The sequence below is a fragment of the Neovison vison genome, chromosome 4 (assembly GCF_020171115.1).
Source record: "Neovison vison isolate M4711 chromosome 4, ASM_NN_V1, whole genome shotgun sequence".
Classification (NCBI taxonomy): Eukaryota; Metazoa; Chordata; class Mammalia; order Carnivora; family Mustelidae; genus Neogale; species Neogale vison.
In genome coordinates this window covers 42,596,398-42,740,576 of record NC_058094.1, presented here as the reverse complement: position 1 = coordinate 42,740,576, position 144,179 = coordinate 42,596,398, and the positions used below count along the sequence as shown (strand labels likewise).

Below are 144,179 nucleotides of genomic sequence, written 5' to 3'. Positions count from 1 at the left end.
ATACGCTGCCTTGGTTGGAGAGGGGGAATCCGGACCCCCTGGATCTCCGCTTGAGTTTTTGCTTTCGGTTTTGCGCCGAAACCGCGCAGCGCGTTTGTTTGTTCTGTGTCTGAGTCTAGTCTTTGTCTCTGTGATAATAACATTTTTTGTTCTTGAAATTATGGGACAGACAGTGACTACCCCCTTAAGTCTGACCCTAAGCCACTGGAGCGACGTCCGGGACCGGGCAAACAACCAGTCGGTGGAAATACGGAAAAAGAAATGGGTCACCCTCTGTTCCTCCGAATGGCCCACTTTCAATGTAGGATGGCCACGCGATGGCACCTTTAACCTCGATATTATTTCTCAGGTGGAAGCCAAAGTTTTCAGCCCCGGGCCCCATGGACACCCCGATCAGGTGCCCTACATTGTCACCTGGAGGGCTCTAGCTTCAGACCCCCCACTTTGGATCCAGCCCTTTGTTCCCCTTCCTAAACCCTGCTCTTCCCCTATCACCCCCACCGCCCCGCCTCCCCTAAGAGAGCAATTGTCCCATCCCCAACCCACTCCTCCTCCACCCACTCCTACTTCCTCTTCTCTTTACCCCGCCCTCACCCCGCTCCAAGACAAGTCCCCAAAACCCCCCAAGCCTGCTCCCGTTTTGCCTCCAGACACGGGGTCCCCTCTTATCGACCTGTTAACAGAAGAACCTCCTCCATACCCGGAGGCTGCAACAGAAGAGCGAGAGCCTAGTTCTCTGGCGTCACCCATTGCGGGGCGCCTTAGGGATCGACGTGTGCAGCCTCTGAGCCAAGCCTCCCAGGCTTTCCCCTTGAGGGAGGGTCCAAATGGTCGGCCACAGTATTGGCCCTTTACCGCTTCCGACCTTTATAACTGGAAGCAGCATAACCCCCCCTTCTCTAAGGACCCCGTCGCCCTGACTAACTTGATTGAATCTATTCTAGTTACCCATCAACCCACTTGGGATGATTGTCAGCAGCTGTTGCAGACTCTGCTGACCTCGGAGGAAAAACAGAGAGTCCTCCTGGAAGCCCGAAAGAACGTACCGGGCGATGATGGGCGACCAACCCAGTTGCCCAATGAGATCGACACAGCCTTTCCCTTAACCCGCCCAAATTGGGATTTCGCCACACCTGCAGGTAGGGAGCACTTTCGTCTCTATCGCCAGTTGCTCATAGCGGGTCTCCGAGCAGCCGTGAGATGGCCCACTAATTTGGCTCAGGTTAAGCAAGTAATACAGGGGAAGGAAGAAACACCTTCTGCCTTTCTAGAAAGACTTAAGGAGGCTTATAGAATGTACACCCCGTATGACCCTGATGATGAAGGGCAAGCAACTAGTGTATCAATGTCCTTTATCTGGCAGTCAAGCCCTGACATTAGGAGCAAATTACAGAGATTAGAAGGGCTACAGGGGTATACGCTGTCTGACTTATTAAAAGAGGCAGAAAAGGTGTTCAATAAGAGAGAAACTCCAGAAGAGAAAGAGGAGAGAATGTGGTTAAGAATGAAAGAGGCACAGGACGAGAGAGACAAGAAGCGGAGCAAGGAATTGACTAAGGTATTGGCCACCGTAGTCACTCAGGGACAGAACAGAGAGGGAGTCAGACTGGGAGAGCGAGAACGAAGAGGGACCAAACTAGACAAAGACCAGTGTGCCTATTGTAAGGAAAGAGGACACTGGGCACGAGAGTGTCCCAGGAACCCCAAGAATCTCAGAGGACCCCCGACGCCCAAACCACTGACTTCCCTACTGACGTTGGAAGACTAGGGAAGTCGGGGCCAGGAGCCCCCCCCCGAGCCCAGGATAACTTTAAGCGTCGGGGGGCAGCCAGTTACCTTCCTAGTAGACACCGGGGCCCAGCATTCAGTCCTAACCCAGACTCTAGGACCACTCAGCAACCGAACTGCTTGGGTACAAGGAGCAACTGGAGGAAAGAACTATCGGTGGACCACGGAACGCAGGGTCCAGCTGGCTACCGGTAAGGTGACGCATTCATTTTTACACGTACCCGATTGCCCCTATCCGTTACTGGGAAGAGACCTTCTAACCAAGTTAAAGGCCCAAATCCACTTCAACCCGGAAGGGGCGGCGATAACAGGCCCCAACGGGGGACCCTTACAGGTACTAACCCTCCATTTGGAGGAAGAATATAGACTATATGAACCTGAACAACCCTCAGAGGTCCAAAATGGAGCCTGGCTAAAAGAATTCCCTACGGCCTGGGCGGAAACGGGGGGCATGGGAATGGCTCATCAACAACCCCCTCTCTTAATCCAACTCAAGGCAACAGCCACCCCAGTGTCGATAAAGCAGTACCCAATGTCTCATGAAGCCCGCCAAGGCATAAGGCCCCATATTAAGAGACTTCTCGATCAAGGAATCCTAATTCCCTGCCGGTCACCTTGGAATACACCTCTCTTACCAGTAAAAAAACCCGGCACAGGAGATTACCGGCCAGTACAGGATCTGAGAGAAGTTAACAAAAGAGTTGAGGACATACATCGCTCCGTGCCCAATCCATATAATCTACTGAGCACCCTGCCCCCTTCCCATAGATGGTATACGGTGCTAGATTTGAAAGATGCCTTTTTCTGTTTAAGACTACATCCGGTGAGCCAACCACTCTTCGCCTTTGAGTGGAGGGACCCAGATCTTGGGCTCTCAGGACAGTTAACTTGGACCCGGCTTCCCCAGGGTTTCAAGAACAGTCCCACTCTGTTTGACGAGGCGCTGCACAGAGACTTAGCTGATTTCCGGGTGCAGCATCCCTCCCTGGTACTTCTTCAATATGTCGATGATCTCCTCTTGGCTGCTAACACCAAGGAAAACTGCCTGAATGGCACTAAAGCCCTCTTACGGGCACTGGGACAGTTAGGGTACCGGACCTCAGCAAAAAAAGCCCAGATATGCCAAAAACAAGTCACCTACTTGGGATACCAGCTGAGGGAAGGACAGAGATGGCTCACTGAGGCACGAAAGCAAACTATCCTCCGCATTTCCACACCCACCACCCCACGACAGCTAAGGGAATTTCTGGGAACTGCTGGATTTTGCCGCCTATGGATCCCTGGGTTTGCGGAAATGGCAGCCCCTTTATATCCCCTCACTAAGCAAGGGGCTCAGTTTCACTGGGGCAAGGAGCAGCAACAGGCCTTTTCCAACATCAAAAAGGCTTTACTAGAATCCCCAGCCCTGGGACTCCCAGATGTGACTAAGGCCTTCGAACTGTTCATAGATGAAAAACAGGGCTATGCCAAGGGAGTACTAACCCAAAGGCTAGGGCCTTGGAAGCGCCCGGTGGCCTACCTGTCAAAGAAGTTAGACCCTGTGGCCGCTGGTTGGCCACCCTGTCTGCGAATGGTGGCTGCCATCGCCATCCTAGTCAAGGACGCGGGCAAGCTAACTTTGGGCCAGTCACTGACCATCTTGGCCCCCCATGCGGTTGAAGCCTTGGTCAAGCAGCCCCCAGACAGGTGGCTCTCCAATGCTCGCCTGACTCATTATCAGGCCATGCTCCTGGACACTGATCGTGTACAGTTCGGGCCTGTGGTGGCGCTCAACCCTGCCACCCTACTCCCCTTACCCGAGGCAATGGAAACACATGATTGCCTCCAGATTCTAGCTGAAGTCCATGGCACCCGAAAGGATCTGACGGACCAGCCCCTCATGGGAGCGGACTACACCTGGTATACAGATGGCAGTAGCTTTCTGCACAATGGCGAGCGAAGAGCGGGAGCTGCAGTGACTAGTGAGACAGAGGTAATCTGGTCCAAGACGCTATCCCCTGGGACATCAGCTCAGCGGGCGGAACTCATCGCCCTGACCCAGGCTCTGCAGATGGCAGAAGGTAAGAAACTAAACGTTTATACCGACAGCCACTATGCCTTTGCTACGGCCCACGTGCATGGTGAAATCTATCGGAGGAGAGGGCTCCTCACCTCCGAGGGAAAAGAAATTAAAAATAAACCTGAAATACTGGCTCTGCTCAAAGCTTTGTTCCTGCCCCAAAAGTTGAGCATTATACACTGCCCGGGGGTCACCAAAAGGATAATAGCCCAGTGGCAAGGGGAAACCAGCTGGCAGATCAAGCTGCTAAGGAAGCTGCCCTGGGGGAAAAAGAGACTGGGCCCATTCTCACCCTGAGCACACGGCCCCCACAAGAAAATAATAAACCTATGGAATACAGTTCTGAGGATCAGGAGCTGCTAAAGAAAATGGGGGCTACATGGGACCCGAGAGAAGGGACATACATCATGAACGGAAAAATTGTTATGCCCACTTCGTATTCTCACCACATAGTCCAATCCTTGCACTCACTGACCCATCTGAGCGAAAAAAAAATAAAAACCCTCCTAAATAATGAGCACCAACCGTATTTGTTACTAAACCAAGACAAGGCGTTGCGATCCATAATTAAAAATTGCTTAGTCTGCGCACAAGTAAATGCCAGGAAAACTTATGCTGCCCCTGGAGTGCGCGTTCGAGGACATCGCCCTGGTGTTCACTGGGAAATCGACTTCACGGAAGTAAAACATGGACTCTATGGCTACAGGTATTTGTTAGTTTTTGTAGACACTTTTTCAGGATGGGTAGAAGCCTTCCCCACCAAGCACAAGACTTCGAATGTGGTCACCAAGAAACTACTTGAAGAAATCTTCCCCAGGTATGGGATACCCCAGGTATTGGGCACTGACAATGGTCCAGCCTTCGTCTCCCAGGTAAGTCAGAAGGTGGCCAAGTTATTGGGGATTAATTGGAAATTGCATTGTGCATATAGACCCCAGAGCTCAGGGCAGGTAGAGAGAATGAATAGAACAATCAAGGAGACTTTAACTAAATTAACGCTTGCAACTGGCTCTAGGGACTGGGTCCTCCTCCTGCCTCTGGCCCTATATAGGGCCAGGAATACCCCCGGGCCCCTAGGGTTGACTCCTTTTGAAATATTATATGGGGCCCCACCCCCTATTGTAAACCTTTTCAATCCTATTGATCCTCATGTTTCTTCTCTTGCGCTACTCTACAAGCCCACCTCCAGGCACTCCAGATCGTTCAGAAAGAGGTCTGGAGGCCACTGGCTGCAGCTTACCGGGAGCAGCTAGAAAATCCAACTGTGCCACATCAATTCCAGATCGGCGACTCTGTCTGGATCCGCAGGCATCAGATCAAGAGCCTTGAGCCCCGATGGAAGGGACCCTACACCGTTCTCTTGACCACCCCGGTGGCGTTAAAGGTCGACGGCATCGCAGCTTGGATCCATGCCTCCCATGTAAAGCCAGCTCCTCCAGAACCAGACGACCCGGCAAAACCCGACCTCAAGGAAAAATGGAAAGTTCAGCGCACTCAAAATCCGCTAAAGATAAGACTCGTGCGACCCTAGCACTGACTATTCTTGCTCTGGGTATTTCGAGTTCCCAAGGGTCCCCTCACTCGGTAAAACAGCTCACTTGGCAGATCCTATCGCAAACAGGGGAGATAATTTGGGAGACCTCTCAGCAGCATGCCCCCTACACATGGTGGCCATCCCTTACCCCTGATTTTTGCCAACTAGCGGCAGGGCTTGAAACCTGGGACATCCCAGATAAAAGCCACAACGACTTAAATGTTTCAAACTTACCTTGCCCAACAAAGATGCGCTATTACGGGTGTGCCTGTCCCAATTTTCGCTGTGCATTAGGCCAAAATGATTTCTACGTTTGTCCTAAGGACGGCAGAAGTCGGGCCCAGGCCTATAAGTGTGGAGGATATCAAGAATATTTTTGTGCCTCATGGGGCTGTGAAACCACTGGCGATGCGTACTGGAATCCCACCTCATCATGGGATCTCATAACAGTTAAACGTGGGTTCAGGAAATTATGGTGCCCCACCACGGACACCGGAGGGCCGATGGCAGATGGATTATCCTTACCACTAAACATAAGCTTTACTAAAAAGGGAAAAGAGTTTTTAGACTGGACTTCTGGTCGCACTTGGGGTCTGCGATGGTACCTCAATTATGCAGACAAGGGAGTTACTTTCAAAATTAAATTAAAAATTCAAGACCTACAGACCCGCCCGGTGGGCCCAAACCCAGTACTTCCCGCCCTGAGGGCGTCCAACTCTCCCCGGTCGAGAATCTCTAGACCAGCAGCTGGCAGTACAAAAATTCCTAGGCCAGCAGTCAAAGGTACCCCAGTCCCTGCAACTCCCACAGCTGTGCAAACCAGAAAGACCCCAGAAATACCCAGGACAGGAGATAGGCTCATTAACTTAGTCAGAGGAGCCTATCAGGCTCTCAACCTCTCTAGCCCTGAGAGGGCAAGCAATTGCTGGCTATGTCTTAATCCAAACCCTCCATACTATGAGGGCATAGCCCTCTCTGCTAATTACACTAACTCTACCGCCCCCAGCCCTATGTGTCTTGCCCAAGACCATAGCCTAACCCTCTCACAAGTTTCAGGAGCAGGACTATGTATAGGCACCCCGCCTCACCATGTTCAGAAAACACCTTGTAATTCGACCCATAAAATATGGGCTAGCTCCTATTATTTGATCCCACCCAATGGAACCTATTGGGCGTGTAGCACCGGCTTAACCCCTTGTGTGTCTGCTGCAGCCTTGAATCAGACCACTGACTATTGTGTGTTGGTACAACTGTGGCCCCAAATAACCTACCACACAGATGAACTGGTCCTCAGTTATCATGAATGGAGTGATCTTAGCCGAGTAAGGCGTGAGCCTGCCACCCTAATCACCCTCGCTATGTTGCTAGGGGTAGGAGGCATTGCAGCCGGGGTCGGTACCGGGGCAACCACCCTGGTCCGAACAGATCAATACCTACTTTTACATCATGCTATGAATGAAGATCTTAGGGCCTTAGAGCTATCCGTACGAGCCCTCAAGGAATCCCTAACCTCCCTGTCAGAAGTGGTGTTACAAAACAGAAGAGGCTTAGACTTACTGTTCCTTAAGGAGGGTGGCCTATGTGCTGCTCTCAAAGAAGAATGCTGTTTTTTTGCCGACCAGACTGGAGTAGTAACAGAAACTCTAGACAAATTAAAGGAAAGGCTAGATAAGCGTAAAAGAGACTTTGAATCCCAACAGTCTTGGTATGAAGGAGTTTGGAATCGTTCACCCTGGTTTACTTCCCTAATAACCTCCTTAATAGGACCCTTAATACTCTTGATGTCAATTCTAACCTTCGGGCCATACATCATTAACAGGTTTACCCAATTCATAAAAGATAGACTGTCAGTAGTCCAAGCCATGGTATTAACCCAACAATATCATGCTATAGGACAGCGAGATACTAGTCCCCCGTAAAGTAAAAGATTTTACTCGGGCCAAAAAGAAAATGGGGGAATGAAAGGACCTCTTCCCCCTTCCCCTTGCTTAAACAACCCTCCTTTGTTTTAACGGCCCTATGGCTAAAAAAAAGGCAACAGCATGTTGCAAAAGTGATAAGTAAACTTGCTTAAAGATATGCTGGGAGACCAGCCTCCTAGCCACGTTCGCCTAGTCACGTAGGCAGGATGCTTCTCTGCTGAGTAATGAAGACCTTGTATCCCCCTTCCCGCGCACGCCAAGTATGCCTTTACATTCAAACCAGCCAATGAGAACCTTGTAACTATGCTTCTGCTTCTGTACGAATGCTTCCGCTTCCCGAAACCCCATAAAAAGGCCCTGAACAAAGGGCTGGCGCGCGAGGCCTCCTAAGACTTGATCGCCCGCAGGTACCTGTGACTACTCAATAAACCTCGTGCTGTTTGCATCTGATCTGTGGCCTCGGCTCGGTTTTTGGGTCCTGGGGTCTCCTCCTGAGGAGAGGTCCATTCCGGGGTGCTTGAAACCCGGGGGGATCTTTCACCCATATGTATGTAAGTGTATATGTGGATACATACACATGCTCTACCTCTACCTAACAGATAGCTAGATATCAGTTGGATATCTAGCTATCTAGATAAATCATTCTAGAAAAATAGATACATAGATAGACTAGAAGACATTCACCCAATATTAACATAATATTTTATCACATAATGCTGGCAATTTTTCTTTATTAAACTTCTCGAGTTTTGATGGAACTTCTAATAATGAATACATATTCATTTTTTTCTAAAAGTCAAAGAACTTTGCTTTATTTTTTCCATATTTTATTCAGATTTCCTTAGTTTTTACTTTTTACCTAATGTCCATTTCCTATTCCAAGATCCAATCCAGGAAACCACATTACATTTAGTTGTCCTATTTCCTTAAGCTCCTCCTAACTGTGACAGTTTCTCAGACTCACCTATTTTTGATGACCTTGACAGTTTTGAGTACCGGTCAGATATTTTATAAATTGTCCCTGTATTTGGATTCATCTGATGCATTTCTCACAATCACCCTGGGGTTAAGGATTTCGAGGAGGAAGCCCACAAGTGTAAGTTACCATTATCATTACATCCCATAAAAGGGTAAAGTTACACCATTGATGTAACATATCAATGGTGATAAGTTATGTTACATTATGGTACATACTTGAAACATAACTTATCACCATTGATATCAACCTTAATCACCTTGTTGAGGTGGCGTTTGTCATGTTTCTTCACTGTAAAGTTACTCTTTTTCTCCCTTTCTTCAGAAAGAAGTCACTATGCGCTGCCTACATTTAAGGAGTGGTAGTTAACGCTTTTTGAGGCCAGAGAACCTGCATAAATTATTTGGTATTCTCTGCATGGGACATCTGTGCCCCTTCCCCTTCCTTATTCATTCCTTCATTCATTCAATCGTTGATCTTAACACGGACTCAGGGACCTTTGTTTTTCACCTCAGGTTATAATCCATCACTATTGTATTTTATTGCTCATATTTTTCCATCTTTGGCCACTGGAAGCTCTTTCAGTCGGTCGTTGTGTTCATCTGACATACCGCCCTTCAGTGTGTAGTTTTTTTTGTTATCAAATTTTCAAAGCAGTATGCAAAAAGGTAAAGATATTAATAATGAGAGAGATGTTAATAGATCTACTACTAGTGCTTAGTACTGGGGCGCCTGAGCGGCTCCGTTAAGCATCTGCCTTGGGCTCAGGTCATGATCTCATGCAGATCCCTGCATCGGGCTCTGATCTGCAGGAGACCCCCATCTCCCTTTGCCTGCCTCTCCCCCTGCTTGTGCACTTGCTCTATTACTCTCTCAAATAAATAAATAAATAAATAAAATCTTTAAAAAAAAAAAAAGGCGCTTAGTCGCTTAGTACCATATGGAGCACAAAGACCTTAAAAGAAAAATTACTGATACAACTTAGCATTATTAGCTCAACAATATTATTGAAAAATCCTATCTTATTTTTTGAATTTTCCAAATTAGAAACCACTGCCTGGTCTATGATATTAATGGGAGCTAACCTTTGTGGAGCACTCACCATGTCACGTATCCTGCTAAGCACTTCGCCTCTACTGCCTCATTAACCCTCACAACAACCCCGTAGCTTACCCTTGAGGAATGTAAGGCTGAGTTTCATCGCTCTAGGAGTTAAGGATCGCGCTTCTCAGAGTATGATTTTGAAAGAGGACTTTACTTTCATTTTTTCCTTATGATTTAAGTTCCAACTGATTTAAGTTTCCAACTGATTTAAGTTCCTCCCGACTTAACTTTGAACTGAGGCAGAAGACCCAGCTGGCAAAGCATCCCTTGATGGGAATCAAACTCTCCCCTGCCCCCAAGCAACAAAGACTGCCCAGATGCCACCAAGACTCCCCATGATCAACTCCAAGACAATGACTGACCTGACCGGTATTGCCCACCTACATGGACCCACCAACCTTTGTCCCCCATTTTCCTTACATAAACCTAGCAGTATTTTCAGCACTTTGGAGACAGCCTTTGCGATATTAGTCTGCTGTCTTCTCAGTCTCCATCTCAGGGATAAATCCCTTTCTTGTTTCACCGCCTTGTCTCTCTGCCTCTGGATGTTGATAGAGGTAAGTGGCTGAACCTGGTCTGCTTGGGACCCCTGGAACCGGCTGCTCCTGCCTCCTCAGGCCCTGGCTACAGTCCCTGGAGCAGCGGCATCAGTATCTCCTGAGAATTTGTTATGAATGTATATTCTTGGCTCTCACTGCAGACTTCCAAATCAGAACGCAGGCTGGGGCCTAGAAGGCTGTGTCTCCACATGCCCTCTAGATGACTCATGCACATCAACCCTCTAGAGAGTGATTAAGCTGGGCTTTAAATTTAGGGATGAGACCTTACAGCCCATCAAAGCCCATGTGCTTAATCACTTAATGATACTCCCACCTTAATATACTAAGAAAGCCAGTTGTAGGTGAGTTCTCAAAAACTCAAAAACTGATCAGAAAGAAATGGGAGTCTGAGGTGGGGCAGTTTCATCCTTTGCCCTTGGCTTGCAGCGCTTGACCAAATAATGTCAAGTACTACATTTACCACTAGAGGGAGTCCTTATATCCCCTCAAATAGTGAATCGTCAAAGTAAAAATAAACAAAATCAAACAAATAAACAAAACCATTCGCTAGAGAGAGGTTGTGGTTTTTTTTTAACCTGTGTATCAGCATTAAAACAATTTGCTAAAACTATCTGCAACTGCCCCTCAGAACGATGTATTACTTAAACTATAACCCCTAGATGATTTTACTAGTTACCAAGCACATTTAGATACGGCCTTAAGAAAAACATATACTGGCAACAGGTCTTTGCGGGAAAGGACGACACACGACCTTGAAGCTGAGCACCTGGGGATGCACAGCTAGCTCAGGGCGGAATGCTGCCTGCTTCCCTTTTCCTTTGTCTTTCCTTTCTCCTCCCAAAAGTGCCTGTTGTTAGTTAGATGTGTCCTTTGAATGTGCTTGTTTTACTATAAGCTTTACCCCCCTTCTTGTTTGTCCACAAGACATGTGACTAATGTTTGACCTTCATCGACTCTTCCGTTGGTTATAGTTTCTATCTAATAAAAGTGAGACTGAGGAGTTGCTTGGTGCAGCAGTCATTTTGATTGTTGTCCCCTGCTCCCTTTCTCTTGCAGTTGACTTGTTTGTGCCGAATTCTTCCCCTGTTTGCTTCCAAGTGGCAAGTGGTGCCCTAACAGGGACCAGAAACAAAACAGGAGAAGAAGCCCCAACCTGAGTTTTTGCACGGCCGTGCCTTTTCCCCGCTGGTGAGTTGTGGGTCCTTATTGCAGGGTATGGGTCATCTAGAGAGCACAAACGATTATCACCCTCACGTTTGCTTACTGAGATGGCTCCTAAAGGCGGGAGGAGCAAAAGTCAGCTAGGGCCAACTTACGGAGCTTTTAAAGGTAATTAAAGAACATTGCTCCTGGTTCTCTATATTAGGGACTTTAGATTGACAAATATGGGAAAAAGTACGTCACGAGTTAAAACTTTCGTATACTAAAGGAAAACCAATCCCAATTATTATATGGCCTACCTGGACCCTCATTCACTCCGTTTTTGAGCCTTTACAAACCCCTGATTCGGAGAGTGATAATGAATGTTCAGGAGAAACTAAAAAAGAGGAACCTGAACATGCCATTCAAGAGGAGAAAGAAAATACTAAGGTTATCAATAAAGGAGGAATCTCCTCCTCCTCCAATAACGGAACAAAAGTTGCAAATGGCACTTCCGCCATTGGCTCCACCCTTTTATAAGAAGGCACCATTTAATGAAAAAGATGAAAAATACATGCTATTGGCCATTCAAAAAGGCCTCCTTGAAGCACAGTGAGCGGGAGACCTAGATCCCTTACATTTTAATTTCCCAGTTATTATAACAGAACATGCCCTCAGGACATGATCCTAAAAACCCTAACGGTATCTATGAGGCCAAACACCAGCCTTTTCCCTTCAAATTATTGAAGGAACTAAAACAAGCAGTATAAAACTATAGAGTTAATTCTCCATTTACAACGGGAATCATTGAAGGCATCGCAGAAGGCAATCTACTTACTCCGATTGATTGGTCATTGCTAGCAAAAACAGTTCTATCTCCAAGTGAGTTATTACAATTTAAAACATGGTGGCAAGATCATGCAGAAACAGCAGCTGTCCATAACAGAGTTCGTAATGTTCCTATTTCCATGGAACAGCTCATGGGCGTTGGGCCATGGGCCCAGGTGCAAGATCAGGTACTAAAGAATGAACAAGCTATCGAGCAGCTCCGGCGTTGCTGTTTAAGAGCCTGGTAATACTGGATTAGATGTCCCCATTCCCAAAGATTATCTTTTAATGCCTACCAAGCTTCCCATTAAAATTCCAACTAATATTTATGGCCTTTTACCAAAGGGAACCAATGGTTACTTTTGGGGAGATCTAGCCTTACTTCAAAGGGAGTACTAGTTCACACTGGCATTATTGATTCAGATTATACTGGTGAAATTTCAGTGATGTTAGCTACTGTGGCTCCATACCATTTTCCAAAAAGGAAACTGCATTGCCCAGTTGTTAACTTTTACCCTATCTCCACGGTCAATCTAAAACAAAGAAACTCCAGTGGGTTTGGAAGTACTGGAAAAACTGGAGCATAATTTAACTGAGAGAATTTATCAATTTAGACTGATTTGTCATCTTAAAATACAAGGAAAGGAATTTTCAGATCTAATTGATACTGGAGGTGATGTCTCTATCATAAGCTCATTACATTGGCCTAAAAAGTGGCCATATAATTCCTCTTCTGTTACTGTTACTGGATTAGAAAAGGCTGGCAATGTGCGACAAAGCTCCAATATTCTTTTCTGTGAAGGACCTGAGGGTCAAAAGGGTTATTTACAGCCATATATTGTAGACTTACCCATTAACCTTTGGAGTTGAGACTTACTAAGTCAATGGGAAGCCTCTCTGATTATACCTTCCCCTAAGGAGGATTCCCAGATTTTTCACTGAGGGCCACTGCTCCTGAACCCATTAAGTTAAATTGGAAGGATGATAAACCCATTTGGGTGGAGCAGTGGCCCTTAACGCAAGAGAAATTACTTATTTTGCAGCCTTAGTAGAGGAACAGATTAAAAAAGAACGTATTGAAGAATCTCACAGTCCTTGGAATTGGCCAGTTTTTGTTATTAAGAAAAAATCAGGAAAATGGAGACTTTTAACAGACCTGTGTGTGGTTAATTCTGTTATCCAACCCATGGGGTGTCTCCAACCTGCATTGCCTTCGCCTAATCTAGTCCCACGTGGATGGCCAATAATTATCATAGATTTACAGGATTGCTTTTATACTATACCACTTGCTAAGGAAGACTGTCCCCATATTGTTTTCACTATTCCCAGTGTAAATTTTTTTTTAAAGATTTTATTTATTTATTTGACAGAGAGAGATTACAAGTAGGCAGAGAGGCAGGCAGAGAGAGAGAGAGGAGGAAGCAGGCTCCCCACAGAGCAGAGAGCCCGATGCGGGACCTGATCCCAGGACCCTGAGATCAAGACCCGAGCCGAAGGCAGCGGCTTAACCCACTGAGCCACCCAGGCGCCCTCCCAGTGTAAATTTAAAAGAACCAGCCAAACGATATCAATGGAAAGTTCTTCCACGAGGAATTTTGAATAGCCCCACTATCTGTCAGGAGCGTGTGGCAAAAGTTAACACAGCCAGTTAGAAATCAATTCCCACAAATTTATCTTACCCATTATAAGGATGATATATTAGTGTGCAGCCTCTGACAACATGCAATTGCAGGATGCATTCAGAATGCTCCAATTGCAATTTGAAAAAATACAAACTAATTATAGCTCCAGAAAAAAATACAAGTCACACCTTTCTCATATTTGGGGTTATTATGGACAGAACCTCAGTTAAACCACAAAAAGTTCAAATCTGTAGAGATAAAATTACAACCTTGAATGATTTGCAAAAATTATTGGGAGACATTAATTGGATAAGACCTAAAATTGGAATTCCCACTTAGGCTTTACAGCACCTATTTGCCTCTTTAAAGGGAGATCCTAATTTAAACAGCCCTAGGACCCTATCAAAAGAGGCCTTAAAAGAATTACAATTTGGGCGCCTGGGTGGCTCAGTGGGTTAAGCCACTGCCTTCGGCTCAGGTCATGATCTCAGGGTCCTGGGATCGAGTCCCACGTCGGGCTCTCTGCTCAGCGGGGAGCCTGCTTCCTCCTCTCTCTCTCTGCCTGTCTCTCTGCCTGCTTGTGATCTCTCTCTGTCAAATAAATAAATAAAACCTTTAAAAAAAAAAAGAATTACAATTTGTTGAAAGCCAGATTCATTCAATGCAAACGCATAGAGTCCAACCTGAGATACCGTTAGATCTTCTCATTTTTCATACCCCACATACACCCACTGGGTTATTCAGAAAAAAATTAATTATAGAATGGATTTTTCTCCCAAATAATACTGTTAAAACACTCTCTACTTATATAGACCATCTTGACAGTATTTTTCAATTAGGAAGAAAAAGAATTCGGCAAATACGGCGGTATGATCCGCAAGTTATTGTTCTGCCTTTAAATAAGACACAAATTGAAATGGCATTCCAAAATAATTTAAATTGGCAAATTGCCCTTTGTGGCTTTACTGGAAACACTTCTCATTATCCCTCTTTACCTGTTGTTTCCTTTTTAAAACATACTGCTTTTGTCCTTCCTAAAATTACTTCTAAAAATCCAATAACAGATGCCCTACTTACTTTTCTGATGGCTCTGTCAAAGGTAAAGCTTGTTATTATGGTCCTACTTCGAAGGTCCTATCTACTACCGGTCTCTCAGCACAAAAATCAGAATTAATGGTGGTTATTGCATTGTTTCAAGATGTACGTTCTGCATTTAATCTGTTATCTGATTCTTTGTATACAGTATATGTTTTACAGCATATTGAAACTGTTACTATTTCTACTTCTGACGGCTCCCTCCATTCATTATTTCATCATTTACAATCCCTCATTCATCAGTGTTCTGATCCTTTCTATGCTATTCATATCTGAAGTCACACTGGCCTTCCTAGGCCATTAACTAGAGGTAACAAAATAGCTGATTCTCTTATTTTCTCAGCTTTTCAGGAAGCCTCCGATTTTCACTCTCTTGCACATTTTAACCAAAAAGGACTTCGGCACCAATTTTTCTATTACTAAGGAGCAAGCAAATTCTGTTGTCCACTCCTGCCTTTCATGTGCATCTGCCTACACAGCCAGCAGGTATCAACCCACGAGGCATAACAGCCAATGAGATATGACAGGTGGATGTTACTTACTCACATCCCTTCATTTGGGAAACAACCTTTTGTTCATGTCACTATAGACACACATTCTTGCTTCATTTGGGCTACAGCTCAAACAGGAGAAACTGCTGCGCATGTTACCAGACATCTCCACTCTGCTTTTAACAGTTATGGGAATGCCTAAAGCCATAATAACTGATAATGCACCTGCTTATGTTTCCAGTAAGTTACAATCCTTTTTTAATTTATGGAATATTAAACATTTCACTGGCATCCCATATAATCTCCAAGGTCAAGGAATTGTAGAATGGGTTAATCAAATATTAAAATTACAGCTTCATAAAAAAAGACAAGGTCCTCCTCAAGAGGTATTAGCACAACTTTTATTTACTCTTGATTTTTTGAATCGTGATGATAAAAACACTGCAGCAACAGACATTTTAGTAAACAAAACCCAGACAAAATGTATCCTCCAATCTGGTGGAGAAATATTACTTCTCATCAATGGCCCCCTGGTAACTTAGTTACCTGGGGAAAGGGATATGCGTGTGTACTACCCAATGAGGCCATCGAGCCAGTATGGGTGCCCTCTAATTTCGTAAAGGTTCATCATGAGTGAGAGGAAAAAAATTGGATTCAAACCGGTCCCACCACCGATCATCAGCTTCAAGGGTCTCACCTTAAAGAACATTTGAGTCCTGATACCTGGGATAGACAGAGCAAAGATCCCAACTTGGGGCCAGATAAAGAAGCTGACCAAGAAAGCGGAGGAAGTTCTGGAGAATGAGCAGGGTCCTTTCATGCCTAACAACATGGCGGTAACTATGATGGCTCTCATCATGGTAGATGTAAGTCTTCCTGGATGTTATGCACAAATACATAACTTTACTTACTGGGCTTACATACCCAATCCTCCTCTGCCCCATCCACTAGAGTGGGGAGAAGATATAATACCAATTTATTTAAATGCCTCAAAATGGGTACCTGGAATTCTGGATCCTAGATTGCCGCTATTGCCCTTAGAGGAGGGCACAAATAATTAACCTTACCTTAGGATATCAAAATAGACCAAGATGTATCGGCAATCATTCCAGTTGTCTTATCCCTGATGATCAGAGATGGTTGGTTGGTGGACTTTCCTACTGATACTTATCTGACTAAAGTTCAGTTACATTTACTCTCCACTAAAGGATTCCTAGCCAATGAATATCGGGGTCCTAGCTATAACACAGAAGCACCCCCTATTCCCAAATGCAAACTAACACAAATATGGTCTGATGAGGGAATTCGCCCTTTATGGGAGGATTGTCGAGCTTCTCACCCCAGTATTGTTATTAATGATTCCTATGGAATTGTATGGGACTGGTCCCCTAAGGGAATGGCAGTCACCAATTGCACTGGGAGACCCTGCTCCTCTCATCGAAATTTAAAATGGCAAGTTTTTGATGATCTCATCTTACCACAAACCTTAACCTCAGGAGGTGCACCTCTGGTCTGGCTTGGGCAAGGACTTTCTATACCTTCCCCTTTTGTTAATTATCATAAAAGACAAAAGAATTTATGGAAGGTCACCACTGCTTTAAAGCACATAAGAGTCTGGAACTGCTCTTATGTTCATCATCTAATGGCTATGCATTTTCTCTTTTCCTAATGGATAAAGAATGAGTAAAAGCTTATGTTAGAGATCCCTATGTTTTTGTTATTGGAAAAATGACTTTTGATCATAGCAATAGAGAAATAAACTGTCTCAAATGTAAAATCTTCACCTGTAGATGTGAATATTTATACAGACAATTCTATCATTCTCATAGCTAGAAGAAAAGGCATTGGTTACCGGTGAAAGAAACACCAGCGTGTTTGGGGAAAGCTCTCCAGATATACATACACTTTTAACAGTTTTGAAGGACTGGGTCCATAGAACAAAAAGATTTCTTGGGTTACTTGTAACAGCTATTTTAGGAATTACAGGCATTACTGCGACCACTGCGGGAATAGCCTTGCATCAAACTGTACAAACTACACAATTTGTACAGAAGTGGCACGAGAATGCTAGCAAGGCTTGGAATCAACAAATGATCGTAGATCAAAAATTAGATGAAAGTATCTCTGATTTAGAAACATCCATGATCTTTATGAGATTATCTTAAAAATACAAAGCTTAGACTTCATACTTTATGTGACTGGAATGTTGTTTCTTTCTGTGTTACTCCCCATGCCTATAATGAATCAAGTATCTTAGAGCAAAATTCGCTGGCATATTACTAACCATTATGGTGATAATCTAACTTTAGATATTAGACAACTTCAAGATACTATTTTAAGTATTACTCACTCATAATTACAATCAGTTTCAGGAGTGAGTTTTACTCAAAGAATTAATGATATTCTGTCTGATTTAAACCCTTTCACTGGGATCGAACAAACTGGTCTCACAATTTAGGTGGAAAGATGATTCTTACTGTGATAATCTTTTTATGCTTAGTCCTTAGATGCACGCGAAAATCCCTCCATTGACTGAAGAATCAAGAAGCTGCGAAATCAACTTTTCTACTTCTTCACAAACAAAAAGGGGGAGATGTAACTGCCCCTCAGAACAATGTATTCCTTAAACTATAACCCCTGGATGATTTGATTAGTTACCAAGCACATTTAGATACAGCTTTAAGAAAAACATACACTGGCAACAGGTCTTTGGGGGAAAGGACGATATATGACCTTGAAGCTGAGCAGCTGGGGATGCCCGGCTAGCTCAGGGCGGAATGTCGCCTGCTTCTCTTTTCCGTTGTCTCTCCTTTCTCCTCCCAAAAGCACCTGTTAGTTAGATATGTCCTTTGAAAATATGCTTGTTTACTTTACCCCCCCCTTCTTGTTTGTCCACAAGACATGTGACTAATGTTTGACCTTCATCGACTCTTCCGTTGGTTATGGTTTCTATCTAATAAAAGTGAGACTGAGGAGTGGCTTGGTGCAGCAGTCGTTTCTATTGTTGTTCCCTGCTCCCTTTCTCTTGCAGCTGACTTGTTTGTGCCGAATTCTTCTCCCGTTGGGTGACTGGAAGCGGCACTATCTAATACAGAACTACATCTGAAGTTACATTGTTTTGGCATAAACAATGGCCTATAAATGCACTACATTATGATTATTCACTTAATATTTATAAAATGCAACAAACTGGAAAGAGCTAAGATTAAGAAAAGAATATGGGATGCCTAGGTGGCTCAGTCGGTTAAGTGTCTGTCTTTGGTTTGGGTCATGATCCCAGGGTCCTGGGATGTCCTGCATCAGGTTCCTTGTCAGCGGGGAGCTTACTTCCACCTGCTGTTCCCCCCGCTTGTGCTCTCTCTCTCACTCCCTGACAAATATATTTTATTAAAAGTGGATGCTCACATTAAAAAATGACATATAAAATAATCTAATTCAAACTATATTATCACCTCAATAACAGATCCGGTTACATGTATAGCTGTCTAGCTGTCTCCTTCCACCTTACACAGAGCACTTGGGTTAAAGAATGGTAAATCTTGGTACATGACAGGTTCTCAGCAAACAGTGCTGAATAAATGAAGTTAATGTAACTCTTTGCCTCCACTGGCCCTTTCTTAAACCAACCTAAATAAACTGGCATTCATTCAATGTTATGCAAACTAAGACTGTGCTATTTTCACTATGAAGATACAAATATTTAACAGTCTAAGAAAAGTCAGTGAAAAGACAGGTTATACTACTTGTAGCTTGAAACAGTAATTCCAGAGATTTTGGAATGCTATACCTCTGACGTACACCCTCCTTATTCCATATATGGAATGTCGTTCATTGGCTACTTAAACTAATTGATGTAATGTTTCCATTTGTTTAAGAACTTTGAAAAAATGTGTGTGTGTGAAAGACCGATTTCTAGAGAGACCAATCCTGGCACAGTGGAAAGAATGCTGGAAAGAGAAGACAAAGGATTTAATTCCAGCTTCTCTACAATTTTATTTTTTTCTTTACAATTTTATTATGTAACTATGGCCAAAGCCCTTGGTCTTCTCAGGCCCCAAGCTTCTCTTCTATGGCATGATGTGTACCAGGAGAAAGTATAGCCTATTCAAAAGTGCCTCCAAGTAGTGAAAAGATTTAAAAACAATTATGTTGATACATGTTTTGAAATGTCTGTTAACAAGAAAGTGAGACCAAAGGGCCCGGAGCTCAGGAGAAGGGTTCCTAGAACATAGTTATTCCATATGCTGGGTGGAGGCTGACCATATACATATTTGTTAAAAAAAATTTTACATGAGGCATTTGCTAAATGATTTAAAAGTTATCTAATGAATAAACAGTGGTTGCTATAACATATAAATACCTTTACATCAATGCTAAGATAAGGACTGTGATCCTTAATTTGCCTCAACTTGACTGGGCCACAGGATGCCCAGACTTTTGGCCAAACATTATGCTGGGCGTGTTTTTGAGGACAGTTCAGAATGAGATTAACATTTGAATTGATAGACTGAGTAAAACGGATTGTCCTCCTGAACATAGATAAGCCTCATCCAATCAATCAAAGACCGGACTAGGAACAAACAAGCTGAGGGAGAAGGAATATTTCCCGCTTGGCTGCTTAAACTGGCATATGGCTTTTTTTCCAGCCTTTTGACTCAGCTAGAAATATACCAGCTCTTCTTGGAGTTTCCTGTCTGACAGCTTTTGGATTGGAATTCATACCATCAGCCCTCCGGGGTCTCCAGCTTGCTGACTGCATATCTTGGGACTTAGCCTCCATTATCACATGCGCCAGTTCCTTACAAGAAACCATACAGATAGATAGATAATAAAAACACATATTTATACACACACTATATCTAGAATATATATACCTATACACTATTGGTTCTGTTTCTCTGAAGCAAGGATGAAATCCTTAGCATGGCTAAAAATGCCTTATGTGAGCTGACCTCTCCCTACCTCTCCAACGACATCACATATCTTGATGCCCACCACCTCCACTCCAGCTTCACTGATTTTATTCCATTTCCTCAAACACACCATGCTCTTGCTGTTGGGGGGTTTCACTCACTTTTTTCATCGATAAATTCAATGAATTACTGAGCTCCTACTGGGAATAAAGGACTTTGGTACCATGGAGAATACAATGTGAACAAGATAGCAAAGTGCCTATTTTCATGCAGAATATATTCTAGTCACGGAGACAAAAATAGCCTATAAACAAACAGGTTAACTTCAGGGAGTGACATGTGCTTCAAAGGAAACAAAACAGAGTGATATGGTACAACAAAGTGACCAGAGAAATACTCACTCCATGCCTACAGAATCTATGTGGTAAGAAGGGGACAGCCATGTGAAGATCGGAGGGAAGAGTGTTCTCGGCAGAGAAAGTAACAGACACAAAACTGGTTCTAAAATGAGCTTAAGGGTGCCTGGGTGGCTCAGCGGGTTGAGCATCTGCCTTCAGCTCAGGTCATGATCCCAGAGCCCGATCAAGTCCCATACGGGGCTCCGTGCTTAGCGATGAGCCTGCTTCTCCCTCTTCACCGGACTCGTTGCTATCTCTGTCACTATCTCTGTGTCTCTCAAATAAACAAATAAAATCCAAAATAATAATAATAAGACGACGACAAGCTGGATATGCTAGGAACAGAAAGAAAGATACTGTACCTCTAACAGTGGGGCAGTGAAAGACGATATGAAGGCAGGAAGAGATAAAGCCTTTATAGCCAGAGTAAAGATTTAAAATTCGATTTTAAGCACAGTGGGAGTCTGTCTTAATCTATTTAAGCTGCTATATCAAACAAAACAAAACAGAATACTACTGTAAACTGGGTAGCTTATTTAAAAAAAAAAAAAAAAAACCCGTAACTTTTTACTTCTCACAGTTTTGAAGGCGCTAGCTGATTCGGTGTCCGGTGAGAGCCTCTTCCCTCTTGATAACCTTTGTCTCAGTTAACAAGGCAAAAGGAGCTACGGAGCTCTCTGGAGTCTCTTTTGTAAAGAGCACTAATAAAGTACCCCTAAGGCCCCAACTCCTAATATTGTCACATTAGCGGCTAGGCTTTCAACATATGAATTTTGGGGAGATGTAAACATTCAGGTGATTCAGCAGAGGCTTTGAAAGGTTGACGGGATCTGATCTACATTTTTTATTTTGCATTGCCATGTGTAACTGTGGGTGTGGAGAGACCAACAGGAGGGCTGCAGTAAAAGGGAATGGTGATAGTAGCTTGGATTACCATGATGCAGAAGAAAAGAAAAACGATGATTCAGGATATGTTTTGGAGGTGGAATAGATGGAAATTGTCAGTGTGCCTGGGGAAAGGAAAGGGTGATTCCTAGGTTTTTGACTTGAATAATCAGTGGGACAGTAGTTCTGTTTTCCGAGACATGGAAATTAGGGTAGATGGGAATGGGTTGGGGGTGGGAGGGAAGGAATCTGCCTATACTGTCCCTCTCTCTGGACTGGGTTTCCATCCTTCTTCACCTAGTTAACCCCTCCCCAATCTTTGGATCTCAGTTCCAATGTCACTTTCTCAATGAAGTACTTTCCCAACTAGCTCAAACCAAACTTCTCTATTAAGTATATGCTATCTTGGCACCATGCACTTCTCCTTACTGTGTTGTACTGCAAAAGTAGTCACTGACATGTTGCCTTTGTTGCCCTCCCTGATGGCCTTGTCCCCTCTTCTCACCCCTAGTGAAACCATCCTTGCTCGTCCAGCCACCGGCTGACCCACAGATGACCAGAAAGATGGAAAAGAGCCCACTTGAGCCAACCTAAATACAAGAACCACCCAGCCCACTCACAAAATGCTGATGAGTTAGCTAAAGGACTGTTGTAAGCCACTAGGTTTTGCCATGGTTTGTTACATAGCAAAAGTAGGTACAGGAGCACATACCTCAATTGTAATTTTACATCTATGTGTTTGATTAGTCGTCTGTCCCTCTGAGGAGACCGTGAGCTCTAAAACAGCAAACACTGCTTTGAGATTACTACTCCACGGATCAGAGCCCAGCATAGTATCTGGAATACAACAGGCATTCAGCAGGCACCTTGCTGAATGAATGCAAGGGTGAGAAGAGGAATAATACATTGTAACTTAAGAGAATAAGGGGAGTTTCCTGAGAGGAAACAAAGGACTGGAGACATCCATTTGTCCAAAGCAAAACTTCTTATCAGCAAAAAGCACTGGGAAATGTAAGACCAAAATTACATTTCTTCTGCTTCCAAGAGCTCTGTCTAGACTAGAGGAGGCAGTACAAAATCAATTAAATATACTACCAAGGAAGAGGCCCCTAACCCTGTCAGGAAGACAGAAATGTCACGGTTGTCAGGAGAGGGTTCTTGAGAGACAGAAAGTTCGAATGCAGTACTAACAGTATTTTCTTGGAAGAACAGCCCAAGGGAAGGCCGAAAGAGCCCAAAGAACACGGGTGTTCAAAGTCTCCAGCTCGTTATATATCTGAGGGTGTGTTGTTCAACCATTTAAGCGGCTGTCACCTCATCAAACTCTAAGGTCCTTCAGAATGAGGGTCCTTTCTTCTCATCTGTTGGTCCAGTGTCTAATGCGATCTTTTCCAGAAAACAGGAACTCAACAGATATCTGCTGAAATAAAAAGAAAAGAAAAGTTAAAGATGAGTCGTAAGCATTGCTCCTACCAAAGGCAGCTTTCCAAAGAGCCCACATTTTCAGAGTCAACACAGGGAAGCGGACACTCTGAGCAGATGTTCTCAGGCTAAATGGCGCAGAAGCTGTAACTGGGCCCCATTGGCCTTTAGTTTTACGTCTCCGTCCTAGTTACTGATTATTGGCTTTTTCCCTCCGTGGCTCACAATCCAGGCTGGAAGGACTGCCCGGAGGCGGTGTCTGGTAAGCGGCTCTCCGCCAGGATGAAAGGCCTGGCAGCAGGCACCAGCCTCCGCGGCGCGCCAGACACACGCGGCGGGAGGGAGCGCGCCAGGCGAACGCGCGGGCGGGTCTCGGGGTGGGCGCCGCGGCCCCCGGCCCTCCCTCGCCGCGCTCCCGCCGACTCCGGCCCTGAGCGCGGGGACGCGCCGCGTTGCCGTAGAAACGCCGGGGCCGGCGCGGCGGCGCGCGGGGCGGGCTCTTAGGCTCCGGGAGGTGGCGGCTCGCGCCCCGGCGCACGCTCGGGCGCCTCCGAGCCCAGGTCGTTGGGCCCAGCCCGGTTCCCCGGCGGTGCGCAAGCCAAGATGCTGAGGCGCAGCTTGGAAAACCGGTAACAGTCCCGGGGCCTCCGCTGGCCAGGGCCCCCCCACACGCGAGGGCTCGGGTGGGGGAAGTGGCGCCTCTCTCCGGGGGGCCTCCGCGCCGAATTCCGACCCCCGGGCGGGGTCTGGGGCCTAACTCCCCGGGCCGCAGCGAGCCCCGCAGGCCAAGGGTGGGATGGGCGATCGGGGCGTCACGCTCCCGGGGCCCCGCACTGCCGCGGGCTGTGCAGACGGCTGGGAGGCAGTCGGGCGTCCAGGCCTCGCGGAGCCGCCGGAGCCGCCACCACCCCGGCGCGGCGGGCCAGAGCCCGGCCTCTTCGTGCGCCTGTACTGTCCGGGTATTAAAGCCAGGCCCCGAAGGGAGACCTGGAGGACCAGAATCCAATCCCCAGAGATGGTTTGTGCCTTCGAAGCTGAAAAATGCCCCGGGTGTGTTTGCATATCAAATTAACGGAGATGAAGCCGTCTCATCTCGAATGAGAATGATTGGCGTTTTGTGTCCTCTTTTCCCTAGGGACGCTCAAACCAGACAACTGCAAGATGCTGTCACAAATGTGGAGAAGCATTTCGGAGAGCTGTGCCAAATCTTTGCTGCTTATGTAAGGAAAACTGCCAGACTGCGAGACAAAGCAGACCTACTGGTGAATGAAATAAACGTGTATGCCTCTACAGAGACCCCAAATTTAAAGCAGGGCCTGAAAAACTTTGCCGATGAGTTTGCCAAACTTCAGGATTATCGACAAGCAGAGGTATGGAGGTCTCAGCGTCATTGTTAGGAATGAGCCCTGAAGTAGTGGATGAAGGACCCGTGAAGACTTTCACATGTAATCCACCTAACTGCAGTAGCGAACGCACCCTTGATGACAAACGTACATTTTCATGTAACGTTGTGTGAGTCTATTAGAGGGAAGATTCCTGTGATTTGTGATTTTACCGTTTTCAAACTAAACTTCAGGGTATCCTGAAGTCCTCAATTTCCCCACTTCATTTGCCAGCTTTTGGCCAAGGGGTGGCTATTAACAGGGGGTAGTAAACATAGTACCCATGGGGAAGAAAAGGAGCATGACTTGTGTCTTGTATGCACGTAAGTATATTTTCAGGTATGTCTGGAGATGGTTGAGTGGTAATGTGAGTGGATAAGTAATAAATGGACAAGAGATCTTTGTTGCTTCAGTGCTCTGGAAAGTTGACCAATATGGCATTGACAAAAAGAATATCAGCACTGAGATGCCTGGGTGGCTCAGTTGGTTAAGCAGCTGCCTTCGGCTCAGGTCATGATCCCAGCATCCTGGGATGGAGTCCCACATCGGGCTCCTTGCTCGGTGGGGAGCCTGCTTCTCCCTCCACCTCCGTCTGCCAGTGCTCACTCTCTCTCTCTGACAAATAAATAAATAAAATCTTTAAAAAAAAAAAAAAGAATATCAGCACTGATGTACTGATTTATATCGCAGATACTAGTGAGACTTTGTGGGCTGCTTTTGTTTTGTTTTTGCTATGGAAAGGAGGGAAGAAGGTGGTGTTGTAATTGTTTTCTTTCTAAAACCTCATTTTTTTAAAATACCTCAGAAACACCTTCACTTATATTTATTTTAGGTTTCAAGATACAGATTAAATGTTAGAAGTTTCCCAGTTAGAAGCTGCATTACTTCTCTTGTGCTGCTCTCATGAGTGCTTTTGGTACCTTTAAAAAGCCGAATACAGAAATTTCATGCATCAAAAAAACTCACAAAAACAAAATGGAGATAATGATCTTTGAACCTATACTTACTATTCATACAGAAATTTGAGTAGTAATTACATTTGGAGGTACTTTTTGAGAAAAGTTGAGTTCTTGTCATAAGATATTCTATAATAAGAAACTCAGTAACACATTAACTGGAGACTTCAAAAAGAATTTATTCTCACTGATAACGCTAAAATCCCATGTTAAGACAATAATTTCAGTGCCCCCTTTTAGAAAACCTTTATGCTATTTATCAAATAGCAAAGTGAATTGATTTACATTTGTTCTCCTTTTTTATTTCCCTTGCTTACCAAATGGTGGAGGTGCTAATGAACAATGAACAAAAGGTAGGCGACAAAAAGGAGAACAGAAAAAAAGACTTGAATAATCCTTGCACTGAATAATCGGTGTGTGGATTATTTGAAATGGTATAGGCTAAACTATCCTGAGTATTCATGGTGTTGATTTTAGGATTCCTGATATTTATAAATGCTCAATGAGAACTTGATTTTTTTCATTTTCCTAATAAGTGAAACAATCATATACATCTTGTTTATAGAAAAAAATCAGTATGAAATGAAATGTACTATATAAACATGTATCATCCAAAAAAAGCCTTCTTCCTGCTGCAAAAATAATACATGTTCATTTTAAACAATTAAATAATGTTATTCTGTATTACTTGTCCTGATGAAGAAAATATTAATGTCCAGGAATTTTCTTTTGTTATATTTGCCTTTAAAAAACTCATTTCTTCATTGCCTTCCACTAGTGCTGTTAATTAAAGGAAATAATTACTCAAAATGTGATAAAAATTGTAATGTATAAGAAAAACAGTTTAATTCTAAATAAAAAGATCAACGATGCAGTTTGACAGCTCAGCAACATTGAGACCATTTATCTTTTTCTCCAAACTTTGGTCATATACAGTGGCTTCCCAGAAAAGAATTGCAGCTAATACAATTAATTCTTTTTTGCTTTTGAGGATTGTGTTGCTTAAAATTTTTCCAATATGCTGTATCTTTCAGCTTCAATTTTCCTATCTGGAAAGTTGGACTGTTACATTTCGGGGATAATTTATGTAAAATATCTGACACCGTCCTAAATACACTGCAAGTGGTAGCTGTACTAATATTTGAGATGTCTTGAAACTTACGCAAAAGCTACTATAATGAAGAAAAATAATACAGAGATGATCGTGTGGCAGAGATAAATTTCTTAGAAACCTGAGATTGTTTTCTTTCCATATTCCATACTTGGTACTTTTCTGCTTGCCTTTTTTTTTAACTTTTCTGCTTTCACTGTTACTCCACGTCTTAACAGCTTTTATTGTGTTTGGCTTTAGATTCTGAGTTTTATTAATTTCTAGCAATTCTTTTATTTATTAACTGTGATATTTTAAACATTTTAAAATACTCTATGTAGTAATTAATTATGTTCAGGTTAAATAGCCCAGGTTTTATTTCAGAATTTAAATTTTGATATGTCTATGTTTCTTTACAGTTACATTTTATAATAATTTTCAATAGGTTGAAAGACTTGAAGCCAAAGTAGTTGAACCTTTGAAAGCTTATGGAACCATTGTAAAAATGAAACGAGTAAGTAAATTCATTTTTCCTGCTATTAACTCTTATGGCAAAGAATGTGAGGTTTCTAATCTCTCCTCTTGATAAAAAGTACAGCGTTGTTACCCAGTTTTTTTTTTACACACTCTGTGATGCATCATTTCTTAGAACTTTGAGAATAATGGGGGCACCTAGGTGGTGCAATTGGTTAAGCTTCTACCTTCAGCTCAGGTCATGATCCCAGGGTCTTGGGATCAAGCCCCGTGTCCCCACAGCATCCGACTCCCTGCTCAGTGGGGAGCCCACTTCTCCCTCTCCCTATGTTGCTCCCTCTAGCCCAAATAAATAAATAAATAACTTAAAAAAAACTTTGAGAAAAATGAAATATTTTTAGTGAGATTACTAAGTAAACCATAGCAACATGAAGCAGTACTTTATTACAGAAACTTTAAACTTACTTTTAATCATGAAGAACTTATTTTACTAAATGAATATGTTTATATTTTTCTTTTTAGAGCAGGCAATAAAATGTATACTAAAAGTGAGTGTGACAAAGTTCTGTGGTTTTTTTTTTTTTTTGAGGTATAACTGACATATTAGTTTTAAGTGTACAATATAATGATTCAATAGCTATATATATTGTGCAATGACCACCACAAGTCTAGTTAACATCCATCACCAAACATTGTTAGAAATTTTATTTTCCTTTGATGAGGACTTCTAAGATGTAATCCTAACAACTTTCAAATATGCAATCCAGTGTTAGTGACTATAGTCACCGTATTGTATGTTACAACCCCAGATTCTATTTTTTCAACCAACTTGGACATATAATTTACAGGCAATAAAATTCTCCTGTTTTAAGTGTTCATTGAGTGTATACACATACATATGTGTATACATATACAACTACCACCACAATCAAAATTGTATATATGTGGTTAGAGGTTTGCATTGAAATTACCTTGTCTGTGTCATTATTTGAGAGGGTATTAAAGAAACACACATGCACACACTCACACAAAGACACACACTAATTTTGCAGTAGTAATAATGCCTGGACCAAACAGTGTTCTCCCATTCTTAAAACAGAGTATGTGTATTTTATTTCTTAAATCAGAGATTTTCATTAATCAGAATGCTTATTTTCAGGATGACCTCAAAGCAACATTAACAGCAAGGAATCGAGAAGCTAAACAGTTAACTCAGTTAGAAAGAACACGTCAACGAAACCCATCTGATCGACATGTCATTGTATCCTTTGACTTTTGATCTTTAAAAATATGCTTTGTAAGGTATGCCGTACAAAAGTAAATATGTATGGAAATTAGCATTTCTACTTACAAATGTGCAGAAAATTTGAATAGAACAGTTGAAAAACATGCATTTACAAATTCTAATTATATAAAAATCAACTAATTTTAAAGACAATACACCACCTAATTCAATTCCCTCGTACTATTTTCCATAATAGATATTTTAAAAAATGAAACAGTTAAAACCAATGATGTTTGTATAAAAACTAAGTTCAAAATTCTGGTTTTTTTTTTCACATAGCTGAATATTAATTATAAAATTAACTTAAAGATCTGTCGTGAATCCTAATAAATAGATCAGTGCCCTGTCTGCCCCACTTTTGAGAAAAAAGAGTCATTTTGCTGCAGTATAACGCCTTTCACCTTTAAAAACAACAACAACGTGAAACCACAATTAACAACTAGCAGCCAAAGACCCTTAGGAGATTCTAGAGTAAAATTGAGGTTCATAGCTGGACACAAAAAGATCTAGATAGGACTGTCCACTGTAACAAGGCTCTTCTGTTAAGAATGACTGTTACCTAAGCTAGAACGTACCCTGTTCATGACTAAAAAGAATAGAAAATAGTGCCCTGCTAATTGCCAGCAGTTGGGGTAAGTGCAGTTGTATAGAAAGTACTTGTTTATCTGCTGCCTCTCTTTCCCATTCCTTCTTACATCTCCTTCCTACTTCCTGGAGGTTTTTACTGCCCAGCTCAGCCAGAAACCACATGAGGAGTGGCTCTGTGGGGGCATTTGAGGTTCCAGAACACCTCTGTTCCTGAGGGGAATCCCCTGAGCAGTGATTTCGGGCTGCATCAATTGCCTGGTCCTTCTTCCTTTGGACTAAAGGTACATATGCCCAACCTTGCAACAAACAAAACTGGGCAGCCATAGGTTTGGGAGTGCCCAGTGGAGTTTGGGGCAGGAACATTTCATTGAGGCTTAAGATCTATAACTAGATTATGGAGTCTGGGTTTTAAGCAAGTCAGGCAAACCAGAGAAGGCTGGAAAATTTATGAGTGACAACTAGGAACTAAGGGAGAAACCAGGTTGTCACCAGTTTTTTAAGAAATCAGAGGTCAAAATGTTATTGTTTTGTTTGGAGGGAAATACATAAAGGCAGGAAAAAGGTCACATCTGGTATCCTGAGCAGGTTGGTAGGACTGAATCAGGGGTACTGGTCTGGAGACTCAACACAGAAATGAATATCCCTAAGACAAAAATGTTTCTGTCTCAGATGGTCTGTTGTAAACACTGCCATGGAGGAGTCTTATACTGTAGATCAAACTAGATTTGGGATCATGTGGGGAAAAATAAATACAACAAAGGAACAGATTATTGCTGTAGGAGAACTGCTGTGCTCACTGGGGAAACGAGTGGATTTTGACAACCTAAGACTAGAAAATAAAGGACAGTCTAGATATAAACATACTCAATATAAATATAAAAATGTTCAGTCATTGCATTACAGAATATTTACCAGGATGGACCCTTAAAATTCATCTGACAATTCAAAAGAAGCATGTTAAAGTTCAGTATGTAAAATAACGTGGAGTAGCACTAATAGAAGAAGATGGGGTAAAGAAGAATCTCAGGGCTCTGGCTCAAAAGCCCTTTTGCATTCAGGACTAATTTCATTAAATACACTGACACCTCTGCTCATAGAGTTGTAGCATAGTATCATAATCAAAAGCATTTCCTACTCAACTTGATCCATTATAGGATTTTGAAGAATTTTCAGAAAAAAGAAGAAATAGAAACCCATATCCTCTTTGCTAAAAATAGCTGTGTAATTTTGGGTGAGTTGCTATCCCTAAATAAAAGGATTTGAGACTTTCAGAAATGAATAGTAGTTGCTGGAGGGTCGTGGAAGATTAAGATGGCCCAACTGTAGCTTCTGCTTCCCCACTCTCCCCTGGTTTAGCTAATTCTACCTACCTGTCTAAATTTTAAAACTGTTTTTTTTTAAATGTGAAACTTCCGATAAAATGGGGAGGGCAAAGACATAAGTCAAAAGAAGTAGTCAAAAGTAAAGAACTGTATGGGTCACATGTAATATTAGTAAGAAATTAGTCTGCTAGAATATTCTTATTAGTAAGGTAATGTGTATCAGATAACTTAGAAATTTTTCATACAGATCTATAAAGGAGCTCTATTTTACTTTAGAATTTGCTGTGATAGTTACATTTTTAAAAACCTCAAGCCCAGTAATAATAGAAAATTATTATTATATTTTTTAAAGATTTTATTTATTTGAAAGAGAGAGACACAGCAAGAGAGGGAGCACAATTAGGGGGAGTGGGAGAGGGAGAAGGCAGGCTCCCCGCGGAGCAGGAAGCCCGATACAGGACTCGATCCCATGACCCTAGGATCATGACATGAGCCAAAGGCAGACGTTTAGTGACTGAGCCACCCAGGCACCCCTAGAAGATTATTTTTGATTACTGAGTATGATTAAAAGTTAAAAGTTTATATGATTTTAAAAAACTTTACACCCTATATGACAAATGTACACATACAAACGTGTATTAAAATATTTTTTTACACCTAGTATCTTAAAATCGTTCATTTGAATTAATCTAAATGTAAGAGTAATCACCGTGAAGCTATTATTAATGTATAATCTAATTACAAGATTATATAATTCCATGAGCATATGATTTTATTTTAAAAAATTGTTCTCCTTGAAATGTATTTTTTCCTTTATGAAAAATTTCAGTCACAGGTGGGTAATAAAGTGGTGTGTCAAGAAATGGATCCTTAGAGTAAACCCTTTTACTTATTTCAATTTATATCTTTTCTTGAAAGCAAGGGCTAGATGTTAGAATAATATATGTCACTACACTTTGATGAGAAATGCATATTTTCCCCATGGATTAATTATTAAATGATGATATTTGATACTTTTGAGTAAATATACTACATAAGTATAAGAAACAAAACTATTAGAATTTAATCAGAAAATTAGGCTATGTTTTTTAAAACCTCTACTGTTTAACAAAATATTTTTGGGCAACAACTGTTTTAAAGTAAGAGATAATTTTTAGGAGAAATACATGGGTAGATTGGAAGTGTTCTGCCCTTTATTATAGCCACTAGCAACATATGGCTCTTGAGCTCTTGAAATGCAATTTAGGATAAATGAGGACAGAGTTTTTAAATTTTCATTTAATCTTAATGTAAACAGCCACATGTGGCTACTGGCCACCATATTGATTATACAACACAGATCTAGGTAGTATGAGTGCTTGTGGTTACAATATATGAAGCAAAGCCTTAGACTTGCCATCTAATTTGTTGCTGGTCTGTATATTTTTTGTACTAAGCACTAACTAAATGGTAATAGTGTAATAACTATGAGCTTCTAAGAATATAAAATATACCCTGTGCTGAAATATATATTTGTAGTGTATATTCTACTATATCTGATTAGGACATTACAAGATTAGAAACATAATGCATTTGGAGAACTAGAAAATTGAAAATACTTAAGTCACAGGTCCTTTTTTGGAGAGAAGAGATTAAAGGGGAAAGAATGAGAAGAAAGAGAACAAATGATAAATGGTATAGAAAGTGAAATAGGTGAGAACAGTAGAAAATTGTTTTACAGTAAATAATCCAAAGGTGATACAGGAGAAAAAAATCGTTTTGTAGGAAGAAAGAGGAGTTTTATTTTCTTTGGTTTGAAGTCAGGAATCATGTCACTTAACAGATTTCAAGTTTCTTTATTCTGCACATGCTTATTACATAGATCATCTTGTTTTATATGGTGAAATATATTACTGAACAGTTTACGGTTGTTGTGCCAAAAAGCCAGTAGTGCGTTGATAACATTTACGAATAGACTCAGCTGAACGGATTCTAACTTGAATTTTTTTATATCTTTGGCTGGGGAATTCTTTTTGCAGGCAGAAACTGAGTTGCAGAGAGCTACAATGGATGCTACCCGAACAACTCGTCATCTGGAGGAAACTATTGACAATTTTGAAAAGCAGAAAATAAAGGATATAAAGGTAAATAAAGTAACTGTTAAAGTTCAAAACATGTTTTCTAACCTTTTTTTTTGTTTTATTTAAATGTATGAAAAATTTAAACTACTGATTTTTTTAGCCCATAGTATATATGAAAAAGATACTATAAATAAAAAATACCAAATGTTATTTTCCCATTTCCTCGATATTCAGCTTATTACCACAGTATTATTTAATCAAAGGAAACTAACATTTATTATATTTTTGTACATCCAGTGTTGTTACAGGTACTATATATGTATTATCTTTTAATCTTTATAGCAACCTCATAAGAATTAGGTACTATTATCCATATCTTATGTGAAATCTAAACCGAGATATAATTTACCCAAAGTATCATGACCAAAAATCTGAACTAAAAACCAATAATGTATTTTAAAAATCTGTGCTTTCCATTATAACACACTCTCATTAAGTGCTCTCTAGTAACTACATGTTACCAAGTAAATGAACAGGTAAGAGTAGCCAGTCACATAAAGTTGCATCTGCCAAGCTGCATCCACCATGATATGGTATCACAAGAATTGCCTTGTTTTATTGTAAAAAGCCAGTAGATTTGACACCTGTGGGATCACGGACTTCAGAAGGTCTTCAGTGACTTTGTCATAGGCACCTGGACAGATTGGAGGATTGCTTGTGACCAAATTAAATTAAGTCCTTTAAAGCAAGTCATCTAGGATGTGTTTAGGATGTGTTTTGGCTCACTGCAGATTTTCCAGGATCAAGCTTTAAAGAAAAGTATTTTGTCATTTTATAACTATTAACAAAGAACACATCCTTCAAAAGTTATGTTCTCATCAATAAAATAAGCATCTGCCACTTAATAATCATCATTCCTTTTTATACTCCGTTAGTCAACATTCATTTGCACTTTTTCTCCCCCTATCATAATTTCAAACAATTTCAGAACTTTGATATTTCTGATAGCCATGTTCAGAGGTCTCTGGTTTGGTCCTGAAGACGCAAACCCTCTTTCCTAAAGCCTCTCGATTCACTTGGTACTCTGCTGTACGCTGCATGAAGAGCACCTCAGAAAGCTGCCCTGCGACAGACTCCCATCTACTGAGGTGGGAGAGTGTGGGCAAGCTAGGATGTTTTACACTTGCTGACATATCTTAACTTGAAGGAGAAAGGAAGGAAGGTTATTAAAATAATTAGCTTTAACCTGAACGATGAGAATGGAGACCTGTGAAGTATGCTTGATTCCACTGCCACCCAAGGGCTTTGTTAGTGATGGCAGTCCGATTCCCCTCTCCTACTGCCCCGCATGCCTGCAAGACTCTCTTTCACACGTGGCAGTCTGTGTCTCTGATCTTTGGGCTCACATCAGGCTCAGACTACCTCTACAGATGTTTTTAATTCCCTGTGCAATCACCAGTTAGAAAATGGGCAGAGAGAAAGTGAGTGCAGAATTCCCAACTGCAGTTCTACTCCCTGGGATTGGCTGAAGCATGAGGACATAGAGGGACTGCACAGTGGAGGATGCACAAAGAAGAAAAGGGCTTTCAAGCTTTTCTTTTTGCCTACTGTGTTATGCCCCTGGAAGGAAGTCTCTTAGTGGTCACCAAAAGTACAAGACAAGAAGTATAAGACTTTTTAATAAATTGAGATAGAATTCATACACCATATGGTTCACCCATTTAAAATGTACAACTCAGTGGTTTTAATGTGTTCCAATATGTGCAGCCTTTACCACTCAATTTTAGAACACTGTTACCATCTCAGAGTAGGACCTAGTACTTTGCTGCTTCCCACACCCCTACCCTCCCACCACTACCCCAGCCCTATGCAACTACCACTAATCTGAAGTCTCTATGGATTCAGCTACTCTGACCATTTTATGTGAACGGAATCATAACATGGTTTTTGTAACTGGCTTCTTAGCATAATGCTTTTATTATTAGCTATATATATGTGTGTATGTGTTGTATGTATATTAGCTATATATATGCTTTCATATCATAGTATGTATCCTAGTGTCATGCATTCCTTTTCATGGCCAAATATTTCATTATATGGCTATAAGACAAGAAGTTTTTGTTTGGATATATATTTCCATTTTTCTTACTCATATATCTAATTAAATTGCTGGATTCTATGGTAACCCTATCTTTAATCATTTGAGAAACTTTTTGCACCATGTACATTCCAACAGATGGTATATGAGGGTTCAAATTCTTCTGCATCCTCACCAGTTCATCAGTTTCCCTACAGCCATCCTAGTGGGTGTGAAATGGTATCTCATTGTGGTTTTGAGTTGCATTTCGCTGCTAATGCTTATTGGCCATTGTATGTCTTCCTTGAAGAAATGTCCATTGAGATCCTTTGCCGATATTTTAATTGGTTCTTTTTGAGTGGTAGTTGTTCTTTTTCTATCCTGGATACAAGTCCCTTGTCAGATCTATGATTGGAAATTATTTTCTCCTATTCTTAGGGTTCTTTTCAGTATCTTAATGGTATTCCTTGAAGCAGAAAATTTGTAATTTTGATTAAGTCCAATATATGTCTCTTTTGTTGCTAATGTTTTTAGTGTCATATAAAACAGTCCACTGCCAAATCTTGAGATCTCCCTATTTTCTTCTAATAGTTGTATAGTTTTCATGGTTCGGTTAAGCCTTTAATCCATGAGTTAATTTTTATGTATGGTGTGAACTGAAGTTTAAACTTCACCTTTTTGCATGTGACTGTCCAGTTACCCGAGCACCATTTGAAGAAGCTATTCTTTCCCACTGAATAGTCTTGGAACTCTTTTTGAAGGTTGACATGATTTTGTTTCTGGTTTGTCTTTCATTGATCTATAGGTCTCTCTTTATGCTAGTACCACACTTATCTTCATTAGCATTGCTTTATATGAATTTTAAAATCAGAATGTATGAGTTTTCCTTTGTTCTTTTTTAAGGTTGTTTTGCTGTTCTGGATCTGTTGTAATTCTGTATGAATTTTACAATCAGCTTGTCAGTTTCTATAAAGAAGTCAGGTGGGATGCTGGTACAGATTGCATCAACTCTGTACATCAGTTTGGGGAGTATTACCATCTTAAAATTTTTCCAATCCATGAACATGGAATATTTTTCCATTTATTTAAATAGTCCTTAATGTATTTTCAACCATGTTTGTAGTTTTCAGAGTGTAAGTTGTGCTTCTTAAACTTTTTCTTAAGTATTTTAGAATTCTCGATGCTATTGTAAATGGATGTTTATTTAATTTCATTTCTGGAAATGTTCATTGCAAATGTACCCAGAAAGAATTTATTTTTGCACACTGATCTTATATCCTGCAACCTTCCAGAACTCACTTATGAGCATTGATAATTTTTTAGTGGATTCCTTAGGATTTTCTACATATAAGATGTCATCTGTCACAACCTACACTTTATTTTTTTTTTTTTTAAGATTTTATTTATTTTTCTGACAGATCAGAAGTAGGCAGAGAGGCAGGCAAAGAGAGGAGGAAGCAGGCTCCCCGCTGAGCAGAGAGCCCGATGTGGGGCTCGATCCCAGGACCCCCAGGATCATGACCCGAGCCAAAAGCAGAGGCCCTAACCCACTGAACCACCCAGGCGCCCCACAACCTACACTTTAAATGCAGACTCCCGTGATCTAGCAAACTTCCAGAAATGGTTTCCAGAAGTCAACATTAAACTCTGTTACGGTTCTAAATCTCCATTTTATACATCTTTCCTCCTTAGTATCAAATTGTTTCTTTTCCAAGTCAGGCCTCATTTGAGATCTTTTATGATGAAGAGGGATGCACAAATCCCATACCAGAAGCTTCAAAGTTTACAAGTCAAAAAGAGTTAGATTACTGCCTGCCTTTGTTGTTGTTAGTATGTGTCATATTTCTATTTACAAGAAAAATTCTTAGAAAAGTAAAAATCATGGATGCCACTTGTAATTTTGAGAGAAACATAGAACATTCTTATTCTTACCTGTAATCAGGCTACTGCTTCAGATGGGAACAGACCTTCTGGCTCCTTCCTTAACCTCTCTGGGGTAGAAATGAGTGAGTACTGTGTTCAGGGTGGGTTTAATTTATAAGTCCATCTGAATTTTGGTAGCATTAATCAGCAAGGCAGCACAATTTTTAGATACTTTTCATAGGAACCTTGCAAAATATTTGTCTGAGAAAAGTTATGGAACTTACTACACACAATGTGAATGAAAAATCAGTCCCTGGGGTGCCTGAGTGGCTTCCTTGGTTAAGCAGTTAAAAATCCCTGCTCTTGATTTTGGCTCAGGTCATGATCCCAAGGTCATGAGATGGAGCCCCACAGTGGGCTCCATGCTGGGCATACAGCCTCCTTAAAATTCTCTCTCCTTCTCTGCCCCTCCCCCTGCTCATTCCTCCTCCTGTCTTTCAAGGAAAAAAAAAAAAAAATCACAGTCCTCTTTGTTTCCCATGTAATTGGAAAATGAATCTCAAGGGAATTTCAGACCTATAGAAACGATCTTGACCAGGGTTCACTCCTGCAACAGAGAGGGACAGGAATGCAGTATGTGGCAAAATAGCTGACATGAGCAAGAAACATCTAAATTTAATTTTTAAAAGCTTTATTTTTCTTACAACTGAATATAAAGTCACCATAAATTTTTTATAGAAGTATTGAGAAAAATGCAATAATCCTACCAGTCAGAAATAATCAGTTAGCATTCTGGTTTATAGCATTCCAACTTTTTTTTTCTATGCATATATACACAAGAGATAATAACAACCAATTTTCTTAGATATTGACTATGTCACATATTCTACACACTTTATGTGGATAAACATTTATTCCTCAAACATCCTTTTAAAATTTAATATATATCATGGACATATTTGCTAAGAAACAGATGCGTATCATCCTTTTTGGTATCCTCATAGTATTTTGTTACGGATATATTATTGTATCTAACCATTCCTTACTGGTGGATATCTAGGTTACTTTTGCAATTATAAATCTCATTGTATCATTAAACATTGCCTTTTTTTGATACAGTTATTATCTTGAGATAATTATCAGAGTGACACTTCTGACTCAAAGAGCATACATCTTTTAAATTTTGATACTTTCTGTCCACAAAGCTTTAAATTTGTCCACAAAATTTTAACTAGCATTTCTCTAAAACCTTGAATGAGCAGCTCAGTATACCAATGAAATGTAGCAGTATTTTTAATAACTAATCCGACAGGTGAAAGAATCAGTGTCATCTTAATTTATAGTTACTATTAAGACAAAATTATTTTCATATAATGACACGTTTATTTCTTCTTTAGTAAATTACCCACACTTGCCCTTAGCTTGTTTTATTAAATATTGGTAGTTTTCTTATGAATTTATAAAAAGTCTTTATATTGAGAAAATTAAACTCTTAAAGAGAAGCTATGTTGCAAAAGTATTTTCTCATTTAGTTTATGATGTTTTTTTGCTTTAAAGTTTCATTTTTGTAGCCAGATCTGTTGGTCTTCTCCCTTTTGATTTCTGACTTAGTGTCCTGCTCACAAAGGTTGTTTTTATCCTTAAGATTATATAAATGCTTGTATTTTCTTCAAGTATTTCTGATATCTAATAATTTTTTAAATATTTAAGCATTTTATCTGGTAGTTGTGTTTTGCATATGGTTATGAGGTATATATCTAATTTCATTCTTTTCAAGTAGATAAAACTTACTCTTGACATCATTTATTGAATAGCCTCTCATCTGGAGAATCATTATTTCCCCTTTATTTGCCAAAATGTTAGTAAGACTTTTCTGCTAAAAGTCTTGCTTGCTAATTAAATCAGTTGGAGGCTTTAGTATTAGGAAAAAGAACATTTTCTAACCTAGCAAGTACTTCTTGAGTAATAGAACATTTTCTAACCTAGCAAGTACTTCTTGAGTAATAAAAATAGCTAACTTGCTTTGAGCACCCAGTTACCATACTATATTAGGTTATCTCATTTAATCTTTAACCCCCAAATCTATGAGGTTGGTACTGTTGTTATCCCCATTGTACAGAAGAAAAAACCTAGAGAAAAGAATAGATAAAGTGCTTAATATTATATAGCCCTTATGTTTGCATGATTGGAACCCAGATTTATCTTAATCCAGAGCCCATAGTCTTTACTCCTATACTCTCCTGTCTTACAGAACACTTGTCAACAGGTAAGAATTTCACATTAGCTCTCCCATCCCCCACCAATGAAAATTGAGTATGTGCCCAAATTGCCTTCAAGTCACACAAAATAAAATTGAAGGGACGCCTGGGTGGCTCAGTCGATAAGCGGCTGCCTTCTACTCCCGTCATGACCCTAGGGTCCTGGGATGGAGTCCCACGTCGGGCTCCTTGCTCAACAGGGAGCCTGCTTCTCCCTCTGCCTCTTCCTGCTTATACTCTCTCTCTATGACAAATAAAATCTAAAAAATAAATAAATAGGGCGCCTGGGTGGCTGAGTGGGTTAAGCCGCTGTCTTCGGCTCAGGTCATGATCTCAGGGTCCTGGGATCGAGCCCCGCATCAGGCTCTCTGCTCAGCAAGGAGCCTGCTTCCACCCCTCTCTCTCTGCTTGCCTCTCTGCCTACTTGTGATCTCTCTCTGTCAAATAAATAAATAAAATCTTTTAAAAATAAATAAATAAATAAATTAATTAATTAATTAAATTAAATTGAAAAGGGGAAAAAATGATTTCCCTGATCATACTGACCCATTCCAAGTAAGATTACATGAGATCACTGAAAGTTAGCTATATTTATTTGAGGAAAATTATTTCTAAATATAATCGTTCTTAGAAAGTTCCACCACCCTTCTGGTCATTCACTGAAAATATTTTATTTCAAAAACATGCTCTTTATATTCTTTCTTACTACTTTAGTTGTCATCTAACTTTTACTGTTCCTTGCTGTTCTCCTTCTGCCTATTTTCAGATATTTTGTGAAATTCTAACTAGAAAGAATATGATTGGCAGTACTCTCTTCTGATTATACTTGAGGATTTAACTTTCCTCTGTGATAATCTTTAGGCTTCATGACTCCTGAGTCCAAAATTCCAAGTCTGGATACCAGATTACCAGTACTATTGATTTCCCATTACTGTTTCTGACAAAAATAAACAGTATAAACAATCAGTAGGGCCATTCTCCTCTTATTTAGGTGTTATAATACAGGTTTTGTCAAATAAAAGTTTGGGTGCCTGGATGACTCAGTTGTTAAGCATCTGCCTTTGGCTAAGATCACGATCCCAGGGTCCTGGTATCCAGGCCCACATCAGGCTCCCTGCTCAGCAGGAAGCCTACTTCTCCCTCTCCCACTCCCCCTGCTTGTGTTCCCTCTCTCGCTGTGTCTCTTTCTATAATAAATACATAAATAAATAAATCTTAAAAAACAAAAAGAAAAGTTCAAACCATAGAGGATTAAACCAAAATACCACAAAACTGGAGAAAGATTCCTCCCACCTTCCACATAGTAAATAATACCCATTTATAAAGATAATTTGTGAAGTAATTATTGTTAATTGAAACTAAATTTTGAGATTGGAAAATGGTAACAGACTAAAAGCTGATCAGTGTCTTAAAATGAGAATGTAGTAGTTTCTCTTATAAGGGATAATGAATAAAGAAAAATAATGTATTGCCAGACATACCTACATATTTTTCAGGGCTTATGAACTAAGAGGACTATAAATCCTATAAAATGCAGTATTAAATAATTGTCAGTTCAGAGATGACACATTCAGAAATTCTGACCATCAGGAATTTAATAACTATGTTCACATATTTGAGAAATATTTTAAAATGCTGGCGTATTCTACAAAGTTACCACAGTGGAACAGATTTGAATTAGACCTAAATCTACTGATTTAGGTGTAATAAGGTTGTAAATGTTTGGATTTCATTAGTTACTAAGCAGTGTGTCTGTTAAAGATTTAGAATATACATCCATGAAAATATTTAAAAATAGGAGTAACACCTCACTTGATAAAGCTTAAATCCCTTGAGGCTATTTTATTTCTCAGATACTTTTATAGCATAAGATAAATACCTTCTCTTCTCTCTCCACATAAGTAAACAGATGGTCTGTAAATATCCAAGAAAAACTAAAACATAGTTGACTATGTAACATTATAAAATCTGCTTCTCCACCTCTCTGTACTTACCTGAAACAAGTTTAAGGGTTTATTGTATAATTCTAACGTAACTAAATGAAAAAGGTTTCTGTTCCAGCCTTGAATAAAAATAAAGTCCAACCGGGGCACCTGGGTGGCTCATTGGGTTAATGCCTCTGCCTTCGGCTCAGGTCATGATCCCAGGGTCCTGAGATCGATTGAGCCCCGCATCAGGCTCCCTGCTCAGCGGGGAGCCTGCTTCCTCCTCTCTCTCTACCTGCCTCTCTGCCTACTTGTGATCTCTATCATATAAATAAAATCTTTAAGAAAATAGTCATTTTATATAGTTCTTTATTTACTAAATGTAGAGAATCTCTAAATTTAAGATTCAGAAGGAAAGATGCAAGGTTGTGCTTAATTGTTCCATTACCTAAAATGAGCTGCAGACCAAGAACCAAGTAGGAGTCTTCAGTGTTTTGGCTTATCATTGACTATTCCACCGTTTTCCCTCTAGGAGTTCCCACACTCCTAAAGGGCATTTGATTCCTTTCTAGCTAGGCAGCTATCTTAGGAACTGACAGACAACTAAGTCTCAGTCCTAATCAAAAGCCAGTTCACCTCGAAGGTATCTCCTGGGTATCTGGAGATTCTTAGGCATAATGCTGTTTCTTAGTTGCCATTACAGTGTACCACAATCCTCTGTGACCTATAGGAATTGACAGTAAAGGTCACTGTTGAGTCATAATTGTGTCTTACTTCTTGTCTTCCCAGAGCCCAATCTTTGTAGACCAGAAGGGACACTTTTCAACTGTTTATATTTACAATGTTTACATTGAGTAGTGATCAGAAGCCTATCAGTACTCCCTTAAATAATTCTTTTAATCCTTAAGAAAGAATGGGGATAGGGGTGGGGGGAATTAAAGGACACTAAAGGATATCTGTGACACTGTCTTCCAAAGTGCAGGACCATTTCTATTATTTGACCCTTGTCTTCTATAACCCATCTTTTCTCTCTTGCCCCTTTAAGGACAATGCTTGAGTATTTTCTACCTCGTCCACTTCTTTAGGTGTTATAATACAGTTATTATTTTGATAAGGGACAAGTTAACAAAAGGAAAAGATCCTATTTTATTGAAAACTTGTCTGGTTTGTAACCTTTCCTTACCTACCGATGATCTCACCCCTGCTTAGATCAACATGTACATCTTCATTCATTCTCCTGGTGCATCATCTTCCTTGTCATAAGTTGTTATCAAGCTTAGAGGGTTTACATGCAGTTTATTTATGAAAGAAATGATTGATTCCAGCAAAAATAGCACAGTACAATAAGCAAGAACTGTAACCACTGAAGAATCAGACCCAAGTTTCAACATTCTAGCTGTAAGCAACACTACACAAGTCATGTTGTAAACTAGAAGGCTATGCAAATGCATGATACTATCATCAGTGGTAACAATATATTTACCAAGTAATTCCCTTGTGGTTAGAGAATACAAGAACACATAGAAATATGATGGGATAAAATTCCTGTCTAAAAAACACTCTATTTAAACATCAGTTGGAATTACAAAATACCAGGTTTAGAACTGACCTGCTTTATCTAATACTTATAGACCAATGATAACAGTACATAATGGTATATACATTTTAGTCAGATCTTTTTATCACAAATGTCAATTACAAGGTATACAAAAAACTATCTTAAAAAATAAGTGGGAAGTAAATGGTGAGATAGGAAGTATTTTGTATAATTTCAAGGCTGTGCTGTAAAAGGTCTTTGCAACTGTTTTTATTCCTGTTCTCTCTGTACTTCATTCGCCCTGTGGAAAGAGATACCTCTGTATTTCATAAAATGCCAAGACTGCAGTAAGGAATAAATTTACTGATTTTACAAATTGATGATTGTTTAAATTCAAAATCTTTGTTTTTTTTTTTTTTTAGACTATATTTTCAGAATTTATCACTATTGAAATGTTATTTCATGGCAAAGCTTTAGAGGTCTACACTGCTGCCTACCAAAACATACAAAAGATTGATGAAGAAGAAGATCTGGAGGTAGGACTATGTCTATCCAAGTTCAGTTCTTCTATTAAGAGGGAAATATTTAAAAGAAAGCATTAGGTTGTGTGGATAAAAATATCTTAAATTTGAACTACGGTGGTTTATATTACTGTGTGCAGTCCCAAATAGCTAAACTTCTATGATTTTCTAAGTATGTTTTAACTTTTCAAATTAACCATGGTCAAGTTCCAAGAGTTGATTTATTAATAGCTAGTTAATAAAGCCATTATGTGAAACAGTGTATCATTTTTGACTGGTGATGTCACTTAAGTATACTAATCATGACACTGATTTGTGCTAACATTTGAGTGCTTATGCTATGCAGAATACCCAAAGCTTCACATGCATTTTCTCATTCACTCCTCACACAGTCCTATAAGGTAGATGCTGTTATTATTCTCATTTTACAACTATCAGAACAGGTTTAGAGGCTTTAAGTAACTTAACTTGACCATAGCTGCTTAGCTATAAATAGTAGAATCAGGATTCTGACCAGTTTCGTGTGATTTAATCAGTATGCTATGAAATAAATGTAGATTGATACTAAAACTTGCTTCATACTGAGAATTCAGTACAAATCCAATTGACCAGCTAATGTCAGAACACCTAAATATCTAAGCCTGGCTTCAGCAAGCACATCTGAAAAGTAAATATCTTACCCTCCTACATTCTGAAAGGGAAGAAAAAAGAAAAGTGTTTTTGCTAAAACAGATAAAATATTGGAGACATACTTTATCCATATTTTATCTCTGTAGTAGAAGTGGAAAAGGCCAGGTAGTTTCAAGATACAACCGGAATTCTATATTAATAAGTGACAGAATTTGGGAGTGTCTGCCACTTGACAATTGTGAAGATTCCCCAAGTTGTTTATTTATTAACTGTCCATCATAAAGCAATCACCTGGGCCTTCTCACTACTCCACTGGTTCCAAGAAACTAAAACAGACTACAGTTTGACTAAAATGAAGAAAGGCACATTTTTTAATATGTGTGTATATGTTTTCCAGTGCCAGCATCTCATCTCCCAGTTTGTTATCAGTTATGCATATATGATATTTATCAATAGATGGTTTCCTAAGTGTCCATTCTTTCCAAATACTAAAGCTAAGGTTTCTTGATATTCACTCCTTTCATGTACTATGTTTTTAAAAAAAAATAGACTGAGCTTCTGTCATTTGTAAAATAATGAAATAGAAAATCTTTATACAGTGATTACTCTGGACAGCTACTGATCTGTGCATTTTAATTATATTTTAATTCTCCCATCAACTTTGATAGAAGTACTTACTGTCCTCATATCTATGGAAGAGAAAAGTGAGGCAGAACGAGGTTAAGAAACTTCCCAGATGGTCCCATAACTAATAAGTAATAGAGCTAGGACCAAACCCGGAAGTCTGACTACTAACACTGTTTGTATTACCCTCTCTGTCCTGTGCAGAGTGTGCTTCTTGGTGAGTGATGTGCACCATTCTCTACAAGAAACAACACTGCACTAAATGGCAGGTTCAGACTTCACTAGTATTTTCATTCTCCTTTTTCTAATGCCCTTGACGTGCCACTTGTTAATGGTCACTAAAGTTCCTTCATTTCCTTTAGACCCCAAGATCTTCCTTCTCATTCTGGAGGTCCTCGCTAGGTTTTTTTTTTTTTTTTTTAAAGATTTTATTTATTTATTTGACAGAGAGAGATCACAGTAGGCAGAGAGGCAGGCAGAGAGAGGGGAAGGGAAGCAGGCCCCCTGCTGAGCAGAGAGCCCGACGCGGGACTCGATCCCAGGACCCTGAGATCATGACCTGAGCCGGAGGCAGCGGCTCAACCCACTGAGCCACCCAGGCGCCCCCCTCGCTAGGTTTTTTTGTCACAGCTAAAAATATTAACTAATACTAACCAGCTAGCTAGGGAGCTCGAGAGAGGAGATTCAAGAAAACCTAAGGATCTCAGGGCTGTGTGGTAGAGATATTTTCAACAAAGTATCAAAGTCCCCACTTCGTAGTAAGGCAATATTGAGTAAGTTTTTCATACTTCAGCTTCCTTATCCCTAAAATGGAGATAAAGTATTTTCCTCATTAAATGTTCACTGAACAACTATTTATTGAGCACCTGCTATATGGCAGGCAGCATTCTAAGTTCTGAGGATTTAGCACTGTAAGTTAGAAATGATCTGATCTGTCAGAGCAAAAACTTAAAAATCTACCTTGGAGTTCACACATTAAAAAACATACAGGCATACCTCAGGAGAGATTGCAGCAGTCCAGACCTCTGCAACAAAAGGAGTATCACAACAAAGCAAGTCAGATGAATTTTCCAGTTTTCCAGTGCTTAAAAAAGTTACATTTATACTATACTACAATATGTTTTTTAAGTTCTTAATTTTAATTCCAGTATAGTTAATATATGGTATTAGATACTTAGAGTCTCTTAAGTATCCAACAGCATTAGATCTTTCAAAAAGTATACAAACCTAAATTAAATGTTTTATTGCTAAAAAATGCTAACCATCATCTAAGCTTTCGGTGAGTCATAATCACTGTTCACAGGTCACCGTAACATACATAGTAATAGTGAAAAAGGTTAAACTATTGCAATAATTATCAAAATGTGATATAGAGATACGAGGTGAGCAAATGCTGCTGGGAAAATGGCACTGACAGACTTGATTGAAGCAGGGTTGCCACAAACCTTCAGTTTGTAAAAAAGAGAGTATCTGAACTACAGTAAAGTGAAATGCAATAAAACAAGGTATGCCTGTGCTGTGTAACTATTTAAGTTTTATAATATGACCAGTCTCACAAAAAACGTAGTATATTTTAAGCATATATGATAGAGGATTCTAAATAGTGTAGAGAAATCAAAGAATGATTTCTCAATGAGAAGTTTGAGGGATGTGTAAGAGAACCCCTGGCAACTCCGTTCAGGCAAAGGATACAGACAGCTACACAAAGATCCTGAGGCCTGACAGACTATAAGCATAAAATGTATTGTGGCTATCGAGACTGGCATGGAGAAGAGAGGAGTTAAGTCTAGGGACAGCTGTGGGACCAGGGGAAGTAAAATGATATCAAACAAGTACCAAGGAGAAAAGTATCCTTTAAAAAAACGTTTCTTGGAAATAAGTAGAGAAAATATCTGAAGAGGAACAGAGAAAGAACTTGCTATTTTTCTTAGGTAGTGCATGCTTTACAAGAACTGCTGAGACTTATTCTGGTAGCAGCTAATTTTTTGCAGTTAGGCATCTAGTTATATTACAAACCATCTTACCTTATTTGTTCTTCACATAAAAAAGCATTGTTGGGCTCATTTCCCCTTCAAAAGATCACCTCTGTGCAATCACTTCAGAAGATCTTGAGACTTACTCCTAGAAGAGATCTTGGACCGTATTGGGAAATGCATTATTGCCAATAAATATTCCTGTAAATCTGCTGTTTTGTACTGAGATTAATTTTCATATTTACCTGGTTTGAACTTTAATCTCATGAATGTATACTGTCTTCCATTTCCCACTTTGAACCTCATCTTTGCTAGGGCAGTTAAAAAAGGAATGCTTTTCTAACAAAAATCTATCCTTTCCAAATACTAGTTGATTAATGAGTCACCTAGTTTTTATATCATACTTGGGTGCCAGTGTTCACATCTGGCACCAAAACGTTATTCAGTCCTCAGTAACATGTAAATAATCTAACTAGCATGGCTGAAGTGCCCTAAAACACAAGTCTCACCTGTGGAGCTAGGTTTCATCTGATTTCTTTGGTGTCTTGCACTGCTGTAAGGTTTAAAGAAATGTGCAGAGACATCCATTAGTTTGAGGTTTTCCCCCCCCAAAACATGGGAATTAAGGTCATGTTAACATCATTCACTTATCATGTTACTGTTTTAAGCTGGGAGGAGTTGAAAAATCAAACAAGGCTCCTTGCTCTAGCGGAACTTAAAACTAGTAGGAGAGATAGATATGTAATTACAGAACAATGAAATGAAAGCGGTGTTGAAAGTATGAACAATAGGAGAAATAGACTGGCTAGAGGATAGGAGAAACTGGAAGATGGTGTTGGACTTGGCTCTTGAATGGTGAGTTTCTGGGCTGAGAAATTCTGGGCTGAGAAATCAGCATTGCAAAGGCAGAGTAGAATATGTTCTACATGTAGGTTCATAGGCTAGAAGTGAAGAGTAATAAGTAGGTTAAGTGGTCTTAAGCCTTGGATATCACCTAAAGAATTTGGATCCTGGGTAGTCAGGAGCCCAGAAGGTTTTTTAATAATAGATTTTGGTCTTCAGTAAGATAATTCTAAGTAAGCTACAAAGAAAGATGTGTAAAGTCAATAAATTAAAATAGAAGTACCTCAGATGAGAAATTGAGGGACAATGTCCAGGGTTTAGTTTGCTTTACTAAATGTATGGTAACATCTTTCATTGTAAAGGTTAATGTAGAACTACCCTGTCCAGCACAGTAGCCACTAGGCATATGTGGCTAAAGTTAAAAATTCAGTTCCTCATTCACATGAACTACATTTCAAGGGCTTAGTAACCACATGTAGCCATTTTGGATGGCACAAAATAGCAAGCATTTCCATCACCTCCAAAAGTGCTACTAGACGGTATTGGTCTGTGAGAACAGAAGGTAGTTGGGCACAGAAGTATGGCTACCAGGAGAAAGCCTTTAGAGAATTCATTGAAAGGTTGGCATTAAACACTAAATAAGATCTTTCAGAGAAAGGTGTAAAAAGAAAAAAAAATGGCCTAAGGGAAACTCTTTAAAAATATTTAAGGTATAAGCAGTAGAAAAGGAGATGTGAAGAAATAGGGCAGCTACCACATGAAGAGTTTAGAGATGGCACGCATGGAAAAGAAGTTTCATAACCAGTAAAGATCAAGATCTCCTTGGTGATTTTTTTCAAGAGCCATCTCAGTGGAAGGTGAAAGCCTACTTATATGTTTTTGACAAATAATGATGAAGTAGAATATTAAAAAAGACTATCTTGAGCTTGTTTGCTGGGGGAAAGAACTTGTGGAGAAAGCAAGTGTTTTTGGTTTCAAGCTTTGCATACAGGAAATATGCACTGTGAAAGAATCAGAATGACATTTGCTTAAAAGGGGCAGGAGGAGGGAAGGGTGAAGAGTTGAGGAAAAAGGGAGTGAAGTTGAAGAAATTCACATATGGTAACCGTACCTATTTGTATGTTAGAGAAATGGGAGAAGACAAAGGTATAGACAGGCTTAATAGAGTGGTATTTGGAACTGCTGCTTTAAGGAAAAAAACTGACAAAAGTATTCCAGTTTCTAGTGAAATTGGAATGCATAAATTATACTGGCTCCAACTTAGGTAATGTACTATCAGAATACTGCAGTTAAGTTAAATTGGTAAGAGTTGAGATAGGCAGAAGACAAAGAATCAAAGGTATGACTGAATTGAAGCCTCAGTACTGGCAAGAATCCTCTGAGGGTAGCAACTTACACATTTCCTCAGCAAAAGCTCTTTGTGATGGTTTTAGGACCCACTGTCACTACTTGGCTCAAATAAACTTTTTAGCTTTCATCTTTACAACTGAAAATACTGTTTGTTTTGGGGCATCTGGGTGACTCAGTCAAGTGTCTGACTCTTGATTTTGGCTCGGGTCATGATCTCAGGGTCATGATCTCGGGGTCATGAAATGGAGCCCTGAGAAACCAGCTTCTTGCAGGGCATGAAACCTGCATGGGATCCTCTCTCTCCCTCTGCCCCTCCCTTGCTTGTGCATGTACTCTCTCTCAAGTAAATAAATGTTTTAAAATATACATTTTTTTTGTATTTAATTTTTTAAATTAACAGTAATAGAAATTTTGTCCTGGGAGGTGGAAGTGGGTGGATGTGGTTGCTTAAAAAAAAAATCTTAACTAAGAGGAACTTAATATGGCTTTCTGGACTCCCAGTGTTTTGTATCTGTTATAATGTTGCTTTATCATTCCAACAGGTTTTCCGAAATTCTGTGTATCCACCAGATTATTCATCCCGTTTAGATATCGTAAGAGCAAATTCAAAGTCACCTCTTCAAAGATCACTCTCGGCTAAGTGTATATCTGGAACAGGACAGGTAAGCTAGAAACCATACATAATTTTAAAGGAGTTTAAGCAGCTGCCTTTGTTGTTCAGTACTAAAAATGTTTCCCTTAAGTTCTGATTTAATATTTACCCTCCTACCTTCTTATATAAAATGACAGAAGATTACACCAGGTGCAGCTGTCTTCTTCTTTTGTATACTACTGCACGTAATACTCTCCAAAACAGAATATTTGAGAGCAGAGGTGGAGAGGACAGAAGAATGCTAATCTAGATTTGTTCTGCAGTATAATATGAAGAGCCAGATTCTGAAGTCAAACTGCTTAGGGTTTAAAAATTCCACTATCATGACTTACTAAAAATTATTCCTAAAAAAGATCTTTTTGCTGAACATTATCTTAGATACAGAAGCACATATCTTTAGGTAAGTCAGTTTTCTCATTTCTTCCACATCAGGAAAGCCTGAGTTACCTGAGATCTAAAACGGGGAGGGCTGAACAACCTTGCTTTCTAAGAAGCTGTAGGAAAAAATGGGTCATATGGTCTATGTCCCTAGTAAGGGCAGCCATAAACAATACGTTAACAAGTCCGCGGCTGTTATAGTAAGACTTCATTTACATAAACAGGAGGGAAACTGGGGTGTAACACTTGCAAACTTCTGTTCTAGAGATCTATACCCTTTTTCATATCCAGTATTCAGAATTAAAATAGAGCAAAATACTTTCAAAATTTAACTTTTTGGTAAACGTGACCCAGTACCTTCTATTTTCATTTGGTTCTCCTCTACGCATTTATTTACTGCTTTATATGCCTCTCTCCCAGAACCAACTTACATTTTTATTATTCCAGCTTAAATTTTCTTACACGTGAGTTCCATATACCTAATATCATAGTACATACAAAGTTTGTTTCTATTTCCAGGTACTAATGTTACCAAAATGAGCTAACATCTGTGTAGTACTTTAAAAGTACATCATTCTAGGTTTCTTGACCTCCCACTATTGACTTTGAGCCAGGTAATTTGGCAGGGGAATGGGGAGTAATGTCCTGTGCATTCTAAACATGTTCAGCTGCATCACTAGCCTCTACCCACAAGATACCAGTAACATACACAAACACACCCCCCTAGATGTGACAGCATTGACTCCAGACATTACCAGATGACCCTCAGAAAGGTCTGAAGCAAGACGACCCAAGTGGCAATGATCAGGATTTAAAGCCAAGTAGTGAATTCAGATTCTCAACTTATTCCATTTAAATCACAGTATTAAATTTTAGTATTTCAGCTAGCTGAAATACTCCTGAAAGTTTTTTTCCTATACCTTTGATTATTCTCACTAAAATGCCGGTTTACAAAAACCTTGTGACCGAGGAATTACTTAACCTAAAATATATTTGACATAATATCCTGAATTTGTACCCTTTCTCTGAAGTATTTTATGTTATTGAAGTGCTGGTATCCAACTGAAATGGAATGGTTAATTTCCTGTTTTTGCTCAAACATAACATGAAAAATGAATGAAGAAACTCTGTGACTGTTTTCAGCTTTAGAATACAGTAATTTAGGGGCACCTGGGTGGCTCAGTGGGTTAAGCCTCTGCCTTTGTCTCACGTTATGATCTCAGGGTCCTGGGATTGAGCCCCTGCATTAGGCTCTCTGCTCAGCACTCCCCATCCCCTGCCTGCCTCTCTGCCTACTTGTGATCTCTGTCAAATAAATAAAATCTTAAAAAAAAAAAAAAATAGAATAATTCATAGGAAAGCTTCATTACTAAAAATTAACTTCCTGAAATATGTTCTATGTGCCCTTCTCTGTAGGGGCATATTAAAAATACGCATGTGAAAATATTTTAAGTTAATATATTTTTTAATGTGTTAACTTCTAACAGGTATCCACCTGTCGACTAAGAAAGGATCAACAGGCAGAAGATGATGATGAAGAGGATGAAGACTTAGATGTCACAGAAGAAGAAAATTAATTTTCTCAAGTAAACTCCACCTTTCAGTTTTCATCTTAAATGACTTGGAATCCAGAATTAATACAATGTAAAACTTTATACTGGCTTCATACACGATAAGCCTCAAAATGAAATCCCACTGGAAATGAAAATTAAAGGAAATTTGTGCTGACAAAAACTGAAGGTTTTTAAAAATATTACACACCAGTCATTTCAACATCCTATCCAACAGTATGTGATTTTTGTATAGGTTCCATTTTTTAAAAAAATTATGTATTTCAAAAGTATTTCATATTGATGCACTATGCGTAGTTGATGTTGCAATATAACTAGGTGACAAAAAACAAGAGATCTAACAATTTGACTTGTTTCTTTTGCTTTCATTGCCAAAAAAGGGTCTTTAGTCATTCTGATTAAATACAAATTCTATTCCATAAAGCCTTAATAAAAAAGACAAGGGTCTTTTTCCTTTCCTCTTTTTCACTTTTACTATAATCTTAAGTTTCATTGTTTGATAATTTACTTTTCAACAAGAGTGTTATTACTTCTGATTAAAGGTAATAGGCACATCTCTCTCTGTCAAATAAATAAATAAAATCTTTAAAAAAAAAAAGGTAATAGGCACTAGGATATCAGTGTCTTAAATTTTAGGTGAAAATTTATAAATTTTAGATTGACCAAGAAAGCTACATTCAGCCTGATTCGGGTTTCAGAATGAAAATGCTATCATACAGAATTATACACAAAACTGCAACTTTTGGAAAGCTGTAATTTGGTAGAATGTTGCTAAGAAAACATCATGGAAAATCATTAAACCAAGCCACCATCTAATTAATGAAAGAGGATAGAGTTATTTTTATTCCTGAAAACAATTTAATCAGAGCCTTTCAGTATGCCCATTTGTTTCTTTGGACGGGGACTGCACTTTTGATATTTCATGGATACTAGTCAGGCATATAAAAATAATGAAATTTTTAAATCATTTGGGATAACACAAAAAACAATTATTCATAACAGACAAATAAAGACTTTACAGAAAGCTTTTTGACTTTGTTATTCATGGTTCTGTTCTTAACAAAACATTGCTTCCTGAGAATAGTCCTAAGTGATAAAATTACTTAAGTACTTTTTAAACAAAATATTCAAAATGTTTTAAAACCTAAATGAATTAAGACACTCAAGCTATTGCATTTTTATTTTTTTGGTATGCAACTGTGGTGTTGTAGCTGGGAGGAATAAGAAAGTTATAGTATTTCTTGTTTGTAATAGCAACTCCTGTCTCTTGAGCATTAGTTGCTCTATAAAGTTAAAATAGTGCCTGATACATAAAGCAGTCAGCAAATAGTTCTGATATAAAATGAATTCTCTGCCTACTTGAAAGAAATATTCTAGGGCACCTGTGTGGCTCAGTCGGTTAAGCGTCTGCCTGTGGCTCAGGTCACGATCCCAGAGTTCTGGGATCCAAGTCCCGCATCAGGCTCCTTGCTTGGTGCCTGCTTGGAGTCTGCTTCTCCCTTTCCCTCTGCCCTTCCTCCCCGCTCCTGCTAATGAAAAAAATCTCAAAAAAAAAAAAAAAAAAAGGGGATTACTATACATAATACTTCCAGCAATGTAAAATTAAGTTTCCTGTAGATCAGATTTAGGTTGGCAAACTTTTTCTTAAAAGGCTGAAGTATTTGTGTGCTGAGAAAACACAATCAACGCTATTACATAGGTACTTCTGTAATCATTTAGAATGTAACCACCTTTATACCATAGGTGGTTAGGGTGGATGTCTTTTATGATAATCACCTGTGACCAACAAAAAAAATAAGCCCCTAAAAAGGAAGTAAGCCACTGAAGGTGTTATCAATGAGATGTTAAAAAAAGATCCAAGGTCCCTGGTTATCTTTCTATAGAAGAGGCAATCCTGTTGGGACACCTCTCACTCTTGAGAGCTTTTTCTGTATCTTCACTTTAATAAACTTCTATTGCTTTACTCTCTCTCTCACACACACACATACAAATGTAACCACCTTTAAAAACGTAAAACCTCTTTCAGCTTCCTTGTAAAAAAAAAAAAAACAGGTAACCTAACCTAACTTTGGGGGTAAATGGTCCATATAGGCCTCCATTTCTTCTCTCCAAAATAAGTTTATTAGGGTTATTGAGAATAAATGATAGTTAATTTATAATTATAGATCATAAATATGTAGTATCTAATGCAGCTCAGTAATAACTAACATTTAATACAAAGATGGAGGTAATGGGGTCACTAAATAGGTGATACGTTAACCAAGAGCCACTGCTCTACAGTATTCTCAGTAAGTGATAAAAGTGTACTCCCAATGTAATGATTAACTACCTGTTTGTTTATGGAATTATTTTTACTTTCTAGACATAAACTGTATTTCCCAGATACCTTCTGACAAAAACGTCTGGCTTTAAGATAATTAAAATGCCACTGGATTAAAAAAAAAAAAATGCCACTGGATATTTAGCTGGAGAACCAGTATGCTCTTAGTGTACCTGATATATCTAGGAGTAGGAAAGAGGAGGCAAAACCGGCTGATATTTGAACTATGCCAGGGTCAGGGGTGCTGACCTCTGTGCAGTTGAAATCCACCTAACTTTTGATTCCCCCCAAACTTAATAGCCTACTCTTGATCAAAGGCCTTAACAGTTAACAGTTAATCAACGTGTATTTTGTGTATTATATATTGTATTCTTACAATAAAGTCAGCTAGAGAAAACAAAGTATCATTAAAATCATAGGAAATACCTAGTGTTACACCATATTTATCGAAAAAATTCTACGTTTAAGTGGTATTTGCAGTTCAAACCCAGGTGGTTCAAGGTAAACTGTATCAGTGGGTGTGTAAGAACTTAGCACAGTATTCTATGTGTTTGAAATCGGTGGTGTGCTTGGTAAACTGGCTCTCCAACATGGAAAATGCCCTGATTTGTTGCATTTGCCAACTTCCGTGGCATCAGAACTCCTACCATGGCCCATTTAAGACACTAATATACCACTGAAAGCGGAGTTGGGAAAAGATATGCAAAAATGGTTCCCAACCAGTAGAAGCCAGTTTTCTGTAATTTTTAATTTTTAAAAGTTATGAACTAAATGATTATGGGGTAACGTTAACTGTTCCTATCAATTCATTTCTTTTACAATCAAAATACAAAGCTTGTGTTTACTACTGTTGACCTTTTATTTACTACCAGCCCATATTATGGGGTATTTCACTGTTAGGCTTCATCTTAGTTCTTACTGATATTTATTTGAGAAGTATTTTAAAGTCTTCCATACATTCCCCCAAGACTGACTGATTCATCTATATAATCTGAGCATTCAAAAATATAATTTCTTCCTATTTTGATCATGTTTAGTTTACTAATTTATCATTCTAGCTATTTATAAATTTAATAGTTTAAAGAGCCATACTGATGTGCTTTTTCAAACCAAATTACCAGTTTATTCATTCTACTAGAAGTTACATTCACTAGAATTAAACACACAGAAACCTGAGTTTAAGAAGTTTAGACTTCTTAAATCACTGAAGATTCATCCAAAATGGTAGTAAATAGCTAATGCTGACAAAGTATTCTACTTCTGCTATATCCTATTATTAAGTGACTAAACTACCATATGTAAATTCAAATTTTATTCTTACTTGCTCAGGAAATAAGAAGAAATAGGAAACCTCTGGATCACAGAACTGAGAAAAATTAACCTGGTTTTATGTAAACTAAAAGGCCAAAGCCAAATCATATTTGATAAACAATTTTTAATTAGAAGTCAATATCTAATGTTACTATCCAAGAGAAGCCCTGGATACATAAAAACTTTTAAAGTTAGTTTGTCTTTTATGAACAATGAGCATACTAATTTTGTTTTTAATGCTATTTTTAAAGCAGCAATGTGTAAAGAAAATACTGGTTTACTCTTCAAAATATCTTCAGCATGATCTTACTAAAATTAGAAGTACCACTTAAAGTTAGTAGGCAAAAGTGTTAAGAGCATGAACTGGAGTCAGTGGTCTGGGTTGAAATTAGCTCCATGATTTACTAGCTATGACTTTAGGCAAGTTACCTAACCTCTAAACTTCATTATCTCACTTGCTGAAATAGATATAATAGTCCATCCTTCCTAGGGAATATTTAAACTGAGATTATGCACGTAAAGCACTTTCACTGCCTAACATACAGTAAGTACCTAATAAATGTTAGCCATTAATATATTGTGGGCTATTAAAAAAAGCCAAATCCAGTGTTTATAATATAAACGCCCACACTAAATACCGAAGAAGTCAAAATTCAGTCTCATTAAAGTCTGATTATATTTAGTTATTGAGTCTTTGGATTCAAAGTCTTGAAATTTAAAAATGAGAACCTAATAAAAACTACCAAAAAAAAAAAAAAAACAACCTACTAAAGGACTAAATTCTAAAATTCTTCCTAAAAACAAACTATATCCATTTATCAAGATTCTTCCCAGCAGAAGCCTGAATGTCCTTTATAGCTACAGTTACTTTTTGTCTTCTAAGTATTTTGAGTAAAACTTAGCAGTTTGGTTGATGAAATGTAGAGGAAACCACAGATCTACACATAGCTCTCTATGCTATTATTATAGGATGTTTGGTCCATTCTATCATAAATACTAAGATAGCTATTGAGAACTTCACAGAAGAAGCTGTAATTTTTTTTATGAATACAAGTAAAGTTAATTAGTGGTCTATACATTTGCAATATTTTATTTTTATAAAACTTTGCAAAGTTATGAACATGAAAACTTCAAGAATCTCCTAAACTTTTTACATAAGTAAACTTCAAATTCACAGTCTGTCTATTTTCAACTATTTATAATTAACGGGAGGCTAACACAGTAATGTCTTGGACAAAGAAGAGGGCATTAATTCTGCAGGCAAATAGCAATAAAAATGCTAAACCTGAACAATCAGTCACTGACCGTTTCCTTATACAGTATAAGATGTAGACTACAGACGGAAAACGAAAAGTGAATATAAAATTTATCTTCCCCAAATACAGCTCTACTATACAAGTTTTGAGGTTTACCCATGACATCAACAAAAATTAATGCACTTGTAATTTTCTCCCCCACTGTCCAAAAAAAAAAAAAAAAAGCCATATATAATTGTAAATGAGAAAGAGTGGCAGTTTGCAAGCAAAAGAAAACTAGATTCACATTCTAATATTTACATTTGTTCTACTCACAAGTCAAACTAAAATGTTCCTTTTCATTAGATCATTAAAAATAAACACTTAAAAAAAAACGAGTGCATTTTACTGCATCAATACTGTGGGGAAGTAACTATGAATTTAGAAATGCTCTCTAGAGCAAAATTAACTTAACTTTGCGAGGGCCAACTGGCCTATCATTTAGATCTTTAATAGCAGCCATAGCTTCATTATAGTTTATCATAGCAACAATGGCTTCCCCTGTAGGTAATCCTTGCTCATTATACTGTATCGAAACTGAATCAGGTATGATTCTATAACCATGGAAAAAGTCTAGAATTTCATTAACATTAGCTTTAAATGGAAGATTCATTATCTTGATAGGTGTTACTCTACCTGAACTACAATTTAATTTTGGATCAGGCATAAATCTCCCCTCAGGAAAACTTCCCATACTGCGCTTTCCAAAATCAAACTTGCCACCTTCTGGGCGACCAAAATTCACTAAAGGGCGATGACTTCTAAAGTCATCAGGTGGGTTCCTAAACTCCTCACCAGGAGGTCTAAAACTGTCAGGAAGTCTAGGGTCCTCCTCTGGAGGTTCCCTGAGGTCTTCCTCCGGGAGCCGCCTGAAGTCCTCATCAGAAGGGCATCTAAAATCTTCCTCCTGGGGGCTCCTGAAGTCCTCCTCAGGAGGATGCCTAAAGTCTTCATCAGGAGGGCCTCCGAAATCTTCATCCGGTGGGTGCCTGAAATCTTCCTCTCGGGGGCGCCTGAAATGTTCCTGGGGCGGCCGGCGGAAATGCTCCTGGGGCGGCCGGCGGAAGTGCTCCGGCGGCGGCCGGCGGAAGTGCTCCGGGGGCGGCCGACGGAAGTGCTCCGGCGGCGGCCGCCTGAAATGCTCCGGGGGCGGCCGCCTTAGGTGCTCCGGGGGCGGCCGTCTGAAGTGTTCGGGGGGTGGTCGCCTGAAATCCTCCTCGGGAGAACGCCTGAAATCCTCCTCGGGAGAACGCCTGAAATCCTCCTCGGGAGGTCGCCTGAAGTCTTCCCCTGGAAGTCGCCTGAAATCCTCCTCAGGGGGCTGCCTGAAGTCCTCCTCAAGAGGTCGTCTGAAGTCCTCTTCGGGTGGTCGTCTCCATTCCCCTTGAGGAAGCCGCCTGAAGTCTTCCTCAGGAGGCCGCCTCCAGTCCTCTTCAGGTGGCCGCCTAAAGTCTCCCTCTGGGGGTCTCCTCCAGTCCTCCTCCGGGGGCCGTCTCCAGTCCTCCTCAGGGGGTCGCCTGAAGTCCTCCTTGGGAGGCCGTCTGAAATCCTCCTCAGGTGGCCGCCTCCAGTCCTCCTCTCTAGGGTACCTGAAGTCCTCCTCCCGAGGGTACCTAAAATCCTCCTCCCAAGGGTGCCTGAAATCCTCAAGGGGCCGCCTGAAGTGTTCCTCCCGAGGGCGCCTAAAGTCATCTGGGGAGTGCCTGAAGTCCTCTGGGGAATGCCTAAAGTCTTCTGGAAGGCTCCTATCAAGCTGTCGGAAATCCGCCTGGGTTTGCCTGAAATTGTCCAGTTGCCTCAAGTCCTCTTGCTGATGCCTAAAGTTTTCAGATGGGCCAACTGAGTATATTGGTAGATCACTTGAGTCAAATGAATGGGAATGGTCATCTCTATCACATGACTGTGAATGGTCTTGCATTCTCTCAGTGGGCATCAAGGAAAAATTTACACCAAACTCCTGCATTTGTGCCTCAGATATAAGTCTTAACAATACCTCTGTCCCCAAGAATCTCCGCCGGTTTAAACGTTCAGCTTTCATGGCCTGTTCTTCTGTTTTGAATTTCACCAGTGCTTCTCCCAGACCAACTCCTTTGTCGTCATAAAGTAAGTAAATGTCCTCTTCTCCAAGAGAAAAGTCTGCAAAGAACTTTTGCACTTCCACTTTTGTAACATCAAAAGGAAAATTTCTTATATATATACACAGTTTCTGGCCAGGGTAGCCTTCTTGAGGGTATTTTTGTGAAATATGTCCAAGCCTTTCTTTCTCTATTGACACTGGTCTTTTCTTTTCATAACATTCGATGAATTTCAGCATTTGTTTTCTAGAAATAGGATCAATATGAACAGGACGATACTGTAAGACAGTCTTATGTAAACCCAGAGCAGTGTTATAGTCTTTCAGAGTTTTGAACATCACAAAGGCATATCTTGTTCTTCTTTCATCTTTATATAAAAACCTAATCTGTTCATTAGTCAGATCAGTATCTCTAAAGAAATTTCTTAAATCTCTCTTGTTAATACTTAGGGACAGATTTTTTAAGTGAACATAAAATCCAAGAGGAGAACGAGAACGTGTTCTTCTGGGAGATTTTGAATGAGATCGTTTTCGAAAATGTCGATCATTAATTCCTCTTGGTGGAGAATGTTCTTCAGTTCTCACAGGGATGTCAACCTCCTTAATTACATTACCACCAAACTCAATCCACTGTTGTTCTGAGCCTTGCATTACTTCTATGAATCTTGAACCCATAAAACTTCTATGACATTTAAGACCGCCTGAAGCATCAATACATGAAGCAAATTTTACTATGGCATCACCATTATTTCGGCCATCATGATGTTTCAAGAAAATCACGCCATCCACACACAAACCAGAGAAAAAGACACGTACATCATCTTCATTTACTAAGTAAGGCAAACCTCGCAGAAACAAGTAAGGATTCTCTGCCTTCAATGGCCGTGTCTTTCTTGGCCTTAAATCACCATGTCCTGTACCATTAGTATGAAACCCAGCATCTTGATTAATTGGAGAGCCATATCCAGAATTACTTGCTTCTTCTTTAATAGCCTCAACAAAGTTAGACAAGCTGCCAGCCCCCGACGCCCCAGATCCTGGTCGCTCTCTTCCTATGCGATCAGTTCTTTTCATTTCTATAGTCTTCTGCATTTCTGCCTTACTACTAAGAAAGAGCTCTACAGATGAATCCTTGATAAACCCTCCTGAACGACTTATGGCACGTCTTGCATCTTCATCTGTTGCAAAAATAATAAAAGCCTCCCCAATTTCCCCTCCAATTATATGCACTCCTCCATCAGGAATAGTCAATCCCGTGAAGAAGTGACGAATATCCACAGGCCCCGCAATAAAAGGAAGCCCCAGTAAACGGATGACTACAGCCATGCTGAGCTCAAACCACAGCAATAATGACCTGCAGACAGAAAGGTACACATAATAGCAAGTCTTATTTTTGAAGTACCTTATCCCAGACTAAACTTAATAATTATTTGGTTCCTACCTTCTTCAGCATTTATAAATGAAAACAAGGTACGAGTTCACAAAAAATAAACTATGTCTAATTTCTTAAAGAATAAACCTTCTCCCATCTAAACATACAAATAAACCAACTATTTCAAAGATCTTTCATATCACCTATCCTATACAATATGAGCATCAAAAATATCAACTCTTCTTTGTAAGTCTGCCAAGCACTGCTTCACAACAAGACCAAACTATTTTTCACTTAGAAGCGTATCTTCTACTGAAGCATAAGAGAGAGCTTCGCGGGTTAAGGAATTTTACCAACCAAAATGAGTTTTACATATTCAAAAAGCCATCTATGGTCAGTATATAATTTTTGCTTATGATAATAAACGGTCTACCACTAGTCCATTACTGGCCAGAGGTAAAGTACAGAAACCACGTGTACCTACATGTCCTACTCTACTTTACATTTTTTTGTCAAGCTTCTGTGAAAAGCCTTAAGCTCTGAATATCTTACCTTTTTAAAATTTCTTGGAGACCTGTTAATTCTGTAAAAGCAACTTAACTGTGGAAAGAAAATGAAATATAATTAATCCTCGGACCCTGTAATTGATCTTAAACAACGCCAGATTAGGATATTCACTTCAGAATTACCTATTAAAAGTGAAGCAATAATAGGAACCACAACTATGGGCATTACAAAATGGTCTTCTTTGTTCCAGAGGAAATTAATCATCCATCAGCAAAAACGAAGTACAAATTCCAAGTAGACATCTGCAAATTATTTTAAAACAAAAAAATTTCTGGAAATTAAACAGCTCCTTGATTGGAAGTAGCACAAGGAAAAGGGTGATAGAAATGTTATACATTTTGATTAGAGTTGGTTATATGGGTATAAACTTATCAAAACTAAAGGAGCACTATTCTTAAGGTCTGTGCATTTCATGGTATATAAATTTTACATCCACTTTTTAAAAAAGGGCAGCTGTTCTACATGTAAAATGACAATTTAAAGTTACCAAAAATTCCCCAAAAGCCTATCACTTCCACTCAGGAAAAGAAAGACCAAACACCTAGCTCATTAAGTCCAACTCTCTTGCAATTTTCCTCCCTTTTAAAATGTAAGACCAAATCAAACTAGTAAGGCAACAATTCAAAATGATACAATAAATGAACAAGACACTAATGTTTTGAATTCAAAAACCAATATTTAAAGCAATATATCCAAACCAATGACTACCCCTTTGGATACAACTTTAAATTCTACACATACAGCTCACACTTTCAAACATGGAACCAAGTCTCCGGATTCTAATATAATTAAGGCAAATACTAAAATACCCCTAAAATTGGGGCACCTGGGTAGCTCAGTCGGTTAAGCATTTACTCTTGGTTTCAGCCCAGGTCATGATCTCAGGGTCGTAAGATCAAGCCCCTCATTGAGCTCTATGCTCAGCATGCAGTCAGCTTGCATTCTCTCTCCCTCTGCCTCTCCCCACTGCTCTCTCTCTAATAAATAAAATCCTTAAAAAGAAAATAAAATACTTCTAAAACAAACTAACAAAAAAATCTCAGCTACTACTTCTCATCTTAAACTCCTAAAACAATTACTATTAAAATTCACCTTAAGCCAAATAGAGTGTTCCAATATAGAATCTTACTATGCTAACAAGTTTATTCTATTTCAAACAGTCCTGCATTGAGAAAATCCAAATGACATATAGAAAATAGAATAAAAGCACATTTATTTAGAATGTTTAGGTATTATCAGTATTAACTGCTGAAAAATTTTAACTTAGTATTTCCTTAAGGAAATTTATATCTAATATTTTCAGAGATATCCAAAGTAACAATATGCAATACAGTCTTAATAAGTCTTTAAGAGGTGCTAAATAATTATAAATGTTTTTGATGTGCCAATAAATGTTGCTTTAATTCAGTATTTACACTTAAGTATCACTCTTCCACAAAGTGTGGTCCAAAGACATATTCTTTGAAGTCTGCAAGGTTTATTTTCCTTTGAAAATGGCCCAATGATTCAACTTTTTAAACTACAAGCTAAACTAACAAAGATATCAAGAAATTGCTTGGCATATTCTACATCTGAATTACCAATGCCAAATTGGTACTGAAATATTAATGACATTTATTATTAAAATATTTACATGAGAGGCACCTGGTTGGCTCAATCTTTAAGCATCTGCTTTGGCTCAGGTCATGATCCCAGGTCGAGCCTCGCATTGCCCCGCGTCGGGCTCCCTGCTCTGCAGGAAGCATGCTTGTCCCTCTCCCACTCCCCCTGCTTGTGTTCCTTCTCTCCCTGTGTATCTCTCGGTTAAATAAATAAATAAATCTTTTAAAAATATATATTTACATGATACACGTGTCGGGGCAGAGGTATATGGGAAATTTATGTATCTTCTGCTCCATACTGCTGTTAACCTAAAAAACTGCTCTAAAAAATGGTCTATTTAAAAAAATACGTGCACAGTACCAAAAATAAAAAATGAGTACAAGCCTGTTTCCTTCAATAAACCAATATCCACACCAACATTTAAAAAACTATAAACGGCTTCTAGAATAGTCCCCACTAAAGTTTCAAGATTCCTTCCTATGCAAACTGACTTAGCTCCTTTATTTTTTTATATTTTAGAAAATAAGATACACACCATTTTCTCTCTCCTAAACTTTTTCAAAGATTTAAAAGGGATTTGCCTTGAGAACATAAATATATCTACAAGATACTTAGGGATGTTTGAAGGAATATGTCAAATTCAAAAAATTTCAAAATTTCTTATTCTCCCTTGCTTACAAACAGTATTTTAAATAGTTCCATGAGTACAAATCTCATGATTCCTATCTCATGTCCAAACAGACAATATAAAATATTTTTAATTTGTCACGTATAACTAACACCTAACTTTTCTGCCCTTTGGATGGGAAGGAAATGTACTATTTTCTCTCTCAACGACACAGCTGAGAGACCACCTATAAGAGACCAGTTCTCAAAATGAGCACTTTTCCTGTGGTTCCATGTTATTTCCTTAAGCAAACTCCTCAGCAGTTCTACCCTTAGTACATTACACAAAAATCGAAATACACAAAATACCCGAAGGTCACTGCACTTAAAATTTTTTCTACTTATGAAGGCAACACACTTACTCTTTTGACTGTGTTGATTTAAAGACCATGATGTTAGAACTTCTAACCTACGAAAAGATAGAAGTGAGTCCTTAAAAACTCCTTTAAGGGCAAGTCACTGAAATTTATAAGTTCATTTTAAATAATCTTGCTGATTTTATCCAGGATTCATCCCACTTGATCACCATTAACCACTAAACAATACAAAATATGCATCTTCTAATCAAGTCTGAAGGGCACAAGAGACTAAGTTTAAATAGGTATAATTATCTCAGACCTATCTGATTTTAACTAGCAAATAACAAGTCATTTTCCAGATATGGTGGGGGAAAGAAAATGACTGTTCCTTAAACCCCAAAGTTATGATGAAATTCTAAACACAGGAGTTTCCCCTGCAGAAAATAATCTGGCCCAGTCCGCAATTATTCTTTATGAAGATCTGCCTTTTATCATTTTATAATGTAGATGGTTAAAATAAAAACCAAAGGTATGACGACACAGAACCATAATCCTTAACAGGAACTGGAAATGAAGACGAATCCACACGGCACAGGATTTCCCATAATATCCATCATCCTCAAATGGGGATCATCCGAAGGCATTGCTTCTATAGCCCAAAGCCTTTGTCCATACTCCCAGGGGTCACAGCTTCCTTCTTTCGCGCCAGGCCAAAGTTGCTACGTGGGATCCGATGCTGTCGCCAGACCTTCAGCCACAATCCGCCTTCAAATTAACCTGGACCGCCCAACCTCCGTGCCTTTCCGTTACGCAGTCCCAAGGGCAAACATTCCACCCTAACTCGCCACACGGTGTACTGCCCCATACCTAACTCAAACACTTTGGGCCACTCTCATGCCTAACGAGCTGGGCCTTCAGCGCTTTTCTGCCACCACTGACTACGATGACATAGCAAAGAAAAAAAAAAATACCTATGAAATCCTTCGATATCTTCACTCTTAAGAAAACTGGGCAGCGCGCACACAACACCACATGGGGACTGACGGGAGAGTCAGTGTTTAGCAAGGAATGAGGGTGCCCTAACGGCAGAAGCTACGCTAGCTCCTGGCGCGGCTGCGGGCCCCGCCTTTCCCTGTTCTTCCGTCCCCATCGCCAAACCCCTCCCCACCCCCGACGCCCGAAGGGTAACTGCTTCGCACTTGGTAATAAACACACACCACTGCTGCCGAGTCGGACACACAAGGCCGGAGTCGGGGGACACTCTTCGTCGCAGCAGCCTGCCCAGGTGGAGCCCTCAGTGAGCCTAGAAGAAGATGGCGCCCACTCTCCCCTCCGCTCCGGACAAACGGACGTACAGTTTGTCTGCCCATGCGCTCTCCAGGCGTAACCCACCACCCCGGCGCCCCGGCCACGTTTGCGCAGGCGTCTTGACGCTCACCCGCTTCCCGTTGTCAGGGGAAGGGAGGCGGAGCCCACGAGCGCGCCGTCCCGCCCTGGGTTTGGTGAGCTTCTGCGCATGCTCAGATTCCATCCAATCCGGGAGTCTCCACCAAAGAGAGGCGATATTCCTAGACAAAGTTCGGAGTCGACTCGTTGTGGTAATGAGAAGCTTCCACAAATAACTCCTGAGGTTATTTGTTGCACAAACGTTCGTGATTTCCAGGAGTTAAGGAAGGAGATACAAAAGCAAAGAAAAGCTGACGATTTCTTTCTGTCTTCAGCTCTCCAGTTATCGTGTGGCGCAAGCATCTTCTGAAAGGCTCTTTATAAAATCTAAAAGGGGATTAAAAATGTTTTATTGCCTTAGCTGTTTGGCAGATACGATGCCAACACCCAGGGAGCTTAATAAATGCATGCCTATTTATATTAAATTATGCCGAATTTATAGACACTAGGAACTTTACGAAGCAATTTTTTTTGTTTGTTGTTCCTACTTTCTAGTTTTTTGAAACATGAGACAGACCAATCTTGAAAAAATGGTAAGTGAAAAGCACAATTACAGAAATGTTCTGTGATGCCGGCTACGTAATGGGTGGTGAGCAACCTTATGTTTGATTTCATTTTTTTGCAAATAAAGCAGCGTACCAGTTTTCATTTTTTTGCAAATAAAGCAGACCACCAGTTTTATAACTACATGATGTATTGATGGGTGGAGTCAAAGCTCCCTAAGAAAGCAGAAACGATATCTTTAAAATACTTTAGAGATGAAAAAAATGAATTTTCGATCTCTCTGGTATGTGGTTCTCAGTTAAAGGGTACCTGGAAACATTCTCACCTACATTAACAAAAATAATAACTATCATTTATTGAGCACTTACTATAAGGCTAGTCCGAACAAGTGTGCTTAGATCAGACTGCCTCTTTGGGACAAGATTAGACAGGTATTGCCAGCTTTTTTTACTGTTTTGGGATGACTAGCCCCTTCTACTCACACAGATTTTCTCCACAAACAAGACACTATAGTGAATGCCTGTCTTTTATAGTCTGCCTTCTGCCTTACTCAGATAACAATACCATTACAATCAAAGCTAGAAAATTCCAGCAGAAGTAATTGGGTTTAATTACATGGTATTCTGGTTATTGAATAGCTCTTGAACCTTTAGTATGTCGACATGGAAACCTAGTCATTTTAGAGAACAGAAAGAAAAGTAAGTTTCTGGAACAACAAAACCAAAGAGTATCCTAAAATATGGTAACCACACTGAGCCATGAGCATTCCATGGCTCTGCCTGGGCATTTAGCCTCTCCAAGCTTTTTGCCACATCTACATGACTTCCTACCCTCCTGAATGATTTTGATATCAGATGGTTTTTAGCTACCCTTCTAAGCTCTTCAACAACCACAATAAAAGTCTCTGTCACTGGGGTGCCTGGGTGGCTCAGTGGGTTAAAGCCTCTACTTTCAGCTCAGGTCCTGATTTCAGGGTCCTGGGATCAAGCCCTGCATCGGGTTCTCTGCTCAGCAGGGAGCCTGCTTCCCTTCCTCTCTCTCTGCCTGCCTCTCTGCCTACCTGTGATCTCTGACTGTCAAATAAATAAAATCTTTAAAAAACAAACTAACGGGGCGCCTGGATGGCTCAGTGGGTTAAGCCGCTGCCTTCGGCTCGGGTCATGATCTCAGGGTCCTGGGATCGAGTCCCACGTCGGGCTCTCTGCTCAGCAGGGAGCCTGCTTCCCTCTCTCTCTGCCTGCCTCTCCATCTACTTGTGATTTCTCTCTGTCAAATAAATAAATAAAATCTTTAAAAAAAATAAAATAAAAAACTAACAAACAAAAAACCTCTGTCACTTGGTCTTCAGAGTTCCTTGATTTTCTCAATTTCAAGGACCTTTACTCCTCTTGCACACGTTGATTTCCATTCAATTCCACTGGCATTTATTGAGCACAGACTGTGTATCAAGCACCTTGCCAAGGCTCCTGAGAGACTGGGGTGAAGAACTCGCAGTCCCTTTTTCTCAGGATGCTTACACTATAGCAGAAAAGACAGGGCACATGCCATCACACACAGGAGGACATGTAGAGCATGGAGATTAAGAACTGGGTTTCTCAGTCAGGCAGATCCAAGTTCAAATCTCAGCTCTGCCATTTCATGACCGTGAATGAGTTCCTTATCCTTAAACTATTCCATTTGTAGGGTGAAGATAACAGTACCCACCATTCAGGGCCATTTTTGAGGACTAAATGATACAATGCTTGTAATTCCAAAGACAATGTAAGAAGAAAACCAAAGAGTAAAATAAAATAATGTAGAAGGTTTTGTGTTGGAAGTCTCCTGCAGGCAGTCTTTCAGCCCCCACTCAGCTGCACAAGAATAAGCCTTGAGTCTGGAACCCTTCCTTATCAAGAGTTAAAGAGCCCACACAGACTGCACCTGGCCTGTCACCTTATGTGGGAATATCCTTCCTTGTTTTGGGCTCACTAAGTACTCTTGTCTGTGTTTCAAAAACATCTATTATATGTCACTTGGTCAACCCACTGTTGTATCTGTCCCCTGAGGAGAGGGACCAGGTTGCTTCCACTGCAGCATGAGAGGGGTGTGGCACCTAGGCCAGTTGCCTTGTGTCAGTGGCCAGGAGAGACCCACTGGCCACCGGGGACTGACACCTGTTGAAACTGATCCTGCTGTCTCTTTTCTATGTAAGTAAAGTGTTGTGGCAAATTTTTTACTTAGTGACTCCAAACTCAAGATGCAATGGGTAGAAATGTCTGGAGTCCTCCATGAGACTGGTTACTGATGCATGTAACAAAAAAATTTTGTGGACACAAAAAATTCTGTCTCATGACTGGCTAGTGCCTACTCCAGGCTTAACCCACATTACATTGGTCCTCTGCCCCCTTTGCAGGCATCAAGTGAGAGAAGACAGCATTGAGATCCCCTCAGAGTTTAGAAGATGGTAATAAATTAGAGAATGAAGGAATGAAGCAAGTTTTGATTTAATCTTTTCCATTCCTGCAAATTGAATTAAATGACAATGTATAATGCAGAACTCCAGATGCTAAGAGACAATGGGGAACAAAATTGGACATGGTTCTTGCTCTCATAAATCTGGTCATACAGGAAAGGACAGGAAAACTAGTGAGAATTATTCAACTGAATGTGAATTTATAGCAGGGACAAGAGCTATAAAAGGGAAATGCATGATGCTGTGAGAGTATTTTATAAGAGGGCCTGGCCTGATCACAAAAGGTAGGAGGAGTTTCTTAAAGAAGTGACAGATGAGTTGGGAAGAAAAGGGTGAGTTAACAAAGTAAATAGAAATTCCCAGGGAGGGGGAGGAAAGAGGGGTGGTTCATGCAGAGAGGTGCACTGGCTTAGCAGAATTTAGAAAACCAAAAGAAGACCAATGCAGGCAGAATGCATGAGAGTGCACAGGACAGTGAATGGACGAAGGAAGAATCAGACCCTGCTGGGAGTTGGGGTTCATGCTCAAGACTTTGAGCTTCCCCTTGGAAAAAACAATGAACTATTTTAAGCAGAGAGGTGATATATTAGACTTGCATTTCAAAAGATTACTCAGGCTGAGGTTTGGAGAATGGATTAGAGGGTGGCAAGAGTATGTGTATGAGAACAGGTTAACAGGTTTTTTTGATTTCCAGTTTAAGGTGACAGTTTGAATACAGGTGTTTACTCCCATTCCTTCCAGAAATCCTAATGATAGAATAGGAACTTTTGAAAGAAGCAAAAACTGATGCAAATGAAGATAACAAGAGTAGGAGGCAGCAGTGATAAAAACTTTGTGAGCAGGAAACAGATGGATAGGTCCTAAGTTCTTTTGTGAATCCAGGAGAGCTGAATCTTAAATTGACAGAAAAGGTAAGAAGCAATCTGATGTGCACCAAATAAGTCCTAAAGGCCTTAGAAGCCCTCAGTATCTTTTGCTGGGGAAGGAGGTGAAAAACAGTTAGCTGAACATTAATTTGTAAAGCACTAAAGACAGGCACTTAAGACTCCTTCTTTCTGGTAACAAGAAACCTGTGTCTCCCCCACTAGAGCAGAAGACTGAAAGCTTATTCCCTGGAGAAAGTCTGACTAGGGGACAATGGGTACAAATGAGATCAGGGGTTCTATTATATAAAAGAAAGACAGTATGTAAATGATGAAACTAAATGATAAAACTCACACCCTCTTTCCCCACTAAACTGGGCAGCCAGGCTTTTCTTTCTGGGGAATCTGATCAGCACTACAAGAGAGAAGAAAGAAAAAATACTGACATGGGGGGATGCCCGAAGAAAGCCCAGGCAAATCACGGTACACATTGTAGCCCAGTCAAGGAGCCCCACCTGTCCTTCCTTCACTTGGTATTAGCCAAAAGGCTGAGAAGCGATTCCCGCTTGTCCTTAAGCTTCCTATTAGCTTTTTTTTTTTCAAGATTTTATATTTATTTATTTGACAGAGAGAGAGATCACAAGTAGGCAGAGCAGCAGGCAGAGAGAGCGGGGGGAAGCAGGTTCCCCGCCAAGCAGAGAGCCGGATGCAGGGCTGCATCCCAGGACCCCGAGATCATTACCAGAGATCACCACTGAGGCGCCCCCTAGAGCTTCCTATTATCTTTTAAGTGTGCCCCACTATAATATGCATACATTACATATATGAACATACATATACATAGATATAATACACATATACATAAATAACAAAAACAAAAAACATAACTGAAAAAACAGAGATTGTGCAGAGAGAAGAAAACTTTGAAACACTGTCAGTTAATGTCCTCAAAGAGCTAAAATATTGCATTCATGAATACCGGGATGTTATAAATGAGATATAGTCAGAAAATAAAAAAGCTCTTAGAAATTGATTAATAAGGGGCGCCTGGGTGGCTCAGTGGGTAAGCTGCTGCCTTCAGCTCAGGTCATAATCTCAGGGTCCTGGGATCGAGTCCCACATCGGGCTCTCTGCTTGGCAGGGATCCTGCTTCCCTCTCTCTGCCTGCCTCTCTGTCTACTTGTGATCTCTCTCTGTCAAATAAATAAATAAAATCTTAAAAAAAAGAAATTGATTAATAATAGTGGAAATGAAAAATTCAAGTGAATGTTTGACAGAAAAATCTTGGAAAATTTTCCAGAAAGTAGAGCAAAACAAAATAAATGGAAAAAATAATATAAGAAAATAAGCAAAATAGTCTAGGAGGTCCAATATCTGAAAATAGGGCATCTGGAAAGAGGGAATAGGAAAAATGAAAGATATTCAAAGGAACCATTAAAATCAACAAGTGCTCAACAAAAAGAAGACAATGACACAACCCTGGGGTGCCTGGGTGGCTCAGTGGTGTCTGACTCTTGGTTTTGCCTCAGATCATGATCTCAGGGTTGTAAGCCGGGGCCCCACATCGGAGTCTACTTGAGATCCTGCCCCTTTGTCCCCTGACCCCTCAAATCATGCACATGCTTTCTCTCACTTTCTCTCAAATAAATACAATAAAATAGAAAAAGGCATTGAAATACTCCAAGACACAACACTGTAAAATTAAGAAAAATGAATACAGAGGAACAACCTTAAGACTTCCAGAAGGTAAAAAACAAATTTAAACACAAAAGAGTCAAAATGGAAGATTTTTCAATGGCCATGTAGGAAAAAAAAAAAAAAGCAGTTTTTTTTTTTTAAGATTTTATTTATTTATTTATTTGTTTGTTTGACAGATAGAGATCACAAGTAGGCAGAGAGGCAAGCAGAGAGAGAGAGGAGGAAACAGGCTCCCTGCTGAGCAGAGAGCCCGATGAGGGGCTTAATGTGGGGCTCGATCCCAGGAACCTGGGATCATGACCCAAGCCGGAGGCAGAGGCTTTAACCCTCTGAGCCACACAGGCGCCCCTAGTTTTTCTTTTTAAATTGTGATCTCTCTCTGTCAAATATATAAATAAAATCTTAAAATAAATAAATAAATACACCTCCAAAATTCTGAGGGGTATTTCCAAACTAGAACTTCATACCCAAGAAAACTATTAAGTAACTGTGAGGGAAGAATAAAGATACTTGCAAATATGCAGGTCTCAAAATTTTACATCTTATGCATCTTTTTTCAGGAAGTTGATGAAGTATTTACTCTATCCAAAAAAGGAAGTAAACCACGAAAGAAGAGAATATGCAATACACTTAACTTGAGATCTCTCTTAAACACTCCACTTTCCCCTTCCAGTTTAATAGATTGCATAGTCTTTTCATTCTTGGTTTATGTGTTTAAGAGCATAGATGCCTGAGGGGCACCTGGGTGGCTTCTCAGTTAAGGGTCTCCCTTCAGCTCAGGTCATGATTTCAGAGTCTTACGATCCAAGTTCCATGTTGGGTTCCCTGCTCAGTGGGGAGTTATCAGCTTTTCCTCTCCCTCTACCCCAACCGCAAGCCACCCATACAGTATGCATGCAAGCATGTACACGTTCTCAAGTGATTGAATAATATCTTTAAAAAAAATAGATGCCTGAGGCAACTGAAGCAAAAATAAACAAGTTGGGCTACATCAGATTAAAAAGCTTCTGCATAGCAAAGAAAACCATCAACAAAATGAAAAGGCAAACTACTAAAATAGGTGAAAACACATACAAATCATGTATCTCATAAAGGGTTAATATACAAAATATATACACAACTATTACAACTCAACAGCAAAGAAACAATCTGATCAGAAAGGGGGCAGAAGGTTTGGATAGACATTTTTCCAAAGAAAACATACAAATGGTCAATAGGTACATGAAAATGTACTCAACATCACCAATCATTAGGGAAATACAAATCAAAAACCACCTGGGTGGCTCAGTTGGTTAAGTGTCTGCCTTCAGCTGGGGTCATGATCTTGGGGTCCTTGGATCGAGCCCCAATCAGGTTCCCTGTTCAGTGGGAAGTCTGCGTCTTCCTCTCCCTCTGCCTGCCACTCCCCCTGCTTGTGCTCTCTCTCTCTCTCTTCGTCAAATAAATGGATAAAATCTTAAAAAAAAAAACCACAATGAAATCTTACCTCATACCTGTTAGACGGGTTATTATAAAAAATAAAACAAGTTTTGGTGAGGATGTGAAGAAAAGGAAACCTTTGTGTGCTGTTGGTGAGAATTTAAATGGGTACAACCATCACGGAACCTTCCACGGAGGTTCCTCTCAAAACCAAAAAGAGAACTATTATATGATCCAGCAATTCTACTTCTGGGTATTTATCTGAAGAAGATGAAAACACTAACTCAAAAAGATATGTGCACCCTCACACTTATTGTAACATTATTTATAGTAACCAAGATATGGAAACATTGGAAACAACCTAAGTGTTCATTAATGGATGAATGGATAAAGAAAATGTGATTATATGCACATACATAGGAATATTATTCAGTCATAAAAAAGAATACAATCTTGCCATTTGCAACAACATGGATGGACCTTGAGGCATTACACTAAGTACTTAGAAATAAGTCTGACAAATTAAAAATAGAGCTTCCCTATGACCCTGAAATTGTACTCCTGGGTATTTACCCCAAAGATACAGACGTAGTGAAAAGAAGGGCCATCTGTACCCCAATGTTTATAGCAGCAATGGCCACAGTCGCCAAACTATGGAAAGAACCAAGATGCCCTTCAACGGATGAATGGATAAGGAAGATGTGGTCCATATACACTATGGAGTATTATGCCTCCATCAGAAAGGATGAATACCCAACTTTTGTAGCAACATGGACGGGACTGGAAGAGATTATGCTGAGTGAAATAAGTCAAACAGAGAGAGTCAATTATCATATGGTTTCACTTATTTGTGGAGCATAACAAATAGCATGGAGGACAAGGAGTGTTAGAGAGGAGTAGGGAATTTGGGTAAATTGGAAGGGGAGGTGAACCATGAGAGACTATGGACTCTGAAAAACAGTCTGAGGGGTTTGAAGTGGCGGGGGAGTGGGAGGTTCGGGTACCAGGTGGTGGGTATTATAGAGGGTACGGCTTGCATGGAGCACTGGGTGTGGTGAAAAAATAATGAATAATGTTTTTCTGAAAATAAATAAATTGGAAAAAAAAAGAAATAAGTCTGACAGAGAAAGAAAAATACCATATGATCTCACTCAGGTGGAATCTATTTTTTTAAAAAATGACAAACCCCTCTCCCCCAAACATAGAACAGATTGGTGGTTTGCAGAGGTGTGGGGTGGGGGGATATAGAGTGGGTGAAATGGGTGAAGAGAGTCAAAAAGTATAAACTTCCAGCTATAGAAAAGTCACAAAGATGTAATATACAGCATGGTAACTATAGTTAATAATACTGTATTGCATATTTGAAAGTTGCTTAGAGTAGATCTTAAAAGTTCTCCTTACAAGAAAAAAATTTTGTGACTGTATGGTGATGGATGTTAACTAGACTTACTGTTATGATCATTTCTCAATACATACAAATACTGAATTATATTATACACCTACAACTAATATAATGTTATATGTCAATTATACCTAAACAAAAAAATAAAATAATAATGCCTAACACTGAAAAATTAAGGTCTAAAATAGGTAATTGCAGTGATTCATAAGGGAGAAGGTAGCATTTTAAGGTGATAGTGATGTAGAGGTTAAGAAAAGTGAATTCAAGGGATATTTGGACAATTAATTCAAGGAATATTTAGTAGATTAAAAACAACAACAACAACAACAACAAGTCTAGACTGAAATGGGAAGATGAAGAAAAGCATCGAAAGTGACTTTTAGATTTTTGGTCTGTATTTCAGGTAGGATGATGGTGCCATTAACTGAGATATAAAAAACTGGAAGAAGACAAGGTTGGAGTTGGGGGAGTGATGAAGTTAGTAGGTTGTTTTGGAGACCTTGAATTAAAAATACTTCATTCCAGAGTGGAAATTCTGTTCAGAGCTCAGAAAAGATCCTTGGCCTGAATATATATAAATACATGAGTCATCTCCCCAAACTGGTCAATGATGTCACAGATATGGTTGACATCATCCACAGGGAAACCAAAGTATGAGAAGAGAAAAAAAAGTCTAGGACTGAGCCTTCGGGGATTCTCCGTATAATATTTAGGTGAAGGAAGTTGAGCCAACAAAGGGCAAAGAGCAGGGATAACCAGAAAGTTTATTCTAGGAATAACCTGGAGAAAAGCTGCCTGTTCCATCATGGAAGCCAAGTTCAGTGTAGAATATATTGAATGTGATGCAGCAGTTCTAGAAGGGACTAGAGTAACACCCAAGAGTCTGAAAACTGGGAAAGAGAGCGGGGCTTAGCACACAAAGTGCTCTGATTGTAAGATCATGACTGCACTAATTCCCCTTTCTGACCACGACCTCCATTTTTGCACTTTGCATTTTTTCCCATCACATTATTTGTAATATTTTAATTAATTAATCCCCCTCATGGACTTACTTGCCTTTCCCCTTTCTTTATTCATGCCAAAGAAAGCATAGACAGGGATTCAAGAGCAGCAGTAAAGAATCAGTGTTCAAAGTGTGGGCTCTGGTATCAAATTACCGGAGTTAGAATCAAGATCTGAGCATGACCTTAGGAAGACATATATTGTTTCTAAGTCTTGGTTTTCTCATCTGTAAGGTAGAAGTGATTATAATGGTCCCAATTTTGTTAAATGAGATATTACAGTGCCTGACACATGAAAACAAGCAATTAATATCAATTATTTAAATTATTATATGGCCCCAACTCCCACAAACAGATAATTCCTATAACTTTATTTTAAAAAAAGATTTTATCCATTTATTTGAGAGAGAGAGAGAAAGAGCTTGAGGGAGAGAGAGAATGAGCAGGGGTGGGGAGGGCAGAGGGAGAGGGAGAAGCGACTCCCTGTTGGGCAGGGAGCCCATGGTGGGACTTGATCCCAGAACCCTGGGATCATGACCTGAGCCAAAGGCAGACACTCAACCAACTGAGCCACCCAGGCACTCCAATTCTTATAACTTAAATTTCTACCTATATTTTTTTCCATATTCAGTCAGAAAATTTTATCTGTTCCCAGACATTTCTATCTTCCTATAATGTCACAATCCACCTAGCCATCCTAGTCAGATACTGAGTGATCTTTATTTTTGTTTCTTCTCTTTTGTTTCTTTGTCCAAGTCATAACATTCTCATGATTCTTCCTCTGAAACAGCTCTTCCATTCATCCTCTCCTGCCTCTCCCTCCACCATTGCTTTAATTTTTTAATGTAGGTAAGGCATGGTGCAGCACCTATCTCATTATAGGTGTTCAATAAGCATTTGCTATCCCCTTTGAACTCATCCTCTCATGGATTTTGATTCACCTTTGTAAGCTGACATTAAACCATGTTATTCTAGTTTCATCCACTCTTCTCACATTTTAGCTGAGTGATACTGGGTAAGTCCTTAAACCTGGTAAATGCACTGTCTATTCATAGGGTTGTTAAAAAGATTCAAATAACGCATATAAGAAGTTTAGCACTATACATGACACAGAGAAAACATTTGCTTTCATCTTTTAAAAGAACCAGTGGAAATATCTCTGGTTCAGCTCAGCTCATCTTCTTCCTGTCTTAAATCTGAATATTGGTATCTGGTTTGAGGGAAACATACTCAACTAATAGGAAAAGCCAAGGAAACTGCAGTGATGACTATCTGACATTATTGAAGGAAGACCAGGGACCAACTATCTCCAGACTTCTCATGTTTGTTTTTGTTTAAGCCATTGCAAACTGGCTATGTGGTCTATTTACTTGCAGCAAGAGCAGCAAAAAAACTATGTGATCTATTTACTTGCAGCAAAAATATCTCTAATGATACAGTCCCAATTTATGTTTACAGTTTTAGCTAACATTCTTTCTGCTATCCTTGTATAAGTTGTTTATACAGTTGAACCCACAGTATCCACAGTTATGACAAACCTAACTGTATTTTGAATCCTTTCACTACAACTAAGGTCTTTATTTAGCTCTTTGGAGCAAGTTTTTTTTTTTTAAGATTTTATTTATTTATTTGACACAGAGAGAGCAAGGGAGAGAGATATACAGAGAACAAGCACAAGTAGTGGAACAGCAGGCTGGGAAGAAGCATGCTCCCTGCTGAGCAAGGAGCCAGATGTGAAGCTCGATCCCAGGACTCTGGGATCATGACCTGAGCCGAAGGCAGCTGCTTAACCGACTAAGCCACCCAGGCACCCCACTTTGGAGCAGTTTTGTTAGGTGTAATGCCCAAAGGTCTTAGACAATCACAGTTCCAGTGTCCATGGTATACGATAGCAGTATCACCTTATTAACTAAAGGCAATAGGTTTGTCCTACATGTAGAATGCCAACATTTTTCTCTGTCTATTCGACAAAGAAGCCACTTAATAAACTTTAAAGTTAACAGGTTGTGGAGTTGGCTAGATGGAGATGAATTCTAGTTCCACCACTTCCTAAAATGCTTTCTTTTTTTTTTTTCTTAAGATTTAATTTATTTGTTTATTTGAGAGAATGAGAGCAAGTGAGCAAGAGAGGGGGAAGGTCAGAGGGAGAAGCAGAAGCCCCCCCGCCCTGCTGAGCAGGGAGCCTGATGAGGGACTTCATCCCAGGACTCCAGGACCATGACCTGAGCTGAAGGTAGTCGCTCAACCACCCAGGTGCCCAGAATGTTACTTTCTTGATCTTCAATTTCTTTCTTTGTTGTTGTTGTTGTTCTTGTTCTTTTTTCTTAAAGGATACAAAAAGGGATAGTATTCCCTCAAAGGGTTATTATGAAGAATTAAGATTAATGCTGCCAAGAACTTAGTATAGTGCACAGTGTGGGACACAAAGAAAACCATCATGAATGGAAGCTCTTTTATTGCTTTAATTACATAGGAGGCACTGAGTAAATATTGTCCCAATCCCTTCCACAGAACATATAACAGTATGCACTTAACTAAAGAAGACTAGAATTAAAAATCATCCATACAAAGCTTTTGCAGATTAATCTCAACTATTCTGACCATACCCTTTCTGAGTCCACATTAACATTTGTATAGTCAGTTTTTTAAAAATCTTATTCAGATAAGTGATTTTTCACTATCAACTAGACACTCCAACAATGCATAATTACTCAAAAACGCTTTTTAGAATTCATCTTTAAGGAAGAGTTTTCAGAACATATTTCTCCTGTGTCCTCTACCATTGATATTAGTGACTGGGTGAATGCTGGTCTATTAGGGAAAGCTACATGAGAAATACTAGGCCTGATGGGGGTTAATGGTTAAAGTTATCTAATTTAACTTAGATGTGTTTTCAACATGCATTAAGAATTGTGTATGTATGCTTAAGTGGGTAGGAGAAGAATAAATGAAACAAGATGGGACTGGGAGGGAGACAAAGCATAAGTGACTCTTAATCTTACAAAACAAACTGAGGGTTTTTGGGGGGAGGGGGGTTGAGAGAAGGGGGGTGGGGTTATGGACATTGGGGAGGGTATGTGCTTTGGTGAGTGCTGTGAAGTATGTAAACCTGGCGATTCACAGACCTGTACCCCTGGCGATAAAAATATATGTTTATAAAAAATAAAAAATTAAAAAAAAAAGAATTGTGTATGTATGTATTTTCCTTAATAGTGACAAATCATTTTTACTGGAAAAACATTTGAGAAAGCCACATTTGTTTCAAGCTACTATTGATGACTAAGGGGCTAAAAATTATGCTGGGTAATTGTATTGGGAGAGTGGAGGGTGTGAAAACAAAATAAAACAAACAAAATGCAACAGAAACAGACGTGAGATTTAAACATTAAGACGTAAAATTTTCTTATACAATCTGTAAACTGGCTCTAAAGGTAATTCTAAAATATTTTTGTGGTAACAGCCTCCAAAGGTACTTGCTTTGAAAGGCAACATTCATGTATGCGTAAATTAGGTTAAAAATTAGATTCCTTCTTTATTGACAAAAGACAATCTCATTATATATGCATGATTTCCTTGATCCAAAACAAGGAAACTAGAAACCCAAAGAACAGTCTGCCAGGAATGGTCTTTCTTGTTTTTTTAAGCCAATCTAGCATTGCATATTTCAAATCAGTGGGTTTTTCCCTACTTTTCTGACAAACGTGTTTTGACAAATACACTGTTGTAATGTCTTCTTTCATGTGAAAATGGCTTGGGGTCTGAATAAATTCTGATGTAAACATCATTCAACAGCGAAATGAAACAACTCAACTCTTAATTTGTGTAATAAACTCAGACACTGCCTTTGCTGTGTTATTCTATTTACCGACCTCCTAAACTGACAGCGCATCACGGCAATGGGTTTGAAACACATTTTTATTTTTTATTTTATTTTATTTTATTTTTTACAGACAGAGATCACAAGCAGGCAGAGAGGCAGGCAGAGAGAGGAGGAAGCAGGCTCCCCGCTGAGCAGAGAGCCCGATGCGGGGCTCGATCAGAGGACCCTGGGATCACGACCTGAGCCGAAGGCAGAGGCTTTAACCCACTGAGCTACCCAGGCGCCGGAAACACATTTTTTAAAAGCCAGTTGCGGCCCGCCAGCCTACAGGATTAGCTTGCCTCTGTAACCCATCCTTTCAGACCAGCCGGCTTCCCGCGGCTTGGCTCACCTAGCAACCAGGCAGCAACTTCAGACACTTCCGGATCCCCAGACGGAGTTGTCCAATCGGCTCTACAGGTTCGCCGCAGCGGCTGATGGGACGCCACAGACTGCGCGGCCGCGGGCGTCTGCACCATGGTGACGGGCAGCGGTGGGCCCGGGGTAGCCATGGCGGCTTGGTCTGTCTCATCCGCGGCTGCTGCGCATGTATTCCTTCTGCTGGTCTTCCCGCGAGTCTCACACGCCCAGACCTTCTCCTTCCCATTCCTGCAGCCAGAGTCCTGCGGCCACAACCAGTACTTCGATATCTCCGCGCTGTCCTGTGTCCCGTGCGGAGCCAACCAGAGGCGGGATGCCCGAGGTGAGACCGTTCAGGGTGGGCCGTAGCCAAAGCTCGAATACTTCCCCTTGTTGCTGCCCTCAGTCCCTGGCGTGTCTCTGAAACACCTTTTTTCCGCCTGCGGGAAGAAATTTTCAGGAAACGTAACCGCCAAAGCGTAAGAGATGGGTTTCCTTGGAGGATTGCAGCTTGCACCCAGTTGAGGTTGGGGAACCCAGAGTAAGCTACGCCGTGAGCCAGCGCCAGTAATGAATTTCTCCGCGTCAGTCCCCCGCTTCTCATCGGGGGGTCTTTCGGGTGGCATCTGGAAAGTCGCCTACCAGAGACAGAAAAGAAATAGAGAATTAGCGAAGTATAAAGGAGGAGGTCACAGGACGGGTCGGGGAGGGAATGCAAATGAGCGCTTACAAACTGTTAACTCTTTATTTTGCTTTTCAAATCCTAGAAACCTAGAGCTATAAGGGACCTTAATCAGGATCAGGTCCAGTCTCCTCATTTTACGGATAAGGAAACTGAAGCCCAGTTGATGTTGTAATATCTTTATTTGTCACCTAAATTGTGGATCGGAAGAACTTTTGTCTCCTTGCCCTCAGTTTCTACCCGTGTATTTTCCCACTATATCGTGTGTCCTTAATATAGATTTCCTTAGGACTTATACCTTTTATTATCGAATATTACTAATTGCCCTTGAAGTCTCTTTAGAGTAAGCTTATTTCTTTTTTCTTGAAACTTCCACCATTTGGTCCTAGTTCTCCTCACTGAAACTGCTCAGAATAAGACTTTTTCCATATTCTAAAGTCTAGGATGTTTTTCAGTCTTGATTTGGTCACCCATGGTGTTAACTTTTGCCATCTTCAGACTTGATATGTCCTCATTTAAGTCATTACATAAGACTGGTCAGGCTCCCCAGGTGAGGAAATATGAATGAGAAAGCGTTTCACAGAGTCTTAAAGTGTAAGGTGGTAGTAGCTTCGTACTTACGAACCCAAATATCCTATGCATTCTACCACATAGATTCCTATGGGATCTGTTTCCACTTGATGTGTCCTTAGAGAATGCTGACCTTACCTATCCAGCAAGTTGAATAACGGTTATAAAGTCTACTGTCTGTTTAGTGAAAAATAGCCATTTATTTGAATCAGGATGATTTTGCTAATTAAGTTTTGTTTTGGTAAAGTATATTTGAGATCATTTAATATATGTGTATGGTTGGATGAAGTAGAACTGTAAAATTTCCCATAGCAGTTAGTGAATAGTTTGATTATTAAAATTAAAGTTCAGTACTTTAATAATTGAGTTCTGCTTGCAGTTAAAGTGATAGGAAACAAAATACCTACTGTGTGCCATACACATTCTAAGCACTTTCCATATAATAACTAATTTAATACTCATACCAAACCTATGAGGTAAGTACTGTTATCGTTCCCGTTTTGCCAAAGTGGAAATCTAGGCACAGAGTTCAGTAACTTGCTAAAGATCACACAGCTAAATAGCAGAATTAAGATTAGAACCCACATAGTATGTTTCTGGATTTGCTCTTAACAGCTATACTGCTTTTTAAGATCTTAAGAATATTGAAAGTTTCCCTATTTGGAGTTTTATTATTTTTATTTACCAAGGTCAAAATTGGCTCTTTTCTTTTTAGGAACTTCATGTATGTGTCTACCAGGATTTCAGATGATCTCTAATAATGGAGGACCTGATTTTATTTGTAAAAAGTGCCCAGAAAACATGGTATCAAATATTTACTTTAAAATAATTTTACTGTAAAAGGTAGTAAATTGAATGTCTTTATTTTTTTTAAATATTTTATTCATTTTAGAGCACAAGTTGGGTGATGGGGAGAGGGAGAGAGAATCCTTGAGCAGACTGTCTGCTGAGTGCAGGGCCCCATGCAAGGGCTCAATCCCAGGACCCTGAGATCATGACCTGAGTGGAAATCAGGAGCCACCCGCTTAACCACCTGAGCCACCCAGGCACCCCTTAACTGTCTTTATTTTTTAAGCTATGTTTTAATGCCATACTCTAATATATTCCCCAACTTTATAATTATTTATTTTTATTTTTACTAGAGTAAATTTTGGGCAATCAGTGAAATTTTATGCAAACTTGGAAAAAACAAATGTTTTGCCTTGGTTTTTAAAATCTGAAATTAAAAATGCAAAGCTGTGAAATTTGTCTTTATATTTTCTCACAGAGTGACTTTTTTTTTTTTAATAGATGAATGATACATATAAAGAGCAAGTTGGGATGTGTGTATATTTTGAGTGGTACAGATTGAGTTCTGTCTTGAACCTGTTGTGTCAGCAGTCTTATAACAATTCATGTTCATAACGATACCTAAGGTTTATTAATAAGTTCATGAAATGCCAGTTGCATCATTAAGTAGGTTAAATAATATCTGTTGCTGTCTTGTCAGTCATTATATCATAATTTTTGGAAAATTAGTAAATTAGTTACTATATGTAATGATTTTTAATTAATGCAAATACATTTTGCAATCATTTTCAAAAATTAGGAGTCTTTGGGTCATCTGGTGGCTCAGTCGTTTAAGTATCTGCCTTCAACTCAGGTCATGATCCCAGGGTCCTAGACTGAGCTCCACATCAGGCTCTCTGCTCAGTGGGAAGCCTGCTTCTCCTTCTCCCTCTGCTTGCTGCTCCCCCTGCTTGTGCTCACTCACTATCTGTGTCAAATAAATACAATGTTTAAAAAAAAATAATTAGGAGTCTTATGAGGCAGTTCTTTTGTAGTAATGTTTCTTCTCATCTGGATTAAAAAAATGGAATCTGGCAATTTAATAGTTTAAAATACTATTAAATTAATTACTATTAAGTTGATAGTTTAATTTACCAGTGTCCTAATTTTATGGCTAATTTGATTTAACTTATAAGTTTGATTACCACTTAATACTTTATGGTTTTGGAAATATTGACCATTGCTGAATTATCAATCATAAAAAGCTGCTAATATGAAATGGCTACAAAGCAAATTTATTCTTCAGTGAAATTACAAAATAATCATAATTTTTAAATAGTCCTCTCTAAATGTACTGCCAAATTTAGGAGCATTTCTTGATATATCCAGTCTTTTCAACCAAAATTAAAAATAATTTCTTATTGTTTTGTTATTACCATTTGTTCTCTTTTCATTTTGGTTACATCCATATTTGGTTTTGCCCGAGATTAGGAAAAACCATGTAAGCCCAATTTTGAATGATACCATATTTTATCAAAAACCTTTATTAATACAAACAATAGATAATTTATAATTTAACTTTATAATTATAATTTAACTTTAACAACTTTATTTACATATTACTTGTATACCATAAAATTCAACCATTTTGAATCATAGTTTGATTTTGAAAAACTAATGTATTTGAATTATAAAAATTAGAATATGTTAGAACAGGTAAAACCAAACAATTAATTGGCTATCTGTTGATTAAATCCTTTTGAATTTTGTTGTGTTTTATTTTTATAAATTGAAAAACTGAATGACAGTATTACTTTGAAAGTAAGGACTCATTTGAACTGAAAATCATGAAGAAGAAAGCGGTGTTGCCCAGAGTTAACAGTAGTCAGTACATAGTGATCATATGTAACTTAATTTTAGAATGTAAGCACTGTTTGGCTGTCCAGGAAATTTTTATATAACTCATATGTGCATGATTTATTAGAATATTGGCTACAAATTATATACTATTGTGGCTTTTTGGAATTACATCACTGATCAAGGAGAAATTTTACTTTTGTTTTGTTTTAATTTAGAAAGGTATTACTAAAGATGGCTGGAATTGCATTTCTTGCCCTGGCGGTTTAACTGCAGAAGGAAAATGCCACTGTCCCGCTGGCCATATTTTAGGTAAGAAGTAAATTCTTTATGAAAAAGTAGTAATGAATCTTCACTTAGCTGGTTTGAAAAGGACATTAATTGAAATAGCTAGGTGAACAGTATTTTTTTTAATTGTCTAAAATTTGATGATGTTTAAGATAATAGTGTTTAAAACAATAGTTTAAGACAATGGCTACAATAGTAGCCATTGAGAAGAGAATAAAAAGCCCTCCCTAATTTAAAAAAATAAATTCTCAGGACACTTGGCTGGCTCAGTCGGTTAAGTGTCTGCCTTCAGCTCAGGTCATGTTCCCTGGGGTTCTGGATCAAGTTCTGCATCAGGCTCCTTGCTCACTGGGGAATCTGTTTCTTCCTCTGCCTGCCTGCTTCCCCTGCTTGTGCACGCTCGCTCTCTCTCTTTCTCTGACAAGTAAATAAATAAAATCTTTTAAAAAAATTAAAAAATATTTTAAAATATATGATTAGATTGATACTTCCTTAAAATAACATGATAAATTATATATGTTTCAAATCAGAAGCCAACATGATGCTTAATAGGGACAAATGATAAGCATTTCTATTAATGTCAGGACCCAGATAACGATGTAAACTGTGCACTTAGATAAGTGAAAGAAATAGATGGTAGGGTAATTAAAAAGGAGGTAAAAATCATTAAAAATTTATTTTTAATGATTTGATTATATGTTTAGAAAACCCAAGGGAATTACTAAAAATCACTATAAATAATAAAGGTTTTATTTATTTACTTTTTAAAGATTTTATTTATTTATTTGACAGAGAGATCACAAGTAGGCAGAGAGGCAGGCAGAGAGAGAGGGAAGCAGACTCCCTGCGGGGCAGAGAGCCTGATGTGGGGCTCGATCCCAGGACCCTGGGATCATGACCTGAGCCGAAGGCAGAGGCTTAGCCCTCTGAGCCACCCAGGCACCCTATAAAGGTTTTAGATACAAATTTATTTTCCAAAAATTAGTAGCCGCCTTCTTTCTAAACAACAATTCTTTAAAATGTATGGAAGAGGAAAAAATCTCATCTACAGTAGCAACAAAAAGAAAAAAATGCCAAGGCATAAATTTTAGAAGAAATGTATAAGATAAATCAATTGAAGAGATCTTAGAATGCTCCTGCAGGATACAAAATTAGGCTTTAGTAAGTGAAATACGTAGGGTGTTCTTGAAGGGGAAAATTAAATATTATAAAGATGTCAGCTCTCCCAATACCAGTCTATTCATTTGATGGAACCCTGGTAAATTCTACTAGGATATTGTTTGTCTGTTTTAGAGACTACACAATTAACTCTAAAATTTATCTGGAAAAAATATGAAAAACCAAGAATATTACGAAAAAGGAGAGAGGAAACAACCCTATCAGGTATTATGCACATTTTATAGCCACTGTAATAACATGTATGGCTGGCATATGGATTACACATACTAATGGGTGGAACTTAAAGTAGAGAATCAAAATAGACCGAGTCTCAGTTGGAATGTGATATGTGATAAAAGTGGCATTTCCTGTCAGTGGAGAAAAGACTGATTAGTAGATGGTATTGGGGAAACTTGGAAAATACTTAGTTGGGTTTCAAACTTATTTCTTAAAGAAAAATAAATTTCAGGCCAGTCAAATATTTAAATACTAAATATGATTCTATAATAGATCATGAAAGGGGAGCCTGGGTGGCTCAGTTGTTAAGCATCTGCCTTTGGCTCAGGTTATCTGGGATTGAGCCCGCATCGGGCTCCTGGCTCTGTGAGAAGCCTGCTTCTCCCACTCCCCCAATTTGTGTTCCCTCTCTCACTCTCTTCTGTCTGTCTCTGTCAAATAAATACAACCTTAAAAAAAAAAATCATAAAAAACAGGAGATATTTTTTTAGTCTTGGGATGGAATAGGCCTAAGAATAAGGAGAAACCCAGAACCTCTAGAAGGAAATATTGGCAAATTTGACTAAATACAAATTCTAAAATATCATGTAGAAAAATAATAAAAAACATAAGGAAAAAACCTACAAACTAGAGAAAAATTTATAATGCATACAATTAATAGAGGTCTAAGTTCTACTATATATATAAAAAACTTCTATAATAATATAAGAACAAGAGGAAAAGCTGAATTTAAACAATGGCCAAAAATCATGAATAGACTGAATTCACAAACAAAAAAAAACATTAAACAAGAGAAACAAGTTCAACATTGCTCAGAGAATAATATTAATTAAAATTTTATTTTTAAAATAAATTTTATTTTTAACCTACCAGATTTTATTATCATCTTTTTTTTTTTTTTTAAAGACTTTATTTACTTACTGGACAGAGAGATACACAGCGAGAGAGGGAACATAAGCAGAGGTGGTAAGAGAGGGAGAAAGCAGGCTTCCTGCCTAGCAGGGAGCCTGATGCAGGGTTTGATCCCAGGACCCTGGGATCATGTCCTGAGCCCAAGGCAGATGATTCGCGACTGAGCCACCCAGGCACCCCTCAACATTTTTTTTAAAGATTTTTTTAATATGACAGAGAGAGAGAGAGAGAGTGAGAGAGCACAAGTAAGGGAAGCAGCAGAGGGAGAAGAAGCAGCAGCTTTCCTGCTGAGCAGGGAGCCTGATGCAGGGCTCCATCCCAGTACCCAGGATCATGACCTGAGCCAAAGGCAGATATGTCATTGACTGAGCCACCAAGGCGCCCCTATTATCAACCTTTTGAACTTTGATAGTGTTTGCAAGGATACAAGGTGGTAGTTATTCATATATTACTGGGGAATTATAAATTGGTACACTTTCTATGGAAAGCAACTTGACAGTATTTATCCAATGCAGATCATCACCCAGGTAGGCTTTATCTAGGAATTTCCTTTTCTAGTGCAGGAAGATACATGTCTGAAGAAGTATATGCATGGCTTCTTATTGCAACTTTCGTCCCAAGACAAAATAGCATACATGATGTCAAAGTCTGTTAAGAAGATGTTAGTCAGATAAACTGTCATACATCCATGCAGGCATGTAGGATGCAGAAAAATATGGATTATTATATAGAAAAATAATGCAGTTCTTCAAGTATTGCTAAAGAAACAAATCCAAGATACATTAAAAATTAAAAAAAGCATAGAAAAGTTTCTATGTATTCACCCACAAATGTTTATTTGAGTACTTGCTGTTTATTGGTACTGTTTTCTGTATTTGGTGAGCTACCATTTATGCTTTCTAAAAATTACAAATTCATATGTGCTATGCATACCCTATTTCTGGAGGAATTTACAAGGAACTGATAACAGTCTTGCCTCCAGGGTAGAGAATTGGGTATCTGGGGGAAAAGGGTGGGAAAGAGACTTCATTTTCAAATTCTTCTGTGCCTTTTATTTTTTATTTGTATATTATTTATTCAAAAATAATTTGTAAAAGAAATAAAAACCCAGGCCATCAATTTATTTAAAATCTAGTTAGAAGGCAGGATATGCATATGGAAAAATAATTTGCAGAGCAGGATAGCAGCAACAAAATATTTTTATAGGAGCACATATGTTAAATCATGAAATGAACATTCTAGACAATAAATGTAAGGAAGAACTCACTTCAGCCAGGGTTGTCTGCGAAAGTGGGCATGAGGAGGCAGTATAATAGTGAGACCTTGAAGAATTAATGATATTTCAAAAGATAGCAAGAAAGAAAACATTTTGGGCAGGAGGAAGAGTATGAACAAGAGCAATGTTATAAATATAAACATATTGTGGGACGCCTGGGTGGCTCAGTGGGTTAAGCTGCTGCCTTCGGCTCAGGTCATGATCCCAGGGTTCTGGGATCGAGTCCCACATCGGGCTCCTTGCTCAGCAGGGAGCCTGCTTCTCCCTCTGCCTCTGCCTGCCACTCTGTCTGCCTGTGCTCACTCGCTCTCTCTCCCTCTGTCTCTGACAAATAAATAAATAAAATCTTAAAAAAACAAAATAAAATAAAAAATAAACATATTGTTATATATATGAACATATTGTTACAAATATAAACATCCAGATTTAATATGAAGGGATTATGGAAATAACAGTTTGCTGAGTTTAAAGGTGCATTGGTCCAGATTGTGGAAGGCCTTGAATGGTAGGGTGTTCTGTAGGCATAGGGGTTTTGTTGAGCTCCTACTAGGTGCTGGCCATTGTCCAGGGGGATGAAGGGTAAAGCAGTGAAAGAAAGACTGAACAGGAATGCAGTCCCTGTCCTTGTGAAGCTGATATTTAAAGAGTGGGGACCAGAAATAGAGCTGTGAAGAGGTTGTTGGGGTGCTGTAGACAGGTGGTGACAAGGACCTAAACCAGAGTTAGAACACGTACTCAAAGGAGTAGATCCCAGAAATATTAAAAGGATGATAATAGACTTAGATGAGTGAAGGAATATGGGGATGAGGAAAAAGGAAGTAAAAAATATACTGGGAATTTCTAAGTGGGGATGAAGGCGATGATGTTCACAGATTCAAATACAGTGTGGAAGTTGGAATGGAATGAGTTCTGAAATGACTTTTGACAGTCAGAGATCACTGATGTAGAAGCTGCAGTTTTAATGAGTTTCTGAGAATGGAGGCTAGATGCCAGGGAGGCCAGATGGTGGCTCTGACACCTAGTAACCCCTTATAGTTGGGTGACTGCTATGAAACCAGTATTTCACTATTTTAGAGGTTATATTACGTACTTAAAATTTTCCATGGTGTGAGCTCCTTAGAGCCATCTTGAACTTTTTCTGTTAATTTGTTCTGTGGATTTGTAAGAGAGGCTGAGGGGGAGAGGAAGAATAGAGAGAGGGTGCATCTTACTTCTTACACAACTTCTTTCAACTCTTCCCATTTCTGACATAAGAAGAAAATGCTCAGGGCGCCTGGGTGGCTCAGTGGGTTGGGCCGCTGCCTTCGGCTCAGGTCATGACCTCAGGGTCCTGGGATCGAGTCCCGCATCGGGCTCTCTGCTCGGCAGGGAGCCTGCTTCCCTCTCTCTCTCTGCCTGCCTCTCTGTCTACTTGTGATCTCTCTCTGTCAAACAAATAAATAAAATCTTTAAAAAAACTGGGTGGCTCAGTTGGTTGGACGACTGCCTTCGGCTCAGGGCGTGATCCTGGAGTCCCGGGATCGAGTCCCATATCAGGCTCCCAGCTCCATGGGGAGTCTGCTTCACTCTCTGACCTTCTCCTCGCTCATGCTCTCTCTCACTGTCTCTCTCTCTCAAATAAATAAATAAAAAATCTTAAAAAAAAAAAAAAAAGAAGAAGAAAATGCTCAGATAACCAGGTAAATAATCTTTAAAAAATAATGCAGAAAGTACATATCATTCAAAATATCGAATAATTCATGAGGCTGTAAGATGAGAAATGAAAGTCCATACTCCCTACCTATTCCATTTCCCAAAAATTACCCTAGATAATCAATTATTTTTTCTCTATTCTATCCAAGTTTCTTAATGTATTGCAAATATTTTGGAGTGTTTATTTGCAGTGTATTTTGGAGAGAGTACCGTAAGAGCACAAGAAGATTTATTGCTTAAAAGGGCATTTATTTTTCAACTTTAAAATTTTACTTTTTGAAATGGAAGTAATGTATGTATATGGCTAGATATTTAAATGGTATAGAAAAATAGTAAAACTAAGTGCTTTCCCTTCTTCCCTCACTCTCACTCCTATTCCTCTAATGTAGTCATCATTAAGTTTTGTGTTCTTACAAGAAAGCTTTTTTTTTTTTTAAGATTTTATTTATTTGTCAGAGAGAGAGAGGGAGAGAGAGCGAGCACAGGCAGACAGAATGGCAGGCAGAGGCAGAGGGAGAAGCAGGCTCCCTGCCGAGCAAGGAGCCTGATATGGGACTCAATCCCAGGACGCTGGGATCATGACCTGAGCTGAAGGCAGCTGCTTAACCAACTGAGCCACCCAGGCGTCCCCCCAAAATGCTTTTAGTACTTATATGTCTCTATACAGTCCTGAAAATACTTATATGTTGTCATACTTATTTATTTATAAATATTTGTTGACAAAATAAACGTTAAAATAAATTTTTGAAACTTCATTTAACAAAAGGGCAGTTAAGCTAAAAGGCCATAGCTAGCCCCAGTTCAGTACGAGCAGACTGTTGTCATCATGTAAGAAAATAGGTCTCTATGAAATCAGACTTTCCTCTCCAATTTTAAGTTCTTCAAATTAAAAAAACGTTTATTGAGCACTAACTGCTAGGTGCTGGGATACAGCAGTCAATCAAACTTAGGTTCTAGGGGCAAGAGGAAGACAGTAAGCAAATGAATAGTGTATGCCAGGGGTGGTAAGTGCTATGAAGACAAATAAGGCAGGGCAAGAGAGAGAGAGAGCAAGTGTTATTTTACATGTATGATCATGGAAGACCTCTTTGGAAAGATGACATCTGAGCAAAGATTTGAAGGAAATGAGGGACAAAGCCATGTAGATGACCAGGGGACTCAGGCTAGCAAGTATGAAGATCCTGAGATGGGAAAGTTTATGTTCAAGGAGCAGCAAATACACCAATGTGGCTGAAGCAAACAAGGGTGTGGAAAGAAGCGGATGATTTTGGAAATTTGGGGTGATTGTGTGCTGATCATGTAAGGCCTTTTAGGCTGTGATAGTGACCTTAGAAATTACCCCCAGTAAATGGAAGGGTATTGGAAGGTTTTGAGGGGATTGAAATGATCACACTTAGTATTGAAAAGCCTCATTCTAGCTCCTGCCTGGAGAATAGAACCAGGGCTCCAATTAGGAAGCTGTCATTAAAGTCCAGGTGATAGATGATAGCCCTTGGCCTGGGGTAGAGTTGTGAAAGTAGAGAGAATAATTCCATTTCTGGATATAATTTGAAAAAAAGAGCTAATAAGATTTGCACATCTATTTTTTTAATTTTAATTTTATTGTTTTTAACATGCAGTGTGAAAAGAAATAAGGAGACTCTAAGGACTGGGGCCCGAGTAAACGGTCCAATAGAATTGCCATTTAAGACGGGGATGACTAGAGAAGAAACAAGTCATTCATCTTTACTTTGGTTAAAATCATTTTTACCACTTTGTGAAAACTGAAAGTGTTATGGATAAAACATTATTGATAGCATTATGATTTGGACTAATGATCTTTGACCCATTTTCCCAATGCCGGTTCTCTGTTAATTCCCTTAGCCCCGAAGTAATTGTTGATCATTTTGATGTGTGTGCACATACATGTTTGTATGTCTGTTTCCTTCTAGAACCTTTTTTTCCTGTTTTTAAAATATACATTATAGCCACAAGAAATATAACTGGCATTTTTATATAAATGTTTCATACAGCATACTTTTTTCAGTTACCAGTATGATCTATAGATTACCTCATTCTTTCTAATCTACTCCATAGTATTTCATAGGTTGAATATACCATCATTTTGCTATTGTAAATATTTAGGTTTTCCAACAAGTAACACTTTAGTAAATGTCCTTATGCACATGGACAAGTGTTTCTGTAGGTTGGATGTCTAAAAATGAAATTATAGTGTTGAAGGGCATATGAATTTAAAATTTTAATAGGTACTACCAAAAACCCTGAAGTTGTAGAGACATTTCAGCTGTCTGTGAAACTACTACTTGTTTACAGTGGGTACTTGCATACCCACTGTAATAGAAACATGCAGGTAAGAAGTAAAAAACAAACAAAACAAAACTAGAGAAAAAAATGCTAATTTATTATTATGATTTGGAAAATTAGTTTTGTGTTTCTTTATGTGGGAATGAGGAAGTCTTCACTTTTCTATACTTTGTTTTGGTGGTGTTTAACATGCCTCTTCTGCAGATCAGGTATTTTGAGAATTATTAGAACAATAATTACTAGTGGGCTTTACAAAGTATGTAGAAACTTATTTGCTGACTTTGAGTTACAGTTTTGTTTTTAAATCTTTAGTGGAAAGAGCTGTTAATGGAACGTTGTTGTCTCAAGCAACTTGTAAGCTCTGTGATGAAAATGAAAACTCTTTTACAGTGGCAAATGCTTTAGGAAACAGGTAAGCCATATGCTGAGTGCTGACTTTTTAAATATCATCTTACACTTATATGGAATCTGTACCTTTTAAAAATACTTCCTATGATATCACTTTCCTCACAATAACTCAAAGAAGGATGGAAATAGACATTGACACATAAAGAAGGGGAAGCCTAGAGAATGAAACTGATTAGAGGTCAAGGCTTGGCTCAGTCTCTTATCGGTTGTTTGACCTTGGCAAACTTAGTAAGTCAGTCCTCCTGTCTTTAGAATGGAGATAAACCACCCACTTCATAGGCTTTTATCACAGCTCAGAAATCGATATGGGAATTTTTAGTGTAGTGTTTTAGAGAAAACGCTTAGTAAAAGGTAGCTGTTTTTGTTTGTTATTATGTAATTTCTACATAATCTATTATATATATATATATATATATGGCATTTAAGTATTAACTTCTGTTTACAGCATACTAGCTATGTGCCTAGAACTGTGCTTTGTAATAAAGTTATATAAAGAATATATTACTAAGTAAATGATAATTATAGTAACCCAAGAACCCTGATTTATAGCCCTATTCTCTATCACTTCCTGTTTCCCCTTCATACATGCATACACAAACACACATACACCCCTGTCTCTCTCTAATTCAGACATAATATCCCTATTTTAACCTCTTCAAATTTTTGTTGAGAGAGCTACATGATGACTTCCCTCTAAGCATAGTTTTCTCTTCAGTTTCCAAGATTAAAATAGAAAATACTTGAGTAGCTTCTGCTGGGTATACTTAGTGTTGGATCACTACTTAATCTTAGGCTGATATGGGTTGTGGTGTTCAAATATTGACTACTTGGCTGATGCCCAAGCCTTCTCTTCCAGTACCAACTCAAGCCTAGATCTGTGCCATGCCCCATCCCCTCCTACCTGCTCTATCTTACAAGTAATGAGTACAACAATTCAGTGTCCCCACTACTCTGGTGGATCCTATTCCTCCCTGTATATCATACATTAATGAAAAATATATTTTTCTAAAATAAATAAGGGTACTGAATGGACTTTGAAAGTGTTTATTGTAGGTTTGGTGAAGGAATAGATACACATATCTTTTTTAGCGTATGTTTCCTTTTTTGCGTTGTGACAGACAAAATAAGGAAATTAGATTTGATATAACTACATATGAAAACAGATTGGGTTTCATTTGTATGAGTTTTTTGGGCTCTTAATTGAGTGACTTAACCATCCCATTCAATATTATTTATGCCACTTGATATAGTTTCAAAAGAATGCTCTCCTATTATTGGTTAATTTTACTTATTTATTTATACCTTGCTTTGAAATAGAACGAATGATAATAAAATTAATCAAATCAATGTTAATATTTTTAATTTATTTATTACAGGTTATTACTTAGCTGAATGAATCTATTCTAATTCAGCATTTAGGAAGACAAGTGTTTGATGAAATTAGGTCTAGCATAATTCATTGACATTTAAAAATTTTTTTGTTATGTTGACAGATGTGTCCGATGCGAACCAACATTCATCAATACCAGCAGGTCCTGTACCTGTTCAGCACCGAACATTTTAGTAAGGCTAATCAAATTAATAAGGCATATATTTTAAAATTAAGTTGGTTATACCTTTCCATAAACTATTTTCTTATTTATTTTTTATTTATGAAGACAGGGGGATTATGTTTCAGCAAAACAGGGAATTTTCCTTCACGTGTAATTTCATCTGCCCGTTATGGAGATCTTGTGAGTATGTTGTAGTTTTTTTGTTCCATCCTTGTTGTGTACTTCCTTTGCTCATTATTCTGGGACTAAAATGAGAAACAGTTCTGTATAAGTCACTTTAAAACAGAAATTATCAATCTGAGAAACATTAACAACTCAGCGTTATTATTTATAAGTACCGTTCCTCTTTTCTCTACCTTGGCTCATCCTTTTTTGGTGATCTCCAGATGTTTAAGCGGGAAAGTTCTTTTATAGATCCTATAAAGATGCCGCAGTGTTTATTAAGAGCACCAGAGACTCTTGACTTGAACCCTGGATTTGCCAGTCACTAATTATATAATCCTTGGACTTAATATTTCTAAACTTCAGTTTTATGGTCTATCTGTACATTGGATATAGTAATCAGACGTACCTCATAGTACCTACACATGGTAATCACTGGAGAAATGAGGGTTATTCGTATCTGGCCAGGTTCTTTATTTTGTAGTTGAGAGCATGGAGGCCTAGGGTTAGAGCCTTTGCAACAATTGCTTGTCTACGTCTGCTTTGTAAAATGGGAAGAAAGTGAATGAACTTGAACTGAGGAGATCATGAATCCAAGGGAATAGGAATTAGATGACTAACTAGAAGTTAGTTAATGAGCACTGAAAATACCCAGTATGCCAGCAGAGCTGGGGGTAGACAGGCTAGGATCTGGTTGCTCAAATCATTCTTAGATCAGTGGGAGTAGTTAGGAGGAATTGGAGGACAACCATGATGAAGGTAGAATCTGGGCTCTTGAAAAATAAAGCAAAACTTCCACTTCTCCAGTATTGTCTTATTGGTGTGATAGGCAAATACCAAATATTTGCGAAACAACAAAATAAACTAAGATAGGGGTATAGATACAGAGCTCTGAGATCACCCCAAAATTAGCTCCTTAGCAATAAGATAGATATCTTCTGGAGTGTTCTTCCCCAGTCTCAGGTTATAGTGACCTTCTGTATATCATTGTCAAACTTGTAGACCTTTATTTTTATTTTTTTTTCTTTTTTCCCTTTTTAAAATAATTCTGTCAAAAGTACCAATAAATTTCCTTTTCCTCTTTGGTGTCATATCAGTCATACAGAGCTCCCCTCTCTTTCAGTCTCTTGATCTGGAACATGTCTTTAGTCTTTTCCTGCCTTACATGAACTCAACAGCTTTGAAGGTTATAGGCCTTATAGTCTATGGGATGACCCTTGACTGGGTCCATCCAGTTTTTCCTCATAATCAGGACGTGGTTGGCAGGAAACCATAAAAAAATGTCTTGCTTTTCTCAGTGCATTGTACCATAACAGAGGGCATGCAGCATTCATATGTCCTTTCCCTGGTGATGTTAACTTTGATCACCTGCTGTCAAGCTGCCATGTCTGCTCTAAGGGTACCATTTTTCCTTTTGTTATTGATTAGTATTTTGTGAGGAGAATTTTCAAGAATGTGCTTTGTCTTCACCAAACATTAACAATAAGTAACAGTAAGCTTTAGTCTCCTTTGGTGATGCTTGCCTTTATCAACCACTACTATGAGGTTGCCAAATGTTTCCATCATTCTGTCTACATTTATTAATTAACCTTCTACTGTAAGGACGTAGTTCCCCTTCTTCCCATTTATGTATGTATTTGTTTATTAATGTCAGTATAGATTAGTGAGTTCCTATTTTATTCAGTTGGTTGTAATCCAATACATGCATTGTTTTGATATTCAGGTTGTCCTAGATTTAGCCACTGAAGGCCCTTCAAGTTGGCTCCAATACCTTTTTGATATATCTCCATCATTCCTTGAGGATTTCTTTCCTTTCTGGCACAAGAAGATTTCCAGGTTCATTTTGTACTTTTCCTACATCATTCTTGGAATCAACCATTCCTCTAAGAATTTGTGGAGGATAATATTTAGAAACCAGGATTACCACACTTGGTATACCCTTTTAGGAGACATAGCTAAAATACACAAACACACACACTTATATACATATATATATTTATAACTATTTATTTTATATATATATATAGAAGTAAATGAGTTCATACTGATACTTGCAATTCTAAAGCAGTTCTTCAGTGTTCCTTCTAACCTTTTCTTTTGACAGATTTTCAGTACCTTCTCCAGTAGTGAGAAATCTGGGTCTCATCCTCACTTAATTTGTTTGTTCAGTCTAACAGTCTTTGAACCATACTGCTGTCTTCCGTACCACCTCCACATCCTCCCTTCTTCATGCCACTGTGCAGTAGATCCAGTGCAGACTTCTCTGTTAAGAAAAGGTGGGCATGGGCCCCTGGGTGGCTCGGTTGGTTAAGCAACTGCATCAGCTCAGGCCATGATCCTGGAGTCCCAGGATTGAGTCCTGCAAAGGGCTCCCAGCTCCACGGGGCATCTCCTTCTCCCTCTGACCTCCTCCCCTCTCATGCTCTCTCTCACTCAAATAAATAAAGTCTTTAAAAAAAAAAAGGAAAAAAAAAGGAAAGGTGGGCAGAGAAAGGCAGTTCCCTTCTTAAAGTTAATCTGATTCAGTTCATGCATTTCTTCTAAACATATCAGTCTTGGACCCTGATGCTTTCCTAAGGACAAGTTTAGATACCTTGATTTTAAGTCACTTTAAAACGAGCATTGAGACAGGGTCCGTGTAGTTGTATGAGACATGTAAACAAATGTAGTTAAGATTATGTGACTATCTTGGCCCAGTCCTCAGCCTGGCAGGTGTAAGAACTCAGTTTTAGCAGTGCACCTGGAGGTTAGTCATGGCCTAAGGGACCAGTTCAAAATAATTCAACCCACAAGAGACTAGATAGATTGAAAAACCAGAATGCATGTTTATTAGTTTATGTTGACACTGTAATTGGCAGCTAGACTAAAGTACTTGTATGACCTTGATAATTTACACTTTTCCTAATTGGATAAGTGTGATTAGAACATGACATATCAAATGTTTTCTTGAACAATACAGAATTGGAATATAATTAGTTTTGTATAATTTTATGAGAGGCATTTATACCTGCCAATCAATAAAGAATTTTCTGTGTACATGGGTCAGTGTCTTCCCATTATCTTTCCCCAAAGATAGTAATAGTGATCTAGCATCTTATATGTTTTTCTCAACTTTTATTTTGAAAATTTCAAAATCACAGAGAAGCTCAAAGTACAATACCATGACTGTACATATATCTTTCACCTAGGTTAACCAGTCATTAATATTTTTCCATGTGCATGTAAAATGCATGCACACACACATACACACACACACACACTTTTTTTTCTTTCTGAGCCACTTGAAAGTAAGTTGTAGATGTATGACACTTTACTCCTAAACATTTTACTATGTAGTGCCTAAGAACAAGGGGGTTTTCCCCTGGTATCACACCAAAGAAATTTAAAATTAATGTAATAGATCTACCTGATATATTGTTCATTTCCAAATTTCCCCTCTTGTTCCAATAATGCCCTTTATGCTCCCTCCCCTTTCTGCAGGGGCAGGAGACAGGGAGGTGAGAATCCAAGGATCAATTTAAGGATCCCACGCTGGGGGCACCTGGGTGGCTCAGTGGGTTAAAGCCTTTGCCTTCAGCTCAGGTCATAATCCCAGTGTCCTGGGATCGAGCACGGATCTCAGCTCCATCTTGGGCTCTCTGCTCAGCAGGGAGCCTGCTTCCTCCTCTCTCTCTGCCTGCCTCTCTGCCTACTTGTGATCCCTGTCTGTCAAATAAATAAATAAAATCTTTAAAAAAAAAGATCCCACACTGCAATTAGTCTTTTAGTGTTCTTTAATCTAGACCCTACTCTGTTTCGCTTTTGTGGTTTTTGTTGTTGTTTTTGTTTTTATGCCAGTGACATGCAGAGTCAAGGCCAGCTCTCTTGTGGAGTGTCCCACAATGTGGACTTTTCTGATTGTTTTCTTATGATTAGACTCAGTGAAACATCTTTTTGCAAGAATATGATAAGGTGTTGTGGGCAGCCATTGCATCATAACAAAGAGCACATGTTAGGTGGTCCAGTTCCTGGTGATGCTAGATTTGATTGCCTGGTCACCATGGTATATGCCACTTCTCTTCATTGTAAAGAGACTGTGGTTAATAAGTTAGTCTGAGATTTTACTTTGAGCCTATGTAAATATACATTTAGTGGCCATTGATGAACCAATCTTGCCTGAATCAAGTTTTAAATTGGTCATTTCAGAATAATTTCACAGTTCTCTTACTCCATCTACATTTATTAGTTAGCAGTCTTCTGTAAAGAGTGCTTTCCTTTCTCTCTGTGCTTTTTTCTTTCTATTTTTTTGTGAACTCATGAAATCTTTTTTATTCAGTGTGTGATAATTGTTTACTGTTATTTTTCTTTTTGAAGCTCAAATTGTCCCACATTTTGAGATAAGCTCTTGTGTTATTTTGACATGTCTCCTTCAGTCCTTTTGTACTTCCTTGGTTTCTCTGTACCATGCTCCAGGCTCACCCAATGTAATTTTTAATAGCTACCTAACACTCTCATTAATACACTGAAATTTACATAATTGTAGTGCCTTTGAATGTTTAGGTTTTCTATTATTAATAATATTGCTGTCAACCATTTTATGCAAATAGGTATGTTTTTCCTTTTGGAGAGGTTATTTCCTTAAGATAAATTTCCTGTTTTTAAATTCCTGGCTTAAAATGTGTGGATATTATTTTATGAAAGGATCATGCAGCTTTAACACTGCTGCTAAAATTGTCTGTGGGTTTATTTTACATGAATTTCCAAGCACTGCTTGGAAAATCATTGCTTTCCATTTTTAAACTAAAAAACTGGATGGCTCAGTTGGTTGGGCAGCTGCCTTCGGCTCAGGTCGTGATCCCGGCGTCCTGGGATCCAGTTCCGCATCAGGCTCCTTGCTCGGCAGGGAGCCTGCTTCTCCCTCTGCCTCTGCCTGCCATTCTGTCTGCCTGTGCTTGCTCTCTCGCCCTCTCTCTCTGATAAATAAATAAAATCTTCAAAAAAAAATTAAAAAAAAACAAAAAAAACCCTATTTTTTTAATGTTATCTTCAATTTTATACACAGATGAGTTTTTTTCTTAAAAAGGGAGAATTTTTCCTCCTTAAAGAAATGAAAATAGTGACTTATGATTTTATTTTAGATTTTTTGGGTAGCTATGGTGCAATGTTCCTTATAATTTGGCTTTATCTCCTCTGTACATGTCCAGTAAATTACCCTGAATGGTGTTTCTTGGTATGTCATTTTTTTAGCAAGATATGCAGATAAGCTTATCCACTGCTCCAAAGCAGTGGTTCTTAGCCAGAGATTTGTATCTGCAGCTTTCAGAGCCCATGCATGCCTTGGTTCTTCCTGGAGATTGATTTGGAATGTAGCCAGGCATTTTTTGTTCTTAGGAAATCCCACGGGTGATTATAATGTTCATTGTTGAGAATCACCACTTTAGAGATTTTAAATGTTAGTTCTATACATATCCCCAGTTTCCTGTTGCTTAGAAATCATTCATAAATATTTCTCTTTTATTACTGGCCAATTTAGTGCAGCATAATAATCCTAAATCAGCAAATGTTAACAATGAAATACTAAATCAGTATCCAGGTTTTCTTTTATTTTCTTGCCATTTTGTTCTTTGTTTTTTGTATTACTAAAATGGGCATAGTATTTTTTTTTTTATTATAGACACACTTTGTTTCTTTATATCTTTTGCCTAAGTGACATGATTTTGCAGTACAGTCCCTACTTGTAATAACTGAGTTCGGTTAGAATTCTTATATTTCCATTAAAACTATTTTCTTACAACATTGAGAAAGTAATAATAGCCATTTCCCACTGGAAAATATGCATACTAATGTTTTCCTAGCGATGTACGTAAGAAATCTTCATTTGAATTTAAAACCAAAACTTACCTTTTTGTGAACAGGGCATGTCTTTCACTTCAGAATGGTTTGCAAAGTATTTGCAGTCATCAGCAGTTGCTTGTTGGGTAAGTTTGAATTTTTTAAAAGTAACTTTATTTCAAAAAAAAAAAGTAACTATTTCATTTTGAAGACTTGTGCACCTTTTTTTGCCCCAGATAATCAAAGTCTTCTCAGTAGATATGTCTTCTTGGTCATATAATATAAGAAGAATAAGTCATTTCTAGTGGAAAGAAAATACACAAAATTGAATGTCTTCCAGCTTGTTTAGCTGGGATTGAGTGTTGGGGGAAAGTGATTCATGCTGTCATTTAGTAAATGTTTATTAATGACCTACTACATGCTAGACCCTGTTCTCAAATCAGGTTATGTATTTCAGAAAGAGACAGGAGAAAAAAGGTCCCTCACAGAATTATATTCTAAGTAAATGCAGGTGGTTCTGAGTGCTATAAAGACAAATAAACCAGTATAAAGAGCATAGAGAATGGAGGGAGTACTATTTTGTTTAGGGTGGTCAGGATATGTATCTCTGAGGATGAACAAAGCCCTGAAGGAAGTGAGAGTGAACCATGTAAATATCCAGGGAAAGAATGGTCTAAGCAGAGACCACAGCAAGTGCAGAGGTTCCAAAGCAGGAGTTCTCTGGTACGTTCATGTTTAAGAAAAGGAAGGACGGTAGAGCAGCCAGAGCAGAGAAAGTAAGGGAAAGTGGAGAGTTGGATTTGGAGATGAAGGGGGTGGCTATGGCGAGGACCTGGAGTTTACTGTAAGGGGTATAGAAGGATTTTGTGCAAAGGAAAATATGATTGAACTTAAGGTTTTGAAAGGCTCACCAGCATGGAGAGGAGATTTGCCAGAAACAGGGAGACCAGTCAGCAGAGTATTTCAGCAATCTGAGTGAGAGCTTGGACCCATAGCCAAGAATGGTAGCATGAAATGAAAGAAGTTCACTTTCTGGATATACAGTGAAGACTGAGCCAACAGGGTTTTACTGAGGAGTTGGGTATGGGAAGGGAAAGAAAGATCACTGCAATGTTTGATTTGAATAACTATAAAAATGGAGTTGCCTCTTATAAGGAAAACTGAGAAGTTTGAGAGGCAAACTCAACAAATTTGTTTTCTTTCAAATATAGTTATTAAAGTTATTAAGGTCCATGTTACATTTCTTTGCCATGGTTCTCTCATAGGTGTATGCCAATCTAACATCTTGCCAAGCTCTCGGAAATATGTGTGTGATGAACATGAATTCTTATGACTCTACCACTTTTGATGCATGCCAACTGTTTCAGTTTATCTTTGAAAATACTGCTGGACTGCGCACCGTTCATTCTATTTCATTTTGGTAAAGATATCCTGATTGATGAACTGTCATTTTAGCCAAATTCAGTGTAGTTACTTTCACAAATATTAACATTGGTACCCCATTATTAAAACAACTGTAATTGTTTACAGGAGACAGAATCTTCCATGGCTGTTCTATGGAGACCAGCTAGGATTAGCACCTCAAGTACTCAGTACCACACCTCTTCCTACAAATTTCAGTTTTAAAGGGGAAAACCAGGTATAAATCACTAGATTATTAAAGAACAACTATATTTTGATTTACAGTTTTAAAAGGTAATAAGAATGTTGTTAGTCATAATTCTTGATTTTTTAGGTTGTTTCTAAAAATGTGATTACTAAACTAAACCTAAATATCAGCTGCTTGTAGGAATTAAACGATATAGCAGTTAGCAGTCTTACCTGAGTCTGTGGATTCTTCTGGATGATGTGGTTGTGGTGGCAAGTAGCACTTGTGGGACTGGGAAGGTTGTTTATATCACCAAATGCCAGACAGACCCAGTCTTCCTGTATCTCTGCATTTCTAAGAAGTGCTTCTAAAGGTTGATTGGGACTCTGGGACTCTGTGCCATTTCCTTAGCACTTCACAGATACAAATTTTTATCTTCAGCTTTTTGAGCTTCTAGAATGATGGTATAGATGATTCTTCTACCTACTAACTCCCCAACCATTCTACACATGCAAACACGTGCAAACACACACAGACACACATACTCGTAACAGGTGTGAAAGGAGGTTATCCATCACTAGCATTGCCTCTCAATTCTGGAATAATAGTTTTAATGCAAAACACCGTTCATTTATTTTAGGTGTGTTTAATAATAAAGATACTTAGATTAATTTTGCTTCTAAGTAAAGATAATCTGAATATTTGATTTTTGGGAAAAGAAAGGATCAGTCAACCTTGACTGTTTCTTTATGGAATACTGCACTGCTTCTTCTAGAGTCTGTAATGTTATTTTATTCTTGTTTTTACTTAATCAGAATAGAAAACTGAAGTTTGTTGCTGCTTCCTATGATGTAAGAGGAAATTTTCTCAAGTGGCAAACTTTAGAAGGAGGTATTTTACAGGTGAGCATACTTCTAGCTAAAGAATTACTAATGTGCCTTGGTTTTGCTTCAGGCAAAAATGAGGGAAAGACTTGATATTTACTAGATTACAGTATCACTTACATGCTACAGTTGGTTTTTATCTTGTGCTTTAAATGGGAATTTCTTAAAACTACTTTAAGTGGTATTATATAAAGCATATGTTATGTCAAGGTTTAAGAACTCTTGACTATAAGTGAAGAAACATTATTCTGAAATATTTATCAGTTGTGTTCTTTTGCTATAGCTTTGTCCAGACACAGAGACAAGACTGAATGCTGCTTATTCTTTTGGAACAACCTATCAACAAAATGTAAGTTTCAACTATAATAGTTTATATTTTAGCTTCATTTTTCACATCAGCAATAATTGGAATGATCCTTGAATTTTTGAAACCTTTTTAATACTAATGAATAATTTCATAGATATATTTTATTAATTGGATACAGAAAATCTTGGTATCTATAGAGTTTAAACATATAATGTAAGATTTTCATAATTATTATTTATCTACTTCTAGGCATATAGGTCTTAAAAATAATATTTATTTCAAGCATTTTATTAATTTTTTAAAATTTTATTTATTTATTTGTGAGAGAGTCAATGTGAGAAAGAGAGAGATAGAGAGATCATAAGCAGGGGAAGGGTAAAGAGTGAAACAGACTCTCTGCTGAGCAAGAAGCCTGACTTGGGACTTGATCCCAGGACCCTGGATCTTGACCTGCGCTGAAGGCAGATGCTTAACCAACTGAGCCACCAAGATACCCTATTCCTGAGCATTTTAGAATAAAGTAAAAATGTTATTAAGTTAATAAGTAAAAGTGCTTCTTTTTCTGTCCTTCCATACTTTTTCTCCTCTCTTCCCTCCCTGACCTTCCTTCCTTTGGGAACCCATTTTTGAAATTACAGTATGGTACAAAGGAATATTACAAGCCATTAAACTTTTGTAAGACATTTGCTTGTCTACAAAAGTACTTCTTGATAAAATGCATATACACACACCATAGAACAAAACTGTTATTTCAGTTTTGTTAAAACTACAATGAAAAATGTCATCATGGAAACCAGATTGGAATACAATAAGTCTTTTTAACAGTAGTTATCTCTGGATGGTGGGATTACAAGTGATTTATTTTTTTATTTTTTATATTTTCCAAATCCTATATCATGAACATGAATTTACTTTTTTTTTTAATCATAAATGATTTAGATGTTATTTTAAAAAGAAGAAAGAAATACTATTATATGTTTACCATGAGCCAGGAGAACCAACCCTGATTAAATGCCTGCTGCTGGATGTTCAGCATTTTATCCTTGTTATCTCATTTGATCTGCAGAATAACTGTGAGATATAAATCATATATATATACTTATATATATGCTTCATAAATGAAAAATGGTGCTCGGTGAGATTAGTTAATTTACTTAAGGTCTTGGATCAGACAAATTGTGGAAGCAGTGTTCGATTAGGCTTAAAATCCCTGGTTTTTCCATTGAACCTGGCTGCCTCTGAAGTAGTTCACAGCCTACTAGAGAAGACAGCTATATAGACAAAGAATGGCAAAAATGTGGAATGTGGTGTATTTAAGGTGCCATATTGTTACAAAGGAGGAGTCATCAGCAATCCCTGGGGAAGTATTAAAAGACTTTTCAGGATGAGTGACATTTGGGCTTATAGAACAAATATAAATTTACCAGGGAAGCTCATTGGAGAAGGGAATGTCAGGCAGGAATGTTTGCAATGTCAGAGAGAAATAGAATACTGTATCGTATTTAGGAACTGCAAGTAGATTAGTATGAATGGACCATAGACTGGTAGGGAATAGTGGAAGATAGGCCTGACTCTATTAAGGGAAGCTGAATCATAGACAACATAGTACATCAGGAGAAAGAATTAAGACCTTATCCCATAGGACAGTGGTTTTCAACTTTTTCACTGATGTACACTTAATGTTGAGAATGAAGGCATACCCTCTTCATCTGTGTTAATAGGACAAGAACCAGGCAGTTCTTTATTCTTAGTTCTTTTGGCCCTTAAAAAGAATCCTATTTAGGGGCATCTGGGTGGCTCAGTGGGTTAAGCCTATGCCTTCGGCTCAGGTCATGATCCCAGGGTCCTGGGATCAAGCCCCGCATCAGGCTCTCTGCTGAGCATGGAGCCTGCTTCCCTTCCTCTCTCTCTGCCTGCCTCTCTGCCTGCTTGTGATCTCTGTCTGTCAAATAAATAAATAAAATCTTCAAAAAAAAAAAAAAGAATCATATTTATAGTGTTCAAGTTTGGAAATCACATGGAAATGCATGTAAACAAGATAGCTTAAAGATACTTTATTTTACAAAATTAAAAAATGCTTTAAAAATACTAAATATGCTTTCTAATTTTCAGTGCTTTCATTTTTTTCTTTTATTTTCCAGTGTGAGATTCCTCTTTCTAAGATCCTAACCGACTTTCCCTCTCCTATATTTTATGATGTGTACCTTGAATATACTGATGAAAATCAACACCAATATATTTGGGCTGTACCTGTGTTAAACCTAAATCTTCAATACAATAAAATACTTGTGAACCAAGGTAAGGCATCTGTATGCTCTTTCTCTGAGTTAAAAACCAATAAATAAGTCAACCAGCATGATAATTTAGTAAATCATGGGTTATAAAAAAGAGTATGGATTTTCTCTTATTATATAATTTTACATAGTTTGCCAAAAAGTAAAATAATAAGACTGCTGGAATATTTGGACATTTTTACCAAACATGTCAGGCTTACTGTTAAGAAATTAATATTATTGGGCGCCTGGGTGGCTCAGTGGGTTAAGCTGCTGCCTTCGGCTCAGGTCATGATCTCAGGGTCCTGGAATCGAGTCCCGCATCGGGCTCTCTGCTCAGCAGGGAGCCTGCTTCCCTCTCTCTCTCTCTCTGCCTGACTCTCTGCCTACTTGTGATCTCTCTCTGTCAAATAAATAAATAAAATCTTAAAAAAAAAAAAAGAAATTAATATTATTGCTTAAGTGTAAGCTGGGAAAAATTAGTAGAACTATAAATTGGGGCTATGCTTCTTCAAGCTGTTCTCAAGCTGCTTTTTGGATAAATTCACTTATTTTGTTCTTGTATCAGAAAATCCTTCTTACTAGGTAATTTGCAGGGAAAGTATCTTCCAAACAATCAAGATATTCAAGTGAGGTAGGGAAAGCTATTACCAGGAATTTCTTACAGCAATAGCTGTTAGTGCAGCCGTCTTACCTAAAACAGAGTGCACTAATTTTGTGTTTTAAATGTATTCAGTAAACTTCTCGAGAGCCATCTTGAACAATTTGAAGGTATTTTTTTTAAATGCCATCTTTCTTTCTTTCTTTTTTATGAAAAAAGACAGTAGCTCTAGCAAATGGCTTCTGACTCGACGCATTTTCTTAGTGGACGCACTAAGTGGACGAGAAAATGACTTAGGAAGTCAACCAAGATTAATTCGAATTGCCACCCAAATATCACTGAGGTAAACAAACATCTGTTGCACTAAATTAAGCTTGGAGTGTACAGGATTTTAATGAAAGTGTTTACTAGAGATTATCCGAGGAAAACAGTAAGGACAACTGAATTGGAACAATAGGTAAGGTTTTTTAGATACCTGTGTCGATTGGTATACACCAGTTGAAGTGAGGAGCACCAAGGGAAGAATTATAGCAGAAGAACCCAAGGAGTTTTGTCAGAATTCATACTCTGGCCCTGCTGAATTAGAATGGGTTGAGAGGTAGAGAGGAATTGAATAGCAGTGGACTGAAATGGGAATGTTAGAAAGAGCCCACCCAGTGTTTGCAGTGGGTAGGCCTCCTGTGTGTTTTCACCTCCTTACTGGTCTATGTTTGCCCAGATTAAGTATCAACACCTCCATCTTCTTATGAAATCTTAACGATGACCCTACCTTAGAGTAGTGCCATGCAGCTCTTATTTCTGTTTTCATTATGAGATCTAGATCTAGATCATCATCGACTTTCCCACTCTAATATTTTTTGATGTGTACCTTGAGCACTGGTGAAAATCAACACCATCATCTTCTATGAGTCTGGCACTTGGAAGCACTTCAGTATCTTTTTTTCATTGTTATTTCATTCTGATTTTCATGTTAGTCTTATGAGGTATAAGCAGTACAGAAGCTCTATTATATATCTTGCTGAAGTCCAAATGTACTGTTTTTAGCATTCCCTCAATTTATTAGTGTATCACTAGTAAAAATGAAATGAGATCTAGTCAGGTCTGACCCAATCGTGGTGAAACCATGCTAGCCGCTAGTGTTTGGCACTCTCCTTTTTGAATTTACAAATTATACCCCATCCCTTGAATTCAGCAAAATACATTCCAGTATGTGCCATAAACAGTGCGGGATATAACACACATTATTTTGTTAAGAATTTATATTTCTCTTTTGTGTGTGTGTGTGTTTTTTTTAAAGATTCTATTTATTTATTTGACAGACAGAGATCACAAGTAGGCAGAGAAGCAGGCAGAGAGAGAGGAGGAAGCAGGCTCCCCGCTGAGTAGAGAGCCCGATGCGGGGCTCGCTTGACTCAGGACTCGATCCCATGACTCGAATCATGACCTGAGCCGAAGGCAGAGGTTTTAACCCACTGAGCCACCCAGGCGCCCCTGTATTTCTCTTTTAAAAATCAGGATGTTATCTCCCTTTTTCTAGGCTTTAACACTTCAGTCTTTACTGTTGCTCAGAAAGGGTTCACAGGGCTTCAGTGATTTCATTTGTGAACTTTATAAGACCTAGGTCAGGAAGAGTTTCTAATTTATCTCAGATGGTATATTTTAATATTAAAGTTTTTATATTACTTAAGATAGCTTGTGTTGGTACCACTAGTTTATGTTTGACCTTCCCTAGTCCTTATTAATTGGTTGGTTCTGAGGTCACCAAGACTATCCATATTTAAAAAAAAAAAAAAGAAAGAAAGTTAAGTGTATGTTTAAAAACTTAGATATATTTATAACTAGAAGTGTATTTTCTCATAAACAGCATCCACCTTGTACCCAACACGAAAAATGGAAACATTTACCCTCCTTTAATTACCATTGCATACAGTGACATTGATACCACAGACCCCAGCAGCCAGTCTGTGAAGGTGAGTCCCATGCTGGTCAGTGCCTCTGTATGTGTTAATGTGGTACTGATGCAGTGTACATTATAGTCAAAGGCTAGTAGTCCTTTTCCAGGTTTTAAGTAAATACTGCACTTAATATAATCAAGTCTTAAATTACTTTTTACTAATAATGATAAAGGTGAGTTCCTGTGGATCCTTCAGGTATAAAAAAAACAAGAATTAACTGTTTTTTCTAGACACCATTGGCAGCAGTCAGGCATCCCCGTTGGGGATCCTGGGGTATGCTGGGACACACAGCATCTGCTTCTGTCCTCTTTGGCCAACTTGCTTCCACTAAGATTTAGTTTCTTTGGTTAATTAAACCAGAAGCTCAAACTTTCAGGAGGCACGAGTGGTCTCTTCTCACCAGGCTTGCTCATTTGGTGGAAATCTACTTCAACAGGTAGAAAGAGATTCAAATTGTCAGTAGTTTATAACTAGTAGTGCCAAAGTGAAGTAGAGAATACAGTTTGGACTTGCAACCACGTCGGCATCCTCCTACTTCTCCAACTTAAAGTTAAGTTTAGAACTAAAGACCTCCGTGCCTGGGAGGTCCTTTGTGGGGGAGAGACCGCATACACCCTGAAGATGGGCTACACCAAAGGGAATGAGCCTATAAAAGGCTGAGTTCCTTCTCCCAACATCACCAGTTAGATAAAGCCTCTCTGCTTTGAGGAGGGGTTCATGACAGAGGGATAGAGAAAAAACGAGAGGTAATCCTTCTATACTTTTTCCTCAGAGAGATTAAATAAATATTCCCTTCCCTCTCTGGAAACATGAGAGCTGTATAAGCATTCCCTACCTCCAAACCTCACTAACAGCTTTTAATTTCCACTATTTTACTTTTCTAAATTTTAATGTTCTAGTTCCTATAGCCAGTTTTGGCTTCTCTTTTGTGCTTTTACTCTTCTTCCACTTGTGCTCCGCTGCTACTGGATTTAGGCTTTCATGAAGGAAAAGGCAGGCACATAGGATAACTTTTCTTGAAAGGATTTTACATCCTCATTTGTATGACCTAATTGGATGTTAAAATTAGTTTCCATTGCCTGAGCTTTTATGCACTGTAATAGGAGGAGAGAAAAATCCAGAATCAGGTTTAGTAACAACAAAAGACTGGCTGGTTTAAAATTTCCTGGGTAACCAAGAGTATATTTATCTTAAGATTAAAAACACTTCTGGTTCTTTTCTTTAACTATTTTAGTTGTTGTGTTTAAAATATTCCAAGAATGGTCTTGATAAATTAGAAAATAATAGATAGAAAAGGAATTGAGAGAGTCATGAAACTGTACTGATGAAGTCCACCTCAGATTCATTCTAAGTGTAGAATGTACAATTCTTTCATCATTTCTTAGTTTTTTATGACAGTTGTTATAAAAATTCTATATTAGTTAAGCATTCACCTACATCTCTGCTCTCTCACCAACAGCAAATAACTTCTCTCAGATTTTCTGAGCAGATCAGGCCGATCCCTTGGATTTCCCCTCAGATGAATTCCCTCCGATTTCCTCCTTAATGCTTCAAAATCTCTGTCTCATTATCCTTCCTGTCTCTTTTTCTCATTTTTAAGAACAAAGGACCTTCCTCTTTTCTTAAACTAATCTTCTACCTGTGCTTGTTTGCAGTATTTCTCCAGTATCCTGTTTCATCCCTAATCCCTTTTTCAGCCAGCTCCTCTCCTGGTCCCTTTCCTTTGCTTATAATAACCATCAAGTTGTCCTATCTTAAAAACAAAGTAAAACCACCAAACAATAAAATCTTTCCTCAATTCTGCCAGCCTTTTAGCTTGCTATTGTTTATCTTTCCTTGATTTCCCAACTGTTTACTCTCATCATTTGCAGTCTGGCTCTAGTCATTTTGCTTCTTTGAAAACCTCTTTCTGGAAGGCCAGCAATGAATTCCACATACACTGGCTTCATTTCTTTATAACTTGACATTCATACAACATTTGACATCATATTTCAAGACTCGTTCTTGAACTTTTGTTCTGTGATCTTGGTCAGACTTTGGTATGTAACCTCTCCTACCTCTCACAGTCCTGTTTTTCTGTCCTTTACTGGTTCTTCTTTCTCTTCTTACCTCTTAATACAGTGGTATCCCTAAGATTCTCGTTCGGCTTTTTGAATAATCTGCCTTCTTAGGGTGTAATTGTTGAGCCGGTTGCTAAATTCTTGGTGTATAAGATTAGTCTCATTCCTCAGTTATAAAACCTACCAGAAAATGAAATATCATTAGCTTGACTGCTGTTAAGAACCTAAATGAGTTCTTAATAAATCCCTCTTTCTTTTATGTATGTTCAAAAGGGATATTCAAAACATCATGAATAGTTCCTCAAAGTGTTTCCATTTATATATAAGTGAGGGTCCACTCTAGTAATACTGATAGATTAAAAGTATGGCATTTATATACAAATACATCTTTATAGTAAAAGTGGCTTTGTGTTATATAATTTCAGTATGGCTAATTTGCTTTCTTTTAAATATCAGGTTTCTTTCTCAGTCAAATATGAAATGAATCAAGGAGAAGCACAAGTCCAGACAGATGTAAGTTTAGTTTAACTTGTTAAAATATTTACAGTATATTTCTTAATTTAAAAATGTTTACATATACAGGGGAATTATCAAAATAGTTCTGCCATGTATCCTTCACCCAGCTTCCCCTAATGTTACCATCTTCCATAACCATAGTGCAATGATCACAGTAAGGAAAATAATACTGATGTAATCGTGTTAACTGATCTACATACTCTGAATTTCACAAGTTTTTTCACTATCCTTTTTCTGTTTTAGACCCAACTCAGGGTCGCATATTGCTTTGAGTGGTCACGTCTCCTTAGTCTCCTTTAATCTGTGACAGGACCTCAGGCTTTCTTTTTCTTTTAGAACCCTCCTACACTTTTGAAGTGTACTGGTCAATCATTTTGGCCTTCGATTGGTTTTATCTGATGTTTTCCCACAGTTAAATCAGGTTCATGTAGTTTTGACCCAGATACCACCAATAATGATGTTGTGTCCTTCTCAGTGCATCATTTCAGAAGGTACATGGTGTCAAGATGTCTTATTTCTAATGATATTAACTTGGATCATATACCTAAGGTGTTGTCTGTGAGGTTCTCCACTGTATTTTTCTATTTGTAATTAAGTATCTTGTGAGAAGATACTTTGGGAGGATGCAAATAATCTGCTTCTCATTATCCTTTTGGTCTCTAATTTTAGTATCCAATGATGATTCTTGTCTGTAAAAAGTATTACTGTAATGTCTGCCTGATACTGATTTTTCTATTTTTGCCATTTTTTCTATATTTGTTCAATGGAATTCTATAAGGAGCTGTCCCTTTGCTCACATAGATTTATTTATTCAATTATTTCTTTAAATCAGAATGAATTCCTGTATATTTATTTTATTCTAGTGATTATAGTTCATTACTATCTGTCTTCTTCCTCAAATTGTCCTAGATTTAGCCATTGGGAGTTCCTTCACCTTGGCCTCTATGTCCTTGCAGCACACCCTCCACCATTTTTTAGCACATCTTTATACTCTATTTGCATATTTGAACATGGATGAGGAAATTACATAAACTCCAAAATGTTCTTTTTTTTAGATTGCTTTGGGTGTTTTGGGTGGGCTGGCTGTTTTATCATCTCTTCTGAAGACAGCAGGATGGAAGAGGCGCATTGGGAGTCCCATGATTGATTTACAGGTATGAGCTCAGCAGTTTTAAAAGTATATTTTCATCTTTGACTACTTTGTAACCTCCTTTTAAGATATAGCTAGAGAACGGGACGCCTGGGTGGCTCAGTTGGTTGGACGACTGCCTTCGGCTCAGGGCGTGATCCTGGAGTCCCGGGATCGAGTCCCACATCAGGCTCCCAGCTCCATGGGGAGTCTGCTTCGCTCTCTGACCTTCCCCTCGCTCATGCTCTCTCTCACTGTCTCTCTCTCTCAAATAAATAAATAAAATCTTTAAAAAAAAAAAAAAAAAAAAAAAAAAAAAAAAGATATAGCTAGAGAACAAGTAAAAAATCGCCTTAAGTTTCCCTGGGGTATATAACTAGGAGAGGTACATGCATACCTTGTTCCCCTCCCACGTTGCTGTGTGCCAGGCCATACTCCCACCAGCCACGCTGTTCTGGTTTCCACACATCCTCACCAACGCCTGGTATTTTTCCAGCTTTTCCATTTTTTGCCAATCTGCAGTATAAGTAGTATATCATTGTTGGTTTCATTTTCACTTCTTTGCTTTTCATATACTTTATTAATCATTTGGGTTTCCCCTTCTGTAAACTGCCTGTTTATAGCCCTTGCAAATTTTTCTATTAGGTTTCCAGTTTTCTCTTGTTTATTTAAAGGAGTTTTTTGTGTTTTCTAAATATGAATCCCTTTTTGGTTTTTGATATTAAAATATCTCTTCCAAATATGACCCATCTGTTATCTTTATCTGTGTGTTACTTTGTTTGACAGAAACTCTAAATTTTGATATTGTCACATCTGATTAATTTTTCATATCCTTCTGGAATATTTTTTTTAGGAAAACCTTCCCAATCTCAAGATCTCCTCCCAAGTTTTATTCTAGTAACTATATAGTTTTACTTCCAATAGTCTTTTTTTAATTGATCTTTGTTTGTATTTTTATCTAATGTTTATTGAATATATGCTATATGCTAGGTGCCTTTTTAAGTTTTATTTATGATTTGTTTAATCCTAACAATAGCTCTGTGAAATTAGATACTATTATTATCATTTCCATTTTACACAGAATAAAATTATGGCAGAAGTAAAATAAACTCTCATTTAAAAATTTTTAATACAGGGGCACCTGGGTGGCTCAGTTGGTTAAGCAATTGCCTTCGGCTCAGGTCATGGTCCCAGAGTCCTGGGATCAAGTCCCACATTGGGCTCCCAGCTCCATGGGGAGTCTGCTTCACCCTCTGACCTCCTCTCTCATGTTCTCTCTCACTTTGTCTCTCTCTCTCTCTCAAAATAAATAAATAAAAATCTTTAAAAAAAATTTTTTTAATACATTTTTTTTTAAGATTTATTTATGTGAGAGAGAGAGAAAGAGTGAAGTGGGAGGGGCAGAGGATGAGAATCTTCAAGCAGACTCCCTCTGAGCATGGAGCCTGATGTAGGGCATGATCTCACGACCATGAGATCATGATTTGAACTAAAACCAAGAGTTGGACAATTAACTTACTGAGCCACCTAGGCACCCCTCTACTCATTTAATTTTTACAACTCAGTAATAGGTGCTATTTATTTCCATTGTGCTAATGAAGAACTTGAGAAAGGCAACATAGTGACTTCCTTGTACTGGAATATCTTCCTGACACCAAAGTCAGTGTGCCAAGGAATCAGAGGAGTGGGGCTTGGTTTACTGTTCAAAATAGAAAGAAAGGCTTTCCAGAGAAGTGAACTTTAGGATGCGTTGGGTTATCTGTGCATTGCACAAGTAGTCACTGAGGACCTACTTTCTTATTGCCAAGAATGCCACCAGGTGTTGGGGGATGTGATAGCAAAGACAGATCTGGTCTCTATTCTCAGAGTTCATGCGAGTTTGCCATAGAGAAGAAGGAAAGAATATTTGATGAAATAATAAACAGTGCCCATTTCATTCTATAAAATATTTGAAATGCAAGTTAATCATGGAGTAATTGGTTAGAACTGGCAGATGAGGCTAAAAAGTCCACTTTGGTCTACCTTGTAAAGGACTTTGTGGATCTGGAATTTATTAGCGAAGAGTCAGTGTACATTTTTAGGAAAGGTAGTGACACAGTCCAATTTGCATTTTAGAAAACTAACTCTGGTGGTAGTATGAAGGGCTGATTGGGGTGGAGGACTCCAAACTAGGAAAGAATTAGTAAGCATTGTAACTTTCTTAGGTGGTGAAAGATGAGAAGGGTTGGATAAGACAGGTGCTTTTGTGAATAGACTGAAAGGTACAAATCCAAAGGAATCCAGGAGGTGGCCACAGTTGGGCGTTATAACTGAGTGATCCATGGATACATCAAACAAGTCTTCAAGCTTAAGAAACTGGGTAGAGTATATATTACTGAAAGTGACAGTATAAATAGATTGAGTCTCTAACAATTATAATTCTCTTCTTAAATTGCAGACAGTTATGAAATTCTTGGTGTACTATGCTGGTGATCTGGCCAATGTTTTCTTTATCATCACTGTGGGAACAGGTCTTTATTGGCTTATTTTCTTCAAAGTAAGTGAGTTCCTGAATTTAACTTAAATATTAATACCTGAATAACTGGTAAGCTGTCCATATAATGGATCTATTTTTATTTGGGGGTATTTCTGATGAAGAGTATTGAGGCAAGTGCTAAACCACCATTTCTTGAATGTGATATTTATTGAATATCACCACCTTCCTTTTTTATGCTTCTTTGGTTTATAAATTATGTTTATTAAAAACCTTGTGTGGTCATATTTGACAGTGTAATTTTTATCATAGGCACAGAAATCAATCTCTGTTTTGCTACCAGTGCCCGCTCAGGAAGAACGTCTTGTTACTTATGTGGGATGTGCTTTTGCTCTGAAGGTAAGTTCCAAAGGACAGGTTCCTGAATTTAAAAGACCTGCTAATAAAGTTATAAGTCTTTAAAATTAAAATGCTTTCAAAGTCTTGGGTACAAAATTTAGTTTGATTTTTAAAGGAAGCATGAATTATTTTATTTTACCAAGGATGTCTACTTTTATTTATAATAGTTCATTCCGAAAATCAAGCTTAAGTGATTTTCCTAAGAAGCCATAGTAAGTATTTTTGGATTAATAAAAGTTAGAGCTAATCTGATAAAGTGATAATTCATTTTATGACTCTCTTTTTTAAAGTCTGATGATGCATTCATAATGGGATAAAATACCTTTGGGCATGAATTTTATCTTTTTAGTGGACGTAAAAGGTACCACCCTGAATAACATGATGAATTGGTCTTAGAATTTGTTTTCTCTTCCTCCATATTCCTTTTCTCCTCTTCCCATGGCATTCCCTCTCCCTATTTCATTGTTCTGTCAATGTATGTGAAGCTCCTTAACATGCCCCTGGTATATCCCATCCCATGGTCCTGTGATTATTCAGTGTCTGCTTTTCCCATTGATCTGTGAGCTCCTCGAAGAGTCATCCTATCCTTATCCTTTTATCCTTTGATTAATAATGCATCTACTAGGAAGAACACCCTAGATTAAACATATTGCTTCTGTTAAATGAAAAAGATGTGTTTCAACAACATATTTTTAAAAATTAAGTATCTCAATACCAGGAATAGAAAAAAAGATAGAGAAGGCATCTTAAAGCTCTAATTAGGAAAGCAAGTTATAGCTGAGAAATACCTTTACTTATAAAGAAATCAGATGGACTAGAAAATAAAGTATGCTTTTGGAAACCTTGGGAAAGCGTTAATTAGGCATGGCCCTTGTATGAAGAAGAGGTAGGATTTTTACTTTTTTTCATATCCCTATTGTAAAGAAAGACAGAAGAAGGGAAGGCAAATTAATGTGTATGAGAATTTTGTGAATTTGGTGATTCCGTGTTATTTGATGAGGTTCTAGTGATCCCCTAATGATATTATAACTTTGTCATTTGTGAAAATTGTATATTCTTGTGATTACAGGATATTTGTTTCTTTAAAAAAATCATTATTGTTTTCATAAGAAATGTTTTGTTTGTCATTTTCAGGCTCTACAATTTTTGCACAAGTTCATATCCCAGATTACCATAGATATATTCTTTATTGATTGGGAGCGACCTAAAGGAAAGGTTCTTAAAGCTGTTGAAGGTAACTGAAGTAACCATTGTACCAAAATTCTTTGGCTACTTTTTCAGAACAAAGATGAAACCCTTTTACTTATTTTATCTCTCTGACCAGGTGAGGGTGGTGTACGGAGTGCCACGGTTCCTGTGAGCATATGGAGAACATATTTTGTAGCAAATGAGTGGAATGAAATTCAGACTGTGAGAAAAATTAATCCACTCTTTCAAATACTTACTGTCCTCTTTTTTTTGGAGGTATAAACTTTTGTAATTGTGTGAAACTTCTGTGTACCTCATAAATATTAATTTTGTGTAATTCCAGCTACATTTTCACATAAGTGGAAGAGTTTTCTAAAGAGTTTTCTGAAGCTCTCAAGCCATTACAAAGAATGCCTTTTAAAAATTGTGTTAAAATACACATAATATGAAATTTACCATCTTAACCATTTTTAAGTATGCAGTTCAATCTTGTTAGGTACATTCACATTATTGTCCACCAACTCCTAAATCTCTTTTCATCTTGCACAACTGAAACTCTGTACCCATTAAACAGCAACTTCCTATTCCCCCTTCCTGGCCCCTGGCAGTTACCACCATTCTCCTCTGTCTGTTTCAGTTTGACTGTTCTGGGTAAGGAACAGCTTTTTTTCTTTCTTTCTTCCTTATTTATTTATTTATTTTTTAGATTTTATTTCTTTATTTGACAGAGAGCACAAGTAGGCAGAGAGGCAGGCAGAGAGAGTGGGGGAGGCAGGCTTCCTGCTGAGCAGAGAGCCTGATGCGGGGCTCAATCCCAGGACCCTGAGACCATGACCTGGGCCCAAGTAGAGGCTTTAACCCACTGAGCCACCCAGGCGCCCCAGGAACAGCTTTTAAACGACTGGTTTGTATCACAGTCCCTTGGGAAACTTTTATAAACTACTGTGCCTGGCCTTACCACTAGAGATTATGTTTGATTCAGTAGCTCTAAATTTAGCCTAGTTACCTGTGTTTTGGAAAAAACTTCCTCCTCTCTAATTTACATTCTTATTAGAATTAGAATTCTGGGGGCACCTGGGTGGCTCAGTGGGTTAAAGCCTCTGCCTTCGGTTCAGGTCATGATCCCAGGGTCCTGGGATCGAGCCCCGCATTGGGCTCTCTGCTCTGCAGGGAGCCTGCTTCCTCCTCTCTGTCTGCCTGCCTCTCTGCCTACTTGTGATCTCTGTCTAATAAATAAATAAATAAATAAATATCTTAAAAAAAAGAAAAGAATTAGAATTCTGCATTAGAACAACTATTACTGGTGAAATTTTTCAACAAAGTATCACTGAACACCTACCATGGACTATGTTCAGTGCTAAGAGCTGGAGCTGACATATGCACAGAGAATGGGTACACACTTATGATACCTTCACGGTTATCTCACAGATCTGGCTGGGATTATTAAAGGAAGTCTTCTGTACTGAATATGAGACTGAACTATGAAAACCGTTTCTGTGGGTAATAACTTTTCCTAGGAATTCGCTGCTTATATAAAGTTAGATATGAATTGTTAACTCTTATGTCTGTCTTCTGTTTTCCTTCTTTTCTTCCTTTCTCCCTCCTTTCCTTTTCTTTCCTTTTTTAAAGCCGATAGAAGAATATGTGTCTCTAAGGCATATGAACAATTTTTCAAAAATTCATTGATAGTATTGTTTGTTAAGAGTGTTTTATAGGGCTTAAAAGGTGTTGCATGAAAAAGAATTTTTTTGTTGTTAAGCACATTTGGGAAACATTGGATTCAATAAAATCATGTCAATTTCTTCACTGTAAAACTTTCCAGAGCCTTTATTCTGAGGGAGTGGAAGGCATGAACATGAGTATAATGTACAGACCATACTTACTTAACCATGGTTTCCTTTTATCAAAGAAGGTACCTTCCTTAAAACACATTTTGGAAAATACTTTTTTAAAGTATAAAAAAGTATCTTACATAGTGTCTGGTATATGTTAAAAGTGTGTGAAATGCTGGTTGTTCATTGGTAGTTTACTGAAAAAAGTTTTCTCCTTTTGACGAATTTTTGAGTTTTTTCAGTGTATATAATAGTAAGGTTATATTTGGCCTTTAGTCATATTGAAGAGAATTCCAAATGAGCTAATTTTTTTTCTTTGTAACTAAAAATACTGCATAATTATTTTTACCTAGATTTTCTAGAATTTATATAAACTTACATAAATATTTTAGTTTTTAAGGTGAGATATAGGGAGGAATGTCTCATTTTCAGAGTAGAGCTATTTTCTTTATTTATGTCTATTTAAATTTTGCCTTTTTACTCCAGGTTGTTGGATTCAAGAACTTAGCATTAATGGACTCATCCTCTAGTCTTTCTAGAAGCCCACCTAGCTACATAGCTCCTTACAGCCGCATTTTGAGATATGCGGTGTCTACTGTTCTTTGGCTCGTCATTGGAATTATACAGGTAACAACAGATTATACTTTTCAGCAACATTGCCTTTCTATATTTATAGCTATTTATATACTAATTATCTTCAGCTGTTGATCACACCCTGGTTTCTACAGCAGAAAGAAGATAATGGTGAGAACAACAATAATAGCTAATAGCTAATTCTTACCTAGTGTTATAAGCCAGGCGCTGTGTTAATTAATTGCATGGCACATATTAGCTTAATCTTTACAGTAGCCCTCGTAGATAGGCTTAGTTAGTATCCTCATTTTATAGATGAGGACACTGGAGCACAGAAATGCAAAATAATTGGCTAAAGTCATGCAGTGAGATATTGGCAGAACCAGAATTTGAACCCCGGCAGTCGGATGTCAGAGTTCATTCACTTTCTTATCCATAGTGAGTTCTGAAGGGTCTTTGAGAGCCTGCGGCTTTCTAGTCAGAGGATGGACGCCATAGCCTAGTTTATATAAACTATAGGGATTGCTAAGCTACACTTAATATTTTCATTCTTTTTTTTTTTTAAATACAACTTACTGTCTACATTTATTTATATATCATTAAATTTCACTCAGATTGCTGGTACTCTTTGTGAAATATTTGTTGAAATATTTGTTGAGGAAATTGAAACTTAAAATAGATCTTCTTAGATTCAGGTCCTGTGAAGGACAGGGCAGGGGATTGTTTCCTTTTTTTTTTTTTTAAGGTTTATTTGTTAGAGAGAGAGAAAGAGTATGTGTGTATGTTTCTTTGTGTGTGTTTTTGCGTGCACAGGGCAAGCAGGGGGAGGGGCAAAGGGAGAGAGAGAACCCCAAGCAGGCTCCACACCCAGCATGGATCCCAATGCAGGGCCCTATATGGGGCTCAATCTCACAACCCTGAGAACATGACCTGAGCCAAAATGAAGTGTCAGACCCCTAACTGACTGAGCCACTGAGGCGCCCCACAAAGGATCTTTTCTATGTTTCTTCCCTGTCTTCTTAGATGTTAAAGAAAAGAGAGAAAAAATGGAAGAAAAGCATCAGCTAAAGAACTTAACTCTAATATCTGTACTTCTTTCTCTTGCTACCAGACACTCTCATGAATGGAAAGAGCCTTTCTGTTTGATTAAAAATTCCTTGAACTTTTAAGTCAGCAAATGAACATGGGACCTCTGGAAAGATCGGGTTAAACTACCTCTAACCTGCAAACAAATTTCTGCCAAAAACAGCCCATTTTTAAATATGGTGAGATTTAAATCCAAAAATTCCTATAGAATTGCTTCCAGGTGGCATTCTGTAACTTGAGAATAGACTTTTAAAATTTATATTTATTTAAATTGGTAAGACTTGTTTAAAATGGATACTGCAGGGATAGATCCAGTGTGGGATAGCTTAGTAATCAGAAAAGAAAGCCAAACATTAGAATTTGAATTGAGATAGGATCAGAAGAGTATGGGGTTTGATGTTTATCATCAGTATGATAGTGAGAAAATAATTCATTTTAAAGATCCAGTATACATTTTTCTGAGTATATTGGATGTAGAGAATTTAAAGGAATGCATCTGAAGCTTTTCATATTTGGTTGAGTACAACAAAAAAAACCCCAAGATAGCAGTGGCTGCAACTAAAATGACCGTTACCTCCCGTGAGAAAGGAGAGTGGAAATGTGCAGTGCAGGGTGGCTACGTATTGCTGCCAGGACTCAGAAGCTCTGTCACTCAGGACGTCCATCTCTCAGGTCCCCTTGTGGTCCATGAAGGCTGTTGGAGTTGAAGGAGGGAGTCAGGGAGAACGGTTCACCCTCTCTTGTCTTTGAGAGCTTTTTCGAAAGTGCCGTTCAGCATCTTGTCCAGAACTTCGGCACGTGGCCATGACTCCCTGCATTGGGGTCTCTTAGCTGGGCAGCAGTGTGCCCACTCCAAGGAGGGGTCTGTCACCAAGGAGAAAGGGGAAAGGATTGTTGGGGCAGGAACTAGTCATCTCGGGCACCACCATCTCACCTCATTCTTTGTTTCTCACCCTGCTATTATCTTGGTAGTATTTTGCATACATGTGTGCGGGTGTGCTCTCTCTTTCTCTCTCTCATAAGTAGGTAAGTAAGTAAATAAATAAATAAATAAAATCTTAAAGATTCTTGATTTTTCAATCAAAAAAATCTTCTTGATTCTCATAATATTAATCTTTATTGTTTATTCCTGTTATTTGCCTAAACCCAGCTTCTTCAACTTTTAGGTGGTATCCTTTAGTTTTTAAATTTTAAGTTGCTGTTTTTCAGGTCCTTTAAAGGGATTTAAAATGAGACTATACAGAATGTTGGGGAAGTGTGTTCAGTAATCAGCTGCTGTAGATTCATTTATTTACTCATTCACATATCTGAGTCCATTTTGTGTTCTAAAATTTTATTTATTTATTTATTTATTTGACAGAAGGTCCCAAGTAGGCAGAGAGGCAGGCAGAGAGAGGGGGGGAAGCAGGTTCCCTGCTGAGCAGAGAGCCCGATGGGAGGCTCCATCCCAGGACCCTGGGATCACAACCTGAGCCGAAGGCAGAGGCTTAACCCACTAAGCCACCCAGGTGCCCCATTTTGTGTTCTAGGCACCGTGCTGAACTCAAGGATATGGTTAACAAGAACAAGCTACAGATTGTGGCAAGTGCTGTAAAGGACATGTGGGGAGATGAGATACGGAGTAAATGGAGGTGAGGCAGATGGGAGTTAGGAATGGGGGACACCTTTCAACTGGGTGTTTAGGAAATGTAATCTTTCTCTGAAATATATCTAATTAGGTCTAAGATGTAAACTTTTCTCTTTTGAGTTATAAAATAATTTCCTTTTCCGGTATTGTAAAAGCTAAGAACACTTGAAACCATTCCATTTGAATCTTTAATGTATTATCTGCAGTTGAAATAGAATTTTTGATGTATGCTTCTTATGTGCTACTCTGTCAGGGAAGATTAATTTGAAAGCAGCAAGTTTTCTAATGGCTTTGGAATTTAGGAGATGGGTAGGAGTGCAGAACCAGATGTAAATCTGGCCATTAATACATTGGTTTATGCTACGTTTTTTAAAGCCTCTCCCCGCCACCCCGTTTGTCCTGTTGTGTTTTAATGATACAGGAAAGTTTTTAAAATTCAAAATAGGCTCCCTCAATAAATCTTAACACAATTCCAAAACCTTATTTCTTTGACAGAGGAATCAGAGATAATAAATAGGATTTTATCCCACAGGAACCGTTTTGAGGCTACTTTGTTCCTCAGTGGACTTTCTTTTTTCTTAAGATACTACACTGTGGCTATAAAAGAAAATTAAATTTTAAAAGCTAATAAGCATGAACTTGGCTTTATGTTTCAGATCATGTTCTTTGTTGTCTTTTATGAGAGATTCATAGAAGATAAAATTCGACAGTTTGTGGATTTATGCTGTATGAGCAATGTAAGTACTTTCTGACTTTATCTTGCAACTGTTATTTTTCCCTTTTTAAAGGTCATCAGTACATTAAGAGAGGCTTTAAAAGTGATTTGGTATGATTGAATTTTTTGGTCCAATTTCCCACTGATTGTTAATTCCAGAGATAGTTATAATGAGCTACAAGTTAATGTTTACTTCTTTAGTTTCTTCTTCATTTGTAATTTCTAAATTATGAATTTTTTATCCAACAAATAAATTCACTCAGCAGAGTCCCTGAAAAATAATTTTCATATATCAATCCTATTTCTTCCTTTCTTAGAAAATATCTTCCATCTCTTTTCTGTCTACTTTTTAAAATCATATTATCCTTTTTCCTTTATTGTCTTATTTATATATTTTCCAGGAATTTAACCCTCTTTATTTTCAGAGAAAGGAAGCAATTTTAAGAAAAACTTAATTTTCATTGTTTTCTATGTGAGTTACTAATTATTCTTTTTTTCTCTTTTTATAGATCTCAGTGTTTCTGTTATCCCACAGATGCTTTGGATATTACATTCATGGTAGATCAGTGCATGGGCATGCAGATACTAATATGGAAGAAATGAATATGAACCTTAAAAGAGAAGCGGTATGAATATATTTAACATCTTTTAGTTTTCAACTGAGAAGAGATTGACAGGGAGCTTTATAATGAGCTATCAGGTTGACATAATCAGCACACTGGCTCAGTCTTACTACAAGGGGAAATTGGGAAAACCAACATTAATCACGTCCAGTTATGATGCAGTAGGAAGTACATAACATTACTTATGGAATATTCTTGTCTGAGAAAATGGAACCTGAATATAATCAAGCCTCTAGATCTAACCACCAACTTATAGGAAGTAGAGGAGATAGAGGGAGCAATGAAATAATGCCATAGGAAGCAATCAGTCATACCCAGAATGCAGAATGTCTCGCAGGACAGATGACCCAGTGTCTTCAGCAAATCCAAGGCACATAAAGAGGAGGGGTGGATGGTGGTGGTGGAGGAGGAACTGTCAGATGGTGAGAGAGATTTAGAAACAAAGCAATCAAGTACAGTGTGTAGACTTTGGATCCTGATTCAAACCAAAAATTTTTAAAAATCCTTGGAAATAATCTGGAAGGTTTAAGACCTAAATATTAGATTATATTAAGGAATGATTAATTTTGTGTGAATTATTAATGTGTGAAAATGGCATGGTGGTTTTGTTTTTTAAGACCTTATTTGTTAGAGATACAGAAGTATTCACAGATTTGGCATTGGGTGATGGATGGTTTACTGTTCTCTGTACTGTGTACGTTAGAAAACATCCATAATAAAGTTTAAAAAAGAAAAATAAACACTTGAGAGGAAAAATCGAGAGAATTTATGACTAAAGGACCATACCTGTGACTTGTAAGAATTTAATATATGATAATAGCATCTCAGAGAAAAACGATTTATTTAATACATGAACTGGTTGGTTAACTGTTAGAAATTATACCCGGTTTGAAAGGTTAAATGTAAAAAAAGAATATTTGAGATTGGGAGATGAATTTTTAAGCATAAAGAATAGAAAGCATCATAAAGGGAATATTAATTTATTTTACTTTATTAATGGAGAACATTTACATAGCCAACAGTCATATAAATAAAAGAGAATTTGCCTAAAATTCCCATAATAAATATGATAAAGATATTGATAACAATATTGAAAGTCATATAAATCATTAAGCAGACACTTAAAACCTCAGTGGAAAAAAGACAATTATTAAGTACATAAATAAGAAATGGAAGAGACTAATAAACCCCTTAAAATGTATAGCTCATAATAAATATATATAAAAAATAATATTTTTGCCCTCTTCAAATTAGCCAAGATTTTTTTTAAAAAAGCTAATATTTAATAGTTCCAAGGACATGGTGAAATGGGCACCCATAAAACTACTGGTCTCAGGATAATTTTTACAAATCTTCTGGAAAGCATTTAGAAATATATATACCAAGAGCTTTTAAAGAATTCATTGTTTTGGACTCACTAATTCTGTGAATCTAACTCAAGGAAATAAATAGCAATATGAATAGCTAATTAGGCTCAGGATCTTCATCACAGGGGTTACTTATAAGGGCAAAAAGAGTATTAAAGCAGTGGGTTTTCATACACTGAAATTCTTTTTTTTTAAAGATTTTATTTATTTATTTGACAGAGAGAGATCACAAGTAGTCAGAGAGGCAGGCAGAGAGAGAGAGGAGGAAGCAGGCTCCCTGCAGAGAGCCCGATGTGGGACTCGATCCCAGGACCCTGAGATCATGACCTGAGCCGAAGGCAGCGGCTTAACCCACTGAGCCACCCAGGCGCCCCATACACTGAAATTCTTAAGTAGACATAAAAATCGTATTTTATAGAATACTTAATGACATAGAGAGTTGCTCTGATATAATGTTAGGTGAAAAAGAGGGTGCGTGGGTGGCTCAGGTCAAGAACCTGGAGTCCCAGGATCGAGTCCTGCATCGGGCTCCCTGCTCAGCGGGGAGTCTGCTTCTCCCTCTGACCCCCTAACCTCTCAGCTTTCTCTCTCTCTTTCTTTCTCTCAAGTAAGTAAATAAAATCTTCAAAAAATTTTAAAAAAAATTTAAAAAGAAATTAGTGTGATTCCAGTTTTATGCCATCTATATCTATATGCCTGGACGAAGGACTGGAAATAAAATACCTTAAAATATTTGTATCTCTGGGTGTTGAAATTCATAGGTGATTTTTCCTTTCTTTCTATTTTGTACCTCTCCATATTTTATAAATTCTCTGCAATAACATGTGCTTTTTTAATCAGGAAAAAAGAAAGATTTTATTATTTTTTTAATAAGAGAAATTCAATACATGTAGACTTCCTTTCAGTCTGTAGAAAACCAAATGTTATATTGTGTTTGCAGATTAAATTTGGACAAAGAGATTATTAAGCTCTGGAGTAGGCAAATAAAGCAAGAGAAGGGAGACAGGACTGGAGCTGACCCTGAAGCATAGATGGGAAGTAGGTAGGGGGTGGGGTAAGACAAAATTTTACATGTTTGTGGTTGTCAGGATTCAAGTTGTGTCAGGGAAACCTGAACTGGAGATCTGGCCCATGACATTAACTGTTTGGTCATGTATCACATTACCTTTTTTTGCATTTAATTAAGGAAGTGTTCTTTAAGTTTTTAGAAAACAAAAAAGAGGGCGCCTAGGTGGCTCAGTGGGTTAAGCCGCTGCCTTCGGCTCAGGTCATGATCTCAGGGTCCTGGGATCGAGTCCCGCATCGGGCTCTATGCTTAGCAGGGAGCCTGCTTCCTCCTCTCTCTCTCTGCCTGCCTCTCTGCCTACTTGTAATCTCTCTCTGTCAAATAAATAAATAAAATCTTTAAAAAAAAAAAAAAAGAAAACAAAAAAGACTATAATTATAAAAATAGTTAATCTAAGACTAGACTTTTTGGTATGCATTAAAGAGCAATAGAGTTAATCATAAAGAAAGCTATGAATATCAATATACAGTGAATTTAGTATGGGTTCTTTTTTTAAAGTAGGGTAAAAGGAGATGATATAGAGACCCGAACAGCATAGGACAACACAGAAATGAGTAAAACCCAGAGAAGAGTGAGAACGTTGGATAATGTCAGAATCTCTGTCTCAAATATAGTTTCAGTATCTTGTGATACCAACTAAAAGAAAAATGTTGTATTTTCTTTTTGAAATAGGCAAAACTTCCATGATCTTTATTTTAATTTTTTTAACTTTTCAGGAAAATTTGTGTAGCCAGAGAGGTTTGGTACCCAACACAGATGGTCAGACTTTTCAGATTGCAATTTCTAGCCAGATGAGACAACACTATGACAGAATTCATGAGACACTCACAAGGGTTTGTATAAAGTACAATTCGGGTATATTTTGCCAGTATATCATGTTACTTAAAAACCAAGAATGTAAGACATGTTGCATTTATTCTTATCTCTTTTCCACATTAGAAAAATGGCCCAGCCAGACTATTGAGTTCATCAGCAAGTACTTTTGAGCAGAGTATAAAAGCATATCATACTATGAATAAATTTCTTGGCTCTTTCATCGATCATGTATGTATGTCAGTGTTTATATTTCAACTAGAAGCAAAATACAATTTTTAAAAAGTTAACCAGTAATTCCAGTTATTTCTTTAGTTAACTAAGTCAGTGGACTTAGAGACCTTCTTTTTTTTACCTATCAAAATTAATACTTTGGCTTAAGAATAGAGTGAGGTTATATAAAAATAAAGTGACATTTTATGTATCTGTTAGCAAAATGATGATTCCCCTAAAGTATGTATGCTGAAATTTTGTTAGCTAATTACTGAAATATTATTATATTTATTAAATATAGAAATATGCTATGCTATGGTTATACTCCTGAAAAGCTTGTTATAAATTAATTTTAAGTATATTTAGCCCTTGACCTTTAAAACTTAAAACATTTCTTGGGACGCCCGGTGGCTCAGTCGGTTAAGTGTCTGCTTTTGGCTTGGGTCATGATCCTTGCTTGGCAGGGAATCTGCTGCTCCCTCTGCCTGCCAGTCCCCTTGCTTGTGCGTGTGCTCACTTGCTCTCCAATAAAGAAAATTTTTTAACATTTCTAAAGAAAATTTTGTTGTAAAGCCCACTGTAGTAAAATCAGCCTTTTTTTTTTTTTTTAAAGATTTTATTTATTTGTCAGAGAGATCAGAGCGAACGAGCAGGGGAAGTGGGCAGGCAGACGGAGAAGCAGGCTCCCCACTGAGCAGGGAGCCCAATGCAGGCTTGATACCAGGACATCATGACCTAAGCCAAAGGCAGATGCTTAACCGAATGAGCCACCCAGGCACCCTCCAAAATCCGTCTTTTTTAAAGAACAGATTTTCTTCATGTGTTATTCACTTTTCATTTTCTCCCTTTCTGATTTTACATTAAATGGGAAACATTTCACTGCTATTTTTGAAATGACTCTTGTCTTTTTATATTAGGTTCATAAGGAAATGGACTACTTTATAAAAGATAAATTGCTTCTTGAAAGAATTCTTGGAATAGAATTCATGGAACCAATGGAAAAAAGCATCTTTTACAATGGTATCCTTCAAATGCCTTTGCTGCACTTGATTCCTATTTCCAAACTTTGAAAAAAAAAGTACTTATGGTTATTTTCTTTTAATTTTCTATAAAAACAAAGGAAACTTAAGGAACTGGTTAACTTCTTGGTATTATAGTAGTTTTCTGTGTTTCATTTTATGATGTCATATAGCAGGAAACAAAAATATAAAAGATAATTATTCCACAAGAGAATAAAAAAACTGAATTTTAAAATTAGTTGTAGACATGGAAGAGATAGTAAAACACAAAATTCAGATTTTTTAACAATTTGAATATAATTGACAGATGATGTTACATTAGTTTCAAGTATATAACATAGTGATTCAACAAGTCTGTATCTCCTCTGCTCACCATAAGTGTTCACCATCTGATCATGAAGTGCTTTTACAATACCACCGACTACATTCCGTATGCTGTACCTTTTATTCCTGTGACTTACTCATTCCATAACTGGAAGCCTGTATCTCACACTCTCCTTTACCCATTTGTTCTTCCCTCTATCTCCCCACCCCATCAACCATCAGTTTTCTGTATTTATAGGTCTGATTCTGCTTTTGGTTTGTCTACTTATTCATCTTTTTTTTAAAATTCCACATGTAAGTGAAATCATATGGTATTTGTCTTTTTCGGACTTACTTCATGTAGCATAATACCCTCAAGATCCATCAGTGTTATTGCAGATGGCAAGATACCACCCTTTTTATGGCTGAATAATATTCCACTGTGTGTGTGTGAATATATATGTATTACTCTTCTTTATCCATTCATTTATGAATGGATACTTGGGCTGCTTTGATATCTTGGCTACTGTAAATAATGCTGCAATAAATGTAGGGGAACATGTATCTTTTTGAATTTAAGTATTTCTGTTTTCTTTGGGTAAATGCCCAATAGTAGAATTAATTGCATCATATGGTATTTCTATTTTTAATTTTTTGAGGAACCTCCATATGGTTCCACAGTAGCTGTACCAATTTATATTCCCACCAACAATGCACAGGGTTCCCTTTACTCCACATCCTCATAAACATTTGTTAGTGCTTGTCTTTTTTATTTTAGCCATTCAGACAGGTGTAAGGTTTTCACTGTGGTTTTGATTTGCAGTTTCCTGATGATTAGTGATAAGCATCTTTTCATGTGTCTATTGGACATCATTATATACCTTTTTTGGGAAAATGTCTCTCAGTTCCTCTGCCCATTTTTTAATGGGATCATTTGTATTTTGGTGTTGAGTTGTGTAAGTTCTTTATGTATTTTGGATATTAACCCCTTTTTAGTTATGTCATTTGCAAATACCTTCTCCCATTCAGTAGATTGCCTTTTGGTTTTGTCGATGGTTTCCTTCACTGTGTAAAGCTTTTTATTTTGATGTAGTCCCAATAATTTGTTTTCGTTTTTGTTTCCCTTGCCTCAAGAGACATACCTAGAAAAAAATGTTGTTATGATCCATATCAAAGAAATTACTGTTTATGTCTAGGAGTTTTATGATTTCAGGTCTCACATTTTAGGTCTTTGATACATTTTGAATTTATTTTTGTGTTTGGTGTAAGAAAGGGGTCCAGTTCCCTTCTTTGCGTGTAGCTGTCCAGTTTTCCCAGCACCATTTATTAGATTGTCTTTTCCTTATTGTATATTCTTGCCTTCTTTGTCATAAATTAATTGACCACGTAAGTGTAGGTTTATTTCTATATTCTCTATTCTGTTCTGTTGATCTATGTGTCTGTTTTTGTGCCAGTACCATGTTGTTTTGGTTAAAACAATTTTATAACACATCTTAAAATCTGGAATTGTGATACCTCCAGGTTTGTTAAGTCTTTCTCAAGATTTATTTGGCTATTTTTGCTGCCATACAAATTTTAGTATTATTTCTTCCAGTTCTGTGAAAAATGCTGTTAGTATTATGATAGGGATTACATCAAATCTGTAGATTACTCTGGGGAGTATGAACATTTTAATGTTAATTCTCCCAGTCCGTGAGCTTGAAATATCTTGCCATTTGTGTGTGGCATCTTCAGTTTGTTTCATCAGTGTCTTAGAGTTTTCAAAATACAGATCTTTCACTTCCTTGGTTATTTATTCCTAGGTATTTTATTATTTGGGGTATAATTGTAAATGAAAGTGTTGTCCTAATTTCTCTTTCTGCTACTTCATTATTAGTGTATAGAAGTGCTACTAATATTTGGGTATTAAGTTTGTATCCTAAACTTTACTGAATTCATTATTACTTCTGGTAGTTTTTTGGTAGCATCTTTAGGGTTTTCTAAGTATGGTATCATGGCATCTGCAAATAGTGACCATTTACCTTCTTCCTTATCAATTTAGATGCCTTTTGTTTCTTTCTCTTGTCCAGTTGCTGTGGCTAGAACGTCCAGTACTATGTTAAATAAAAGGGGCAAGAGTGAAAATAAAATTCAGATTTTATGGGAATGTGCAGTCAGTGGAAAACCAATAAAACACTTAAGGAAGAATAACATTTGTGATTAATCTTTAACATTTAGTTTTTCATTTTATCTAAGTTCTTAAAAAATCATAGCTATCTAAGACAGGAATAGTGCCTAAATCTGGTTTCTTATCATTAAAAAGGTAGTATATATGTCACTTTTAATGTGACTAATAATCTCTTATATGGGTTGGTAAGAATGGAAATGGTGTAACCTTTGTCCTGGCCTACATATCACCTGTTCTTGCATCATTGGGTATCATGTGTTGTGCCAATCCTGGGATACACAGCATAGACCAGGGGGCATCTTGAATGGAGGAGTGGGGTGATGCTAGGGAGGAAGTGTGTGTAGGCACAGGTTAGGTACAGAATAGTGAGTGAAAAATCTAACCAGACGTAGAGTCAAGCAAGAAGAGGCAACATGGAGAAGTTTGAACTGCATCCTAAAGAAAGATGCTATTGTCAAGCAGGAGGTCAAAGAAAGAGAGGCAAAGACATTTGTACAGAACATCAGTTTTTTCTAGATATGTCTCTTTAAGGCAAGGGAAATAAACACAAAATATGAAACTAACCTTAGAGGACTATTTAAGACACAATTACAGCTCACTATGCACTTTTCAGTCCTTGCACATTTTGTTCTTTATTTTTGTTTTTGTTTTTTAACTTTATCTTAGAGAATCTAAGATTCCTCAGCCTTTTGTTATATAAACAAATAAGGGGTATTCATTACCTGGTCTTTGAAAGATATTGACTATATACTTACATTACTAGCAGTTACCAACCTTTGGTACAAATGTTAGAATTACTTTTTATGAGCAGTGTTCCTTGACTAACTTTTGAGATTAGCAAATTTTAATCCCCCTTTATATTTTTTGACAACCATGAAGTATTATAAATAGTAATTTCTGTTATGCTATTTTTAAATATCCAGATTTTATCACTGGAAGTTTATCAGAAGTTTGTTCTTTTAAAGTTTCTAATTCCTATCTTATAAAATCCTTTTTTCAAAAAACAGATGAAGGGTATTCTTTCAGCAGTGTTCTATATTATGGAAATGAAGCCACTCTTCTTATTTTTGATCTGCTGTTCTTCTGTGTTGTGGACTTGGCTTGCCAAAATTTTGTTCTAGCAGCCTTTCTTACATACCTACAACAAGAGGTAAGTTTAAAAATTTTTTACTGGAGGGACGCCTGGATGGCACAGTTGATTAAGCCACTACCTTCGGCTCAAGTCATGATCCCAGGGTCCTAGGATCACATCCCACATCAGGCCCCTTGCTCAGTGGGGAGACTGCTTCTCCCTCTGCCTGCCACTTTGTCTGCTTGTGCTCTCTCTCTCTGACAAATAAGTCAACATAAATAAAATCTAAAGTAAATAAATAAATAAATATTTAAAAAAACAAAATTTTTTACTGGATTTCCATAAAAACAAATACTTTGGAAGTAGTTATTTTATAGCAGAGAATAACAGTGTCTGCTTTCGCTAGGAATTTGTTAAGATTTAGAATATAGTTATCCCAACCAAAAAAAGAAGAAACATTTCAACCAATTACACTCTACTTCATTGTCATTGAAATACTGGGGTATTGTGGAGGGCATAAGTTACTTGAGCAAATGTGAAAGGAATCCAGTAGGAAGATAATGAAATTGTTGATCTCCCAGATGCCAGAAGTAGCCATAATTAGAACCTGAAACCAATTTTACCATATATGTTAACTAACTAAAACTTAAGTAAGTTGAAATTTTTTTTAAAAGTAGCAGTAATATGAGTTCCCTTCACCCTCTGTGCCAGATGTTAAAGTAACAAAAAGGCAGGCTCCAGAAAGCTCAGGACTTAGCCACAGAGAAGCCCCTTTACCGGAACTGTCAACAGATTTTCTACCTGTGTGGATAAAAAAACAACTGCTCGTTGGGAATGGAGCCTGAAGTGGAGATTTTTTTAAAAATGACAAATCTGATTGGGAAAAAAAAAAAATGACAAATCTGTTCCAGAAATGTTGTTATTAATATCACTCAGGTATTCCCCCATGTTGAGGAAGTATATGAGTTAGTAATATATAATATATCAGTCTTTGACAGAGATCTAAAATTACAAACAAATTCTATCCCTAACAGTTCTTTGTTATTTCCATAGCTTTAGGGCTAGAGGTAAGTTACCTTGCAAAATATTTGATGGTGTATCCCTGTGAACATGAGCAGGTTGTATTATTAACTCATCAAGATATATTCTAAAGAGAACTATGTACTTCTTTGATTTTGTGATATTGTGATCTTTGATATGTAATCTTTAATGTTATGAAAGATGATAAATACTCTTGAAACAATTTTGTGTATCACCATGGAATACAGATGCCCAATAAATGAAAGTAAATAGTTGAGAGAATTAGCCAGTTTAATTTAGATCTTTTAATTGATGTGCATATTTAATTTTCTTTCTATATGTTTCATTCTGAATTGTTTTAATTTTCCAGATTTTTAGATTTATACGGAATACAGTAGGACAGAAGAATTTGGCATCCAAAACATTGGTGGATCAAAGATTTTTGATTTAATTTTTTGAATAGATAACCTAAAGACAATATAGTTGTGTCAAAAACAGTCATAATGATCAGGTTAGTTTGCTGCAGTTTTTAAAACTTTTAATACAGATTTTTCTATTTTTATTTGTTTTCTGATCTAAAGAAAGATTTATTTTTATAACTTGTGGATACATAAGTTCTTTGTGAATAGATAATGTGATATAATGAAAAATGTTTTTTCATTTGTGGTGGTATTTAATTCACCAACTCATAAATTAGATACACTGACAATAAGGCAAAAGAAATCTAAGTGTTGCTGTCAGCAGAACACTTTTTAGTGATAAAATAGTCCCCATTGTTGGTCTCTGTAGATAATTTTATAAACTGGGATTTGCTTACATTTTCTCACATTGACAAAATTATTTAATTACAAGTTCAAACCTAGTTTTCAGTTTAGTATTTTCTAGTTTTTACATATGTTATGGTAAATAAATGTTGAAAAATGTCTTTAAGTACTTAGAAATTTGAAATTATATATTGTTGACGCAATTTGCTTTATTTTAATTGTTTACCCTGTTTGGCAATGGACTAATTCACTATTGGATTAATAGGTATCTCATGAAATGGTCTATATTCATTCCTTTGTATACCTTATTGTTAGGTCCATATGTCCTTCCCATCAAGCATGTGTATACCTTAACATTTACATTTTAAAAAAAAGTCACAGTGTATGACATTTTCCCCAATATAGTTTTTCATACATTTTAAATTACTTAACATTTTAAGAGAACTCCCAAAATTTTGCTTTTTAGTTATGTTTAAAGATTATAAATAATAAACTATAAATTTATCATGTTATATTGACAGGGTGACTTATTGAAAACAAACTTAGGCCTCATAAGTCAGTAGGCTTGTATTTTTTTTTAAATAAGAAAAAAATATATTGGGTTCCAGAATGTAAATTCTGAGCCATGTAGTTAATAATTTTCCATGATATGATTTTCATTGTATACCATGTACTTGAAAGACATATTTCAAGTATAATAATCATTAATTAACCCCTAAATCATCATTTCTTACTACCTTTTCTGTTAATGCTATGTAAATACTTAAATGTAATGTTATGTAAATATTGTTTTTGTTTTTGAATTGAAAATATGGAGTAAAACATTTGATGTCTCTGTTTCCTGTTTGATTAATGTGTATTTCATAAACTAACATTTAGGAATGAACAACACCATTGCGGTCCATGTCCCCAGCCTTTGCCAGAGTTGAATCTTTTACATTTCTTTGAATCGTAAGGATGATTGAGGAAAAAGAAGTAGGGCTAAGAAGTCAAGTATTTCAAACTACAGTTTCTGAAGGATCAAACTACCTTTATAAAAGGTGCAAAAAGAAATAAATGTAATACTATGGATTTTTAAAACCACTTGCTCAGAAGCATGTGAAATAAATTCAACTCTCATTCCACACATGAGAAGTCAATATTAGTGTGAATGTTTGAAAACAGCAATTTCAAAAATTAGGATGAGTTGGCTCACCTAATAAATGCACAGAGAGAAAAGGCATTTTAAAAACCATCCTACATAGTTTTATACAATATTATTTTTTATTTTGGTTAGATACATAAAAATGTTCAGATTTTCATATACTGTGGATTCCTTTGTTCACATTGCTGCAATTTAAATTCTGTAATCAGGTGCCTAATTTTCCGTTAGATCCATAATCTTTTGTAGCACCAATTTACTGTACTTTGCATCTTATACCTCCAGTTTTACTGATTACCTAGAAACATTTGGTAAGTCTCCTCATCATTTCGTAATGAAGCAAACTCTAGGTTCACCTAGAGTTTGAACATCTAGGTCTGAACATCATTATAAGCTGGTGTGTGCTTAGTGTCCCCCATAGAAATGCATAGGCAATCACCTCCAAAAAAAAAAAAGGAGGGACGCCTGGGTGGCTCAGTTGGTTGGACGACTGCCTTCGGCTCAGGGCGTGATCCTGGAGTCCCGGGATCGAGTCCCACATCAGGCTCCCAGCTCCATGGGGAGTCTGCTTCGCTCTCTGACCTTCTCCTCGCTCATGCTCTCTCTCACTGTCTCTCTCTCTCAAATAAATAAATAAAATCTTTAAAAAAAAAAAAAAAAGGAAAAGAAAAGAAATGCATGGGCCCCTAACATAATTCTAAAGATCAGTCTCTGTGTTATGAGATGTTTATATTTGCTTATTTCTTGCGCACTGCTGTCCTAACAGCCCCTTCAGAGAAAGCTCTGCTCGTTCCCCAGACTGAGAAGCATTCACAGTGACCACTAACTCAGTGCTTGCAGGCATGAAATATGAAATATGGATCCTTTTTGTTGTCTACAAATACTGACAAATAAAAGCTGAGGGGAAATAAATGTAAGTCAAGGAGCCATGTGTCTTAATGGAAAATGTTCCAGATTTAATAATGGGAGCCCTGAATTCAAGTTAGAATTTTGCCCCTTTCACTTATTAGCTTTGGGACCTTAAAACAAGTCATTTGACATCTTTGAGCTTTTGTCTGCATCTCTACAATGGAAATAATACCCTCTGTTTACTACTTACTGTAAGGGCTAATTCATGAAGATAAACTTACAGCAGTGAGTGAACTATGAACATTAGAATTTTTATAATTTTTAGTTTAAAACCTCTGCCTCTGGGGCACCTGGGTGGCTCAGTAGGTTAAAGCATCTGCCTTCGGCTCAGGTCATGATCTCAGGGTTCTGGGATTGAGTCCCGCGTCTGGCTCTGCTCAGCGGGGAGCCTGCTTCCTCTCTCTCCGCCTGCCTCTCTGTCTACTTGTGATCTCTCTCTATCAAATAAATAAATAAAATCTTTTTAAAAAAAAATCTGCCTCCAAATACATTTTCTGTCTTGCTAATGAAATAATTTCATACTATTTGAACCCAGGTTACTGATCTCAATAACTGACCAACAGAAATTCTGAGACTTACTTCCACTTCAGCCCCGCAGCCTTACCAGGAAGGGGCCCTCCCTGGTAGATGTCACAGCGTTCGGTGACCTGAGGAAAGGAGCTGTCATCACACCGTGTTATAGACATGGTTTGTGACACAGATCAGAAAGGGAGAGAGTGGAATATTGTCTTTGGAAGGGAGAGTTTCATTTACTCATGCCTTTATTCATTCAAACGATATTTCTACCTCTTCCCACTCGACAGCCCCTCAGAAGGGTCTTAGAATTGGTACAGAAAGCAGGTGTATTAACCAGTGATTCCAGCGATCTGAAAAGTGCTACAGCCACCAAGGTGTGATGGGGAAGCTCTGAAGTGTGCATCTTTGGTCATTAGGACTTCTACCTGAGAAAAATGGTATTTGATCTAAAGGAGACAAGGCCAGGGGCACCTGATGGCTCAGTCAGTGAAGCATTGGCCTTCCGGTCAGGTCATGATCTCAGGGTCCTCGGATCCAGCTCCCTGATCAGCGGGGAACCTGCTTCTCCCTCTCCCTCTGCCACTCCCTCTGCTTGTGCTGTCTCATTCTCTCTCTGTGTCAAAGTCTTTAAAGAAAGAAGACAAGGGCAATCAAAGCAAGAACAGTCTGTACTCTGAGACGAAGCACATAGCAGTTGGGCACTACAGGTATACATATGTTCTTTATATTAAAATTTGCTGTATGTTATGATGTTTTGACACCTTAAAATTTTTTTCTGGCTAGGGAGACTTACTTAAACATTTTTGCTGGGATTGAAATTTCAGTGAAGGGTCTCACCAGGAGCATGGTTTTGACATGCAGACTTACCCATCCAGATCCGTATCTCCAGCTGGCCCATACACCCAGTATCCTCTGCAATATCCCTCTGCCTTAATCACCACTGGACCAGGTACCAGGCAACCAAGGACCACCCCTTAGAGTCGATGGTAGCTTAGAGCCGCCTGGAATTATTCAGGCTAGGCAATCCTGTCTACCCTGGCCTGCCTTGACCTCTTGCAGAAATGGAGAAACTGATAAAAGCTGTGACCTAAACTGTCCCCTTGTCCCTGTTTTGCCTCCTGACCGACACCGGTGCTTCCCCATGTGGCTCTGGGTGATATAAGTACCCGTGTGGCATGCCTCTTATTTTTAGGACCTGTGAGTATAAGCAAGTTCATTTTCCTGAGCCTCTCCTGTGTCTCCATCACATAAAAGACATTTGGGGGTTTTGGAGGGAGAGGAGTTTAGAAAGGAAAATAAGAGTTGCATCATTAAAAATTTTTACATCAAGCCACAGTGTATAAAGACTTTAACCAAGTGAAGTTTACCAGCTGACTACATTAACACCCCAAAGAGGGAATGAATGGACAGAGGGGGCAAGAAGGGATCTGCCACAGTCAAATCACTCTGGAATAATGGGTGGTCCATGGACTAGGAGACTGGTGCTTCCACCCTCCATTGCTTGGCTGCATGTTTTGGTTCCTTACAAAAAAAAAAAAAAAAAAAAAAAAAACATTGCCTGTAAGACAGGCAGCAAAGGGTAGTGGTCAACAACACAAAATCCAGAGCCAGACTCAGTGTATTCAACTCCTGGCTCTTATTAGCTAAGTGATTCAGAGCAAGTTATCTCTCTGTGACGAAACTTCCCCCCTCTGTAAAAGGGGGTAGTAGTACCCACCACTTAGAGTTTGGGGGAAGATTAAACGAGTTAATGAGCATACAGTGCTTCAAGGAATGCCGGGCACATAGCTAGTACTACACAAGCGTTACCGTAGTGGAAGTCACAGGAGTAAGTCCTATTAATATTTAATTCGGAAAGAAAGACCCACATTTGTCTCTGGGGCCAGCTGGAAGGCAATGTCACATTGTTCGGAGTGCTAGAAGTAGCAGGGGACAAATTGCCCAACATAAAGCAGTCTGTAGGCTTAAAACAATAACTTGGCATCTATTATCAGTACAAAAAAGACCACGGCTGTGGGTCTGCCCAGGTCAAACAAACGGCACTGGAACGGAGTCTAGAAACGGATCTACAGTCCCTTGATCTGTGATATGCAGTGCAGAGGACAGCGTGGTTTTTCAATGGTCAACTGAATATCACGGCAGGAAAAAATAGAATCCTTATCCCTATGCCGCCCTTACCCAAAACCCAATTTCAGGTCGATGGTAGATATAAATGTGAAAGGCTACGCGCTAAAGCCTCTAGAAGATAACAGAGGAAAATAGATTTAGAACTTTGGTGTAAGTCAAGATTTCTGAAGACCCAAAAAACACTAACCTTAAAGGAAAACGTCGGTAAGTTGGACAAGAATGAAAAGGCAAACCTCAATAGGAAAAGTATTCAGAAACGCGTTCTCTGACAAAGCACTTCCATCCAGAATAAAGACCTCATCAAATCAGTAATGAAAAATCAGACAAACCCAACAGAAAAATGGGCAAAAGACTGCAGTATGCATCTCTCAAAAGAGGATTTCCAAAGGTTCACTACGCAGGCACGGGAAGTGTTTTCGGGTGGCTGGCCATCTCGGTTGGATAAAGTCGCCACTAACAGCACCAGCGCTACATATCTGATCCCAGACAGGCCAAAAGGGACATTCGTTCTTGTATTTAATAAAAATCAGTGTTTAAAAAGTGCTCCATCTTACTCATCCTAAGAATACAAAATAAAATCCATGAGTGAGTTCTCACCACAGGACCGCCAAAATGGCTACCATTAAAAAAGCTAACATGGCTGCTGAGGATATGGAACAAACGAACTTTCCAGAGACACGTTTAGTACACTAAGTGGAGGCAATCAGTCTGTAACTTTCCACTGGATTTCTTTTTATCTTAAAGCATGAAAACATCTCTGCTGTGTGTGTGAAGCCAGGGGGGACAGCAGATGGCAGTAGAGCGCACCCTAAGCCTTCCCAGGTTTTCCTCGGGGAAGCACCGCAGACCCTCAGCCCTGCAGAGCCCAGAGACTTGACCACTTCACTCCTCATTTCTATTGACCCAGTAGGGGGTTGGGGGATTCCGATAATATCGTGCACTACTCTCGGGTTTTCAGCTAAGGTTTAGGAACTGAATGCTAAAGACAGAAATACACTTTCATGTCGCCCTCGGCCCGCAAGAACGACAACCAGCCTGGCATGGTGTTAATGCTTCGTCTCTTTATTTCGACAACTTTCTTAGCTTATATGTGTCAGGGTGACCAATAAGGGGCCAAACAATGGGGAGAGCCAATGAGAGTCCTGTTACTATGCTGATTAAATTTGAAACAGCCAATGACTATGTCCTCCTTCAGGTGGGCTTCACCAGAAAGTTCGGTGTTCACTTGCAGCGTATTTTGCTGGCAGTGAGCCAAGCACCATCGTGTAATGGTGGGGACTTTCCCGGCCGGAGGCGGTCCCCGACATCTCCCCCTTTTTTGTTTTATGGCAGAGATCGTGCCTGTCTTAGGTCGTCAGTAGCAGAAAACATCCTTACCCGTCATCAGACACAAGATATCGATGATCTCTGTCCTGTCTTAGGTTGGTATGTTTCTCTACTGATCTTACCCGTCTTTGACTACCGATCTAGCATGCTTAGCCACATCTAGGGAGATGTCCCAGCCTCTATTGACAAAAGGGCTTGTACTATAGCTCGGCTCTGCTCTCGCTGCTGTGTTCTCCATTGGCGAACTTTTCTGAATAGAAGCAGAATGCCAATAAGAAGGTGGACAAGAAGACCAATTGTGCCAGCCCATTGTTTGGTAAACTGGAACATATTGCTGAATGTTTGAAATAGCTCTGGGAGGGAAGCTGGTTGCACACGCGTACTCGTGTGAAATTTTGAAAATCGTCAGAAAATCGTCAGACCAAGCACCCTGCAAATACTGGGAGAGCTGTCGGGAGACATTCTGTAAGTTACTCATATTAGCATAGGCTATGGGAGTTACACAAATTGCCGGGAAGGGTGCTATACATCCCAGTCCCAATAGGGCCCCCAATATGTCCACTTGTTCTTGAACCAAATCCACTCTCTGGTTGACTATCAGGATTCCTGCTTGCAGATGTGCATTGATCCGGGTCTGTGTTTGAAGGGCTGCTGCCGTTCCTGCTGCAAGGGTGTTCACAGCTTCCGCAGTGGGTATAGTTGCAGCAAGCGAGACTGCTGCTGCCGTGGCAGCTGCTGTAGATATAGCCAATGCTGTCACAGGGGGTCTCTCTTCTTTCTGGATAGCACCACCAGTAACTTGTCCTCTGGAATGAAAACTGGGATAGGAACATGGGTAGGGATACGCATAATCACAGCCAGCTTGAAGGCCGTGACATTCCAGCACTGGGAAAGATAGCAATTAAATAATATTATTGGGACAAGACACATTAACTGTTGTCTCAAAGGTACCAGAGTCATTTTTGTTTATAAGAACAGTTGAGGAATTTGCCACCATTTAACATGGACACTGCTGAGATATAAGTACATGCTCCTAACAAGTTACAGACCTGCCATGCATCAAAGGGAGAGGAGGGAATATGAGAAAAGAATTAGTCACTGGTAAAGGATATAGCCATGCTTTAACCACTGCTCACAGCTCTCTGGCTTGAGTCTGCCGCAGGAGGTGTAGCATCCCCAGCGTTATCATCAGCATCTTCAGCATCATGACTGGTGTTCGGAGGCAAGGCTGCACGCACCAGCCGCTCTGGGATCCAAATTGGAGCCTACAGACCCCCTACTCCATACTAACACTGGATCTGGTCCATTCCACTTTCCTGTGAGGATGTCCTTCCAAAGTACTAAAGGCTTAGGGGGAGCAGCAGCAGCACTTGCATGTCTGTCTGCAGCTGATTTACCTGTTTTATCCAACGTTAAAAAATTCAAAATAAAGAGAATGGTGTTGAGCTTATCTTTAGGGGACCTGAAGGTGTCCCCTATTCCCCCTTTTTGTTTATAAAGCCCATTTTTTATTGTAAGATGCGCGCGCTCCACAATACTCTGTCCTTGTGGGTTATAGGGTATTCCATGTATCAAGTGAATGTCAAGTTGTTGTAGGAAGGCTTTAAAGGGTTGTGAGGTGTAGGCTGGACCATTATCTGTCTTTAACTGGCGTGGCTTTCCCCATGCCGCGAAAGCCTGTAGGCAATAGTAGACCTGGATTTTTCCCCCGTATGCACTGAGGCGAAAATTATTCCAGAGCAGGTATCTACAGAGACATGAACATATCTTAACTTTCCAAATTCTGAAACATGTGTGACATCCATTTGCCATATATGATTAGGTAAACAGACCCTTAGGATTAACCCCCAAAGACGGTGCAGGTAGTAAAGTCACGCAGTTTCTGCAGGAGACTACTATGTCCCGTGCCTGTGCTTTTGTTATGTTAAATTTGAGGCGAGGAGTTAAAGCATTCACATGGAACAGCTTATGATAAAGTCTCGCCTGTTGCACCGGGTCCTCAATGGCAAAGACAAATTCTCCTCTGGTTAAGGAGTCTGCTAACCGATTACCTTGTGTCAGGGGGCCTGGTAAGGTTGTATGAGCTCTTATGTGGCCAACATAAAATGGAACCTTCCTGTCCCAAACTAATGTTTGGATTTCTTGTAATGCCTTAGAGATAGTAGACCTGGCATTAATAGAACCCACATTTTCAATGATAGAGACAGCTTGCACCACATATCTACTATCTGATAAAAGGTTGAAGGGTTCTTGATGAAACATTTGAAATGCTTTTATCACTGTGAGCAGCTCGGTTTCTTGGGGAGAGGAGCTTTGAAATAGGAAGGTCCAACTCTCTTCTTTGGTAACTATAGCTCCTACTCCTTGTAAACCTTGAGTGATAGCTGCAGCCATAACCTGCCCTTGAATAACACTGTCATTGATATCCCTGCAAACTTTAATATATGTACTCAAGTCTTTGCTTTTCCAAGGTCTGATGGCTTCTTTACACCACTTATTAGCTTGCTCATAAGCCAACTGTTTTATCAATGGCATGGCTGCCTCTACCTCCCCAAATATTCGACCAGCTGTTTGCATCAGCCTCGCTACAAAATCAGCATATGCCTCATTTGGTCCTTGTATTACCTTAGACAGCTGACCCTGTAAATCCCCACTGCCTTGAATGGTTTTCCATGCTTTAGTGGCCGCCGCAGCTATTTGCAGATACACTGCAGGGTTGTATTGTATTTGGGCCTGCTTTCCCATGTACGGTCCCATTCCCATTAACATTTCTAGGTCCCACTGAGGATTTCCAGCCACTGCATTACGGCGGGCAGTGTTCTGTGGTATTCTTGCCAGGCTGTTTTCCATACTAGATATTGCCCTCCTGACAAGGTTGCACGGGCTAGATTACCCCAGTCTTCGGGGACTAAGTTCATTCCCGCTATGGTCTCCAACAAAGATACTGTAAAGGCTGCCTGAGGGCCATATTGCATGACTGCTTCCTTTAATTGCTTAACTAGTTTAAAATCAAGAGGCTGATGATACCGCTGGTTGTTTTGGTCCTCTAAAACCGGAAAGGCAGAGGTCAGGTCATGATCTCTCCAGCTCAAAGCCCTGCCGCTACCGCATGTGGTGCAGCAGCTACAAGCTCCTTGGCACGCCATAGGATTATACGGCAGAGGGGCACTAGGCGTTGCTGGAGTCGACAGTTTCAACTGTTCAAACTTGGAGTACATTTTACGGTCTAACTTTTCCCCTGACATTTCTTCTTCCTCTTCACTAGAACTACCCCCCTCTGAGGCACAAGAAGACCACTCTTTAGATACTTCAGATCCCATTATGAACACAAAGACAACAGACACAGACGTTAAAGACACTAACCAACACATTGACTTTTTATGCGCATATACTTCAGTCGACCTTTACTCCCCGCTTTACCGCGGAAGAAAATCCCGGCTCTATGGCCGCCCGCTTCTTATTGCGGTCTTGTACAAGATTGCCACCACTTTAATCGTATTCCCTTAAGAAAATCCCGGCTCTATGGCCGCCCGCTTCTTATTGCGGTCTTGTACAAGATTGCCACCACTTTAATGTGGTTCCTTCACCGCTTACCTGCGGTTTTTCTCCTTGCAAGGTTTACTTACTCTTTAACTATTCCCGGGTCTCGGCACCATTTGTCGCCCTCGGCCCGCAAGAACGACAACCAGCCTGGCATGGTGTTAATGCTTCGTCTCTTTATTTCGACAACTTTCTTAGCTTATATGTGTCAGGGTGACCAATAAGGGGCCAAACAATGGGGAGAGCCAATGAGAGTCCTGTTACTATGCTGATTAAATTTGAAACAGCCAATGACTATGTCCTCCTTCAGGTGGGCTTCACCAGAAAGTTCGGTGTTCACTTGCAGCGTATTTTGCTGGCAGTGAGCCAAGCACCATCGTGTAATGGTGGGGACTTTCCCGGCCGGAGGCGGTCCCCAACACTTTCATCTTTCTCCTAGAGAGAAAAATCCTTTATTAAAATCCTTAAAGAAAATCAAACCATTATTCAGAGTATGTAATGCCTCCTTTACAAATCTCCCCAAATGGGGACTCTATAGGACATTTTCTTTACATACCTGCCTTTCTCTTTTCATTTGTAAGGATTCCTGTAATTATGCTGGGACCACCAGATAACCCCCAACTCAAAATCCTTAACTTAATCTTCCAAGTTCTCCTTACCATGTAAGGAAGGTAATGTATTTACAAGTTCTGGGAATTAGGATGTGGACATCTTCAGGGGGCCCTTATTCTGTCTGTCACAAGCACTAAAAAAATCTACAGGGTACAGGAACATAAAACCTGAAATAGTTTGAGTAGTCTGGAAAGGCCGGTGGAAAGGACAATTCAGCCAAGACATAAAAGACGAGCAGAAGTCAGCCAGGATGATGGGGTAGGAACGAGGGTGAAGATTTCTACACAGAAGGAACAACTTCCGCAAAGGTCCTGTGGTGGGAGCAACCTCATTTACAGTGGTCCTGGGAGCAGCTGTTTCACAGAACTGACTGATCGTAAAGAAAGGATTTCTGAGAGTCAAAAGTACAATTTCAAAGCAAGAAAAAAAAAAAAAAACCCAAGTGCTTGCTTGTATCTAATTCCTATTTTTGGCTTCCCCTTCGCAGCAACCAGAGCAAGATTTTTTTTTAGTTTTAGGTAGCTAAATTTGGTTCCACACAATGAACATTTCTCATTTTCTGGAGTCTCTCTCAAAGTCATTGTCACGTAGAGTTTGAAAGCATTGTTACTTAGAAGGTGGAGGAGACAACAAGCTCAGAAGACAAGGCTAAAGCCAACGTCTTCATCTTATCTGGGCAAGGCCTGCTCCTTGCTGGGGGCGGGCCCTCATTCTGATCCTGTTTTCACATTAGCTGTTTTCTTTTGCAGCTGCTCTTGTTGTCAGTTACTGAGGGGCAGAAGAGACGCAGCAGGGAAAAACAGCTGTTAGCTGAGCAGGGCATTAAAAAAAAATTAGTTTACAAACCAGTCATAGAGCTCTTTTCCTCCTCCTGTCAGTCACTGTTGAACTTTTTTCTCAAGCCTGCTCTGACCAGAAATAATTGTAGCCTATTGTCTGCATGGCATTTTGATTCCCAATATTTTAATAATTATTTGGGTGTCATTCCATAGTATTCTTTTTAGCTACCTCTGTCATAAGCCCAGCAATACCAGTTGCCAGAGAGACTCATTAAATGGATATTTTCAATGATACCTTTGTAAGTTGCTAGATCACTTTCACTCTAACTCTTGGAAGGAAAAGGATCATGAGCTTTAATGCTCCACAGTATTTATCTTCGACATTAACCAAACCAGAACCCCAAACCTATTTTTCCCAGTCTGTCTGCTCTTAATTATTATAAATCTGGTAAGAGCCCTCTTTTAATGGCTTGTTTGATGTTTTGCATGATTAGATAAAGAGGCAGAGTGGAACTGTAGCTCAGACCAAAAGCTTTGAATTCTGAGGGATCTGGACATGAATTCTCCATTTCCTTTGTGTGTGATTATAAGCAGATGCTTCAATCTCTGTGAGCCTGTTCTTCATCTCTAAAACTGCGTAATATCTGTCTCAAGAGGGTCATTGTAAGGCTCGAGGGACATAATCCTGATCAGTTACCTGGAATAGGTAAGCACAAAATGAGTGTTGTGCATCATTGTGATAGAATTATTATTGGATGCCCACAAAACAAATTAATGTGACATGTTACTTATTTGAATGCTTCTGTGGTATACCCAACGCACGTGTAGACAGGAAAATCCAGAGGAAGAGGACTGACCCAGCATAATGTTCCGAAAAAAGAGTAAGAGTTTCAACTGGCCAAAAAGCTCAATATGTAATGACATCGGGATGAGGTTGTTAATGTAATTTATGGCCCCATTAGTTGAGTATCCAAAATAAAGGAGGAAATGGCCCTATTATGTGCTGTTCACATCTTCTCCATGGTATTGTGTCTAGTGCTCAATGTACTTGGTTATGAGACTTGGCTAAATTTAAATTGGATTTTTTGGAGGGTGGTGATCGGGATGGTAGAAGATCTAAAGATCTTCTAGGAAGAGTAAGAGAAGGAGCTAGGAAAAAGATAAGCCAGGACCATGACGGCTTTCTTCAAATATTTGTCCTATGGAAAGTGGAGTTAATATCCATATAGCTCTGATGTACAAACCAGGATCAATAAATGGAAGCTAAGAAACAGTGGATTTCAGCTTAAGAGAGGGAGGTACTATATGGTATTTCAGAGCTCCCTGAATAATAGTGGTCCCTTGTCATTCAGGTCTGCCTACAGATGCCTTAAGGCAATAAGTCTGGGATACTGGAGGTAGGTTACCTGCCTTGGGGGAAAGGATGGGCCACATGGATTCCGTGGTCCTTTCCTTGCCTGCCACTTGGGTGCGCACACCATACCTTCCCAGCCAAAATCATGCGATCAAAGAAGGATGTCTTTTTGGCCTCCAGAGGGTGAGCCTCAAGAACTGAAATACCAAAAACACTCCAAGAAAATTGCCTTGCCCACAGTATAAACTCAAGTGTCAGAGACAAACTGGATCATACCAGGCTTCCAGTTATATAGTTCTACCATTCTGACAAATATAATTTATTCAACGATTTATGTGTCTAAGTCCATAAAGGGACAAACCTTGTCATTAGGTTTGTCCTGAGGGGTCCTGTAAATAAGAACTGTTTAGGGAAGAATCTGAAACAGAGGCAGAACAAGTGAAACCTCTGTGACTCTTCTTCCCCATGAAAGAAATGAGCTCCAAGTTTAGACACATATTTTGTAGGCAAGTTTGAGAAAGGAGTGGAAAGTATACTGGACTGGAAGCCAAAAGTTTGGGCGTTAGTCCTCTCTCTGTTGGTTATGAGACTTGGCTAAAGCAGGTATGGTTCCTGGGCTTCTGCCCCATTAGTTGCTGTCCTGGTGATCTCTTGGGCCTCTTCTATCTCTGATTCCAAGATCCACAATGGATAACTTTCTACATGTGAAATGCTGGGTGAAGACAATTAATGTTCATATTGAGTCCAATTTAATTGGACAAGTCATTTCACCTAAAGTTCAGGTTTATATATTTTTCAATGATAATAACCTTGAGAGGACAGGTAGGCAGGATTTATAAGAAGGACAGCAGTTTAAACTCAGACAATCTAGGTGAAAAGAATGTTAATGACCTTGACATTTGAACATGACCTGTAATATAGAGTATTCCACCACAAAGCTCTGAATTACTACCCTAAAATAAGTCAAATTGCAGAAGAACATTGCTAGCTGGTTATAGACTGTTCTCTTCTTTTCTACAGAACGTTGGTTTCATTTGGGATGGATGGAATGTGTTCAACTTCCATTGTGTAAGTGGCCATGTTTCATGGTGGTCGGTGAGAGACAAGCAGAACTCCACTAAACAGGGCTTCTGAAAAGACTACCAATTTCTTCATAAAAACATAGCTGGCACATGCTTTTGGTCCTCCCCTCTTCACACCTAAAATGTGGTCATGACACCTGGAGGAGCTCAGGCATGAGGATGAAGAGCAGGGCAGTATAGAAAACAGGGTCCTCTTTTTTTTTTAAATTTTATTTTTAAGTAATCTCTACACCCACTATGGGGCTCAAACTTACAACCCCACCAAGATCAGAAGTCACAGGCTCCACTGACTGAGCTAGCCAGGTGCCCCAAAAAACTGGGTCCTTGATGACTATTGTGAGTGGCTCTATCAGCCCAGGGGTGCTTAAACTTATTACTGGAAACCATAAATCTCTATTTGTAGACAGGTATCTATTACACGAAACCTAATACAATCCTGATTAATAAAATACTCCTAAACCACTGCTTCCCAGTAAGCCCATATTATTTACATCAGAGTATGAATTTTGTTTGATAACTTCCAGAATGTTCTACCTCTTAAGCAGTAGTACCCATGTAACCATCTCAAGTCAATGACACAGTAGAGGTTCCTCCTCTTGTATCTTCCTCTCTGCTTCTTTCTTGTAAATATGCTTTCAGTGTCAGAATTATCAAGACCCCCCCAAAACAGCAAGAACAAAAGGTGCATCTTTTTATTAAGCAACTTTTGATTAACTGACTGACTTCCAGCAGCATTGCTTAATTCAGACACATTTTACAAGAGAAAAGAAAGCATTCACTCAGAGTTTCTTGGGAAAGATAAGAGTTATACTTATCTCATAAAACTATGTTTAAGCACTAAGAAGGCAAAGAAAATATTAATTATTTAATTGTTATAACTAACATATTTCATGTTAAATGTATTATCTAGTTTCTACAACTATTTACATTATAGCATATTGGATGGAGTCTCTTACAAAACTCTATTACATTTATGCATGTTTTACAGAATTCAAGAATAATTTGACAGTTTGTGTGCATACCTATTTTGCTTTGATGGCAGGTGATTGATTGTATTTACGGTTTATGCAATGCTGAGTCCTTGGTCCCGATATCTTTTGTTATAATAATTTTCCTAGGGGGAAAATTGGTTCTATTTTATACCAGTCCACTTAATAATGTCATTTCCAGAAATGCCTGTACTGCATTTAAGAACAGATGATAGGCATATTTTTCTTCTTCCTATGAGGATTTGGCTCCTATGTCCCTGCTGGAGAAAACAAGCTGCCTTCCAAATAGTGAGCTCCCTTTTATCTGTTCTTTCTGTCTGTACCCTTCACTGACCATCCCCGTTCCCTTCCAAGTACTAAGGCTTGCGGCATTGCCGCAGCTTCTGCTCCCTGGGCTGGTCCTCAGACTCCCTCTGAGCATGCGTGCTGGCCGTGTCCCTCCAGCGCAGCCCCGGGCTTCTCTTTATGACTGCACAGATGCTAGCTAGCTGCTTGGCTTCTCAGAGTCTCTTCAGGTTTCCACAAGAAAGGCAATCACACCAAATATTCGGTGATTTTTTTTTTTTTTTTTTTTATCTTTCTGAAGATTCAGGGGGCCCCAGTCATGGCGCAGCTCCCAACATCTCCTTTCTCATTTTGTCTCTTTCTTTCTCCCTTTCTTCTCTTCCCTTGTCCTCCCAGATTCATCCAGGAGCTTCTTGTGGTGTGACAAGCCGAACTCCAGCCTCTGCGCCCAGCTTCTACCCCAAGGCAGGAAGGGTGTTTCCTAACGAAGGCAAGCGCTCCTTGGGAGGAATTCTTCTACCAAGAGCTAACCAAATATGTTTCCGCCGTCTTATTACCCTTGCAATCATCACACCCCAAGAGTAGTTGCTTGCATATTTTCAGGAATAACCAGAACAAGTTCCGGCTCGCAGGATCATTGCACGATCTCATACTTTAAACTTTATTTTTATAAGTGATAGTGCAGTAAGGGTACAGACAGAGGGCTTGTGGTGGTCACAGAAGCTAACAGTACATAGGATAAAAACAGATCTTTGAAACTCAACCCCCATCTGGTATATTTACTTCTGTTTACGGTCACATGTTAAGTGTTCCTAGTTTTACACACTCTAAATGAGGGAGCATGGTATCAGAGACACAGCATCTGCTACTGAAACTCAGTCGTTTCATTTCATTTAAATGAAACAAACAAACAAACAAACAAAAACCCAATGACAAGAGAAGATGGCCCCATTGGGTGGATCAGACACTTCTTAGGGTCCCTTAAGAGCAAGGGTCTCAGGAAGGATACAGGAGAGACAGAGGCCTCCCAAGGCTGAAGGAATGGCCAGATTAAGAAAACTTTGTAATTACAAGATGGGAGTTGAGCTCAGCTGATAAGCAAGAGGTTAAAATAGAAACCAAACACCAAAAATGTTGCCAACAACCAGAGAAGTGATTTCTACTACAATGGAGGTTTGTTACTCTCTTTTAAAAAAAACAATTGAGCCAGCTGAGGCTAAATTTTACTAATATTATAAAAATGTGTTTTCTGTTAAAAATTACACATTCAGGGATGCCTGAGTGGCTCAGTCAGTTAAGCATCTCCCTTTGGCTCAGGTCATGATCTCAGGGTTCTGGGAGGGCGCCCCGCCTTAGGCTTTGCTCTCTGCAGGGAGTCTGCTTGGGATTCTCTGCCTTTCTCCCTCCCTCCCACTCCGCTCTTTCCCACTGCATACGTATGTGTGCATGTGTGTGCTCTCACTGCTGCACACTCTAAGATAAATAAATAAAATCTTAAAAAAAAAAAAGAATTACACGGGGCGCCTGGGTGGCTCAGTGGGTTGAGCCTCTGCTTTCGGCTTGGGTCATGATCTCAGGGTCCTGGGATTGAGCCCCGCATCT

At 38.7% G+C, this 144,179-nt stretch overlaps 4 protein-coding genes across 14 annotated transcripts; 3 read left to right on the top strand and 1 right to left on the bottom strand.

Moving 5' to 3' along the window:
• Positions 1-160: 160 nt before the first annotated feature.
• LOC122905315 (bromodomain-containing protein 4-like) lies at positions 161-1,768 on the top strand. The gene has a single exon (XM_044246968.1). The coding sequence runs from the start codon at positions 161-163 to the stop codon at positions 1,766-1,768; it is 1,608 nt and encodes a 535-aa protein (XP_044102903.1).
• Positions 1,769-23,240: 21,472 nt separating this feature from the next.
• On the top strand, positions 23,241-51,120 carry CIBAR1 (CBY1 interacting BAR domain containing 1). Of its 4 annotated transcripts, XM_044245310.1 has the most exons (10): positions 23,241-23,366; positions 23,873-24,107; positions 25,405-25,428; positions 26,611-26,679; positions 27,799-27,900; positions 30,664-30,669; positions 31,853-31,957; positions 41,977-42,090; positions 48,038-48,157; positions 50,013-51,120. In XM_044245310.1, exons 1-10 carry the CDS (start codon positions 23,341-23,343, stop codon positions 50,100-50,102), a joined length of 891 nt encoding a protein of 296 aa, XP_044101245.1. In that variant the 5' UTR covers positions 23,241-23,340; the 3' UTR covers positions 50,103-51,120. The 4 variants fall into 4 exon arrangements, with proteins under 4 accessions (XP_044101245.1, XP_044101246.1, XP_044101248.1 ...); XM_044245311.1 differs by lacking the exon at positions 25,405-25,428; XM_044245313.1 differs by lacking the exons at positions 27,799-27,900; positions 30,664-30,669.
• Positions 51,121-53,836: 2,716 nt separating this feature from the next.
• On the bottom strand, positions 53,837-63,020 carry RBM12B (RNA binding motif protein 12B). 7 transcript variants are annotated; one of them, XM_044245305.1, is made up of 5 exons: positions 62,820-63,020; positions 61,666-61,712; positions 59,158-59,277; positions 59,021-59,068; positions 53,837-58,450 (listed from the first exon to the last, which is right to left on the bottom strand). In XM_044245305.1, exon 5 carries the CDS (start codon positions 58,420-58,422, stop codon positions 55,417-55,419), a length of 3,006 nt encoding a protein of 1,001 aa, XP_044101240.1. In that variant the 5' UTR covers positions 58,423-58,450; positions 59,021-59,068; positions 59,158-59,277; positions 61,666-61,712; positions 62,820-63,020; the 3' UTR covers positions 53,837-55,416. The 7 variants fall into 7 exon arrangements, with proteins under 7 accessions (XP_044101240.1, XP_044101241.1, XP_044101243.1 ...); XM_044245306.1 differs by lacking the exon at positions 62,820-63,020 and adding an exon at positions 62,149-62,741; XM_044245308.1 differs by lacking the exon at positions 59,158-59,277.
• Positions 63,021-76,602: 13,582 nt separating this feature from the next.
• Positions 76,603-128,754, top strand: TMEM67 (transmembrane protein 67). Of its 2 annotated transcripts, none has more exons than XM_044245301.1 (28): positions 76,603-76,949; positions 78,574-78,662; positions 80,702-80,795; positions 88,663-88,762; positions 90,252-90,321; positions 90,417-90,491; positions 96,368-96,430; positions 97,550-97,704; positions 97,815-97,923; positions 98,688-98,774; positions 99,040-99,105; positions 101,205-101,361; positions 102,157-102,280; positions 103,802-103,907; positions 106,409-106,465; positions 107,524-107,622; positions 110,035-110,133; positions 110,383-110,469; positions 111,604-111,703; positions 111,794-111,933; positions 113,976-114,116; positions 117,432-117,512; positions 118,000-118,116; positions 121,263-121,379; positions 121,486-121,590; positions 122,490-122,592; positions 126,069-126,211; positions 126,845-126,993. In XM_044245301.1, exons 1-28 carry the CDS (start codon positions 76,724-76,726, stop codon positions 126,854-126,856), a joined length of 2,922 nt encoding a protein of 973 aa, XP_044101236.1. In that variant the 5' UTR covers positions 76,603-76,723; the 3' UTR covers positions 126,857-126,993. The 2 variants fall into 2 exon arrangements, with proteins under 2 accessions (XP_044101236.1, XP_044101235.1); XM_044245300.1 differs by lacking the exon at positions 126,845-126,993 and adding an exon at positions 127,524-128,754 and having other exon boundaries at positions 76,604-76,949.
• The last annotated feature ends 15,425 nt before the right edge of the window (positions 128,755-144,179 follow it).

Bases quoted from the DNA above. Each gene is read 5' to 3' on its own strand.
- LOC122905315 (XM_044246968.1), top strand. From the start codon at position 161: ATGGGACAGACAGTGACTACCCCCTTAAGTCTGACCCTAAGCCACTGG.
- CIBAR1 (XM_044245310.1), top strand. From the start codon at position 23,341: ATGCTGAGGCGCAGCTTGGAAAACCG. The intron at 26,680-27,798 runs GTAAGTAAATTC...GCTTATTTTCAG, and splicing joins CCATTGTAAAAATGAAACGA to GATGACCTCAAAGCAACATT. The intron at 42,091-48,037 runs GTAGGACTATGT...TCATTCCAACAG, and splicing joins ATGAAGAAGAAGATCTGGAG to GTTTTCCGAAATTCTGTGTA.
- RBM12B (XM_044245305.1), bottom strand. From the start codon at position 58,422: ATGGCTGTAGTCATCCGTTTACTGGGGCTTCCTTTTATTGCGGGGCCT.
- TMEM67 (XM_044245300.1), top strand. From the start codon at position 76,724: ATGGTGACGGGCAGCGGTGGGCCCGGGGTAGCCATGGCGGCTTGGTCT. The intron at 80,796-88,662 runs GTAAGAAGTAAA...TTAAATCTTTAG, and splicing joins TCCCGCTGGCCATATTTTAG to TGGAAAGAGCTGTTAATGGA. The intron at 111,704-111,793 runs GTAACTGAAGTA...CTCTCTGACCAG, and splicing joins GGTTCTTAAAGCTGTTGAAG to GTGAGGGTGGTGTACGGAGT.